The sequence below is a fragment of the Notothenia rossii genome (assembly GCF_949606895.1).
Source record: "Notothenia rossii genome assembly, chromosome: 8".
Taxonomy (NCBI): domain Eukaryota; kingdom Metazoa; phylum Chordata; class Actinopteri; order Perciformes; family Nototheniidae; genus Notothenia; species Notothenia rossii.
The window spans coordinates 70,530,028-70,642,240 of record NC_136906.1 but is presented as its reverse complement, the minus strand read 5'-3'; the positions used below and the strand labels follow the sequence as shown (position 1 = coordinate 70,642,240).

Sequence of the window (112,213 nt, the reverse complement as noted above, 5' to 3'; positions counted from 1 at the left end):
AGCCGGGAGCCAGGAGTGACAGCCACCACGCCCACACAAACACAGACAGGGAAAACAAACACAAGGGAGGCGCTGGAAGAGTACAGCCACCACAGTGTTAATTAAGTAATGTTGTTGAAGAACCGAAATGCATAAAATTGAAAGTTAATATGTATCATATCCCTCCAAAATGGTATCTGGTGTTTCCATAGCAACAATAACTTCCTGTCAACAGCGTAAAGTCCCACAGACAGTACACACGTTCATCCCTGGTTCATCCTCATTATCCTTTTTTTTGTTCTGAGGAAAAAGTCAGAATTCTGAGATTAAAGTCAGAATTCTGACTTTTTTCTCCCAAAATGTTTTATATTTTGTTGTTCTGAGGAAAAATTCAGAATTCTGAGATTAAAGTCAGAATTCTGAGATTAAAGTCAGAATTCTGACTTTTTTCTCAAAACAAAAAAAAACATTTTTTTTTCAAATCCTCCCAAAAAATAAATTCATATGGCCCTAATCCTCTTCCGTAATTTCGCGGTATTTGGCTGCCGAACGAAATCATGTACGCAGCTCGTGACGTATCTAGGAGTCCAGAGGATGGTATCAGTACTACAAGTACAAAAATAACATTTTATTAATTTTTTTTTAATGAAATATGTTGTCTATAAATTAATCTGAGGGCCGCAAAAAGAGGAGGTGCCCATCCCTGGTGTAATACATGCGGTAGCTTCAACGGCTACTCAGCTGCATGGTGAGCAGGTCCTGCTTGAGTCAAAAACAAAGAACCTTGATTTACCCATCTTTACATGTGAGTTGTTTCAACTTTGTGAAAGCTACAGTACTTGCAAGCTAGTTATACAAGCCACTTGTTGTTTAGTATTTCTGGAATTAACCTGAGTTAGCTACCTTGCTTACACCATGCTAACATAACAAGCTTGTTTGTTGTCATGCTAATGTTAGCTAAACTAAAATACAACGGATCTACATACTAGCATTTCTCTGCTAGCATCTCTCCTGGCTATTTGTCTCACATTAATTGTGACATTGAGAGTAAAAGTGAACTGTGCCTAAATAAATAACTGTTGGTAATGGTGATATTCATAAACAATTTCACATGGTTTTCATTTAGAGACCATGGTGGTGTGATAAACGATTAAGAGTATTTCAATGCTAAAGTAGCTAATGAGCTAATACTAATTTGAAAATACGCTAGATGTCGCTAGGTTACGTAAAGACAACGTTACTTGAGGCCCTTTTTGCATGAAAGTAATGTAATGTATGATTCAATGCTTAATTTAAGTGTAACAACCATGCCACTTCGATATTAAAGACAAAAAAGGTAATACCAATAATAACAAAAGAGAAAATGGAATACTTTTGTTAACATCTTCAGAAAAACATCTCTGAGAAAAAGTTACTGACACGCATTTCTTTTTTTTTTTTTACATATTTAAGAGACTCAAAGGGACACAAGATTTGAATCAATAACAACTTGAAATGTATGATTTTATGTATATGAAATATAACTTATAAGTTTAAAAAAGTGCAACGATAGTACTTGTTTAGTCTTGCAAAAAGTACATTTTTGTTGGATAGGTTTTGTATATATTTGATAATATGAAATACAAAAATATACATTTAATTTACTTTGCCTCAGTCAAGACAAAATACGATATATATCCAATATCATTTATTGAACAAATATGCCCATGAAATTAATGAATATGGCTTTAAAATAAATTCAGAAAATAATAAACAAATCGATTTTAATAGAAAAATAAAACATTTTAAAACAGTTTTTTTCAGGGACTTTTATTGCACAATGTATTTAATTTGTTACTTTATTGCATAATGGCACATTTATCCTATTACACGTTTTTAAGTAATTGGCTGATAGTTACATCATCAGTTGTCTGACAGCGACACAGAAGCTATGTTGCATCTAAACAAGCCATTTCATTTTCCAGGCCGGGGTGATGTGAAACAGGGGGTCCTACTTTTGTAGGAATCTAGTTAGTTGTCAGATATGAACAGATGAGTAGTTATTTGAAAAAATTGGAATGCATAAATGTTCCTTTATACCAAAACAATACATTGCACACATGTGAATCACCACTTTGTAGCTTAACAGTAACATTTTCCTAATAGATGTTTGTCATAGTGGACCATTTTACTTGACGTAACAGGGAATGCACAACTTTAATTTATACTAAATGGTCTCTGTGCGTTTCTCAATCAGAAAACTTTATATCGCAGACACTTGTGTGTTTGTTGGGATACAAATATAATAAAAAAACACACAGTAAAGGATTTTAGGTATCTCTGAGTTTTTGGTCTCTGAGCTAAGGTTACAGAAGCGCATACAAGCGTTTGGTAGAAATCTAATCATCAAACCTTTAAGGGCAAATCAGACACTGCTTACCATTTAATACAATCTCTGTTATTAAACCACTTACATCCATTTACAACAAAGATTTCAAAGATCTGGACATGAAACCACTTAGATTGAATGCAATTTCCTAATAAAGTATACTCTTTCAGTTTAGACAATATCAGTTATTACTCCAAATAAATGTTTAAACGTTTAAATGTCTCCTCTCCACCATCTAGCTCCACCTATTTCAACATACTAGACTTCACTATACTTCCACAAACACCCTAAGTATATCAGAAGCAAAACACTTTATTACAATAACAGTGTAGAGAGAGTTCCTTTGCACAAACGGAATGTTTTTTATGTATAATATCTTGGTTAATTGCTCTTCTTTTGTATTAATATATGCACACATTTAAAGATTTAAACTGTAAGATATGTTTTATTGAACTATAAATGCTTGTCAGGGGACTGGTTTTAGATGTACAGTGAATCGGACACTGCTTACGCAACTGGCACTTTATCTCTGTACTCTTTGCTTGTAATAAAACAAATCAATAATGATGTCTCCTTTCCGTTCCTTCCATCTAGGTGCCAAGCCCAACCAGTGATCCAACATGTTCAATGCTAAGCCCCCGAGACAGGTAAATGGAAATCAACCATTCCCTGACATGTCTGAAACATGGCAGCGTCTTCATTAAGAGTGCCTTCGGGCTGTTGCACATCCACCAGGGCAGTGAAATAACAACAGAACAAATGTCAAATGTTGTGTCATTGATTTTGCAGAACTGTGTATTGCAAGACTGGTGTTGAGCAGACTGTTGTGACAGTATTTAGACAGGGTGTCGTCCTATGGTTTTTCCAGTTGTTGTGGGTGTGAGTGAGTTCCTCAAGGTGCTAAAAAGCATGATCAACTCATTTATTAAAGAAATGCAAATCTTCACACTCTCTTGGACAACAGTGTGAGGAATGGTCAGGGATTGAGTATTGCTGTTAGTGATAAAGCTGTTGAAAGCATGTCCTAGTGGGACCCATATACTGAAGTGAGCTATGTGTGAAAAATAGGAGGACTTTTAACTTGAACTCATTCCATTTGAACAGCAGATAATCCAGTCTCAGGAGAACATCTTTGCAGTTTCATTGCTTTGGAGAATGTGGTGGCACTCCACACCTCCAACACCAAATCAGTGTGTGCAAGAGGTGGCGCAAAGTAGAGCCTGGTAAACATGTTGTTGAGTGTTCTTATTTTGTTTGCCCCATCAGTTAATACATCATTCTAGATATCTGTCATGTATGTAGGTATGTCTGTTGCTAAACAGCAGGCTTTACAAATTGAATAACTGCTAACAAACCAATATTTGACCTAGCTTTTAGTTCTGAGCTTCAAGAACACATCATACAGGTTTGGACTGGTTTAGGATTTAATTTATTTCACAACGTTACATAACAGTTAGCATGGTGTAGGTGTAAGCATGTTTGTTCACAGGTATATCTGTTCTTGAAAAGTCTGGGAATTATTTGCATAGACTGTGTGTGGATACTTTAGTCAAAGAGCTTGTTTGATTACATTAGCAAAGTGCAGCACCCTAAAAAACATTGTCCTGCTCCGACGGACTGGTATCTGTTGTATCTTCAAGAACTTGTTGATAACATGTTCCAGTACTGTTAATGAGAGACAATCATGGATCAAAGGTTACAGTTCCTGAAATTGTCCCTAAAAAGGTCATGAGTTAAGCTGAACTTGTCTAGATTTGTTTTACTTATTTTATCTGAAAGTATTTGACATATTTAGACTATATTGAACAAAGTAATACCAGTTGGAACCAAGACTCTAGCTTAGTAAAAAGTAACCTATCACCATAACGGTCACACTTCATGAAATTGCAGTTCAGTTCAAGTCGACAAGCTGTGACTGCTCCAATTAAGTACAAATATTATTATTAAGCTAATATTTTTAGGGTAACATTTTGTAGCTTAAATACATTTTTACACTTGCCAAGATTGATTTGGAATGCATTTTTCCACAGTAACTGAAAGCTAATTTTTTAACATAATAACTAAATCCCACTCCAGTCCCACACACCCCCTTTCCAGCAGTGTCACTGTTTCCACAGCTAGAAATTTTTCTACCAGCAATTTTTCTTCACTGATGCTGCTGACTCCTGCCATCTCGCTCTCTGGCACCACCCAACGACCAGAGGCTTCTATGCCAGTGCAGCGACCCATTTCTGTTATAACCAACATACGCAGAAGGTTGGTGACTCAGGTTAAAAACAGAAAATCCAAAAGTATCTGTTTAAATTTATAAAATGTAACAGTAATTCCGCACACTCCACGGTCTATCACAAACAACAACACACGAGTGATAGTATATCGAACACACTTAAACATGGCTCTATTAATTGTCAGGTCTTTAGCACTGCAGGTAAATCATTTTTAATCAATGATTTTATCACCAAGCACAATCTGGCTTTTATGTTTTTAACTGAAACTTGGTTAGACCAAAACAACAGCACAGCTGTTCTTATAGAATAAACCCCTCCTAACTTTAGTTTTATGAGTCAGGCAAGACTGCATAAGAAAGGGGGTGGAGTAGCTATTTTATTTAATTGCTTCTTTTGAATATGTGGCCCTTCAGTTGACATGCTCCTCTCGAGATCTTTTTCTAAACATCTACAGACCACCCAAATGCTTTCAAGCTTTTTAGTGTGTCTATAGTGTGTATTGACTTAGGCCTGTCACGATAATTAATTTTGTTGGACGATACATTTTTCTGGAAATTATTGCGATAAACGATAATATGGTCGACACCGTTGTAAGACCATTTTAGACCACTGACATAATGATAATATATAATAATAATTCAAATACATCCTTTCAAACATAACTTTTTATTGAACATTCAACATTGCAAATGAAATGTGAAATAATATTAAAATATATAAATTATATATAATAAATACAAAAAAAAATTAAAGGGGACCTATCATGCAAAATGCACTTTTGTACGTCTTGTATACATGAATATGTGTCCCCGGTGTTCCAGGGAACTCACCAAGTGTCAGAAAACACAACCCTCTCTATTTTCCTCCATACCCAAATCTCTTAAAAAGGGGCTGCAACGGATCTGATACAGACTGACCCAGATTTGAACACTTCTGTGACGTCACAGAAGTGGCGCTACGGCTATTGGGCCAACTCCACCAATCAGGAGGAGACAGCCACGGACATTGCCGTTCGAAAGCGCTGGAGACGCTGTAGTACATATGCCAGACAGCGTTTCCGCCCGGGGGGCGTCTTGCCGTCATTTGATGCCCTTATTCAGCTCGGGACGCCCTGAACATGAGCAGAGGGCGTCCAAAAATATTAATAATTCGAGAGAAGATCGAGAGTTTTTATCGCTTGAAATTACAAAAAGGAAAAAGGACAAGGACATCCCTCTGTTGGAGGGGCAAAGGAGTCTGGTGGGATTCTTTTTGGAGTATTGAAGATCGTTTCCCCGACATCAAAGGTGCCTGCTACAGGAAAACATGGAACGTGCACGATTTGGACGCAATGAGCCAGGGGGTTTTAGTGGAGCACGCGGCGAAACTGAAGGCTCCGTGTTAAACTGTGGTAACATGAAGAGCCGTTTGGGAGCCGAAACAGCCGTAGCTTTAAGAGAGCTGAGCCAAATGATCCGGCTCACTAACGTAAAAAGACAGTATCTATAAGGGACGGCTCAAGCCAAAATCCCCCCCCCCCCCCCCCCATATATATATATATATATATATAACAGTGGCGGCCGGCCCATAGGGGCGCTAGGGGCGCCGTCCCACCTCTTCCCACATACAAAAAAAAATATTAAAAAAAATATTAAATTAAAAAATATATATTTAAAAAAATATATATTTCAAAAAAATATATACATATATATTTTTTTTTTTAATGAACAAGGTAAATATCATACAATTGTTATCAGTAAAATGTATAATCTACAATAAAATCTTGTTTAAAATTGTGTTACGATGTCTAAAGTTACTGATAAGTCACATGTTTCCTGCCTGGCCTTGCCCTTGGCATTAGTTTATCATTACGGGGCGCTGCCCCCGAGCCAAACAGCAGCAACCAGCACGTTGCAAAAGTCTCAATAGTAAACTGTGCCGCCGAAACATAATTTCAGCCAATCAGCGCCGTCAAATATTTTGGTCACGAGAGCGTTGACGTGAGTTGTTTTTTTAGACTCGTGAGGAACTGGGGTAGTATCTATCTATAGCAGGGGTGGGGAACCTCCGGCCTCCGGGCCGTATACGGCCCGCGAGACCATTTGGTACGGCCCTCGGGGTAATTTTATAAACACACGCAAAAAAGAAAAAAATTCAAGAAATCTAAACCGAAAAATAATTAAACAAGCTTGTTTTTCCTGGCCACGGTCAGGGTCCTTGAACACAACACGAGCCTAACGTGTCATCATGTGGTATATGTCTCGTCTGACAGGAGTGTAGTTCTAACGGAGAGCATCAGAACGCGGCTCCGGGTCGGGACTTCACAAATTGCAATACCCATAAGGAGCTGTACACATGCCGCAGTTTTTGCGTGGCTGTGTCTTTAGTTGTAAGCCCAGTGGCGATCTGTTCATCTGTCATACTGATCATACAGTCAATAACGTTGTTGTTATTAGCATCTGGTTAGCTAGCTATGCTAACGAATATAAGAAGCTTTTTCTCCAACCAGTGAGGTAAAGGCACATCTTTATATGATCATTATAGTTATAGAAAAATAAGAGAATAAAGTAAACAGGTATATAATACTAATATCAAAGTAAAAAAAAGTTGTTATTAATAAACAAGAATACAGTTTAAAAGGGAAGTGATTTGTAAAATATCCATAAAGAAAAAAATCTGCTTACAGTTCTGTTTCATATGGGTGTTGAGAGATGTATCCATAGATCTCTTCATGTTGCTCTCAAAGTGCACCAGATTGATGCTTTTAACTTCAACATTTAAAAAAAATCTTCCTGGTGGTGCATGCCCCCAAACCCCCCTGGATGAGGTTAGATCATGGATCTATGATACTGGACAGTCTTTGTTTTATTCTCATCCAAAAACAGGGATGATAGCTCATATATGAGACTTCAAAGGTCTTTTATTTTGAAACTCTACATCAGAATGTCCTGATTTTTTCTGAGTGACTAGATGGGGTGTCCTGCTATCACCCTGGAGTGAGATGGTTCTATGATACTGGACAGTTTTTGTTTTATTCTCATCTAAAAACAGGGATGATAGCTCATACAATAGAGATTTCAAAGGTCTTTTATTTTGAAACTCTACATCAGAATGTCCCGATTTTTTCTGAGTGACTAGATGGGATGTCCTGCTATCACCCTGAAGTGAAATGAGTCTTTGATACTGGACAGTTTTTGTTTTATTCTCATCTAAACACAGAGGGATGATTTTTTTTGACTCTACCGTAATGCATAGGATATTCGCGCACAGCAATATCACGTGAGGGCTGGCTTGACTAGGTTTTCCCGAGTGGAGGCTGGCTTGACCGCAGTTAGTTTGGCATACTCAGCCCAACTCAGCCTGGTTGTTCCTGTCCCTATAACCACGATTTTATGGGGCCATTACATCACCAGAAGTCCCAATTTAAGGGGTCATTTCTCCCCAAACATTTTTTTTTACTCACTATATCAATAGCCCCACCAAAAATATTTTCCTTTTAACCTCCTTAAAAGAACAGTCAAGTGCACAGTCCACTGTCAAAGACCTAGATGCCTCAACACCAGGCCATATCCAAATCTGTTTTACCTCTTAAGTGAACTAAATAACCGGACTCTGGTCCGCTAAAATAGATGTTCTCGGAGCGCTTGCTTGCGAACTCTGGAGTGCTTCATTGCTGGTGTGAACGCAGTCCGCACCAAAACATAGGAAGCGCAGTATTTACGTGTCACAAGAACGCGGATATCTTCAACGAAGCGGAGGGATCTAGATCGGCATGAAGGTGTTCTTTTCCCCATAATGACCAAGTTGCTGCACATTATCCCGCTTATTACATGGCCACATTCTCAACAAACATGACTCCCAATATTAATTTAAATGCTTTAGTGGATTTAGAAAATGATTTTATTTATTTAAAAAATAGTTGTATGTATTGATTTAAATAGACATGCATCCGCTGAGAAAAATAGTCCAATGTTACTGTTTGAACTAACGTAGCAACGGCAGGAACTGCTTCGATAGCGTTTTTGAGGAGCTTTTTGATTACAGATCTGAAAACATCGTTGCTTGCTTTAAAAGTAGCATAATTCATTATGTCAAACCTTGGAAAGTATCTAGATATCCCTGCCCTAATGCCAAAGTAACTGGCAACTGAATATGTGTCGCTGTCTGATGTCTATGTCTGGACCCCTGCGTAAAAAGGAGGATTTCTGCCCGTTACTTCTCCGCTGTTTTCTTGTCACTCTTGTCTTGTCAGTTAGAAAAGAAAACTGCATGCACTTTGCTTTTCAGCCAAACTGTATACAGTTAAATCGAACAGACTTCTTTGTGCAGATGTGAGCGTCCTTAACAACGGTCAATAAATCCTTGACAGCGGTCTGTCTGTTCTGGATTAACAACGTGTCACGTGTTCTGAATTGACCAATCGGAATCGAGTATTCAACAAACCCATGTAATAATGTTTTTTAACGGACGTTGTCTGATTATATAATCATATGCCGGGCCGCTAGTGTCTGTTGATCTCCAGATTAACAGCAGCATGAGAATAACCTGCCGAAAGTGCCGATGCTCCATGGCGGAGTCTCCGTTAGAAATTGCCGGGATTTGCGTTTTCACGCCCTTAATGTCTGACCAATGGTTGAACAGCATTTCCGAGCACATGACTTGTGTTTAAAGTTTATAGTCCGTTTGACTTTTGCCCGTGTGAACGCAAACCGAACCTGAAAAATGAAACAATGTAACAAACTGTGGTCTGGTGCGCACCAGAGAGCGGACTATTAGGTGTGAATGCACCCTTAGTCGCTACCTTTTTTAAACAAATGCGATGCATCGCCCGGCTCATTCAAATCCGTTGAATCCTGGCCACCCTATTTGGGCCCCCTTGGCCCAAACAATTTTAGAACATTAACAAAAAATGTTTTAAGTAACCTTTCATCATTCATCAAGAATTAACATTAATAGGACGTTATATCGATAATGCAATCACTAAACTTACAATTCATTTCACTTATTTTCAGTGGCGTTTTCTCCTGGAGGCCAAGGGAAGCCAGGCTTCCCCTGTTTTTTCGGATTGTAGTTATAATTTTAATAAATAAATAAAAACACTTCGTTTAGTTTCGGAAATTCTTTGTTGTGTGTTGCTGCCGGCCCGTCTCTCCCCCATTCTCATTGAGTATTTTACAAAGAGTGAAACAGCGCCCCTCTAGATGTTATGGTGAAACAGTATATTGCACTCTCTGTTGCGAGAGGAGGCCAGCCGAAATTTGCTTCCCTTGGTGAAAAAAAATGGAGGGATTGACCAATCAGATGAGGCTCACGTCATGCCCCTGCCAACCTGTGATTGGTCAGGGCCATGCCAAGGGAAGCCAGAGGCGGCTGGCTTCCCTTGCCTCACAATCCAATCAAATCGCATCAACTTAGTGGTGCAGTGACGCGTCCCAAAAAGCGGAAGTAAGCTGCGCCCGGTTTCCCTCGACAAAATAGCAATGGGATTTCTCCATAGGATTTTGGAAAATAGCTCAAAATAAGGTCAGTGGAAAACGAACCTGTTAGATAAATGCACGTTTTGTTCAGTCGGATAATATTCACATGTCTACCCTACTTTTATAACTTTCAAATCATAAATCTAATCGATAGAAGATAGATAGCGTCACTGCACCACTCTCACCGCCGTTAGAAAGTAGCAAGCAACTGAAGCAAGTGCAATTATGGAGGGTGGAGATTTGGAGTATTTAATCAAAAATAACTGTACTAAACTTCCGCTGCAGCAGCAACAACAAATAAAATCTGATGACAGGCCAATGCCCAAACTGGAGCTGTGTACAGCGAGGAACAAAGGAGCGAACCGGACGTAAAACGTTAAAGGTCTCCTGATTTAGTTTGTGAATGAATGCTTAGTAGAGTTTCGGCTGGAGAGTGCGTGCGGACCTGTCGGTCAGATAACAGGCGTGTGTAAGTCCTGCATTTGTATGATACAAATGTGTGTAAAATGATACCGGGCGCTGTAATCACTCATCTGGTTACGTTATTACATTGACCACCACACCCCCCCCCCCCCCCCACCCCAAAAGAAAGGACGTATTATTGGCTTCCCCTAATTTTTTCCCCACGCCACGCTACTGCTTATTTTCTTCCAAAAGTTAATTATCCAAAGCCTCTGTACACCCCCTTCTATTTACATGTAATGGTTTGGTCCTGCCTCCGCGGTGCAGCACCGCCGGCACTTTCTAGCAGAGAGTGAGAGCATGTTAGGAGCAGGGATGCTAGTACTTACGTGTGTGCCATGTCTCAACGACTAACAAAGTCAGGCTTTCAAAAGAGAAAAGAAAGGAGAGAAAGACAAGAGAGAGGGACTAAATGGCGACAGTATTTTACCCAGTTTTTCAAAGAAAAGGTGGGTGTGGTCTATGAGTGGTGGAAATGTGTCTGTTAGCTAAGCATAGTCCATTGTAAATAATGATTGTTAGTTTTTTTTTACTAAGCTGACATTAAGTACTGTTAATATCTATCAAGAAAATGCAGAGGTTTTTAATTTCACTGCTCTTTTAGCTGACATTTAACAAATGCAGGTAGATTTTTTAGCAGCTATTCATACAAAATCAGTTGTCCCTGCCCCTGGTGCCAGGACCAACAGATCCATCTCTAGACTTAGCAGCCCTGTCCCCCCATAAGTGCTATATTTTCACAGCTCAGTGTCAGTAAATAGTGTGCGGTTAGTATTGGACTACAAGATAGATGCAAGCCTGTACAGGTAGTAGGAGTTATTTAAAGCATAAATGAGGCGTGTGGCGCAGTGGATAGAGCCTTGGTGTTCAGGTTCAAACCCCGCTGCAGTCAGCATGTCATTGTGTCCCTGGGCAAGACACTTCACCCCAAAATTGCTCCTGTGTGATTGTCCACAGTATTGAGTATGTTAGTCGCTTTGGATAAAAGAGTCTAACAAGTAACATGTAATGTAAAAAATTAGTCGGTTGGGTTCTGGAGGTGTGGTTACACCAATTGTGCTTGGTTGGTGTGGCCTGGGCCTGGTGGTGGGGCCCAATGTGATATATTTTCATTGGGCCCAAAATCCCTGGCGGCGCCCCTGGTTGTGTGAGTGTATGGCCAGAGGACAGGACCTATAAACACATTTACTACCCAATAGCATTGTGAGGCTGAACAAAAGGACCTTTTGACTATGTAAATGTGGTCTTTTAAAAAAAACAAAAATATTTACTGACTTTTTTAGGATAGCTTCAAGTAATGTTGTAAAATTACAACCGGGGACCTTACAGGGTTATGGGCTATTGTTTATTGTTATTTACTTTAAGATGTTTATTCTTAACCTATCATTGAATTTAAAAACTGTTATTTAAATGATGTGTGTGTGTCTCTGTATTCCTGATGATACACTGAGAGAATGAGCTCATAGTGCTGCTGATCATTATAAGCTAAACAGTCTGTATATTGCATTACATTTGTATAATGTAAGCTTCGTTGATACTTTGCCTGCGGGAATACAAAAAGAATAGTTGGATATACTGAATATTATTTGATCTATTCCACCACTTAATCCCAAATAATGTAGAGGTGTGTTGTCGGTGCCTTAAATAACCCCTTATTTTCTAGTGAGATGTATTTTTATGTTCATATAATAGTGATTTCAATGCCACCCCAAAATGATCACCGGTTCCATCCTGGCCACCCCACTGAAAATGTCCTGGCTCCGCCACTGGCTGCTGCACATGCACACGGAGTGTCCTGACCTGGCTGTGTGTCAGCCCCGCTCCTCACAGCGCACGTGGCCGGCAGCCACAGCGCTCCTGGCAGCCACAGCGCTCCTATCTAAAATGCTGGTCACATCCTTATGTAAACGGCAATTTATCGAGCTCAGAAAAGTTATCGAGTCCATTTTTATTTATCGTACGATAAGTCAATTTATCGATTATCGCGACAGGCCTATATTGAATTTGACCGTCTAGTCATTGCCCTGGGTGGGAGTTTCAGCAACAGCTCTAAATTGGTTTAGTTCCTACTTAAAGGACAGAAAAACTTTGTATCAATAGGCAACTACACATCAACATTGACAAATATTTCATGCGGGGTTCCTCAAGGCTCCATCTTAGGACCTTTGCTTTTTAATATCTATATGCTGCCACTGGCTCAAAGTATTAAAAACAACGATCTAAGCTATCATATCTATGCAGACGACACCCAGATTTATTTAAAAATTACACCAGGAGACTATTCTCCGATTAGAACACTGAGCAAGTGCATTGAGCACATCGATGACTGGATTAACTTTCTCCAATTGAACAAACAAAAAACTGAGATCATTGTTTTTAGAGCAAAGAAGGACCGATTAAAAGTAATCGCAGAGCTTCAGTCGGCAGACTACAAAACAACTAATAAAGCTAGAAATCTAGGTGTAGTGATGGACTCAGACCTGAATTTACAACAGTTATTAAATCTGCATACTATCACCTGAAGAACATATCTAGGATTAAAAAACTAATGTCACAACAGGACTTAGAAAAGCTTGTCCATGCTTTCATCTTCAGTAGACTCGACTACTGCAATAGTGTATTCACAGCGCTGACATGAAACACCCTTGAATTTACTGAAACGACATGTCGGGAAACCCCCCAAGGCGGCCCCATGCATAGCGCGCCGTAAAATGCTGCTTCTTATTTTAAGTTTCGTTGCCTTGCTCCGCTCTGTGGGGGGGCACTAAACGACTACGGTAACGATAACGGGTCCCAAGGTGGGTAGGTCTGGGGGGTCCAATGGCTCTGTGTGTAAGCCCTATATGATCATTTTCTGATAACGATGAAATAGCCCCGCCTCCCTCTCCCCACGTCTCCTGTCTGCTGCTGGGCTGTCAGAAGAGGGGGAGGAAAAGAGAGGCAGGCACTGTTTATTAAATATTATTATATTATTATACAGAGAACAGAGTCGTTATCAATTTGTTTTAACTCAATAAATAACAAAGAAGACCTCTGACCGGCACTTTTCTAATTTTGTACGGAAGATTTAAACTTTAACGGACATGTTGACCGGCGGGATATTTTTTTAACGGAAACTCTGCCGTACGGTCCCCTCGTTCCTTGGAAGAGGCGGAGAGTTGTGTGTTTTTCATCTGCTGGTGGACTACCTGAGAGATATACAGCAGGAGAACACGCCGTCCACCGCGGAGAATAAACAGAAGGGCAACCATGGCAACCATGCTCCGGGGTCTTCTTCGCTGCTTTTGGTGTATTTTGTGGCGGCAGCAGCGCCACTTACAGGCCTGGCATATGTACTACAGCGTTTCCAGCATTTCCAGCGGTCTAGTGTGAACGGACACGTTAATGAATTGAATGCGTGTGAACGGAAGACTTTTTTGCGTTTGCGTTTGCGTATGCGTTTTACCGTATGCGCAGGGGTGCACATAACTTTTTTGGCCTGGAACTCAAAGGAGCACCTGGAGATGTGACTTGGTGCTCACCAAATATCGCGACCCGTCTCGCAGAATGAATAAAACAGGGATACATGGATAACTTATTGCGATATAAAATGTATTCATAAATAAATATGAATTAACACATTATGGTGTGTGTGTTAGTCTGTATAATCAGTAGTGTAGGTGAGTGGATGTGTGCAAAGTATGGTGTGTGAAGGTGTTGGATGGAAAACAAAATAAAATAAATCAAATTACTGCTCTTGTAATTAACACTGTTCTAAAACACACTGAAATCAACTGACATCCTCACATCAATCATCTCTTTAAGCATTGAATGTCTGTTCTTTTAACACTGAAATCAACTGTCATCTTTTTAAGCACTGATGAAGAATGTGACTCTCTATTCTGTTAACACTGAAACACTGAACAATAACTCAAACTGACTGCCCTTTAACCACTGCAATTAAATGTTGGTTCTGTAAACACTAGAACAAACACTGAAACACTGAAACATAACTTAACTGACTGCCCTTTAACCACTGCAATTAAATGTTGGTTCTGTAAACACTAGAACAAACACTGAAACACTGAAAAATAACTTAACTGACTGCCTTTTAACCACTGCAATTAAATGTTGGTTCTGTAAACACTAGAACAAACACTGAAACACTGAAACATAACTTAACTGACTGCCCTTTAACCACTGCAATTAAATGTTGGTTCTGTAAACTCAGGATAAAACACTGAAACACTGAAAAATAACTCAACTGACTGCCCTTTAACCACTGCAATTAAATGTTGGTTCTGTAAACACTGGAACAACTGACTGGCTCTTCTTTCAGCTCAGTTTAAAGCTACAATCTCTCCATTTATCTTTTTATTCTACAAGCTGGACATCATCATCCTCACTGCTCTCTTGACTGCTGCTATCACTGTCCTCAATTTCAACCATGGCAGCTGCTGATGTAGGCCTACTCCTCTCCCTCTGGTTGAGCCTACGATCAGCTGTTTGCATCCACAAGTCAATAGCCTGCTTTGGGTCAAAGGTCTCTGTTGTCAACTTAGACAGGTGGATGTGCATCAGGGATGACAGGCGACAGTCTGACAGGCGGGATCTGTACTTGGTTTTAATAATGTTAAGGTGTGAAAATCCTCTCTCACATGCAGCACTGCTTAAAGGCAGTGTAAGGGACAACACAAGGACTTTCTTAATGTTAGAGTAATTCTCTGGATTGCCTGTCTTCACAATGTTGACCAAGTCATACACAGAGGAGGCTGCTAAACGTTTTCCTGCTTGCTTTAAACGCATCCATTCACTTAGAATGGAGTCTCTGTCAACAGACATGCTGGCCTCATAATTCTGGAGGATGCTTTTAAGTGTTGTGTTGCCAAAACTGTGGAGGTCTTTCCTTTCCTGAGGCCAAGTTGAAGGATCAATAATTAGAAATTGGTCACATGACTTGAGGGATTCATATCTGGTTTCAAACTCTTGAATTAAACCCCTCAGTACATTATTCTTGTCCCTGTCAGCATCAGCATTTGCAACACTTTGTTTCCTGTACTTCCCATCATCACTGTCAAGCAGAAGTGTCAGCTGGCCAACAGCTACCATGAGCTCATCTTTGCATTCACCGATACTCAGCTGATCTCGCTGGAACTTGAGAGAGAGCCCCTGTAATATCTTCCCAATATCAAGCATGTTGGCTAGGAAACAGTGAAAACGCTCTGTGCAGACATGCTTTAGGTCACTGTCATCACTTTTAGCCAGTTGTATTTTAATGGCAGGTAATAGCCTCCATATTTTTAACAGAGTCTCATGTCTCCAAGCAGACCATCTAATGTTGTGAAACTTTCCCAGTTTTACAAAGTCAATGCCAGTCTCATCACAGTGTTTCTTTAGTTGTGCTGTGTTAGCGGCACCCCTCTTTTGCAAATAAAAGCGTAGCAAACTGACAACGGAGCGATTAAAAGACTCACAGTATGGCACCATGCGATCGGCTGATTTGGCGCAGTTCTCCAGGGTGTGGGCTGTACACAGAATATGAACCAGGGAATCCCTGACGTCCACTATCCGGCGTAGTTTAGGGATGACGCCGTTGTATACTCCCACGTTGACAGCTGCTCCGTCTGTACACACCGAGACCAACTTTGTCTTCCACTCATCCGCTAATCCACATGCATTAAATAGTTGCACAAGTCCGTCAACAATGTCCTGTGCTGATCGTGCTGCCCCCAGATTAATTAATCCAAGGAAATTCGAGTTTAACTCTCCGTCGCTTGACACAGACACAATGTACACGATTTCCTGCTCAGTTTTGTTGATGTCTTCTGATCCGTCAAAGAGCAGACCCCAGAATTCTGCTGCTTTTAATTTTGGACATTTTAACAAGTGCCTGCAGATAGTGTCACGATTTTCCAAGTGCCGCTCGCTGCAGAGCCGAGATCCAGGGGCGGGGCTGAAGCGCTAGGTCCAGGGGTGGGATTTTCAGGAAGAAATTTCCTCTCAGTGGCCCCAGCAGTTGGTGCGCAAAAGCGTTTCCCGGGGTTCATCTGGCAGCGCATCATTCAATTTCGGTGCGCATGCGCACTGGCGCACCAGTTATGTGCACCCCTGCGTATGCGTCCTCTTGGGGCCGGGGTCTAAGCCAAATTATCTCCGGTCACAGAGATCTGCTATTTTAAAGTAAAGTCTACACATATCGACCCTAAATATAGTCTATATTAAGAACGAGAAAAGTCTTAACATATATATCCTTTTTTGTAAACATATGACAAATGTGTGAGGGTGATGACGTCAGAGCATCGTCCTATGTGCCAGGGCTTAGCCCCGGACAGCCCCAGCACAATTTAACCCCTGGGTATTTGTGAGGGAGCTCCTAAATGGCATTACCCCGCTGAAGCTCACCAAAGTTTAATATATTTCATAGTTCAAAGTTTTGTCAATTGTTTTGTTTATTGGTCAAATACTGGTTTCTAATGGTTTCTGAGGAGTTTTACTGGAATGAAGGAGCACAGAGTACAGAAGCAACAAAGCAGCATACTGCATTAAACCTGACCTTCACAGAGAGGTTGAAGTTCATGTGGAAAGGAGGCTTCAGTAGTCTGTCTGCCCTCTGTTTAGTTGTGCTATCTTACAATCAATATAGTAAATGTGAGGTAAAGTGTGTCTCCAATGTGACCGGTTAGAACTCAAAGTTGCGATGAGGTCTTAAAATGTATGGAAAGGGTCTTAAAAAAGGTCTTAAAAAGGTATTAAATTTGACTTCAGGATTCCTGCATATACCCTGTTTTAATGCCTGTGGTAAAATGCCATTATATAATGTGTTTTTACTGTATTTATTCTTAAATGTCTTTTATTTTATTTTGTAAAGCACTTTGAAATGTGGCGTACTGAAAGGTGCTATATAAATAAACTTGCATTGCCTTGCCTTCCTGATAATAATTTCAGCCATTCAGGGTTTTACAAAACTAGAGGACAGGAAACCACACTGACCACTGGGGCACTGTTATCAACCCCAGCCCCAAAAAGCACAAGGGCTCAAATCCATGTTTTGGTACTGATTAATTTACCAACATGTGGGATCTAATACTCAAATAATAGCAGCAATAGAGTTTATAAAGAAAATGTTCCAGTGACCCCCTCTGGTTGCTAACAGACATTACATTTGTAATCTCCTGGCATTGTCATAAATCAGATATCCATTGTGCAGAGGGCAAATTGGCCAACTACAGAGTTTAAAACCAAATTGTTATGCTCTGCCTCCATTAGATTTGATATAACTGAAAATACAGTTGCAGAGTGTATTCAAAATATGCATATTAACATGTTATATAAAACGCAATACACATTATTTGATGTCTTTTTAGCTTCTCTATTTTTTAGAGAAATTTGTTCACTGTGTCTCCTTCACCCACTTCACTCACCAACATTCTATGTCACCTGGCAGTTATTGAAATTCGACAGATATAAACCTTTATTGATAAGGTCAGATTACCTGATAAACTTTACTCAACTAACTGAATGATTGACTTTTGTTTGGCTCAAAACAACTTTGAGGTTGCCAAGTGCAGAATTTGAGTCGAGTAAATTGTATTTTTACTTTACTAGAATGAAATATGTTTTTTTCATTTAAAGAAATTGCAACCATCTTAATGATTTGAACTTGTAGTAATTGTTTATGCATGCATTCTGGTTTATATGCATAAAAAGTGGCAATAATGGCAATCAGGAAAATTAAGAATTGTTTGACACATTATTATTTATTTAAATGTTTTTTCATATGACCATCAAACACAAATAAAGATTGCAGTATGCAGCATTGTTACATGTACTATCAGTAATATATGCTCACCCCCATTTTCTATCCATTTCTAAATAAAACTAAACATTATTTTTATGCTTTATTTAAAAAAAACTGTCAAATTTATGTTTAGGCTTTTTAGCTTAGCTCATTAAGCTAATTGTGAAGGTTGAGTCAAATAATTATCTCAAGTTTTCTACCCTCAACTCTTACATAAGAGCTGTATTGAGCAGGAGCCTGCTCCAGATAGTCAGTAACAGCAAAGTAATATTGATTCACTACAGTTCTAAACACATCCAGAATGTAATTTATGGTGTTATTCATAGACCAATTGTCTAGTGCTGTGTTTGCAAACTTGGTTATGGTTGCCATCAAGTTTAAGTAACTCTCATAAAAAGCATTAATGTAAAAAGCAATGGCATCCGATTGAGCTTTGTCAATAAATAAGGTATTTTCTAGCTGTGCAACAGTGTTTTTAAAGAGGATGGACACCTCGCTCAGATGTGGGGCATGGTTGTTTGCAATGTTGTGGGCCTCCTCAGTATAGTAAATAATACTATTCTTTAGCTGAGCAGAATGTTTGAGCAGTTGGTGTTTTTCAGCAAAGCTAGAAAAACAAGAGGCTATGGCAGGAATTCTTTCTTTCAGTCCACTGAGCATGATGTCTGGCGTCTCCATGTTAAAGATCATCTTCACATTCATTTTGTTGGCTTCCTTGGCAGAAGCTCTGATGGCGAAAAAATCGACATCCTTCGCAGGATCAGACTGTTTAACAAAAGAAAACATTAGAAACAATTAGATGTAACACTCTTGATCATTGTAAATTTGCAAAGAAAATATCAGTATGAGCTCCTTACAGCATAACGGCCATAAATCCTGGAATTCATCTGAAGTGGGCTCCGGCCATGAAGCTGAAGACCCAGAAAGCCGGTAGATGGGATAGAAATTGTGGCACTAATTCCATCTTTGCGCACAGTGTAACGTAGATTTACGTCAGTGAAGGCAGGGCTGTTAATGTCCGCATTCAGGGTAAGACGCGAGTCGCTGTAGAAACAGACAGGAATGTGTCACTTTTCTATAGTAAAGAAGGCAACTTTATCCAAGAAATATAACTATTTAATAGGAAATAATAACGAGTATAGTTGATAATATGGTCTCTTCTTGGGATACAGGTAAAAATGTACTTGATTCCAACTTACAACTTTAAATTCCCAAACATATTTCACACAATGTTTATTTATACTGTTACCTCGATGTATGGGAAATAATGTTTTGAATGTCCATGCTCAGATCTGTGTGGGTGAAAACTGCCTTCCCAGTAAGGCTTACGCCAGCATGTTCCAAGTTGATGGTAATGGAAGCTGTTGAAGCAAATTGATTGCATAAAAAAATAATCATGATGTTTCTTTTAGGATGTAAAAGTAGAATTTATATATTACAAAAAAAACACAACAACTTACAGTCCAGGTTATACTCCAAGAAGACAACTGGAGAGGTGGAAGAAGACCTAAAGTTGACTTTGAAGACAGGAGCACTGCCCTCTACTTCAGCTGCAACGTTTGTGGTGTACAGCGGGCTGACAAACTTGCCATTGATGAAGATCTTCTGCTTGGCACCTGTCACATCAGTAACAACCTTCTCAAAGATGGAGAACATCCCCAGGCTACTTGGCTGAGATATTTCAATCTCCATATCAGCAGCCAAGGAAGAGGTTGGTGCAAAGTCAATATTTGCATTGACATCATGCTTCCCGTTGGTGTTGAAATTGAATAAGTGTGCCTCATTGTTGCCACTATACTTGAATACTGCATAAACACGGCTAAGTGATGCCTCAACAGCAAGATTCTCATTTACATCCATGGCAATGACTTTGGTGGTAGCTTGGTTAAGTTTGGCATCAGCAATAATCTTGGAGGTGGAGCGTAAGCCATCATTATTCAAATACAAATTGAAGTCATTATCCAGACCTCCTAAAAATGAATTGTCTTCAAGCATTGTACTATCGATGTTGGCCTTGGTTGATGATTCCATGGAAACAAACTCAAAGCTTCCCTCCAGCTTCAGACTATGGTCTAACTGTGCCTTTCCAACAGCCTTGATCAGAGGGAGGTTGATATCACCTGTCATCCTGAAGGTGGAGACAGCATTGGTTTTGGTGTCTGCAACCAAATGTTGGTTTGCCTCAAGGTTGAGTATTGGCAGGGCAATCTTTACAACAGTAGACACAGAGACAGCTGTTTCAAAAGTCTCAGTACTCATGCTGATGGTGCTGTCATGGGTGCCTTCAATGTGAGCATTTTCAAGGGACAGGGAATTGGCCAGCTTGATTCCTCTCCTGGTAGTCAGACTGGTGGTTCCATCGAGTTTGGCTTTAAGACCCTCAAACACAGAGGCTGTGGTAGCTCCCAGACGGAACACAATATCTTCTTCAGCATACAGTCCAGCGTTAACATTCAGATTTAAAATGGCAGACTTGACAGACAGCTCTGTGATCAGGTTACCAACAGAGGGAATCTGGATCAGACCCATCATATCAACAAGGGGGGCAGCCTCACTTTTATGGTAAACAATCTTGGCATCCACATCCAAAGTTTGCTCAGTTGTAGTCAAAATGTTGTTCAATCCAGTCTGCTCATACACATTCAGACCAGTGATTTCTGGTGTACGGAAGTCAACGAATGGTAGGTCAAACTCAGGAATGCTGATGGGGGATGACAGGAAGTCAAGATTGGCCTCACTTTCCATGGCAACAAAGATCCCAGCATCATGTGGATTATTGTCAACAGTGTAATTGTAGGATATTTTGTACTGATTAAGACGAGCCAGAGCTACTGTGTTAATCTTTTGGCTGTTAGGTTTTAAGGTGGCTGAGTAATCATTCTGCAGATCTATCTTAGCAATCAGACTTTCAAAAATGTTGACCTTGGCATTTCCTTTGTTTTGGAAATCAAAGATGAGCTCAACAGGACAGACTACAATGTTGATTCCGTTGGACAGGACTCCACTGATTTCGCCATACAGTTCTGTTTCATGGTTTGCTTTCAGCTCAGCCTTCAAATCATAAAGGTTTACATGTCCAGATGCCACCATCAGACTGTTCTTGATGATTGGTGCCTCTGCCTCATTGCGGACATTAAACTTGAAGAAGGAAAGGGTGCCAGATTCAGCAGTAATTTGCTGTTTCATTTTTAAGATGGTAGAGTCTGTGTCACCGGAGAAAGTTAGAGTGACAGTGCTGGGATTGATTGTCAGTTGCAAGTTGCTCTTGTGGGTGACATCATCAGCATTGATTTTGCCAGCGCCTGAATTGTCCACTGTTAGAGTGAGGGTGTACCCAACTTGGCGGGCAACTGCTTTCTGGGCAACTGTTGCTTCACTCCTGACCCTGATAATTGGGAGGTCCACAACATGATTGTAAGTTGTATCCACAGAGGCAGACATTCCTTCTTCCATAGCAATAAAGGCTGTGTTCATAAAGTCAGCTGTGTAAGGTGTAGTGATAACCTTAATTGTGGTTTTACCCTGGGCCTGGGCTGATTGGCCATAGAGAGTTACAGATGCCTGATGTTCAACTCCAAGATTAACATGGCTGAACTTAAGTGTCTCTGCAAGGACAGCACGACTCATTTCTGGGATTTCCAAACAAGCAGTAGAGTCTAGTTTGTAATTAAGAATTTCAAAACTTGGAGATGTGGCAAGGGAAGTAAGGAACCCAGTGAATTGAGGTGTCATTTCACTCTCAGTGGAGTTCTGGAACTCAGCAGAAGTCTTGACGGTGTAGATGGGTGTTTCGAATTTGATCTCACCATAGAGTTTACCGAAGCATGGGACCATAATCTGAGTTGGAATGGTTGGCAATGTGATCTCAGGAACCTGGAGAGACTTCATGAGCTTTTCTACAGGAACCTGTGGAATGGTAGGGAATGAGATCTCAGGAAAGCTGATTTCCGGGAAGGACATTTCAGGCATGGAAGGAAGGTAGTTCATGGTCAGGTCTCCAAAGAAAGCATCCACATCAATCATTTTGATCTCAAAGTTTCCAATGAATTCAATAAGTTCAATGATTCTCTGCTTGATGTCCTCAAAGGAAATAGTGGTTGCTTGTATGGTATAAAGTCCCAGGATAGTGAATTCCGGGATGTCAAGCTTTGTTGGGATTTCAAACTGTCCAAGTTTATCCATGCTGAGCATTACAGAGGGCACAACAAGATCAGTGAGAGGAAGGGTGAAGGATGGAATATTCAACTCAGCTTTCTTAAGTTCAACAATGAGTCCCTCAACGATCTGCTGAATCTCATTGATGATTTTCTGTCCAGGTGCCATGTTCTTAATCATCTCAACCATACTGGTTAACACCTCAGTGACCTTGGTGATGGCCCTAGTGTAGTATTTGCTCACAAAGTCCAGATAAGTGGTAATCGCAGCATTGACATTCAGATTTGTAATTTCTTCTTTAATAAACTCAGCCAAGGGCTTAATGATGTCCAGCACAAACTTATCAATTACATCTTTAACGGATTTAATCATTTCTGCAACTTTGATCTCTCTCAGGCTTTCCATAAATCCTCTGAATGATGAAAGAACAAGGTTGACAAAGTCTCGTGTTGCTTCAAGTTTCCGGGGGATTTCAAGAGCCCCGATCAGCTCATTGATGTAAACAGTGTACTCAGCAATAACGTGATTGGCATGATCCACAAAGTCATTATACTCCAATGACCTGAGCTTTTGCACAATAGTTTCAATATGCATATTCAGCTGTTGAATGATATCCTCAACCTGAGTCGTTTTCAAGTAGTTGATGGCATCCTGGAAGACTTGCACAAGTTTGGTAGGAATGTCTGCGTCCTTCACCTTGTTGACTACAGCACTGATTGTTTCCTCAATTTTCAACTGATGGATGAACTCAACAGCCTTTTCCAAGACAGCCTGGACCTTTTTGTCAACCTCAAACTTTACAATCAGCTCCCTTATCCTGGCATAGAAATGGTTGATCTTTCCTAGGATGTCAAGATCCTGAATAATTTCCTTAACGGAAAATACAATTTCATTGAAAATCTCAGTAGGAATCCGACTCACAAGTGCATCAATGTAAGCTTTGAATTCGATTGATGAAATGTAATCCTTCAGCTCAACAACACATTTTTGCATGTCGAAGGTCTCAATCATTTGTTTCACTTCACTCATGATTGTCTGTAGTTTAGCCTTGACTTCATATTTGGAATCCAAATCCTGAAGGAATGAGATGCTACTGCCCGTGAGTTTTTCCAAGTCGATCTGCTGGATCAGCTCCCTCATGGTATCAATCACATGCAAAACCTTTGCCTGTATGTCATACTCCTCATTAATGGCATGCAGCTGTTCCTGGATCTTCTGGATGAGGGTCTCGGGCAGATTGCCACTAACAATAATGTCTTTCAACATACCAGCAAAGTGGTGGATGTAAACTGACAGATCAGCCAGAAGATTCTCAACAGTAACCTTCAGGTTTGTCAAAGAGGCTTCCACGTCCTCCATGGAGATGACATATTCTTGGGTTAAATCATCAAAATACTGCTTCATCTGAGTGACCTTTCCTTCTACATTTAGTTGAGAAACAAAGTCACTTACATACTGGGGAAGAGCCTCAAGTTTAGCCTTTATCTCCTCATTGTTGATGTAGCCTTGCAGTGCCTCTGCCACATGCACAACAATAACCTTGACACTTTCCAAGAATGCAGGGAGAGTTTCAATGAAAGGAAACAGAATTATTTGACATTCTGTGATCTTGTCATACTTGAGGAAGGAAGAGATGGTGAATTCCTGGTTCTCTGTGGACTCTGCATTGAACACGTTTGAAAGGAAAGTGCCAGAAACTTCAATTCCAGTTCTCTCAGCAGTGTTGTAAACACTCATGTCCTGGTTAAAAGCGTGTTCATTCAATTTAGACTTCATTCTAAAACTGGTCTTCTGCTCTTGGGGTGACAGAACGGTATCCATCTTGTTGTCTAATGTGGTCTCAAGAGCAAAACCGTTATCTAGCTGCTGGTTTACTGATGCTCTGCATTCATGTGAGCTAGCAAAAGTCAGGGGTTGTGCTTTAAGGAGGAACTTGCCATAGAGCTGGGCACTATGCTTTCCATACATGGTCATGTCTCCATCAGCATTGAAGATTGCATCAAGGTTGAAATCAAAAGGAACAATGCTGCAACGGATGGTGTGATCAAAGCGGAATGGCTGTGAGTTGAAGCGAGCATCGTTGGTAATCCTTGCAGCAAGACCGACAACCTCAAGCTCGGTGTTGTGGCTCATGTGAGCTCCAAAAAGTTTTCCAATGGTGCTGCACTTTGCATTAGCTGTCATATCAGCATAGTTGACCTGATAGGTGTGCTTGATCTCTTCCTCACCATAGATGGCTTTCAGGTTTCCAGTCAGATCCATCTTGTAAAGCTCTGCCTGCAGCTGGGCCACATTAATGAAGTTGGCAGCCAGAACTTTCAGGTTGTTATTAACATTTGCAGAGGCAGTATATGGTTTCAGGTTGATGGTGATATCATGAGTGTAAGATGCATACTCACTGGCAGCAGCTTCAGCCTTTGAGTTGAAGTCAAGGCTAGAAAGAGTAATGGTCAAAGTGTTGGCATTATCAACCTTGATGTCACGTATGGCAGCCTTGTTGTCGATGGATAGAGTAGCCGTTGAAGCATCAAGCCCAGCATTGAAGGTGTTTTCCAGGGACAGGGGGCTATGGAGGGTATTTGTTCCACTTGTGGTCAAACCATCCTTGTTCATTTTAAGAGTAGCCTTATGGGTAGCCTCATTCTCAAGGAGCTTTATGGTGGCATCGCTATTCACTGCCAGACCATTGACATCAAGGGAGGCAGTCAGCAGGGAGTAAACACGGTTTTCAGTGTGGTCACCATTTGTCTCCATTCTCATTACAACTTCACCAGCACCAGCAGAGGCTTCAGCTTGGTTGTGGATCTTCATGCCAAGAACAACAGCATTTGCATCACATTTCAGTGACAGCTTGCTGTCTTTGAAGGAAAGCTCAGCAACATAGGTCAAGTGGTCTTCAAAGGCATTGGTGTTAGACACAACTGAGAGTTCACCATTGGCAAGCGTTGCTGCAATTGTATTCTGGGCCTTGACAAGTGTGGAGTCAAGCTGAACCGTAGAATCGATCTTTGCTTCATGCCTGAATGGGAAGATATCAAATGACTGGGTTGAAATGGTCTTGCCATACACTGGTCCAGCAGTGAAGTCTCCCTTAAAGTCGCTATGAGCAGAGATTTCTTCAGCGTTCATTTCTGTTGTGCCATCGTGGCCTAGGATGAAATGAACACCAAGTGGGCTTTTGGCTTCAATCTTGCTGCTTGATTTCAGGTTAAGTTTGTCTGTGAAGGTTGCTTCTTCAGTGATAACAACAGTGGCTTCAAGGAATTTATGAGCCAAAGAGCTTTCCAAATGGGCCTTGATGGAATCAGTAGTGGCCAACACTCCAGAGCCTAAATAAAACACAAAAGGAAAAAAGATGATTTAAAGATGAATAGCTATTGATTATTTAATTAGAGAACATTGTAACTAAAATCTAGAACTTTTTTCTTTGTATACATCATTGGAAGTTGAAGACTAACTGAACACTCCTCAAGCAAGAGTAAACAGCACTTACCGGTAATTGTAATGTCGAGTTAATGATAGCCATATAACAAATTTAAAAATCATGAATGACATTCACTTTTAATTACCTGTCATCGTAATTGAGAGGATGTCAACTGGGGAGGTTCCTCTCACATCAAACTTAGCAGAGTAGCTTGGTGTATCAACAATATCTTTGCCTGCAGCCATTGAGGCCTCCATTTCATAGAGGTTGCTTTTCATCAAAGTTGAAATCTCAGCTTTGCCAAAAAGAGGAATGGACAGAGTAAGGCTTTCAGGAACAACAAGCTCTGGGATGGGAATTTCCATGGACACAATCTCGAGTCCAAACTGGGGTAGTGACACGCTCGGTGTGGTCAAGGCTGGTGGGAAGTTAAGTTCTTCTGTTGACTTTCCTCCAAGAGGGAGTGGGATAGCAATGATGAAGTGCTCATTGTTGAAGTGGTAGACAGCCTTTCCCTCGCTGTTATAAAGAAAAACGTAAAGTGCATAAATGTTTTGGGAAAAAACGATAATTTAAACATTTACCTTGTAGTTTTTCCACACTTACGTCTTGAGGAACAGTTTCTCTGGCAGGGAAATCTCAGGCATATCCGGCACTCTGAAGTCCTTAATGTAATGGAATTTATCAGCATGCTTTTCCATGTAGTTGTTTGTTTCCTAAAAAAGTGACAATCAGTGTTTTATTCATGACCAACCATTTAACATATAACAATATAAATAAGTGTTAAATCCGAGATTCATACCTCTGCAAATGTATTGAAGATCTGACGGACTTTCATTTCAGTCTGCCCAACCTGCATGTCAAGAAGTTGGTTGCCATACATATCTACCATATCAGCAATTGGCAAGCTGGTTGTCTCAGTGTTCACATCAGACTTGAACTCAACCTCAAACTTGCTGGCATCTGTAAAAATAGAGAACAATATATTACATCCAGAGAAATTAGGAAATATTTCTCTAAACACTGTCAGATGTGGCTACATTTAGGATGTGCAACTGGTTTATATGCTACTGTCTAAGAAGTAAATCACTTTCAACATGTCTTATGTCATAGTCTGAAAAAAGGGCCCTTTGAAAGTAACATTACCATATTTCATTGCGATTTTCTGCTCAGATGTGGCAGCCATAACCTTGATTTCACTTTCAAGTTCCAACTCCAATTCCTCATCACGTTTCATGTTAGCTGTGAAAGTGGCATCAGCATTGATTGAGGGGACAAGAAGTTGGACTTGCAGCATAGCCTCCTTCATCTCTTTCAAACTGAAAGAAAGGACACAGAGTTAGCTTAATCTCAAGGATGAGGGTGAAATATATGTTATTTTATGACCATTTATGTTGTTTTTCTTACTTGGCACGGCCAACCAGAGAGAGCTGAGGGATGTGCTTGTTTATGAGGTCAAGAGAAATGGAGTGAGTTCCTTTGCCCTTGGTGTTTCCATCGACAACGCCCAGCCTGAGTCCAGCCTCCACATCGTAGTCTGGGATCTGGATGTCAGCTGTGATGATATTCTTTCTCCTGTTATATTTCATGTTGGCTCTGGCCTCAGTGGGCTCTGCACCTGATGTTGAAAAACCAAAAGCACTTAATGTGGGTTTTTTCAAATTGAGCTATTGATAAGCCCTAAACATCCTTCAATATTTGCCCCTACCTTCAGCCCTCAGAACAAACTTCACAGAGTCAACCTTCTGCCGTCCCTCTTCTCCCTCTCTCAGAAGCTCGTAGGCAATGGTGGCTGTGTACTCAGTGACTTCACCAGTGGGGTGGAGCTCCACAGCAAATCTTTTGAGATAATTCAGTTAATTAATCAATGTTGTTAGGTAACTTAAACAAAAGAGAATGATGTGCCCGTGGTTTAGAAAGTCTTGCTTACTTGCTGTCTCCTGTGATGGGGAAGAAGGGGGCTGTCTCGTGAGAGAAAGCATCGGTGTACTGAAGCTCAGTGCAGTATTTCATTCCAGCAAAGAAGGGAGTGCACTCGCTAACATCAACCTTGTCCATCACCATGGGGGGGATGGTCTTCACCTCTGATCCAGTCACTGCCACCAAGGTGTTTCTATATGTTGGGGGTAGATAAGTTAGAATAAAACTTAGAAAACAAGAAATTGAAGATCCCTCTCATTATTCTAATAAAGCCATTATTACAGACAAAAAAAAAGAGTTGCACTTAAGCTAAAAATACAGCTGTTTTCCATCTTGTTAAACAATATTGTCCCCTTTAAAATGTTGTACATACAGGTATACATATTGTTGCTGCTTTCCAAGCAGAGTTGCAGAGTTTCCTGTTACTTACGTCATTTTGATGAGCTTTGTAGGACGTGTTGGAGCAGGGATGGTCAGCTTCACATTGTCACTTTCCATGGAGATCTTTGCACTAAGCCCACTTTCGTGGAAAATGTTGGTATGCATCTCTAAACCAGAGTTGATATATTCAGGGATGTGGGAGCCAATCTCTGATACAAACTCAATGCCGGCGGAGGGCATAAAGGTCACTTCGCTCTGTGTGGGCAAATAGGAGAAAGGAGAAGACCTTTGGTAATCAGGTTTATCATAGAAATATACACTTGTGTCATTATAACACATTTATGAATAATTACCATGTCACGGGCAATCTGAAGACCACCCTTGATGCCTGGGGTGAAAGTTCCAGACATTGTAATCCTCAGGGGCACACCAGTGGCAGTCGGCAGGAAGAATTCATTATCCATGAATATGTAGTGGGCAAAGATTGTGTTGTCAGCCTTGGTCATCAGTGCCTTCATGATCTGTGGCAAATAGAAATACACATTAGACATTTTAATAATTAGCAAGGAACTTACAATGAATGCATTGTTTCTACTATGCTCTTTAAAGAAATGTCCTTACATCAGTTGGGAACATTTTGAACATGCTGTCAACCATCATGGCAGCAGAGTAGGCCAGCTTCTCCATTTCATTGCTCTTCAGATATCCCAGCTCATTACCCAACAGCCTCAGGTAAACCATCGCCTCGGGAGACTGTGCTGTCTTCATTTCATTTACAAGTTTGTTGAGGTTGCGTCCAATCTCCCTCATCAGGTTCTTTGATGCCTAAACAGAAAAGTCCATACTATATTACTTAATTCATTGCAGTTGGTATAAATCCAAAGAAATGATACTAATAACATCTTTTATACTTTTGATACCAAAACTATTTTTCTAAATACCTGTCTCTTCTTCCTGTCCTTCTTCAGAGCAGGGAGCATGTTCTGCAAGATCTCATTGAGTCTGAGTGGCATGTTTTCAGAGACAAAGTACATTGTCTCCAGGGCAGTGTCGGGGAAGAATCCATTCTTTCCAAACAGAGCTTCCACAGTTGGCTCAAATCCATTGCCCTCCATACCAACCTGTAAGTGTGAAGAACATTATGACATGACACACTTACAGACCTCAGAACATTGTGTTCCTAGTTTATGGAAAAACACAGCTCAAAAGGTTTACCTCCATCATGTCGATGTCATAGCCGAATGCCTTCAGAGTCATTTCAAGCATGACCTCCTTGGGTAAGTAGCTGCTACCCTCAAAGAACATGTTGCCTTCCACAGATCCAATCTTGTAGTTGCGAGAGAACTTGGTGGGGTCCATAGGTGCCCCGACCTCATTGCCCTGAAGTGCATCAAGGATCTTCTGTCTCAGTCTGAAGGACAGAAAACAAATATTATAGTTAAATATCTGATAATGATAAAAAGGGGAAATGTACTAACCATGTTGTACAACAACAAATGTATGACATTTGAATATAAATCTGAAACTGCTTTTCACTTACTCTTGGGTTGCTGGCTCAGTTGAGGACAAAATGTTGGTAATGTGGGAGATCACAAAGCTCTTGACTTGTTGGTCCTGCTCAATGGGCAGGGCATCAGCCAGCTGGGCCAGTTCAGTGGGCTGGGGGTCTTTCATCAGTACCAGATATGCAGCAATACGCTTTTGCATTGGGCTTGCGCCGTCCAAAAGCACTTGCATGAGAATCTCTCTGCCCTGTGAAAGATAGACATCAATATAATTAGTAAAAGGTAGAAATAACTTTTTAGACGTTTTGTCAAACCTTTGAATGAATTTGACTTGCCTCCTCTGGGACGGGAGTCAGTCTGAAGGCCTGGATGGCAGCCTGCTGCACAGCCAGGGAAGCAGCAGGTTGGTTCACACACTGGATCACAGCAGATCTGAGTGCAGGACCAGCAGCTCCCATAGCTGCTGCCATGTTTCCAATAACCTGAAATCAAAGGACATATTAGTTTTGTGCTCATTGGTGTTTTATGTTATTTTACTTTTTATTTGTAGCAAATGTTACCCACTCTCAATGTCATGAAAGTGTTGTCCTTGTCACCAGAACAGTCACCCAACTGGGAACCCATGAACTCGGCAACAGCGAAAATCTCAGGGATCAGTTTGCCTTCAGCTTTGTAAAACCTGGTCAAAAACAAAATACATCATATTATAATTCAAAGCTTGCTTCTCCTAATAATCAAAAGAGGGAACATGTTTGCTGAAACATTATTCAGTGATTGAATACAGAATAAAGGGGGTTAACTTCACTCACCTCTTTACAACATTGCTCAGGGCGTACATGATGGGCTTGCTGGGCTTGTATTTGGCCATCTCGAGCATGTCATTGATCAGGAGGGCAGAGGGATTGGACACCAGTCCCATAGCAAAAACACCAGCATCAACCTCGAGTGAGGAGGTGTCAAAGGTCCTGAAGATCTGCATGATGGCACTGCTGCACTCAGGGGTTCCACACTGGGCCAAAACCTGGTAGGTCAGGGCACTGGACACTTCAAGAGCCTCTGGAATGGCGGGACTCAGGGTCTCGGTCTTCATTCCACGGACCATACTGACAAGCACGTGGAAGAGGTGGGCCCTCTTTTCACCTTCAGTCTCGGGCAGAGAGGCCAGTTCTCTCAGGAGGTTCAGACCTGTATCTTTATCCTGGATAGCACTCTTGTCCTCGACCGCGTCCATGTGAAGACCCTTCACAATACCACCTGTGAAACAATAGCAACATAATTATAATGTTACTGTACATTATTTGTTATCAATCAAATGTATTTTTGAAAGAATACACATTAAACAAAGGACTTACTGTGGTCAAAGACTCTTTCATTGCTAGGAGAGACCTGAACCAGAGTCAGTTCTTGCTTTCCAACGTTGGTAATTCCATGTTCTCCACTGGTGAAAGAAAATCACATGCTTAACAATACTGTTGACCTCTTGTACAAGACATATCAGTATGTCACTTGTATGACAAAACACTTTTAAGAGTCTAATATGAGGTTAAACTTACTTGTGAGAGAAGGGAATGAGGATGTGGTTTTCAATACATGAGCCAGAGGTCATGTGTTTGTTCTCATTGTCAAACTTGTAGTTGCAGGCCTGTGAGCTTCTGACCAGCTGGGCAAGAGGATAGTGCTGAAAAAATCATATTAATGCAGTGAATTAATCAAAGTTAAGTTGAATAGTATCCTCCCACATACCACTTCAATTCAATATATTTAATTCATGAATTTAATTGATTATCTGAAAGGTTCATGTTGCTACCTCAGCTAATTGGATATCTTACCATGCCAGAGATAAGTGCCAGTGGGCTGGTGTGGTCTCTCAGTGGGACAAATTTGTCACATCTGGACAGGTCCCTGTTGAGGCTGATGTCAGTTGCGATGTCCTCTCTTGCGTTGACTGTGGATTGGGTCTTGCACTTGCCATGGATGGTGGGCTGAAATAGATGATTACAGAAAATGTTTTAGAATGTACTACATGCAGTTTTTTTAAAATCGTGAATACAAACATGATATACTTTGAAGGTGCTTACAAAATATGCAGATTTCAAAGCATTCTATATTGAATGTACCATGTTCTTGTTCTTGTCTTCTTCTAGCAGAGGCACAGCCAGGGCAGAAATGATTCCCCTCTTGATGTTCAGGATGGTTGTTGTCTCACCTTCCTCGGGGTACAGTTTGACATCGTAAACTCCCTCAACCACGACCTTCAGAGGATATCTGCAGAAAATGTGTGAGACTTTCACTATTAAGTCTTATAGCAAATGTTGTTCATTTCATTAGGTATTTATATGCCACTGGATTCACTGGAAACGTTTATATGTAACTCACCTCTCCATTTCAGCAGCAAAGGCATCAGAGCTGGCTGCAGGAGCGAACACAGGGTTGCCCTCTGTGTCCATATCGACCACCTCACTCAGGCTACAGCCAGTGGTGCGGACGATGAAACTACAAGTCTGAGGTACTTCAATCGAAACCTGTTTTAAAAGATCATTTTAGCCTCTATATATAGTGTATACAGAAAATGATCTACATTAAATAGACCTAATGATGATAACATGCAGCTGCTAAAGCACTGTATCATGTACCTTGCAAGTTGCTTTTGGTCCATTCCTGAGATGTGAAGCACCATTGATAGCGTTCAATGACTCAGCTTCGTAAATGTATTCATACTTGTGGGAGGTTTTGTACCTTTGGTTTACTGAGTAAAAAGTAATTATTTCATTATTACATTTCAGTACTTTACAGTCAGAAAGCAGTTTGCCTAAGCAAATCAGCCATGGTTTTAAAAAGTCTTGCATGGATAAGACATTATCAAGGGTTTTAATCCCCAAAAATATCTATATGCATGTGCTAGCATCAAAGTTCAGTTTACTGCTGACGATGTATAGTCAGACAGCTGCATTGCAATTGGCATCTACATTATGTTCAGGTTGTGTAATTCAAATATGAAAACAATGAAACTTACTCAGGCAGTTTTCCTGTTCCTCATGGGCATCTGTAAAACAATAAGAGGAACGTTTGATAAAAGGTTTGTTTCCTCCTTGAAGAAAACATCTTCAGAGTTTCCACTTAGGTTGGTTAGCTTTTGATGCATAATATCCCCCATTCAAAACAACACAAAGTTATTTAAAAATACTTACAAGACAAAGTAATTGTGATTAGTAGAAGGAAAAGACAGAGCTTTGAGTTCTCCATCATGGGCTTTCTGCAACTCTCCTTTTGACTCCTTGGGTGAGTACTCAGACGAGACTAAAGGCTCAACCTCCTCATCTGCCTTTTGTACCAAAGCTGTTCCGTACTGGGGGGCATGTTGTAATTCTATACGGTACTGTTGAAGCTCCAAAGTCCACTCTATACGTATGTGTGGAGGGACAAAGGCAACTCGTTCCATAAGGCTTTCCAATAAAATAATGAATACTCTTAAGGTACATTATCAGATTGTAAAACAACATTCATATCAGGTTATTGCTCTTAAGTTGAATGTAAATGTGAAGAGGTGAGTTTTTTCCAATTCTTCACAGTTTTATAAAAGTCTCATTACAGTGAATGCTAAGAGATACCTTTGTATAGGTTTATTTCAAAACTGAAACTGCATCAGCAGAATTCAATTGACTATGAAGTTCATCTTTTTGAGATACTCAATCTCACAATGTTGAGGCTTCTATTAATCATTTGTAAAAACCTAATCTTTGTGATTAACGGACAATATCAAAGTTTAAAACTATACATTGCATAATCCTAAAGTAAACATGCTCATTCTAAAACATCACCCGGAAATTGTGGAGTTTTGCCCTGTAGCCACTGATAAGGATAACACTGAACAAGTTGTTCTCCAGCATCTTGTAAAGGGGCAGTGGACTACAGTCTCTGACCGCTGTGTAGACATGATGTTGCACACTCATTTAGGGCCTTAAATTCTCTGAACTGATAATCTAATTTGGATGAAAACACCCTTATGATAGGCAATATGATGAATACCAAATGATCTGAAAAACCCAGTATTTTGAAAAAGGATTTACATTCCATATTAGTTTATCATATGATACTTTAATAGATAGGGTCCCTTTGCCAAAGTAAGGACAGTTGTCGATATTGTGCAAGAGCAAAACACTTTTTTTGTTTTTTCTGTTGTCTGCGCTTTTGTGCAACAATTAAACTTTTGCAAAACTGAATTTAATAAGTGCTGACAGTTGTTGTTTTGTTTGTGCTCATGTTGCCAGGCAACTTCTCAGTCAAATAACACCCAAAGACAGGCAGACAAGTTAAACTCTTAATAAATAATAATATTTTTCCCAAACTTTGACTTTGATTGATTCTGATTTAGTTGTGGATGAAAATAATTACTTCCATAATCTGTTTATTCAAACACTAGTAATAAACCTAAAGACAGGACTCAAATATCTGATTTGACAGCTGCTCAAAGAAAAACCTTGTTTTTTTAGTAACCCAGTTATTGTGAACCCCCTCAATATGTACGGTAATCCTAGAAGGTTCACCATGTCAAACTGCATTAGTTTAGATATGGGCCCATATAATGTATAATGTCACTTTAGTTTGAAAATATCAGTAGACACCACTAGATTGCAGTATAAATAAGGATCAGTGATTTGTCTGTTCTCTCTCTGTCCTGGAAGGGCAACAGACTACTTTAAGAGGCCCTGTAGATTTTCCTTGTAAACAAACCAAAAAAAACATTTACATTCAGTGTTACTCACCAATACTCATTGTGTGTATCCTTCATGTCAAACAAAACATGTCAATGGTATTTTGGTTTTGGATCATTTTTACTTTAATAAGATTAAATACAAAGCCAACTGTGTATCCTGCAAGTCCCTCTTACTCAATACATGTAAAACCTCACAGGACCTCCAATACCTTCGGCTATTCTCTGATCTGCTTAAGAAATGGTTAAGTTACATTAAGATCCTCTGAAGTTTCTACCCTGAAGGGTTATTTAGGAAGTGTCTTTGGTGCTAAGAGTGTGGTTGTCAGCTGTTTGCGTGTGTGCCAGCACTTGGACAATGGGTGGTGGTCTATTTAGCTCCTATATTCAACCCAACATCAAATAGTGAGTATCAGTAAAAGTTGTTGTATGAGCTAGGAAATATTACAAGTAACATCATTAATTGAAATCTTTACAGAAGTCTTCAACAGTAAGTCTATACAGACCCTTCTCCATGAGTAGTCAACACTTGTTTACAATCCACAATATTGAGGCTGGTATAGCTTTCACCTTGTTAGTCAGTGTTTGTGTAGTGATGAGTCAATGGGTGTGGGTGGACTATGTGTTATTTATGAGACATTACAGATTTGTTGATATAAAAAACGACAGCAGCATTTGAAGACTGGTTTGGTATGAGCAAGGGTGCTGGAAGTAACGGCCCTTACACACGGTGGCGTGCGTTGCCGCTTGCCGGCGGGGGGGGCTGAAACTAGACCAACAACCAATCACATAAATCTCCCGCCCCAGACACACAAGCACGCGGTTTGATTGGCTAGAGCTTGCACTGGCATATGATTCGATTGGCTGACGCCTCCGTCGAGGCGGCAAAAGTAGAACATTGCTCTACTTTTGCAGCGAGCACCGCGAGAGAAGCTACGCTTTGCTCCCACAATGCAGTTCGGCGAATCGTGACGTCATCCCATTCAAAGTGAATGGGCAGAAGCGTTGAAGCGGCAACGCACGCCGCCGTGTGTAGGGGCCGTAACGGCCCGTCCACACTACAGCTTCGACGGCTTCAAAAACGGTTTCCAACGCGTCTGCCCATTCACTTTGAATGGGGTGACGTCACGTTACCTCGCCGAACTGAATTGTGGGTAGCAAAGCGGAGCTTTCCTGGCGTTTCAGGCTGCAAAAGTTGAGCAATGTTCAACTTTTGAAGCTTCTGAAGCTTTCGGTGGAAGCGTCAGCCAATCAAATCATATGCCAGTACAAGCTCTAGCCAATCAAACCGCTGCTTATGTGACAGGGGCGGGAGATTCATGTAATTGGTTGTTGGTCAAGCTTCAGACACGCCCGCCGGCAAGCTTCTTTTGAAGCTGTAGTGTGGACGGACCGTAAGGATAGTAAGAGAGTCAGAGGCTACTGGTTGGATTGCTCAAATATGGCAATGAGAATGGTGTGATCCCATCCCAAGATGGTCTCTAGTTTTATGTTTTTTAGCTGTTGACAGATACATTGCTTATGTGAAGTTTCGGTAACACTTTATATTAAGGTACACAAATTCACCATCAACTAGTTGTTAATTTACATGGATATTAGCAGTATATTGGCTCTTTATTAGTCACTATAAAACACGTATTAATGCCTTATTCTACATCACCATATTCTACAAGTAATAGGCCATTAGTTGAGAGTTTTTCCTCAATAACCCTCTAATTAGTGCTTATTTATTGTAAGGAAGTTGTTGTACATGGGTTTTGGTCGTAATATGCTCTGCTCAATATGGGCCTAATAAGGCAGTAGTACCACAAGAATAGTAAGTCTCCCATAATAACACTTAACAAATATGATCTGTTCTTATGTATCAAAACATGAAACTATAAGTGTTAATTGTGTCTAAAATAACTCTATTGCTGCTGAAGCTGTATCACCAGCAAGACAATGCTGGTAGACCAGCATGGTGAAGCTGGTGTACCAGCAAGGTCTCATTATGTTAGTCGGTGATGTTGGATTACCATTTTAGCTAAATAAATAGAGAGAGAGAGACCAGTGGCGTCGCCCCCGAATGTTTTTTCTGTAGCCCCGGACAATTCTCCCTCAATAATATAATACATTAACCGTGCTTTACCTGAACCTCATCATGACACTAGAGAGGACGGCAGGATTGTAATTTCCCGTGTTCAGTGAATGCAACAGAGGCAAGACACCAGACTAATCAGAGAGTTGCATGGAAATACAGTACTTCTGGGTCTCTGTGTTTCATTCAAGCTCGGCTCTCTGTGTGTGTGTGGCAATAGCGCATTTAGCAGAGGTGGGGACTCGAGTCACATGACATGACTTTTTTTGACTTGAGACTTGCTTGATTAACATTGATAAAAGACTTGACTTGACTTTGACTTGGTATTCATGACTTGAGACTTGACTTAAGCTTGAGACAGATGACTTGAAAGGACTTGACTATTTAAAATTCAATATTTGCATTTGTTTTTGTAGTTGGATATTACGTTTAGTTTTTTCGAAAAACGTGATTATAACGCCATGCGCGCAAACCTGGCAACCCACTAGACGGCAGGAGTGTCAGTTAACATGGCAGCGGCTACCTTTACTCCAAAAATAGTTACGTTTGGATTCAAGGATTATTTTGTTCATGACGCTAATAAGAAGAGAACAGCGGTATGCACGGTCTGCAGCATAAAGATCAGTGACGGTGTTGCAGTATAAGTTGAGTCATGACAACTGGCGACATTCTATTATTTTCGTCATAGGAATCCGGGGCGTGTACATTGAGGACCCATTGTTGACCTACCAGGAAAGAAACATCGTTTGTCGTTTACGTTCATCTTTTGCTATATCTGCCTTCCTAAGATCACTTTGCTGCACATTCAGTACTCGTATGTGAGGTTGTGGGTGAGAGGCCGATATCGTGACGCTTACAGGGAGGTATCGAACATTACAAAGTAGGTGACTGTGTGGATGCCTGTTCAAAACATTGCAAACTTCAATAAATCATTTAAATTATATATTTGTGTCCGACTTTCATTTGTTCATCGTTCTTAATGTGATGTATAGTAGCTTTGATAGCTGTCCATACCTTCAGACAGCCTACAATTAAAACACAAGTTGTTTATTCACAGCCCGAACGCTCATCGAGATGACTGGATCAGTCATGACAACTTGTGATCAGCTCCGATTAAATTGTGATATCAATTCTGTAGCTAACCTCCAGGGAGCACGTTTTTTTAATGAAATACCTGTATCCCTCTCATCACAACAAGACTCTACACTGTTGTAAACTGTGTTTGTTATTCTCCCGTCCAGGAGAGAAGCTTTAAAAGGAGACTAAATGGAGTCTCTGTGAAAGTTCAATTGGATACTTTAATTAAAAAAGGCGCGGGTTGGTCACAAGCATGATATTGTTCAGTCAGACAAACAGCTGTGATCCGCTCCTCGTTAGGGAAGAGAAGAGCCAGGATCTCTCCTCCGGTGCTGTTATATATCCTCTGCTGGCTCCTCCCCGCCAGCCGGCTCGCCTCGTCTCCAATGTCCGTTGTTGCATTTAAACAGAGGATAGGTTCTTTTCACATTCAATATATGCTTAACACGCCTTTTCTCCTCATATTCTCTTTCATCACTTTTCATGCAACACATTCTAAACGCTGTAATCAATACTCTAAAAAATACTTCTCGGCTCGTTTGGTTTCCGGTCATTCCGGATGTTGTCACATGCTACTCTCGTCTGTAAACAATAATGTGTTCAAATAAACTGTACCTTCATTTAATATTCAGCATGGTAGTATCTCGACATCTATAGTTGTAGCGTTAAATCAGTAGGCTTCGGTTTTCACCACTCCACGTCATTTCGCTAATAAATTCACCTCTTTAGGAAATCGTATATTAGCCACATGCTAAATGCTAACCGTAGATGAAGGATTTTCAGAATAAAAGCTTAACTGCTTGTGCACAAGAATTTCTGGTTTTTCAGTATAAAAGAGCATTAAAACTGACGGCATGTTTAAACTACATTTCCCCATTAAAACATTGATTTTAATTTCTAACAGTGTGCAGGAAAAACAATTACATACATAATTGATATCACAATTTAATCGGAGCTGATCACAAGTTGTCATGACTGATCCAGTCATCTCGATGAGCGTTCGGGCTGTGAATAAACAACTTGTGTTTTAATTGTAGGCTGTCTGAAGGTATGGACAGCTATCAAAGCTACTATACATCACATTAAGAATGATGAACAAATTAAAGTCGGACACAAATATATAATTTAAATGATTTATTGAAGTTTGCAATGTTTTGAACAGGCATCCACACAGTCACCTACTTTGTAATGTTCGATACCTCCCTGTAAGCGTCACGATATCGGCCTCTCACCCACAACCTCACATACGAGTACTGAATGTGCAGCAAAGTGATCTTAGGAAGGCAGATATAGCAAAAGATGAACGTAAACGACAAACGATGTTTCTTTCCTGGTAGGTCAACAATGGGTCCTCAATGTACACGCCCCGGATTCCAATGACGAAAATAATAGAATGTCGCGAGTTGTCATGACTCAACTTTTACTGCAACAACGGGACCACCACAACATCCCACTTCATTCGTCACTACAAAAAAAACCCACAGAGAAAGGTAGGCTACCTGACTGTGTTGTGTTAGCTAGAAAGCTAACGTTAAGTTTAAGCTACGTTAGACTTGGTTTCAAATCGATTAAGCAAAGAGAAGACAAAACGGGGTAAATGAACACTAGAACCGGGATTCTTTTTGACTGACCCTGATACTGACGGGCTGTCAGGAGAGAGAGAGAGGAAAAGAGATGCCTCGTTTATTTTCCCTGTGTTATTATCAGAAGTTACTGTAAACTTTTGAATAATGTAGTTCATCTACTTTTAGTAGTTTGTTTAAATGTTTTAATTATGTTGTTTTTGTTAGAAGTGCATCATTCCTTGATTTATCATAAAATGAATCTGAACTTTTTGATCTGTTATGATGATAAACTGAAGCCATTTCTAAATTAACCCAATTAAGTGAGTTTTAAATCGTCCTGCTTAGTTTATAAGGAAATTATGAAGAGGAACAAATTCAATGATTTGAAAATGATATCTATGTAGGTGCTGACGCTGTTGGCGGTTCTAGTGTTAACAGAAATTTTAATTAAATAATTGTAATGGCAAATGCCATATATGATTTTCTTACCTGGAATTCTGCCTTTTTGAACAGACTTTTTGAGTCCTAGTTATATTGTCTACAGTTCTGGGGTTAATATGAATCTAATATGATTGTCATCGGTCTACATTAGATTTCAAATGATTAACTGTGTATGTAATGAAGATCATAGTGAGGGTTGAATCCATTTTCATAACCACATCTTTTAACTGATTTAAATGCGGAAACTGGGCTTATTCATCAGAATTTCGTATGACTTGACTTGACTTGCTTGACCTGAGCAATAGTGCTGTAGCGATATGTCGACGCGTCGACTTCAAAATATCGTCGACGACATATTTCCTCGTCGACGCTTCGCCACACACACGTGGGTCACCCAAAACAACAACAAGCCGTTCGCAATGGCACTTTAAACACTATGGAGACTGAAACGGCTACCACCTCCTCCTCACAGGATTGCGCACGAAGCCCTGCAAAAAAGCCCCCAAACAAAAACATCTCGCCCTAGATCTTTCAAATTGAATTTATTGAAATCTCCAATATCAACGTTAGAGCTTGTTCGGGGGGTGCTAACACTTAACCATAAACTTTATCGTTTACTTTCTCCGTCTTTATATGTAGATATTACTTTTCTCCGCTAGTCACGTTGTTTCCATAGCAACAACAACTTCCTGTCAACAGCGCTACCTCTCCTTCAAAATAAAAGCATATTCATGAATAGGAACAGCCCTAGTGTGTTGTGCAGCTTGAGTTTTGTGCACTTCGGTAGTGCTAACTATCTTATAGCTCTCCATGCGGTTTGTTCGTGCTTGGTTGGTTAGTAGTTAATGTTAGCTACCTAGCTAGCGGCGCCAGCTGTGTGTTAGTTAACGTTTGTCAGCATTTAATGTTGGATGGAATGGTAGCTAGTTTACGTCAGCAGAACACCGCTATCTAGCCGCTACTAACCCGGAACGAACAAACTGCACAGAGAGCTAACTCATGTTGTGGTCGTTTACGAGTCAAACATAACATTAGACTAACGTTAGTCAGCTTATAGTATCAATGTGTGTCAATTAACGGAGCCAAGCAATGTCCAGGCCAGGGCTGCACGTAAGCTGGTGCGCAGTTATCATGAATGAAGTAATGTTTTTTGGTATTTATTTGAGATACATTATGTTTTTTATAAATCGAACAACAGAAAATTAATCGTTAGATTAGTCGACTAATCGATGAAATAATCGCCCGATTAATCATTTTCAAAATAATCGTTTCCCCCCAGCACTACTGAGCAATGACTTGACTTGACTTGCTTGACTCTCACCACAGTGACTTGGGACTTGCTTGATACTTGTAGGTCAAGACTTGAGACTTGCTCATGACTTGCACACGTAGGACTTACTCCCACCTCTGGCATTTAGTGTGATTGAGCGAGAGAGAGAAAGTGCGCACCGGTGCCATCTGTTGTTAGCATCTGGTTAGCTAGTTGCACTAACGGACATTATGAGCTGTTTCCACAACAAGCCGAAGGAGAGTCCTCTCCAGTCAGACTAAGAGACTCAGGTGAGCTAAAGGACTCTCTGAGTGTTTAGATATTAGTTATCTCAGTGGGTCTCAAACGGTTTGGTCATTAATTATGTAAAAGATTATTTGCGAGGCACACCTTCATACGATCATTATAGTTATAAAAAAATAAGAGAATAAATGAAATACAGTTATGAAATACTATATGGCAGTAAAACAAGAATACAGTTTAAAACGGGAGTGATTTGTAAATTATCCATAAAGAAAAAGAAAATCTGTTTACAGTTCTGTTTCATATGGGTGTTGAGAAAAAATGTTGCTCTCAACGTGCACCATATTGATGCATTTTACTTCAATATTTAGAAATAAATCTTCCCAGGGAGCATGCCCCCGGACCCCCCTAGAGGAGGTGAGGACCCCCTTAGAGGATGTTAGGTCCACCCACTTTACCTCTGCTTACACCTATATGCTGTGAGCTGATTATCGAACCTTCATTGTAACAGTCGTGGGTGTACTGTGTATGTGCGTGTGGGCAGTGTTGCAACATTTTCACTGTAGCGCCCGGTACCTTAATGGGAAACCCTACATGTTTGAGCACCCTCTATGAAACGTCAAGCTACCCCACAGCACCCCCAAAAGAAAATCTCTGGCGCCGCAACTGTGGGCTAAGCCCCGAATGTTTCCAGGACGAGGAAACACCCCTGAGAGAGACATAAGGCGCTTTCACACCGGAGTACTTTTCCCAGTATAGTAGCGATAGTTCTTGAAATGTTGCCTTCACACCAAAAAAAATCCAGAACTAGAACTTAGTTCATGAGAACCTTTTCACCCCCTTTTTAGTCCCTGCTTGAGAGCAGGTTCTTTCATGGGAGAAAAAGGTTCCCATTTCTGATTGGCCAGGCGGATTGCAAACCACGCCCCGTAAAACTCGGAAAAGTTTTGTGAAGCCGCCATTGTATTTGCTGGCATTAGCATGATTAGCATTAGCATTAGCCCATCGCACCAACGGAAAGAGACTCACTTTTGGCAACACAAAAAAAAACATGGGAGCGGTGGAGTGATGAGGAGGTGTCGCCGTTCTGGCGATTTACTCGGAAGGCCAGCAGCTTCTACTGAAGCCAGTCCCCAACTCCGGGGACTTCCGGCAAGGGACTTCTGACCGGGGACTTCTGGCCGGGGACTTCGGGTGGCAGTATACGCCGTGAAGTTGTTTGCGGCCTGCCAGTAAACCCAAAGCAGAAGAAGTAGGCTTCATTTGCCTAATCTTCCCTAAGAGGCATATTCCGGTGTGAACGCGATCTGCTCTTTATTTCATCAGAACTCTCCAATTTAAATTGTTTTTATTAGTAAATAATGATAGTAAATAAAATAGTCCCTCTGTTGCCTTAAAAAAACGTGTGTAAATATGTGATTTGTAAATGTAAAACACCATCCACAAATGCATTTAAAAGTTTGTAAACTCACAAATAAATTTGCAAATATAAAAGGGATCTGCAAATATGCAAAATATTTTCACAAATAAAAAAAAGATCTGTGAATACTATGAATAATTTACAAATAAACAAAAGGAATTTGTGAATATCTCTTTAACATTGATAACTTTCGATCAGGCATTTGTGAATCCATTTTGTATTTTTCAACCAAAAATGCGTTTGTGGATCTCAAATCTCTGCTTGTGGAACTCAAATCTCTGCTTGGGGATCGTCTTTTTACACACACAGTTTTGAGACAAACTTTCCGCCGGTCTCAACCGAAATCTGCTCGGGTCACTCAGTTATTTTCGGAAACCACGTGATGGCCTGCTGATGACATTTCCGCATTTCCAGGTTTCAAAGTAAGAGCATGATGATTTGATTAATGTGCCGTTTTTGTATTACTTTAATGAACAGCGGTACGTTAGGTGCATTCTTTATCACCATCATGTTATACGGTTAGTTTGTGTTTGTTGTTCAATACATCGAGCCCATTCGTATGCATTGATGTTGAAGTACTTATAGGCTACGCCACTTTCGGGTCCCGTGGGGCTACAGCTGGCAGCGAAGTAGCCCCAGAGATAACTCTTTCTTCATATTTTGTGTGTATTCATTCAAGCGGGTCAAAGTTACAAAGCACTTCACATCTTATTAATCGGCCTAGTTTTACCTTACCAGTGCAGTGGTAAGGTTATCTGTAGAAAAGCACCGTATTTAGGTTAGCCTTCACAGTAAGGCTACATTAAATGTTGCAATATTTATTGTGTCCTTTCTACTGTTTATGTATATTCCTGTTTATGCTTTTATTTGTATTTAATTGTATTATGTTTATACTGTTTAAGCTGAACATTTGACATCTGATTTTTTGGAAATCTTCAGAACTCTTGTGAACTCTGGTGTTTTAGATTTGGTTTACCAAAGTCTTAGGTTCACAAAAGTACTGTAATACAGTATATGACTAACACTGTATATACATTTGTAATTCATGTCTAAAATGAAAATGTGTAAATTCGAATTTTGAGTAAAATAGTTGTTTATCAATCTACTTTCCTCACAGCAGGGACTGAGATACATCAGGACTGAATAATGACTTCATATGACATACCAAGGTTGTGTGATGTGTACAAATAAAAATTCAGCATTAGAACTATTTTTCAACCAATAATTTATTATAAATATGTTCTTTTCAACTAACTATTCACAAAAATATAGGAAACTGGAAAATCGTACTATTTACAATATCAGACCTTTGTGTCGAGGTATATCTTGACCTGGTGGCAGGCACAGATGGAGGTTCTGGCTCCCGGATATATGTGAAACCTCTCTGTAAAGCCAATTAAAATGTAGGACAATAATTACTACTAAGTTCATTGAAATAAAGTTCAAGTGGCATGTTGCTTAAAGAGCACCTTGCAGGTTTTTTTTTTTCTACATTTATGCTTAAACTTGCTTGAAAATTAAAATTAAAAAAGTGAATGTAGGATTTGATATGTTTTACGAGACATAAGGGCAGGAATTCAGAGGGAAAGGAGCAATTTTGAGCTCTGCTCTTAAAAAACTGCTTTTTTTTAAGGTCATACGTCAAACGCGTCATATTACATCACAAAGGGTAAACATCTCCGCTCTCTGACCGCGGGTATAGTTAGTAGTTGCGTTGAGTTGAGCGGTTGTGTTTTAGTGAGCTGGTATTTTTTGGTAGTTTTACATTGTATTTCACCATTTGTAATCATGGTGCAGTATTGTGTTTGTGCAGGTTGCACAAATACCAGCCTGTCAGGACATCGAGTCAACAGTAAAAAGGACCGGAGCTAGCGTTCGTTCCTGGGTGCGTTGTGCATCCACCTCCCTGCAGCACATACTCTCCACAGCTTTATCAGGAAACCGTATTACTTCTCTCTCCCCCCCCCCCCTTCGCTGCTCTCTCTCTCTCCCCTCCGGTACACGGCACCGTAAGACGTAGTGTGGAGTTGCATTAGGTAACGTTGTGGTGGCTGTACTGCTCCAGCCGTCTCCTTTGTGTTTGTTTGTTTCCCCCTGTCTGTGTTGTTTGTGTGTGCGTGGTGGCTGTCACTCCTGGCTCCTGGCTCAACCTCCACTCATCTGCTTCAATCAGCTGTGCACCCTCCCCGACTACACACCTGCTTTCCATCAAGCCATTTACAACGGCATATCAACGGAGGCTCCACAACCTTTCTCCGCCAGATCGTCAAGTATCAGCCGTATCTCGCGTCTCTCCTCCGGTACACAGCACCGTAGTGTGGAGTTGAATTAGGTATGCAAGATACGGCTGATACTTGCGCATTAGTTTCTGTTATGGATCAGTATCAACAGTCCTGCCAGTAACGTTACTATATTATCAATGCTACGTTAGTTATAGCCTGATATACGATAGCTAACTTCACATTGTTGTGATGTGACGTTAGCTAACATTCTGTAGCTAACGCCGGTCACTCACCAAGATAGCTGCCCAGTTCTCCACTGATTCTCCGCACACCACAGCTCAATTTCTCTCCGATGGCCGTTATTTCTTCTTATCCTTGGCTGCTCCTGGTCTCTTGGACGCCTAGCAGGCTCATAATTATAAGGTTGTGGTCCGTCATATGCATTCGAATATTCATGTTCAACTTCTTCTGTGTCTTCTGTGTCGAAACTAGCATTGGGATCCATGTTTATTAATACGTTACACCGGCCGCTCTCCCCCTTGTTTCCCCCATGTTACGTCACACGCGGGAGGTCACGTGCCGAGGCTTTTTTATGCGGAAGTGAAAATGTCTTACAAAAAAACGACGCCAGGTGTCACTGTAGTGTATATTTCTGTATATTTTTGGGAAAATCTAGTGTATTCATCATTTTTTCCTACACATTTATTCACAGGTGTCTTTAACCTGGAAGTTGGTCTTTAAGAAAAAAATGTTGTAATTTCTTTGTTGCGTTTATTATCATACATATTGTTACTGTTTTTGTTCCCATTTAAATATGTAATACTATTTATTATTTACATTTTAAATCAAATGCACCTGATTTAGATAACTTATTTATTTTGCTGTAGGTTAATTTGTAGGTTGGTTTATTTTTTGTATAATTATTGTATTGTTACTGTATATTTGTATTATATTAACTAGCTATTTATTGCTATGTATTACATGAACATAGTGTTATGAACACTATACAATGTATTTATTGTGGTAGTTACCAGAATACACAATGACACAATGAATCTCTGGTTTAAATAATCATACTAGTATTTATACAATGTATGCTGGTCACCTGGAATCATGGTAAGCTTCCAGCATGGTATATTTAATACTAGTATTAAACATAAGCTGGTGATAGGTGGATGCTGGTGACCAGCATAGTATGCTTAATATTTGCAATGTATTAGTATTTGCACATTTATATTTTTGTAAAATTTGTACTGAACATTTATTGACAGTTTTCAAATGTATTTATTTAATTGTTTATTTGGCAGGGACAATGGACGATAATGAACACTTTAAACATTAAAATGTGTCAAGCTTAACAGTGCCAGATTTAGCTTTGAGCTCATTTCCATCCGCGGTCCCTCACATAAAACATTTAAGAAAATTATATTTTACAAACATAGCAAAAACAAAATACCTGATATGCAAAAAGTGCAAAAGAGCAAGAGCAGCATACACAAGTATTTATGACATGGTAATACAATATAACAGCAACGACATATAAAGTGCAAGAGAAGATACACGTGCTACATAAAGTGCAAGAGGAGATACCCCTGTATTAAAGTGCATTTAGCGGTGATTGCATGTCTGTTTGTTTCTCAACCATTCTTTGAGTTGACCTTTAAAACTATTGAGAGTGGGACAATCCCGTATCTCAGTTGGGAGGCTATTCCACAATGAGCTGCCTTTAATGGAGAGGACATTTGGTCCAAAAGTGGTCCGTCTACGGTGGACCTCACAGTCTCCTCTGGTTTCTGACCTAGTGCAGCGTCCAGTTTCTTTTTTGTGGATGAATTCCCCTAAGGGAGGGGGGGCCATAGCATAATTACACACACTGTTATTCTTGTCAAAAACACAATAACCACCTCTCACCTATTTTGTAAGCAGGTCACACAGTATGATCACAAATATATAAACTCTGTTAAAAATCAGTTTTTATTAAAAAGTACAGGCTGCATATGTGTTCTCAGCCTTGGAAAACTTGACATGTTTTGGGATGTGTCTGAACCTCTCTATAGTGGTTCATTAATAAAACAGATATTTCAACGTGTGCCTACTTTGTTCATGTACTGTTGAGGTTAATTTCAGTAGTTGTGCGCTATAATGTATTTACAAAGTGTGAAGAGGAGGCAACTTCAGAATAGGGAACCTGTTCAGAGGCCTGTACTACGAAGCTGGTTCAACCTAACCTGGATATGTTTGAGTTAGCCGGTTGGCCTAATCCAAAACATACGCGCTCTCGCTAAACTGTACTACGACGCGGGTTATCAAGTGGATCGCTCAAGCCAGCCGTGTCCTATCTAGTTAGGTGCGCGTTCACATGAAAGGGGTGGTATTTGGAGCATTCAACCAATCACAAACACGGAGAAGCGTACTGACAGTGCAGCGTCATACTTCCTGAATGAAAAACTATAATATTAGACATATGAAGAACTTAAACTTTAAACATCCATGACTTAAACACTTTATCCATGATAAAAGCCACATAGAGCTGGTAAAAGAAAAAGTGTTTGAATGCGTACATTAACAGGTTTATGATATCACTGCCCCGTCTAAGACACGAGTGGATCTGACTTTAATTACATTTGTCTCGAGAGTTTCGTCAACTTAATGTGTTGCTTAAAATAATACTTCTGCATACAGCATCTGACACTGAGTGTTGCACGGCCAGATACGGCTCAGCTGACTCAGATAAGGAGATATATGATACATTATGATGTGATATGCCGCGGACTGTACTTAATGTTACGCGGTTGTCTACCTTGCTATGATTGTAAAGTCATTTTGTTTGCATTTTTACAACGTTATGTGCATGAGTTATTGATCCGCGAAATTCGAATCTGTCAATAACTCAGCTCAGAGTATGCTTTGCGACGTACATGTCCCCTCGCTCTGAGTGTTCTCTTGAGGTGTCTTTCACGTATGTGAAAACCGTGCCTATTGCCAAGCACTGATGTTATAAATATAATAATCATAATACATGAGACTTGTATAGCGCTTTTCAGGAAACTCAAAGACGCTTTGACAGAGAATAATTTTTTTTTTTTAAAATACAAAAATACAAAAAGAGATAAAGGTTTTGCGAGTATTGCGATATCTCGCAAAGGTTTTACGAGGTCTCGCAAAACATTCTTTTAGGGGGCGCCGTACAAATGAAAGGTGAAATAATATTCAAATATATAAATTATATATAATAAATAAACAAATTAATTCAATTACAAAAAAATAATTAAAATCACACAACCAAAACAATAAATTAAATGGACTCAGGCTGGAAAACCGAGTTCTCTCTCTCTCTCTCTCTCTCTCTCTCTCTCTCTCTCTCTCTCTCTCTCTCTCTCTCTCTCTCTCTCTCTCTATAATATATATATATATATATATATATATATACATATATACATATATACAGTGGGGCAAAAAAGTATTTAGTCAGCCACCAATTGTGCAAGTTCTCCCACTTAAAAAGATGAGAGAGGCCTATAATTTTCATCCTAGGTATACCTCAACTATGAGAGACAAAATGAGAAAAGAAAATCCAGAAAATCACATTGTCTGATTTTTAAAGAATTTATTTGCATATTATGGTGAAAAATAAGTATTTGGTCAATAACAAAAGTTAATCTCAATACTTTGTTATATAATAATAGTAATAATTTCAATTTATATAGCGCCTTTCATGAAACCCTTTGTTGGCAATGACAGAGGTCAAACGTTTTCTGTAAGTCTTCACAAGGTTTTCACACACTGTTGCTGGTATTTTGGCCCATTCCTCCATGCAGATCTCTAGAGCAGTGATGTTTTGGGGCTGTCGCTGGGCAACGCAGACTTTCAACTCCCTCCAAAGATTTTCTATGGGGTTGAGATCTGGAGACTGGCTAGGCCACTCCAGAACCTTGAAATGCTTCTTACGAAGCCACTCCTTCGTTGCCCGGGCGGTGTGTTTGGGATCATTGTCATGCTGAAAGACATTCAAATTCAAACTTCAAATTCCCCTCGAGTAAGTCACACGTTGTCTCCTGCTTGTCTCCATATTATTCATTTGGCTGCTACACTGTTGCACGCAGAGTGTCCTGACCTGGCTGTGTGTGAGCGCCGCCCCTCACAGCGCGCCTGGCCGCCAGCCACAGCGCACCTGGCTGAAATGCTGGTCACTTCCTTATGTACACAAACATTTAAACGGCAATTTATCGAGGTCAGAAAAGTTCATTTGTATTTATCGTACAATAAGTCAATGAATTGCTTATCGTGACAGGCCTAGGTACAACTACTGCCTTATTAGGCCCATATTGTACAACAACTTCCTTACTTGCAATAAATAAGCACTAATTAGAGGGTTATTGAGGGAAAATTCTCAACAAATGGCCTATTATTGTTTTTACATTGCGTTTACATTGTCAATTGTGTTTGTTGATTTGTGAAGCCCTCTGAGACAAATATGATTTGTGATATTGGGCTATATAAATAAACTTGAATTGAATTACTTGTAGAATATTGTCATGTAAAATAAGGCATTAATAAGTGTTTTATAATTACTAATAAAGAGCCAATATACTGCTAATATGCATGTTAATGAACAACTAGTTGATGGTGAATTTGTTTACCTTAAAAGTGTTACTGAAGTTTATTTTTAGTGTCAGAAAACATTTAAACGTTAAGAGTTATAGTTGTTTCTATACAATTTGTGATGTAGCTTTGTTTATGTTATTTGATATTTTGGTCTGTTTTGATTTGGCTGGTGTTGTGTTGAAGAGGATTTCTGGTGCCTGTTAGGTTGTCCAGACAGAGTTTCATGACCAGCTGGCTGAGGATACATTTCTCTGGATTTAGCTTTATGCACATTATGTCTGCCTGATGGTATGGGGGTTATTGTAATTCATGCTTTTGTAAGAGGTGAAAGAGGTAGGATATTTACTGTATTTGGTCAAATGTTGGTAATAATCCAATATGGTATTAAGTCAAATAATTGTGATCTTTGATAAATCTAAAGTATTTTATTCTTAGTATTGCAAAACGTTTCCCCCAGGTTTCTATTTTTTTTTTTTTACAGATACCACTGTAATTATTTAGGTTGTTTATAAATACAGTTTTATTAATAAGTTCAGTTATATGTAATGTTTGAGTGTAGGTAGCTCAGAACTTTTGATCATGTAATTTAAGATGCTGTCAAATTTAAACTTTCAGGAATTGGATGTTGTTCATTAGCTTTTCCCTCCTTGCTCTGTCATTGAGATATCTTATTATGTATTACTCGTACTAATTATGATATGATTATTGTACAATACTAGACGTTTTTATGTATTGTTCTTTGGAATATTGTTTTATAATTCAATAAGATAATAATTTGAAATACTGCTGTTTCAAAACAATAGTCCAATAGATCTTGCTCTTGTTTAGTTTTGATTACTAAACTTTTGCCAGAAATTGTTTTACTTAAAAGATGATTTATTTTAAAGACTTTGTTCCCAGTGTCTTGTTATTGTGTTTTAGTAATGGTTATTTGGGTCCCAATGTTTCTCATTTGATAAACTTCTTTGAGTATTTCTTGTATTGTTGTAATAATTGTCAAACTATTGTTACTATCTGATTGAATCAGCTTATTGGTCAGCCTTGCAGAAACTCAGTTTTCAGCCAAAACAAAAAATCAAGTCTAGAATCATGATGCTAAAATATTCAGTGAGATTAATTTCAATTCACAAAACAAGCAATCAGACATTTACAGATTGGATTAATGTTTTTTATTTATGTTTTTCACTCTTTGCAGGAAGGAAGGTTTCAGTAAAATGTTACATTTTCAATGTTGTACACATAAAACCATCCAACTTAAAATGAAAAACAGGTGTAACTGTTGAACTCATTGTTATAAATATGGTTAACGAGTACATTTTCCATACATGGAACACTTTTTGAACAGATGATAGTGTTTCATATGGACTTAGGACTCAGTATATGAGGGTTCCTCAATGCTTAAAGGGAAATGGAAGGTCAACCTCAAGCCTTCCTTCACTAACTTTTATGTACGCTTGAGCGTCCGCTGAAGCTTGCTGCAGGAAACCATTAACAGTGTTATTGAACTGGTCCACTACATGAACAAACATGTCGATAATGTACTCAACTGAGTGGTTGAGCTGCTCAATATTTAAGGCAGAGATGTGGTCAACAACATTCTTTAAGGCTGTGACAAAGTTGACATAAGGGACATTGATGTAGATGAATACTGCATCTAAATAGTCAGACTTGACAGAGTCAACAAACTCCTGAGATTTCTCAACAATAGCCTTAAGGGTCTCACCAATCTTCTCTAGCATTGTGTCAACACTCTCCATATGTTTCACAAAGTCCACCAGTTCGTCAAAGATGGTCTTGAAAGTTGTTTTAACCTGATCCAGGATCTGGCCTCCAGTGATCACATCACCAACTGGCATGCGCATTTTCACACTGCTGATCTGCTCAACAAAGGCATTAAAGGAGACCTCAATGTTTTCATAGATAATCTGGAGGGTAGAATCTAGCATAGCAGCAATGCTGCTGGTCAGCTTCTTGAGGACTTCAGGGAGGGTGGTCATCTCATCAGACCCAGGCAGTTGGAACTGGGTTTCCCTCAAGACCTTGACGACAGCATCAATAAATACCTGGACAGTCTTCTGGTACTGGACAATGATGTTCCTGAAGAAGATTGACAGCTGGCTCATTTGTGAGTCATAGTTGATTGCAGCTTCATAGGCCTCAGTGATGCGGTTAACAACAGAGTTCCTTAACTCTTCCATGTTGCTTGTGATCTGGTACTTGTCAGCAAACATAGTGAATGCAGAGATGATGGAAGGGATTCTGGTCTTGAGTTCAGAGAGTACGACTTTGGGTGCCTCCATGTTGTAGGCGATCTGCAGGTTCATCTTATCAGCGTCCATTGAGGATGATTTGATAACTAGGACTTCGACATCATCCTCCGGGGCAGACTGTTTAATGGAAGGAAATTACATATTTTAGCTATGTTTTAAATGTTGGCATTCATTTTCCATGTCAAAAAGGTAATGTTAATGATACTCACAGGATAACGACCATAGACTCTTGCACTCATCTGAGATGGGACTCTGCCATTGAACTGAATGCCCATGAACCCGCTTGAAGGGGTAGATACCGATGCACTGATGCCATCTTTGCCAGCAGCGTAACGAAGGTTAGCATCAGTGAATGTAGGACTTGTGATGTCCACGTTCAGGGTGTGGTGAGAGTCACTGAAAGATAGATAAAGCATTTCAAATAAAAAGCCACCATTTATTTTTGACCTGGTATCATGAAAACAATCAATCTGATTTATACACATTGGAAAGAAGAAGAAAAAAACTGTAGACTGAATATTTACCTGTCATCAGCCTGGCGCTTTCTCCTAAAATGTGAAGAAAATGAGTAAAATGCTTTAAACCTTGAATATCAGCAGTAGCTATTCCAAATATTTTGTGAAACAAAGACAACATTTTACCTCAAGGCTTGGGTAATGGCATGATTTACATCAATTTTCATGTCAGCTTGTGTCAGGACAACTTTGCTGACCATGTTCAGAGCTTCATTTTCAAAGTTGACAGTAGTAGAACCTAGTGAATTACATATTTTGTTATTTGGAGCTCAACAATGTTTGAAACACAAAACAGATACAAGTAATGAGGAATTTAAATCAACTCACCATCCATGTCATAGTCCAACAGCACAATGACAGAGGTGGCAGATGACTTTAGGGTGGCTTTGAAGACAGGACCATCACCCTCTACTTCAGCTGCCATGTTTGTGGTGTACAGTGGGCTCACAAATTTGCCATTGGTAGAGATCTTCTGCTTGGCGGCTGTCACCTCAGCAACAGTTTTCCCAAAGATGGTGAGGTCCCCCAGGGTGTTTGGCTGAGACACATCAATCTCAATATCAGCAGTCAAGGAAGAAGCTGGGGCAAGATCAATGGTAGCCTGGACTGCATGCTTCCCATTGGTGCTAAAACTGAGCAAGTTTGCCTCGTTGTTGCCAGTATACTTCAGCACTGCATATACACGAGTCAGGGAGGCTTCAACTGCAAGATTCTCATTTACATCCATTTCAATGACTTTGTTGGTACCTTGGTTGAGCTTAGCATCAGCAATAATCTTGGAGGTGGAGCGTAAACCATCATTATTCAGATACAAATTGAAGTCATTATCCAAGACTCCCAAAAGTAGATAGTTCTCAAGCACTGTGCCATCCATGTTGGCCTTGTTAGTTGACTCCATGGAAACTTCCAAAAAGCTTCCCTCCAGCTTCAGACTATGGTCTACCTCTGCCTTTCCAACAGCCTTGATCAGAGGGAGGTTGAAATCACCTGTCATCCTGAAGGTGGAGACAGCATTGGTTTTGGTGTCTGCAACCAAATGTTGGTTTGCCTCAAGGTTGAGTATTGGCAGGGCAATCTTTACAACAGTAGACACAGAGACAGCTGTTTCAGAAGTCTCAGTACTCATGCTGATGGTGCTGTCATGGGTGCTTTCAATGTGAGCATTTTCAAGGGACAGGGAATTGGCCAACTTGATTCCTCTCCTGGTAGTCAGACTGGTGGTTCCATCGAGTTTGGCTTGAAGACCCTCAAACACAGAGGCTGTGGTAGCTCCCAGACGGAACACAAGATCTTCTTCAGCATAAAGTCCAGCATTAACATTCAGATTTAAAATGGCAGACTTGACGGATAGCTCTGTGATCAGGTTACCAACAGAGGGAATCTGGATCAGACCCATCATATCAACAAGGGGGGCAGCCTCACTTTTATGGTAAACAATCTTGGCATCCACATCCAAAGTTTGCTCAGTTGTAGTCAAAATGTTGTTCAATCCAGTCTGCTCATACACATTCAGATCAGTGATTTCTGGTGTACGGAAGTCAACGAATGGCAGGTCAAACTCAGGAAGGCTGATGGGGGATGACAGGAAGTCAAGATTGGCCTCACTTTCCATGGCAACAAAGATCCCAGCCTCATGTGGATTATTGTCAACAGTGTAGTTGTAGGATATTTTGTACTGATTAAGACGAGCCAGAGCTACTGTGTTAATCTTTTGGTTGTTAGGTTTTAAGGTGGCTGAGTAATCATTCTGCAGATCTATCTTAGCAATCAGACTTTCAAAAATGTTGACCTTGGCATTTCCTTTGTTTTGGAAATCAAAGATGAGCTCAACAGGACGGACTTCAATGTTGATTCCATTGGACAGGACTCCACTGATTTCGCCATACAGTTCTGTGTCATGGTTTGCTTTCAGCTCAGCCTTCAAATCATAAAGGTTTACATGTCCAGATGCCACCATCAGACTGTTCTTGATGATTGGTGCCTCTGCCTCATTGCGGACATTAAACTTGAAGAAGGAAAGGGTGCCAGATTCAGCAGTGATTTGCTGTTTCATTTTTAAGATGGTAGAGTCTGTGTCACCGGAGAAAGTTAGAGTGACAGTGCTGGGATTGATTGTCAGTTGCAAGTTGCTCTTGTGGGTGCCCTCATTAGCATTGATTTTACCAGTTCCTGAATTGTCCATTGTTAGAGTGAGGGTTAAGCCATCTTGGCGGGCAACTGCTTTCTGGGTAACTGTTGCTTCACTCATTACCCTGACAATTGGGAGGTCCACAACATGATTGTAAGTTGTATCGAGAGATGCAGACATTCCTTCTTCCATAGCAATAAAGGCTGTGTTCATAAAGTCAGCTGTGTAAGGTGTAGTGATCACCTTAATTGTAGTTTTACCCTGGGCCTGGGCTGATTGGCCATAGAGAGTTACAGATGCCTGATGTTCAACTCCAAGATTAACATGGCTGAACTTAAGGGTCTCTGCAAGGACAACACGACTCATTTTTGGGAGTGCCAAACGAGCAGTGGAGTCTAGTTTGTAATTAAGAATTTCAAAACTTGGAGATGTGGCAAGGGAAGTAAGGAATCCAGTGAATTGAGGTGTCATTTCACTCTCAGTGGAGTTCTGGAACTCAGCAGAAGTCTTGACGGTGTAGATGGGAGTTTGGAATTTGATCTCACCATAGAGTTTACCGAAGCATGGGACCATAATCTGAGTTGGAATGGTTGGCAATGTGATCTCAGGAACCTGGAGAGATTTAACAAGCTTTTCTACAGGAACCTGTGGAATGGTAGGGAATGAGATCTCAGAAAGGCTGATTTCCGGGAAGGACATCTCAGGCATGGAAGGAAGGTAGTTCATGGTCAGGTCTCCAAAGAAAGCATCCACATCAATCATTTTGATCTCAAAGTTTCCAATGAATTCAATAAGTTCAATGATTCTCTGCTTGATGTCCTCAAAGGAAATAGTGGTTGCTTGTACGTTATAAAGTCCCAGGATAGTGAATTCCGGGATGTCAAGCTGTGTTGGGATTTCAAACTGTCCAAGTTTATCCATGCTGAGCATTACAGAGGGCACAACAAGATCAGTGAGAGGAAGGGTGAAGGTTGGAATATTCAACTCAGCTTTCTTAAGTTCAACAATGAGTCCCTCAACGATCTGCTGAATCTCATTGATGATTTTTTGTTCAGGTGCCATGTTCTTAATCATCTCAACCATACTGGTTAACACCTCAGTGACCTTGGTGATGGCCCTAGTGTAGTATTTGCTCACAAAGTCCAGATAATTGGTAATCGCAGCATTGACATTCAGATTTGTAATTTCTTCTTTAATGAACTCAGCCAAGGGCTTAATGATGTCCAGCACAAACTTATCAATTACATCTTTAATGGATTTAATCATTTCTGCAACTTTGATCTCTCTCAGGCTTTCCATAAATCCTCTGAATGATGAAAGAACAAGGTTGACAAAGTCTCTTGTTGCTTCAAGTTTCTGGGGGATTTCAAGAGCACCGATCAGCTCATTGATGTAAACAGTATACTCAGCAATAACGCGATTGGCATGATCCACAAAGTCATTATACTCCAATGACCTGAGCTTTTGCACAATATTTTCAATATGCATATTCAGCTGTTGAATGATATCCTCAACCTGAGTTGTTTTCAAGTAGTTGATGGCATCCTGGAAGACTTGCACAAGTTTGGTAGGAATGTTTGCGTCCTTCACCTTGTTGACTACAACACTGATTGTTTCCTCAATTTTCAACTGATGGATGAACTCAACAGCCTTTTCCAAGACAGCCTGGACCTTTTTGTCAACCTCAAACTTTACAATCAGCTCCCTCATCTTAGCATAGAAATGGTTGATCTTTCCTAGGATGTCAAGATCCTGAATCATTTCCTTAACGGAAAATATAATTTCATTGAAAATCTCAGTAGGAATCCGACTCACAAGTGCATCAATGTAAGCTTTGAATTCGATTGATGAAATGTAATCCTTCAGCTCAACAACACATTTTTGCATGTCGAAGGTCTCAATCATTTGTTTCACTTCACTCATGATTGTCTGTAGTTTAGCCTTGACTTCATATTTGGAATCCAAATCCTGAAGGAATGAGATGCTACTGCCCGTGAGTTTTTCCAAGTCGATCTGCTGGATCAGCTCCCTCATGGTATCAATCAGATGCAAAACCATTGCCTGGATGTCATACTCCTCATTAATGGCATGCAGCTGTTCCTGGATCTTCTGGATGAGGGTCTCGGGCAGATTGCCACTAACAATAATGTCTTTCAACATACCAGCAAAGTGGTGGATGTAAACTGACAGATCAGCCAGAAGATTCTCAACAGTAACCTTCAGGTTTGTCAAAGAGGCTTCCACGTCCTCCATGGAGATGACATATTCTTGGGTTAAATCATCAAAATACTGCTTCATCTGAGTGACCTTTCCTTCTACATTTAGTTGAGAAACAAAGTCACTTACATACTGGGGAAGAGCCTCAAGTTTAGCCTTTATCTCCTCATTGTTGATGTAGCCTTGCAGTGCCTCTGCCACATGCACAACAATAACCTTGACACTTTCCAAGAATGCAGGGAGAGTTTCAATTAAAGGAAACAGAATTATTTGACATTCTGTGATCTTGTCATACTTGAGGAAGGAAGAGATGGTGAATTCCTGGTTCTCTGTGGACTCTGCATTGAACACGTTTGAAAGGAAAGTGCCAGAAACTTCAATTCCAGTTCTCTCAGCAGTGTTGTAAACACTCATGTCCTGGTTAAAAGCGTGTTCATTCAATTTAGACTTCATTCTAAAACTGGTCTTCTGCTCTTGGGGTGACAGAACGGTATCCATCTTGTTGTCTAATGTGGTCTCAAGAGCAAAACCGTTATCTAGCTGCTGGTTTACTGATGCTCTGCATTCATGTGAGCTAGCAAAAGTCAGGGGTTGTGCTTTAAGGAGGAACTTGCCATAGAGCTGGGCACTATGCTTTCCATACATGGTCATGTCTCCATCAGCATTGAAGATTGCATCAAGGTTGAAATCAAAAGGAACAATGCTGCAACGGATGGTGTGATCAAAGCGGAATGGCTGTGAGTTGAAGCGAGCATCGTTGGTAATCCTTGCAGCAAGACCGACAACCTCAAGCTCGGTGTTGTGGCTCATGTGAGCTCCAAAAAGTTTTCCAATGGTGCTGCACTTTGCATTAGCTGTCATATCAGCATAGTTGACCTGATAGGTGTGCTTGATCTCTTCCTCACCATAGATGGCTTTCAGGTTTCCAGTCAGATCCATCTTGTAAAGCTCTGCTTGCAGCTGGGCCTCATTAATGAAGTTGGCAGCCAGAACTTTCAGGTTGTTATTAACATTTGCAGAGGCAGTATATGGTTTCAGGTTGATGGTGATATCATGAGTGTAAGATGCATACTCACTGGCAGCAGCTTCAGCCTTTGAGTTGAAGTCAAGGCTAGAAAGAGTAATGGTCAAAGTGTTGGCATTATCAACCTTGATGTCACGTATGGCAGCCTTGTTGTCGATGGATAGAGTAGCCGTTGAAGCATCAAGCCCAGCATTGAAGGTGTTTTCCAGGGACAGGGGGCTCTGGAGGGTATTTGTTCCACTTGTGGTCAAACCATCCTTGTTCATTTTAAGAGTAGCCTTATGGGTAGCCTCATTCTCAAGGAGCTTTATGGTGGCATCGCTATTCACAGCCAGACCATTGACATCAAGGGAGGCAGTCAGCAGGGAGTAAACACGGTTTTCAGTGTGGTCACCATTTGTCTCCATTCTCATTACAACTTCACCAGCACCAGCAGAGGCTTCAGCTTGGTTGTGGATCTTCATGCCAAGAACAACAGCATTTGCATCACATTTCAGTGACAGCTTGCTGTCTTTGAAGGAAAGCTCAGCAACATGGGTCAAGTGGTCTTCAAAGGCATTGGTGTTAGACACAACTGAGAGTTCACCATTGGCAAGCGTTGCTGCAATTGTATTCTGGGCCTTGACAAGTGTGGAGTCAAGCTGAACCGTAGAATCGATCTTTGCTTCATGCCTGAATGGGAAGATATCAAATGACTGGGTTGAAATGGTCTTGCCATACACTGGTCCAGCAGTGAAGTCTCCCTTAAAGTCGCTATGAGCAGAGATTTCTTCAGCGTTCATTTCTGTTGTGCCATCGTGGCCTAGGATGAAATGAACACCAAGTGGGCTTTTGGCTTCAATCTTGCTGCTTGATTTCAGGTTAAGTTTGTCTGTGAAGGTTGCAACTTCAGTGATAACAACAGTGGCTTCAAGGAATTTATGAGCCAAAGAGCTTTCCAAATGGGCCTTGATGGAATCAGTAGTGGCCAACACTCCAGAGCCTAAATAAAACACAAAAGTAAAAAAGATGATTTAAAGATGAATAGCTATTGATTATTTAATTAGAGAACATTGTAACTAAAATCTAGAACTTTTTTCTTTGTATACATCATTGGAAGTTGAAGACTAACTGAACACTCCTCAAGCAAGAGTAAACAGCACTTACCGGTAATTGTAATGTCGAGTTAATGATAGCCATATAACAAATTTAAAAATCATGAATGACATTCACTTTTAATTACCTGTCATCGTAATTGAGAGGATGTCAACTGGGGAGGTTCCTCTCACATCAAACTTAGCAGAGTAGCTTGGTGTATCAACAATATCTTTGCCTGCAGCCATTGAGGCCTCCATTTCATAGAGGTTGCTTTTCATCAAAGTTGAAATCTCAGCTTTGCCAAAAAGAGGAATGGACAGAGTAAGGCTTTCAGGAACAACAAGCTCTGGGATGGGAATTTCCATGGACACAATCTCGAGTCCAAACTGGGGTAGTGACACGCTCGGTGTGGTCAAGGCTGGTGGGAAGTTAAGTTCTTCTGTTGACTTTCCTCCAAGAGGGAGTGGGATAGCAATGATGAAGTGCTCATTGTTGAAGTGGTAGACAGCCTTTCCCTCGCTGTTATAAAGAAAAACGTAAAGTGCATAAATGTTTTGGGAAAAAACGATAATTTAAACATTTACCTTGTAGTTTTTCCACACTTACGTCTTGAGGAACAGTTTCTCTGGCAGGGAAATCTCAGGCATATCAGGCACTCTGAAGTCCTTAATGTAATGGAATTCATCAGCATGCTTTTCCATGTAGTTGTTTGTTTCCTAAAAAAGTGACAATCAGTGTTTTATTCATGACCAACCATTTAACATATAACAATATAAATAAGTGTTAAATCCGAGATTCATACCTCTGCAAATTTATTGAAGATCTGACGGACTTTCATTTCAGTCTGCCCAACCTGCATGTCAAGAAGTTGGTTGCCATACATATCTACCATATCAGCAATTGGCAAGCTGGTTGTCTCAGTGTTCACATCAGACTTGAACTCAACCTCAAACTTGCTGGCATCTGTAAAAATAGAGAACAATATATTACATCCAGAGAAATTAGGAAATATTTCTCTTAACACTATCAGATGTGGCTACATTTTCTTGTCTAAAACACTTGAACGCGCTGTCTTTAAACAACTCTCCTGTTATCTCCATCAGAACAACCTTCTGGATCCGCACCAGTCTGGTTTCAAGGCAGGTCACTCAACAGAAACTGCTCTCCTTGCTGTCTCTGACGAACTGCACACTGCTAAAGCAGCCTCCCTCTCCTCTGTCATCATCCTTCTGGACCTGTCTGCTGCATTCGACACGGTGAACCATCGGATCCTCCTTCGCACTCTCCAAGAACTTGGAGTTTCAGGCACTGCACTTTCCCTCCTCACCTCATACCTCAACGACCGCACCTACAGGGTTACTTGGAGAGGGTCCGAGTCTGACCCTTGTCAATTAACTACAGGGGTCCCTCAGGGCTCGGTTCTTGGTCCCCTCCTCTTCTCCCTGTACACAAACTCGCTCGGGTCTGTCATTAGCCCGCATGGTTTTTCATACCACTGCTACGCTGACGACACCCAACTAATTCTGTCCTTTCCCCGCTCAGAGACCCAGGTCGTCGCACGCATCTCTGCTTGCCTAGCAGACATCTCTCGGTGGATGTCTGCTCATCACCTCAAGCTCAACCTTGACAAGACTGAACTGCTCTTCCTTCCGGGAAAAGATTGTCCCACTCTTGACCTAACAATCAACATCGGCACCTCTGTTGTTTCCCCGACTCAGACTGCAAGGAATCTGGGTGTGGTCCTAGATAACAAACTGTCCTTCACTGCAAACATCGCTGCTACAACCCGCTGCTGCAGATACACGCTTTACAACATCAGGAGGATACGTCCCCAGCTGACCCAGACATCAGCGCAGATTCTGGTCCAGGCTCTCGTCATCTCACGCCTAGACTACTGCAACTCCCTCCTGGCTGGTCTACCTGCATGTGCCATCCGACCTCTGCAGCTCATCCAGAATGCAGCGGCTCGTCTGGTCTTCAACCTTCCCAAATTCTCCCACACCACACCGCTCCTCCGCTCCCTTCACTGGCTTCCAGTAACTGCTAGAATCCACTTCAAGACACTGGTACTTGCGTACCATGCTGCGAATGGATCTGGCCCGTCCTACATCCAGGACATGGTTAAACCGTACACCCCAGCACGTGCACTCCGCTCTGCATCAGCCAAACAGCTCGCTGCACCCGCACTGCGAGGGGGACCCAAGTTCCCGTCAGCAAAAACACGTGGGTTTGCTATCCTGGCTCCAAAATGGTGGAATGAGCTCCCCATTGTAATCAGGACAGCAGATAGCTTACACATCTTCCGACGCAAACTGAAATCTCATCTCTTTAGACTCCACTTCGAGCGATAGAATTACTAACAAAGCACTTATATACTAATAAAGGGCTGGCTTTCTAAATGCCAGTTGAGTAGCACTTGAAATGTTTGGCTCTATGAAACCTGATGTACTTATATGATTCTGTTTTCTTAAAGGTTGTATCTTCCTGGTCGAATGCACTTATTGTAAGTCGCTTTGGATAAAAGCGTCAGCTAAATGCAATGTAATGTAATGTAATGTAATGTAATTTAGGATGTGAAACTGGTTTATATGCTACTTTCTAAGAAGTAAATCACTTTCAACATGTCTTATGTCATAGTCTGAAAAAAGGGCCCTTTGAAAGTAACATTACCATATTTCATTGCGATTTTCTGCTCAGATGTGGCAGCCATAACCTTGATTTCACTTTCAAGTTCCAACTCCAATTCCTCATCACGTTTCATGTTAGCTGTGAAAGTGGCATCAGCATTGATTGAGGGGACAAGAAGTTGGACTTGCAGCATAGCCTCCTTCATCTCTTTCAAACTGAAAGAAAGGACACAGAGTTAGCTTAATCTCAAGGATGAGGGTGAAATATATGTTATTTTATGAGCATTTATGTTACTTTTCTTACTTGGCACGGCCAACCAGTGAGAGCTGAGGGATGTGCTTGTTTATGAGGTCAAGAGAAATGGAGTGAGTTCCTTTGCCCTTGGTGTTTCCATCGACAACGCCCAGCCTGAGTCCTGCCTCCACATCGTAGTCTGGGATCTGGATGTCAGCTGTGATGACATTCTTTCTCCTGTTATATTTCATGATCGCTCTGGCCTCAGTGGGCTCTGCACCTGATGTTGAAAAACCAAAAGCACTTAATGTGGGTTTTTTCAAATTGAGTTATTGATAAGCCCTAAACATCCTTCAATATTTGCCCCTACCTTCAGCCCTCAGAACAAACTTCACAGAGTCAACCTTCTGCCGTCCCTCTTCTCCCTCTCTCAGAAGCTCGTAGGCAATGGTGGCTGTGTACTCAGTGACTTCACCAGTGGGGTGGAGCTCCACAGCAAATCTTTTTAGATGATTCAGTTAATTAATCAATGTTGTTAGGTAACGCAAACAAAAGAGAATTATGTGCCGGTGGTTTAGAAAGTCTTGCTTACTTGCTGTCTCCTGTGATGGGGAAGAAGGGGGCTGTCTCGTGAGAGAAAGCATCGGTGTACTGAAGCTCAGTGCAGTATTTCATTCCAGCAAAGAAGGGAGTGCACTCGCTAACATCAACCTTGTCCATCACCATGGGGGGGATGGTCTTCACCTCTGATCCAGTCACTGCCACCAAGGTGTTTCTATATGTTGGGGGTAGATAAGTTAGAATAAAACTTAGAAAACAAGAAATTGAAGATCCCTCTCATTATTCTAATAAAGCCATTATTACAGACACAAAAAAAGAGTTGCACTTAAGCTACAAATACAGCTGTTTTCCATCTTGTTAAACAATATTGTCCCCTTTAAAATGTTGTACATACAGGTATACATATTGTTGCTGCTTTCCAAGCAGAGTTGCAGAGTTTCCTGTTACTTACGTCATTTTGATGAGCTTTGTAGGACGTGTTGGAGCAGGGATGGTCAGCTTCACATTGTCACTTTCCATGGAGATCTTTGCACTAAGCCCACTTTCGTGGAAAATGTTGGTGTGCATCTCTAAACCAGAGTTGATATATTCAGGGATGTGGGAGCCAATCTCTGATACAAACTCAATGCCGGCGGAGGGCATAAAGGTCACTTCGCTCTGTGTGGGCAAATAGGAGAAAGGAGAAGACCTTTGGTGATCAGGTTTATCATAGAAATATATACTCGTGTCATTATAACACATTTATGAATAATTACCATGTCACGGGCAATCTGAAGACCACCCTTGATGCCTGGGGTGAAAGTTCCAGACATTGTAATCCTCAGGGGCACACCAGTGGCAGTCGGCAGGAAGAATTCATTATCCATGAATATGTAGTGGGCAAAGATTGTGTTGTCAGCCTTGGTCATCAGTGCCTTCATGATCTGTGGCAAATAGAAATACACATTAGACATTTTAATAATTAGCAAGGAACTTACAATGAATGCATTGTTTCTACTATGCTCTTTAAAGAAATGTCCTTACATCAGTTGGGAACATTTTGAACATGCTGTCAACCATCATGGCAGCAGAGTAGGCCAGCTCCTCCATTTCATTGCTCTTCAGATATCCCAGCTCATTACCCAACAGCCTCAGGTAAACCATCGCCTCGGGAGACTGTGCTGTCTTCATTTCATGTACAAGTTTGTTGAGGTTGCGTCCAATCTCCCTCATCAGGTTCTTTGATGCCTAAACAGAAAAGTCCATACTATATTACTTAATTCATTGCAGTTGGTATAAATCCAAAGAAATGATTACTAATAACATCTTTTATACTTTTGATACCAAAACTATTTTTCTAAATACCTGTCTCTTCTGCCTGTCCTTCTTCAGAGCAGGGAGCATGTTCTGCAAGATCTCATTGAGTCTGAGTGGCATGTTTTCAGAGACAAAGTACATTGTCTCCAGGGCAGTGTCGGGGAAGAATCCATTCTTTCCAAACAGGGCTTCCACAGTTGGCTCAAATCCATTGCCCTCCATACCAACCTGTAAGGGTGAAGAACATTATGACATGACACACTTACAGACCTCAGAACATTGTGTTCCTAGTTTATGGAAAAACACAGCTCAAAAGGTTTACCTCCATCATGTCGATGTCATAGCCGAATGCCTTCAGAGTCATTTCAAGCATGACCTCCTTGGGTAAGTAGCTGCTACCCTCAAAGAACATGTTGCCTTCCACAGATCCAATCTTGTAGTTGCGAGAGAACTTGGTGGGGTCCATAGGTGCCCCGACCTCATTGCCCTGAAGTGCATCAAGGATCTTCTGTCTCAGTCTGAAGGACAGAAAACAAATATTATAGTTAAATATCTGATAATGATAAAAATGGGAAATGTACTAACCATGTTGTACAACAACAAATGTATGACATTTGAATATAAATCTGAAACTGCTTTTCACTTACTCTTGGGTTGCTGGCTCAGTTGAGGACAAAATGTTGGTAATGTGGGAGATCACAAAGCTCTTGACTTGTTGGTCCTGCTCAATGGGCAGGGCATCAGCCAGCTGGGCCAGTTCAGTGGGCTGGGGGTCTTTCATCAGTACCAGATATGCAGCAATACGCTTTTGCATTGGGCTTGCGCCGTCCAAAAGCACTTGCATGAGAATCTCTCTGCCCTGTGAAAGATAGACATCAATATAATTAGTAAAAGGTAGAAATAACTTTTTAGACGTTTTGTCAAACCTTTGAATGAATTTGACTTGCCTCCTCTGGGACGGGAGTCAGTCTGAAGGCCTGGATGGCAGCCTGCTGCACAGCCAGGGAAGCAGCAGGTTGGTTCACACACTGGATCACAGCAGATCTGAGTGCAGGACCAGCAGCTCCCATAGCTGCTGCCATGTTTCCAATAACCTGAAATCAAAGGACATAATAGTTTTGTGCTCATTGGTGTTTTATGTTATTTTACTTTTTATTTGTAGCAAATGTTACCCACTCTCAATGTCATGAAAGTGTTGTCCTTGTCACCAGAACAGTCACCCAACTGGGAACCCATGAACTCGGCAACAGCGAAAATCTCAGGGATCAGTTTGCCTTCAGCTTTGTAAAACCTGGTCAAAAACAAAATACATCATATTATAATTCAAAGCTTGCTTCTCCTAATAATCAAAAGAGGGAACATGTTTGCTGAAACATTATTCAGTGATTGAATACAGAATAAAGGGGGTTAACTTCACTCACCTCTTTACAACATTGCTCAGGGCGTACATGATGGGCTTGCTGGGCTTGTATTTGGCCATCTCGAGCATGTCATTGATCAGGAGGGCAGAGGGATTGGACACCAGTCCCATAGCAAAAACACCAGCATCAACCTCGAGTGAGGAGGTGTCAAAGGTCCTGAAGATCTGCATGATGGCACTGCTGCACTCAGGGGTTCCACACTGGGCCAAAACCTGGTAGGTCAGGGCACTGGACACTTCAAGAGCCTCTGGAATGGCGGGACTCAGGGTCTCGGTCTTCATTCCACGGACCATACTGACAAGCCCGTGGAAGAGGTGGGCCCTCTTTTCACCTTCAGTCTCGGGCAGAGAGGCCAGTTCTCTCAGGAGGTTCAGACCTGCATCTTTATCCTGGATAGCACTCTTGTCCTCAACAGCGTCCATGTGAAGACCTTTCACAATGCCACCTGTGAAACAATAACAACATAGTTATAATGTTACCGTTAGCTTCTTTGAAAGGTTTTTTGAATCAATCAAATGTATTTTTGAAAGAATACACATTAAACAAAGGACTTACTGTGGTCAAAGACTCTTTCATTGCTAGGAGAGACCTGAACCAGAGTCAGTTCTTGCTTTCCAACATTGGTAATTCCATGTTCTCCACTGGTGAAAGAAAATCACATGCTTAACAATACTGTTGACCTCTTGTACAAGACATATCAGTATGTCACTTATATGACAAAACACTTTTAAGAGTTCGGTATGAGGTTAAACTTACTTGTGAGAGAAGGGAATGAGGATGTGGTTTTCAATGCATGAGCCAGAGGTCATGTGTTTGTTCTCATTGTCAAACTTGTAGTTGCAGGCCTGTGAGCTTCTGACCAGCTGGGCAAGAGGATAGTGCTGAAAAAGAAATCATATTAATGCAGTGAATTAATCAAAGTTAAGTTGAATAGTATCCTCCCACATACCACTTCAATTAAATATACTTAATTCATGAATTTAATTGATTACCTGAAAGGTTCATGTTGCTACCTCAGCTAATTGGATATCTTACCATGCCAGAGATAAGTGCCAGTGGGCTGGTGTGGTCTCTCAGTGGGACAAATTTGTCACATCTGGACAGGTCCCTGTTGAGGCTGATGTCAGTTGCGATGTCCTCTCTTGCGTTGACTGTGGATTGGGTCTTGCACTTGCCATGGATGGTGGGCTGAAATAGATGATTAGAGAATTGTTGTATGTACTACAGGCAGTTTTTTTAATAGTAAATACAAACATGATATAATTTTGAAGTATACTAAAATATGCAAAATTCAAAGCTTTCTTTCATGAATGTACCATGTTTTTGTTCTTGTCTTCTTCCAGCAGAGGCACAGCCAGGGCGGAAATGATTCCCCTCTTGATGTTCAGGATAGTAATTGTCTCCCCTTCCTCGGGGTACAGTTTGACATCGTAAACTCCCTCAACCACAACCTTCAGAGGATACCTAAAACAAAATACATGATATTAAGATTAATAACCCTTGAATAAGCTGAATTGTGATTAATGTTTGAATGAAAATAATCTTTGATAGGGATTTTCAAGAAGTGACATACTTCTCCATTTCAGCAGCAAAGGCATCAGAAGTGGCTGCAGGAGCGAACACAGGGTTGCCCTCTGTGTCCATATCGACCACCTCACTCAGGCTACAGCCAGTGGTGCGGACGATGTAACTGCAAGACTGGGGTACTTCAACTGAAACCTGTGAAAAATTGTATACGTTTATTTTTATCTCACCCTCTGAGAAATGTATAGAAAGACAATAATCGGATGACTAAACAGATGATTGTGAAAAGATGTTTCTCGTACCGTGCATGAGCCCTTAGGTCCATTCCTGAGCTGTGAGGCTCCGTTGATGGCATTCAAAGATTCAGCTTCATATCGGTATTCATACGTGTGGAGGGTCTTGTACCTTTGGGCCACTACAAGAGAAGACAATTTTAAGAATTGATTTTGTAAGCAAAAGCCATCTTATTGCTTCCATAAAACTACTATTAATTTGTGGACTGGATGTATTCGAGTCAAGGAAACGTCTGGTGCAACTTACATAGGCAGGTAGGTTGGTCTTCTTCTTGGGCAACTATTAAGAAAAAAGTCAGATTGTTTATAGTTTAGAAATTCAAATGCAATTACAAATAATCAGATTGATTTGAACATAAAAACATTACATAGTAGAAACTACATAAATCCATAGTTAGTCTTCCATACTTATAACAGTGTTCACTTTTTGAAAGATAATCATTTTTAAAGTGTATTATAACATGCTTTAAACTATTCCAGTGGTGAAATAATTCATCACATTACACATTACAAGTTCCGCTCAGACTGAAAGAAAATATTCTTCCTCCTCTCCCAAGATTGGCAGAGGTCAGAGGTAATTTTCCTAAAAGTAACCCCCTTTACAAGAGAGTAAAACAGTAGAACTAATTCTCTAACTCGCCCAACAACAATATGTTTTTAGTAAAAGACACTTTCAGAAGTCTATTCCAAAACCAAAACATTTAACATTTACCATGTATACTGTTGGATATTTATACTGATTAGCATATACAAGCACAATTAAAAGCTACAAGATTCTCTACAGTGATTTTTCTCTAAAAATGTACTGCTTTATTTGCCTGTGATTTACTACTAATCTCCATTTCCACCAACCTTAAGCAATAATGTTCAGCATAATCTGCAGACTAGTGTTCAGTAAATCAACAACACATTAAACAGCCTTGGCTAAAGTAACAATTTTTTCAGTTTACAATAAGATATTAAGATTTTTGACCAATTTTATAGAAAATGTATTACCATTATTCACCAGGGATAACTGAAGTGAAGTTATCACATTTTTGTGTGCTTAAAGGCATTCTACTTTTGAGCATGCAGCTTTTGCATCTATCGAAAGCTGTGTTCTCACATAGTTTTAACAGTGCTGTCTCAATTATTTCTGTTAGGATTATTATCCACATGCACTTATACTAAGTAATTTTCAAAGATATATACAAAGTTTGAGTGTTTTCCAAGAAGTACTTACAAGCCAAGGCAGCTGTGCTGAGGATCAGCAATAGGCAGAGCTTTGTATCCCCCATGATGGGTTCGGTGAAGCTCTCTCCCTTAGTTAGAGCGAGTACTCGGTCGAGACTGATTCTTCTGCTCGAGCGTGGGACTTTTATACCTCAGCTGGGGTCTGTCAGGAGACTGGGAGAGACAGATAGTGCTTTGAACGCTCAAAGTCCACCCAACCCTCCTGTGTGGAGGGACAAAGGCAAAAGTTGAAAAGATACCCATTGCTCAAAGCACTCAATTTAGTTTAATCTTAAAAACTTGCTCTTGTAAGAGCATTAAAAAAGCATTTTTCTGATATATTAAAATGCGCAAAGGACTAGATTAAATATTTGTATTGATAAAGCACATTAAGCGTAGCCTTAAAAAAAATACTAATTAATTAAAAAAAAAATTAACTATATGAAATGTAAATGAGCTATCCATGAAAATGAGTTGTGTCACAATGATTACAGTTCTCAGTCACCTCTAGGTCCATTTCCTTGTCCACTTGTCGATAAAAGCAAGACTTGCAGTAGGTTTAGTTATTATATATACATTATTTTAATTGTATTATGTACTGTTATCCATTGTGCAGATTCTAATGGCAAAGGGTTAGATTTAAGGATTGTGTCTTACTTTTAAAATCTGGGTCACATATATTTGTATTTTGGCGTTGTAGTTAGAATTTAGGTTTCAAAGGTTTCTCATCAGGCCGAAGTTGATATTCTTGAACTTCTGCTGCAAAAATACAAAGGCACTCATTGAAGATAACTAGCACCTCCAGTGTTAATTAGATCACTGATAAACAGTTATTGGTGAGCACTGAGTGATCTTGGCGTGCTGCAAAAAACAAAGTCCCACTTGATCTGGAAGAGAGGATTAATAACTCCTTTAATGTTGGTTTCATTATTGTATTTACTGGTTTATTAATCAGTGCACAATAATACACTTTACTGTTTATGCACCATAGTTATGCTGCATTTTTATAAAATACTACACTTTAGGACTATACTTAATGTTTTAAATTAGATTGTGGCTAAACTTTACATTTAAATATAATTATAATGATCACATACTTACAGTAACATACCTTGTAAAAGAGTTAGATGCTTGTTGTTCTGCTTCCACTGCCATAAGCCAAAATGAAAACAGTGAAAAAATGTGCCACACTAATACAGGTAAGATAATGAACTTTGATCTACAAATATGCAAAGTTTTATTTGTTGTTTAGGAGGGACTGCAGTCTAGTTCATGGCAGGTAAAGCACGTGCAGTAAATTAAAAAAAAAGCAATAACCTTGGGTTTGTTAAAGTCTTTTATTTGTGTTATTTAAATGTAAGTATTTGTCATTCTTGTGTGTACATATGCAAAAGAGGTGATGTAGTTTATATATATTGATTTTACTTTTGCACATCAATCATATAACTGCACATGAATGTTGTGCAAGGGTCTGTTGCAATACATCCCCATCAGGAGCTTTTTAAAGTTTGTCAGATACTGACACTGTTTGCACTGGTAGACATGTAAACAGATAGAGTCCAAAGGGGCCTTAGCTTCTTTGGACACTTTGCTGATGCTTTAATTCATCATGTCAGATTATGGTATTAATGTACATTTATATTATATTTTAAAACATTTTATTCTTCTGAAAGACAATTTCAGAAGTTTGAAATGAATGCCACCTCACCTCAGTTGAGTAACACGTCTCCGAGATCTCAGAGGGTCTAATGTTAGAGGACAGTTTGAGGAAAGGCTAAAACTATAAATATACACTTGTATTTGAATCATAAAACACATGCTGTATAAAAAAAGTTATGATGTATGAAATATTTTTATTATAAAATCAGTGTTCATCCCTTACAACCTAAGTTCACTAAGCGTGCAATGTTAGCTTTTACAAAGAAAAATATATATTGTGCAATCTTTTGCAGCCATCAACCTATTAAGTCAGACAATGGCTGCAGATGAAAAAAATGTTTTTAAGAAAAGTGAAAAATTGGCACATAACCCTGTTGTCCTCCTGATGAGGCCCATGGAAGTCATTATAAAATCTGCAACCCTTGTCACAGGCGACAGACATGTTCTGTCCCCCACCATGGCAACTGTAGGCACTCTTACCTAATCAATCGTTGGGCATAAAGGTCGACTGTTTGATCGCCTGATTATATGTTCTAAGCTATGTTCGACTTTTATCATTTATTTAGTTCCCATTTCGGCTGAAAAGGTCCAGATAGCTTTCTCATGATAAATGATCAATATAACTTCAAAACATGGCAATTTGAAAGAGACACATCAATGCAGATATGATCAGCTATATGCTTTGCTTTGTGTTATCAGTGGTTATCTATGGTCTTCTTAATCACATTTCCCAACCCCTCACTATGGATCGTTGTGCTAAAACGCAAAATCTGTAAACACCATATTTTTCATCACATAGGCTTTGAGTGCCAATTCTTTTAAAAACAAGATTGGAAAAATGATTCAGGTCAGCAAAAGGTCACACATTCACTACTTAATTTTGCAAACTTAAAAATAGTCAAATGTTGCAAAATGTATCGGGGGAACCATCGCCATGGTGACAATGATGTAAACAGGTAATCCATGATTTAAAAGGGGTTTAAATATTTCACTGAAAAAGTAAAGAGGATAGACAAACATTCACTACAGTCTGAAGGGTACATCCTCTGGGGACCTTGAATTTGCGTTTCATGGTAATCCATCCATTAGTTAGTGGAATGTAACTAAGTAAATTTACCCAAGTACTCTACTTAAATATAGTTTGGGGGACTTGTACTTTACATGAGTATTTCCACATGCTTCTTTATATTCCACTACATCTCCAAGGGAAATATCTTAAAGAGTTACTAGTATAGGTACTTTTTACATATAACGTTTATGTGATATATATTTTACTAATCTACTCAGCAGAATACAATGTATCCACCATTTGCCCCAAATAACAATTTACAGCATTATACAACTCTAATATGTATTATCTAATAATAAAACATAATAATAACATATTGTAAAATGATACAAAACCTTTAGAAAAGCCATCCTGCACAATTTGTACTTGAGTACACTTAGAACTACATAAGTTTTACTCTCATTTGAAATCTAGGAAACTAATTGTTTCAAAATAACTCCTGCAGCAGGAACTGTGTAATACAGTTTGCAATATATTCAACTACAGTTTAATGACCTAATGTATTAATCAATCAGTTTGATCAACAGTGGCTGAAAGTCCAGACACAATGAAGTCATGCACAGGGTATCGCTGTGTCATAAACCACCATGCCTGCTCAAAGTGACATTGTTCTTCAGCTTTATCTGGAGCTGATAGATAGCATGTTAGACCAAACCTGATAAAACTTCACTGATAGAAACATGATATGAAGAGAGATCAAAGTTTATCACATAACAATCAGCATATGGAATACATGCATGCACACATACAGGAGAGAGTCACGTGTGCATAAATCCCTAAAGCTTTGCATTATTTGCATAACATCTATTTATTATAAGAGTCTCAGGACCAAAGAATCAGAGAAAGACTACTTTATCTTTTCCAATTTGATTGACATTGAACCCCTCCATCTTTGTTAAAAGTATTTTGAGATGCAACCCTCAGTCATTTTTGGAACAGGAGTATTATGTGGAGAGTTAGTGCATAAGAGTTCTTTGTGCTGCCCATGTCATTCACTTCATCCCTTGGATTGAAAATGATATCTGTAAGGTAATTACAATACAAAGCACTGAGATACAATTATTTTTTCAGAAGAACTTAGAAGTGTTTCTTGCAATCACAGAATCTAACTATGTGAGCATAGACACAGGATTACACACTTAAACACACTTATTATTATTATCCTGGTTGAAAGTCCCTTCCCTATCATATGTGGGACACGCGCATTACTTCACGAGTAAGGAACATGCCGTATACTGCCTAAAGAGGAACATCATATACATTGCTCTATTCCAATATACGTAAACACACACAGACCTACACATTGTCATTGGACTTTGATTGGGAAAATTGTGTTGGATGTAACCTTTGATCTACATGTACAGATCTGACTGATTGTGTGCTGCCACAGTAACCATGTCATGTATGTACATATGAAAGGATAAAAGCATTGCTGATGGAATATACTGTACAGTACATCAGGCAGATTTATGGGTGTAATTGTTTGGTATGGTATTACGTTTTAGTAATGCTTGTGTAACACAGATAGACACAAACACTGGCCTTTCTACACACAAAACCTATAGCTTGTTCAGGAAGAGTAAAATATCACTGCAAAAAAAAAAAAAAATTAAACCTCACAGAAATGGGGTTTCATACATCCTCTAACCACTAAATAATAAAACGAACATGCTAAAAGGTCGAATCCGGCAGATAAAAGGTTCATCTTGGTTTGTGCAAGCATGCTTATACTTGCTAACGATCACTTTCCCTAGTCCTGCATTGATTATTGACTTGCTAGTTGTTATTACGCTTAAATACAGCCTATAAAACATGCATTATAGTGAAGGGGCATCTTCGTGATAGCTATATTCCAATATTTCCATACAAGAACAATTCCCTTTATAATGTCAGTGTGTTCGAGTCATGCAGTCGTTATGTCAAAGAAAGTCTACTCAGCATGTCACTTTCAACATAGCTCAATAAAAAGTAGGGCAAATACGATAAGCAAGCTACAGGTTTACAGCACATTTAGCTTATCAGTATATCAGCATGTCTGCAGTCTTTATCATGTCCTCTGCTTTGTAGCACGTCCACAAAACCTGCATATGTATAGAAGTTTAAAATAAAGGCTTTTGAGATGTAGCTGCAGGAATAGAGTTGGATTATTCAAACATTAATTTAAATGACTTGACTTTTAAGAAATATATTCATAAGAAAGTATCAAATACTATTAAATTCAACTTGCAACATTTTGAAACAAATTAGACCCTTCTTAACTGTCAATGCTGCTAAGTCATACCTCCACTGTATGGTTCTATCCCAAATTGAATACTGTTTGACAAACTGGTCGTTTGCTTGTGCCACAAACCTTAACCCTTGTGTGGTGTTAGGGTCAAATTGACCCGATTTTCATTTTCAATGAATAAAAAAATATATAAGGATATTTTCGTTCAACCTGAAACTCAATGGCCGGGGCTTATTTATTGTGAAGGACATGTGGAATTGTTTTTATTTTTTTCCACTTTTTCCCACCCGCATTTATGTCCTTCATCAGAGGTTCGGGTCAATCTGACCCGGATACAATACCAGGACAGACAGACAGAGAAAAGCACACATGAACACACAAACTAAAGACACACACACACACACACACACACACACACACACACACACACACACACACACACACACACACACACACACACACACACACACACACACACACACACACACAATGGTATGCAGATAAGCTGTTTGATCCTGTATTCCCTTAATCTTACCCTTTGTAGTGTGTGTCAGCTAAATGCAATGTTATGTAATGTACACAAAACTATTCTAGAACATTATAAACATTTTAGATCTTCCAGAAATGTATAAACATTTTTACATTTTCTCGCACTGTCCCCCTCGCACCTGCACGCCGGAGGAGGGACTAAACAGAGACATAACCTCACATTACAGTGTAGTGCAGAACTACAATTATCTACCAGCAAAATGGCCAAAAGATATTCTGCTCAGAGAGCCTTGGAGCTAATAATGGATGAGAGTGAGTGGAATGCATTAGAAGAACACGGTGAAGTGGAACAGGAAGACTTTTCTGCAGATGAGGATAATGTGGAGGTAAACTCAGAATTTGACAGCGAATTGGAAGATGAACTTGACTCAGAGCCAGCTGCTGGAAGACCCCCACAGCCAGCCGCAAGAAGACCCCCACAGCCAGCCGCTCAAGGACCCCCACAGCCAGCTGCTGGAAGACCCCCACAGCCAGCCGCTGAAGGACCCCCACAGTCAGCTGCTGGAAGACCCCCACAGCCAGCCGCTGAAGGACCCCCCACAGCCAGCTGCTGGAAGACCCCCACAGCCAGTCGCTCAAGGACCCCCACAGCCAGCCACAGTAGGAGAAGAGGTGAAGACATACATGTCAAAGAACGGCAGGATTGAATGGTGTTCAATAAGTGAGCTCACTCGCTTGTCTGCAAATATAATAAGGATTGTACCCGGATGGCAGTGATGCATGTTCATGACATCAAGTCATCATTCGAGCTTTTGATGCCAGACTCAATACAAAACATCATATTGGACATGACCAATCTTGAGGGGAGACGGGTTTTTGGGAAGGAATGGAAAGAGTTGGATATTACACATGTGCATGCATACTTTGGCATCCTTATTCTTGCAGGAGTGTATAGGTCAAGAGGGGAGTCCACTGAGAGTCTGTGGGATGCTGAAACAGGGAGAGCCATTTTCAGGGCAACAATGTCTCTTGAGATTTTTCATATTTTTTCAAGGATTGTCAGGTTTGATGACAGGGAGACCAGATCTGCTAGACGACGGAGGGACAAGTTGGCAGCAATCCACACAGTGTGGGACAAGTGGGTGCAGCGGCTTCCATCTCTCTACAACCCTGGGCCAAATGTTACTGTGGATGAACGGCTTGTGGGGTTTAGAGGCCGCTGCCCTTTCAGGCAGTACATTCCCTCCAAGCCAGCAAGGTATGGAATAAAAATCTGGGATGCCTGCAATGCTGTATCATCCTATGCATGGAATATGCAAATGTATACAGGGAAGCCAGAGGGAGGAGTGCCTGAGAAAAACCAGGGGGCAAGAGTGGTGCTTGACATGGTGCAGGGCCTCAGTGGCCACAATGTCACCTGCGATAATTTTTTCACATCGCACAGCCTGGGACAAGAACTTCTCAGAAGAAAAGTCACAATGATTGGAACAGTACAAAAAAACAAGACAGAGCTTCCCCCTCATCTTCTAACTGTGAAGAAAAGGCCAGTTCATTCCTCCGACTTTGTGTTCACAGACAACACTGCCCTGGTATCCTACATACCAAAAAAGGGCAGAAATGTCATTCTCATGAGCACGTTACACAGAGATGCAAAGATCAGTGGCCGTGAGGACCGTAAGCCAGATATAATACTTGATTACAATGCCACCAAAGGAGGAGTAGATAACTTGGACAAGCTCCTGTCCTGCTGCAGCTGCCATCGAAGGACCTTGAGGTGGCCACTTGTGATATTCTACAACATCCTGGATGTGTCCTGGATGCTTACAATGCCTTTGCACCTTGGATGGCAATAAACCCAGAATGGAACCAAAAGAAGCTCCAAAGAAGACGCATGTTTCTGGAGGAGCTTGGCAAGGCACTGGGGACACCTCACATGCAGCGAAGACATTACATGCCCAGGAACCCAGCCTCTGTTGCTATATTGAGGAAGATGGTGGCAACTCCTGCTGCTACACCTGCACGGCCAACACAACCACAACCTGCTGTGTGTGTGTGTGTGTGTGTGTGTGTGTGTGTGTGTGTGTGTGTGTGTGTGTGTGTGTGTGTGTGTGTGTGTGTGTGTGTGTGTGTGTGTGTGTGTGTGTGTGTGTGTGTGTGTGTGTGTGTGTGTGTGTGTGTGTGTGTGTGTGTGTGTGTGTGTGTGTGTGTGTGTGTGTGTGTGTGTGGGGTTTCCAGTGTTAGGAGATGTGGTGAAAACAATTTCTGAACTAATACATATTTTACTGTTCTAGATTGCACCCTGTACCGGCAAAAGGAAGCGCTGTGAGGTCTGTGGACCCTCAAAGGACTCCAAGACACAGACTACATGCAGCAGCTGCAACAAGTACATCTGTGCTATACACACAAAGAAGTTCTCTACATCATGTGTTTCCTAAACGGACTTGCCCATTGACTCACATGATGTTCTGCAGCGTCACTTCTTCAATATATTTTTCGGATATACCGTATTTTATGAATAGTGACTGTTAATTGTTTTTATTTGCTTTGTGTTTATATCTGTTCGATGTCATTTATATGGATGTTATCATCTCTCTATATTTCACAGCCAAATACTTTTGGATGTGTGGTTCTTGTGTTTCAATTGCTGTTAAATTGCTTTATTTCCTTCAGGGCTTTGATTATTATATTATATATTCAAAATAATAAACATTAATGAAAACATGTTTCATTTACATTTGTCCTTGAAAAGCATGAGCAAAATGTAAACCTAGTTTTTATTACAGTGTATTTTTTTAACATAAACTACATTTTTATCACAAAAAATGATGGACACTTCCATTGTTAAATTTGATCTAGCAAAGAGTATTTTCAAAAACTAATCATATATTTCATTTATATTGTTGGGGAATGAGTTAAGACAATATATATAAGGAATTGTGCATGTTGAATTTAGTTCTGTATTTTTTTTAAACACTGAGATATGTCCCGGGTCAATTTGACCCGAACATTACCAAAGGGTTAAACCAATAGAACAGCTGTAGAAGAGGGCTATCAAGGTGTTTGACAGAAAGCCAAATTCATACCACCACTCTATAGTACCATCCTTGGAAAACACAATTTCTTGAGTTTTGAGAATTTTAAGTCTTTTAAAAGTATGTGTGTTATTATAAATGTTTACATGGACTGGCCCCCCCTCCCTTAGGGGAATTCATCCACAAAAAAGACACTGGACTGTGAGACTGTGAAGTCCACCGTAGACGGACCCCTTTTGGACAAAATGTACTTTAAATGAAGGGCATCTCATTGTGGAATAGCCTCCCAACTGAGTTACGGAATTGTCCCACTCTCAATAGTTTTCAAGGTCAACTCAAACAATCAACAAGTCCTCCAACTCATACGACCAAATGGGCCGATTGTTCAGGCCCTTATTACGACCAAATATGTTGTTTGTTCAAGCGCTTAATACGTCCTATAATTACGTTTTAAAGTTTTCCCCCCTCTAGTGCTCCCGTTGAATGCAAACGTTACAGACGATCGTTTATTCACAAATAACCCTCTCTGTAAAATCCCAAATTGTAGGATAGTTTGGCCATTAAAACGCTTTTCGATTAGATTTCTAGCGAGAAGTGTATATTGTACTTTTAGAATCCACGTCCAGTCGATATGTAAGATCTATAGTTTGATAGATATTACGAAGATGATTTGAGGTATGCAGCAGCCTCCATGTAAAGTTACGGGTTGAAAACAGTATTTCCGGTCTCTACGTTTTCATAATAAAACCAATGATCAAATGATTTAACAGTGATATCTGCAGTACTCATCAACTAAAAAACATCAGTTTATCCTTGTTAATTATACGACATTTATTGGTTTAAACTGTGTACAATGCTTTTGTGTTTTTCCCATAGGTTTTTCTCTTTCGATTCTGAGAGATACCTTTCTTTTTTCAGAGGTTTTGATAGGCTAAAACATTGATTGTTTTAGCCGCAATGCATTTCGGGAAATGGTGTTTATATGATATGAAATCAGAAAGAAAAAAAAAATTAAAGAAAAAATAATACTTTATTCCGAGTGTTCTTGCTTTTCTCTTTGAAAGTCATCACATAACGTCATTGTAATACACGGTTCGGCTGCATTAAATATTACATATCTGCTGTAGATATTTATTTATAGAGCCCTGATCAGAAGACCTTTTGACAAACTGTAAGAAATGCCGCCAAAACTGAATATGTGACGTGGATCATAAATATATTAGCAATTAAACAATATCTTCCATTTCTTTTCACACAATACGTCCCCTTGCAGTATCAACACTAATTCGGCTGACTTTTATATTTGATCCAATTGTTAGATAGGCTATATTTACACCATAATGGGGCACAGCTGATAGAAAGGGATTTTTTTGTAGTTTTTAAAGATATTATTTACTGAGCTACGTTTCCAACTCCTCATGCAGTTGACTGTTACAGGTCTATACAGGTTCATGGTACAATGCATAAGCTTCAAATCGAGAGACTGAAACTGTATTTTCCTTTATCGATCTGTTTTAATTTCACAATAAAGTTAATAGTCATATTATGTTTGATATAATTATGTTTTATTAACTACACAACTGGTTTTTTAACCCGCACCGCCTAGTGGTTAAAGCACGTTATTGAATTTTGTTGTTGAATGAGTTTTATTTGATGAAAACATTTAAATATTAAGAGTAGCCTACATACAAAATTGGGGGAAATTAGAAGGCATGATAGAAATATAGAATAGAAAATATCAAGAAGATACTGTAGTGATCTCTACGATAAAACAGTTTAGTGCAGGTCGTCCAAAGATATTAACAGGAGGATGTGCAAAACAGACAAACTAATAAGGCTTTATTTAAACATTAAAGAATACTTTAAGTTAAGATCTTCTTTTGAATAAGAAAAAAACGTTGGGGTTATCCTTATCCGTTATCCGTACTTAACGTCCAATACATTGCATAATTTATTTTGGCACTTGACAATCACCTTCCCTGAATTTGACTCGGGTGTAATTAAAGTCTGATTTAAGGGTTGTTTATATTTCACATCATTAATCAGAATCTGCAAAGTAACTAAAATAAATGTAGTGGAGTAAAAATACCAGGTTAACCTCTGGATTTTAGTGGAATAGAACAAAGTAGTTTGCTGCTGTAACAAAAAAAATGTCCAACTTGGGATCAATAAAGTATATCTTATCTTATCTTGAGATGATCGATGGCTACTGCCATATTTGCAAATTTCCCTCTGAACCATGACAAGTGCATGTTTCAGGCTTATCAATGAACAACAGGAGGGGTCACAGACATAAGACCAGCTGTTAAATAAAGCTCTTCTGACCTTAGGTGTCATGTGGGTATATTAATTCACCCATTTATTAGTTATATTTTTTTAATTTGATAACACCACTGTGTTTCGTATCCCCTAAACCTCCAGGGTGTGTAGTTCTGGGGGGGAGCTGTTGACGCTCAGCGTAACCTTGTTACACTGCCACTCCAACATCCAATCACAGGGCTTGATGACTAATCACGGGGTTTGTAAAGCAAGGCGGATGTTTTAGTCCCAAACGATAGCTGAGGATTCTGGGTAGTGTAGTGTCTTCGGAAACTGTAGTGTCTTAACTCTGTAGTGTCTTTGTTTCTCTGAATCGAAGGTTAAAAACACAAAAAGCATTGTACATAATTTAAACCAATCAATATTGTGTAATTAACAAGGATAAACTGATGTTTTTTAGTGGATGAGTAATGCAGATTTCACTGTAATCGTTTGACAGTGAACTTAATATATCCGTTTTTTTATGAGAACTTTGAGACCGGAAAAACAGTTTTCACCCACGCTAACTTTACATGGAAGTTATCCTGGCGAGACCTCAAATCATCATCGTAATATCTATCAAACTATAGATCCTACACATCGACTGGAAGTGGATTCTAATGATACGTTCACACCGGACCCGATGCAACGTTTGGGGGCGGCGCGATTACATGTAAAGTCAATGCAGAGACACGATCAGACGCGAATTCGCTCCGACGGCGCGCATGAAGCGGTGGACGCGGCGCGAATCACACGATTGAAGGGGGCCACGTCAAACGCGAGTTACATTTTTTCAACTAGAGCGTCAAATTCACGTTATGCGTTCTCGCGGAAGCCAATCAGAGGTGAGGATCTCAGCCTGCCGTCACTGACGTTCAACCAGAAAACATCAGCCATTAGCTGTTAGCAGTTAGCGCACAGAGAACACAGCTCCTCATATCTGTTCAGAAACTGTACAGAAGTTAAACAAGTACAAACCACAGACTGTCTGTGTCATGGTGAATTCAGTCGCTGGTTTATTTATGTCTGTAGGCCGTTGTTATGAGTGTGGAATGAACATATACAACGTTAGCTTAGCCTGGTCGACCCAATCTCCATTCAAAAAACAAGCATTTTAAAAGTTTTTTCGCCTGCCGTCTTGTCTGCAGACTTGTCAAGCATTAATTCATGGTTTTTACGAACCGGTATCAGTATGTTGTTACGTCGGCATCATTTAGAAACGTGTATTACAATTTAGTCACGGTAAAATATGTTCATTTTGTTGTAGTTGTAGCTCCCGAGCCAGCGCGTCTTGCTTGAATGATGCGAGTAAACACAGCTGGCAGCCGCCGTGGAACTCGAGCGACTAGAGCGATGCGATAGGAGTGTTTAGAGCGAAGCGAATATTCGCATCGCGTCCGGTGGGAACGTAGCATAAGAGTACAACATACACTTCTCGCCAGAAATCAAATCGAAAAGCATTTTAATGGCCAAACTATTCCACAATTTAGGATTTTTTTGTGAATAAACGTCCCTCCGGAGCGTTTGCAAAGAACGGGCCGGGAGCATGTTGTTTCTTACACGACCACTAGAGCATCTCTAGTGGTCGTGTAAGAAACAACATACACTTTAAAACGTGTCTCTGGGTCGTAATAAGGGCTTGAAAAATTGGCCTATATGGTCATTTTTTGTAAGAGGAAAGGCTGCAAACAATGGTTGAGAAACAAACAGACGTGCAATCACCGCTAAATGCACTTTAATACAGGGGTATCTCCTCTTGCACTTTACAGTAGGTAGCTCTTGTATCTCCTCTTGCACTTTATGTATTGTTGCTGCTATATTGTATTGCCATGTCATACAGTAAATAGAGCTCTTGCTCTTTTGCACTTTTTGCATTCCTTGTATTTGTTTTTGCTACGTGTGTAAATGTCATTTTCTTAAATGTTTTATGTGAGGGACGGATGGAAAGTAGCTCAAAGCTAAATCCGGCATATTTACGCTTGGTACATTTATTGTGTTAAGTGTTCATTAATAATGTGCTTTGTCCCGACCAAATAAACGATTAAATAAATAATATAAATTATCAGAACACAAAAGAATAGATTCATTTATTATGTATTGGTATTCTCTCAATGATCAAGTTATTATTTATTGTCATTTTGCAACACAGGGTTGTGCAAGAAAGCACAATTATTGTCCCATTTTGCTACTTTAAAAAAAAGGTCAGGAATCTAACTGTCTAAGAAAATGTAGTGTGATAGTACGACAGTGGACACTTCTGTATCCTTTATCAGATAGTGGCAGGGTGTATGGTCTTTGGCTGGGATAGGGATTGTTCTTTAATTTTATTTAGACTCTTCACAGTCACCTCTTATCCCGAACACACATAGGTACCAATGCAGTCCTGTTCTGCATATCCAATTCATATCCAAGTTTTTTACTGTTTCCAGTCAGGAAACTAATATATTGCTCATCTGTAAAAGTCATCAAACAATTAGCTCGGGTATTTTGACTTCTTAAGTTTCCTTAAGAAATAAAGCTTTTTTTTGTTTTATTCACCAGGATGGAGATATGTGATGACCATGTCAGGATGTTTGTCATGCTGTTTCAGGAACATAAATCTGTTCATTTTTCTCTACCTCAGCTGCAAAGATGTAGACAGGGTTTTGTGTCTCCAGCTCCTTCTATTTAACATACAACAATACGTTGTTCTCTGAGCACTCCCCTTAAAGATTGTCCATTTCCCCTTTATATGTAGTCCTAGCGTGGTTTGAAATCTGGCCAATGATGATCTGTCCTATGTAAACTCCACAATGGAGTTCTCTTCATGTAATTGGTGCACAACATGAACAGTAGGGGACTGAGCACACAGCCTGGGGGAGCTCCGGGGTTTAGCAGAGTGAGCACAGTGACCATGAATCTCGACTGCCTGAGGTCTATTAATGAGGAAGTCCAATATGAAGATGCACAGTGTGGTACTCAAGCCCATGGTGCTACTTCCGGCGCCGTCTCGGGCTACGTGCTAGAGTTGCTCCTCGTAGTTTTTGTCTTTTTTCTATTTTTAGCTATATATGTATTTACTTTCTCTAGCTCTTATACTTATTTATAGTAACGTTTTATATTTGACATTTAGTATTTTACTTGAATGTGCAATATGACTTGTCACCAAATGACTTGTCACTGTCACAGGCTGCTACCTATTCTCTACTGGGGCACTGTAATACGTTACTCTAAAACTTTGTATATTGAGCTATTGTATATTGCAAACTTTTATTAAGATGTATCTGTATTGTAATTTTGGAGCAACCTGGCAAAAATAATTTCCTTCGGGATTAATAAAGTTCTATCTAATCTAATCTAAATTTGCCATTCAGTGTAATAGGGGAGATGGGGTTGAATCTTGAGTTGAAACCAACTTCCTTTGTAGGTGTTGTTAGTTTCTAGATGTGTGAGTGGAAAGCAGTAGGAGACGGCATGTTGTTTGGATATGTTGGAGTTACAGTATATGCAAACTGGTGAGGGTCCATTCTGGCAGAGATGTTGTTTTTGAAAGCACTTCATAAAATCCGAATAAGTGCCAAAGGGCAGTAGTCTTTTATCACGTGTTCTTAGTACACAGCCAGGCATGGTGGGGGATAGTTTTAGGCCTGGCTGCTATCAGGAAAGATTATCTCACACATTATGTTTTTTGACATGGTTATGATTCTATCCATTTACTTTATATGTAATTAGGCTGGGTAAAAAAAGTATCTTCTGCTTGTCCCGGGAAAAAAGGATTATAAGGCCACTTTGGGGGAGCAACGTTACATTGACTTATTATCAACTTTTTGAGAAAATATGGGAAACTTATTGGCTACCTATTAACAAATGCATAAAGATAGGGAGCAACATTTGTTTGGAGACATGTTTCTGGCCACCTAGTATACTCTAAAAATAAATGTAACTTTTTGAACATATTGAAATTTGCCTTTTTTTAATGCTGCAATCAAGTTAAACCTTGAATTCAGTATCACATGTTCCCTAAATATTGACAGAGAATCATAGAGGGGAGCATTGCCCCTCTCTGTGTTTAATGTAAAGACGCTTAGATCAATATTTGAGGAGTACGTGGGGCTTTTACAGCTGCTGTTATTGCATGTCACCCAATCATCTAACTGTATGTGAGATGGAGGATGGACCGAGGGTCAACACTTTTTTTGTATGAAGAACTTTTACTCTATTTGGCAACATGTCTAGACTTGAATTTAGGTATCTAATCTTTATTTACATCAGCACAGTTGAAACCCTGTCATCCAATACAACTGTCAGATGCCACTGTATATAGTCAAGTAACTAGAAAAATAGTACATTGAGTAATATTTGTCTCTGAAGTTATTGTAATTGTCTTGTGAAAACACAGTATGGACATTGACCTGCTCACTGTAAGTTAAGATAAACTTAGACTAAAGGATAATAGGTTTCCACGTTACAACTATTTTTCTTGAGTGCTTTCACATGCCAGTGAAAAATGTGGTTAAAAAATGTAATTCCTGTACTCATGAAAGGGGTTAGGCTGTGTTCCAATCTTTCTCATTGTAAAATAATTATATGATTATAATCGCCCAAATTCAATTATAGATTGAGTTTATAAAACTAATTGTCATTAGGCCAAAAGGTGATTCTAAGTTTTTTATTGTGTTTTACTTCACAGTAACTAGAACTTTGTCTCTTTTATTTACTCTGTGTGGTAAATAAATTAGCAGCATTAAACATATTCATGCCATGTTTTTGAATTGATTAATTATTATCATTTATAATCTTCTTTTAGTTTGCACAACAACAATATCATTTTTAGATACAGTGTATAAAATCCTGTATTTGTGTGTATGTTGTTGTACTAGTGTTTATGTGTTTTAGTTAGCGTAAACACATGTGTGAATCCAAAAGTGATACTACTTGTGGGAACATATTGTCCCATTAAAACAAACTGCAAGGAGAAATTACACAACATGACACCACTACATCCAAATACAGAATACTCGTTAGTAATTGGCTAAAAGGGACTGTGCCGTGAACACCCCTAAGTAGCAGACCTGTGTGTCCAATAAAGTTTCCCCATCAGCTGAGCTCAAGCTTTACAACAGACCTATCAGCAACTCTACAGCAGAGTGGGGGCTGTCAGTGGCCTCTAGTGGATCATTATGTTTCTGCAGAACAGCACATCAATGTTACCCCTCCATAAATTAATCCTACATAACTACAAATGCCCATTTGCAATCGGAGCAGTCATTATTTCCTGCTTTATTGTCCTTGAGAAAGACTTAAATGAAATCCTCACTCAATGTTAACCTTTTTCCTGGATTATATCATCAACTTGCATTATATCATCAATTAGCATCTATGTATGTGATGTCAAAAGTCCTAGAATTCAGTCTATTTGTAACAAATAAGAATTACTATTTGATTTAACATACGTTATGTGTTACTGGTCAACTATCCGTTATTCCAGCACTCTCTTGGTGAGTTTTTTAATAAGTAAAGGAGAAAATAAATTTGACAATGGTATCTCTTTTTGAATAGTCTAAAAAATATTTTTAAAAAATGAAAAAACAATTAACTCAAGGTCCACTTATTAGTTTAAAGTTTAAACCATCATGAGAGTTTGTTCAGCAGTGAGATGATTTTTGTCGATACTTAGTATGTTCAATTATCAAATGCGTATTACTAGGATTCAATGTTTAACATGATGGTTAATGGATGCCACTGGTTGTAATAATCATTGTTAATTAACATTTCAGTCCATCTATTAGATTTTACAGAGATTTCAACTCTATTGTCATTCTTAAGAACAAAACCTAAAAGCTAGTTTTCATGGACCTTGAGTCAAGTTTTTATTTTATATTGTAGGCTAATTATCTTAGATTGCCCTTAATGTGGCTCTTGGGTAACCTTTTAAATGGTTTGTGATGTAGTGGCTGCATGCTAAGCTATTTGTTATATTTGTATTTGGCAAATTGACAGTCAATGTATTAGAGAGAGATCCTTATTTTTGAAGGATGTTGAAACAATGCTTTTCATCCGCTTTACTCCAGCAGCGGCAGGCTTGTGACAGTGTTGAGTTACAAGTTGGCAATAGCAACAAAAGCAACCTTAGACTACTTTATCACTGCTTCAAACCCCCCACCTAGTCTGTATTGTACTCACTCTTAGGTAGAGATAAACACTCAATGTGCTAGAAATATGTGTCAGGCTTCAGGAAGACACACACACAGACACACACACACAGACACACACACACACACACACACACACACACACACACACACACACTCACACACACACACACACACACACACACACGTCACACACACACACACACACACACACACACACACACACACACACACACACAAGTTAATTATTTATCCACTTACTGAAATGCTGATATACACACCGCCCTGCTTGCAGTGTCACTATAGCCTGAGGTTACTGTCATAGGTACTGATGGAAAAGTGTACATCTTCAGAGGATCTGAGAGATGAATCATACAGGGGAACATTTGAATTAGGTTATACCTTATTCATTATATAATATATACATTATGATATACCACTTTTTAGCTCAGCGTGTACCACATGGTTCTTTAATAAATACAGGGTTTTTCATCCCAACACAAGATGATGCTGGTGTTTGTAGGTTGTAATTAATTCCACCAAGAAGGCATAATATTAACACATTTGCTACTATAACACTTTCTGTTTATTCTCTCTGTTGTGTACTTTCTCTTTGTACGCAATCATAGGGGTATTACATCATTCAGTATATGATGTCCTAGGCTACTGTAGTTTATCCCAGAATTCCTTATAATCCATTTGTATACTAACTGTTTTACATGGGGTTCTGCATTGTATTGTGTATATTTGGTGAAGTTAATCAGTACATGTCACACTATCAAGATTTCCCCTCAAATGTGAACCGTTTATTTTAGATATTGTGCTAATAATAGTCTCCAGTGATAATTTTCCACAGGACGCTGCTGCGACTGTTTCTACGATGGAAGCAGTGAGTGTGGACGGATCCATTCTGTCTTCGGTGGGGGGTTTCCTTTTAGCACAAGAAGTTGTTAAACCGTCATAAGTTACGTTTTAGCTAATGGCTACATTTACTTTTGAGACGTGTTCTCATATCTTTTATTCCAAATGATGCAGTTATTTCCAGCATTCAGACCAAGAATGTTAAATTGCCTTCAAAGGGAAAATAAAACCCTTTAGTTGTAAAGTGGGGAAGTCGGAAGAAAACCGAGCTCTGTGCCACATCTTCCACTAAACGATAAAGCCGCTACACAGGGGACTGGAGGGAGAATCGAAACATAAGAAACAAAAATAACATTTAGCCTGTTAACATCATCTTGTTTCTGTCTGAAAGTGACACACCGTAGTTACAGCGACTCGAGCATCTTTAATTACTCCCGTGTTGGTTTTTTGTTAAGAGTTTTATCAGTAGGAGGTTCGCTACTTAAAGTTGGCGTGAGGTGTGAAAGTGGGCTTAACCGAAGAGGACTTTTCGACTCCTTTATTAGGTAAGTTTACATCACTTTATATATAAAATACTGCTTAAAGCTATGTCCAGTCATCTCCGGTGCTTCCATATTGTATCCTGGTCTGCTGTGGCAATGTGTCCATAACGGAGGAGGCTGTTTATAGGATAAGGGCTACACCCTCCAAACCTCAGAGGTGGTAGAAGTACTCAAATCTTGTACAATCTTGTAAAAGTACAATTACCAGAGTGTAGGAATACTCTGTTACAAGTAAAAGCCCTGCAATCAAAAATGTTACTTAAGTAAAAATACAAAAGTATTAGCATCAAAATATACTTAAAGTACTAAAAGTTCTTAATTGGCCCATTCCAGATGATTTTAATTAAATCGATGCATTAAAGTGAATCAAAGCTGGTAAAGATTCAGATACTTTTAATTTGTATACTGCAGGGTAGCTTGTGAATTTTACTCCATGTGTAACTAAAGTCCAATTTAAGTGTTGCTTATCATCATTAATCCATATCTGCAAAATAAATAAAGGTTCAAACGTAAATGTAGTAAAAGTCTTAATTGGAGTGGGACAGAATTACAAAGTAGCAAACAATTTAAATACACATGTAAAGTACAAGTATCTCAAAAGTGTACTCAAGTACCATACTTCAGTAAATGCACTTAGTTACTTTCCACCACTGCCTAGCCTACATCTCACTTCAACTAAAAAAGTTTTAAAGTGTTATCCAGCAAAATGATATTGTATTTAAGGCAAGCTTTCTACCTAGCTTGAAACATAATGTAAACCAATACAAATGAAATAGTTGATATTCATGCATTAATTTGATTGAAGTCAGAGTAAGGCTGGGCAAGTTTGAAATCATTATCAAAAAACGTATTTAAATGTTCCTTTACTGGTAGGCAGAAGAAGAAGGAGTACTCAGAGTATTTACTTAAGTAAAAGTAGCAATACTACATTGTAAAATCTTTAATTATACATCCCTTAAAACTCTGCATGCTTGCCAGGCAACTCATTTCTATATTTCCCACTTTTTCATCTCCCACTTTTTTAATTCAACACCAAAGCCAACATGTGAAGAGTCCATCCAAAAAGAAACATCCTTTCAACCTCACTGGTCAAATACAAATAACTGTGCTGATTTTCCAGTAATGATCAGTTGAGCAACAGCTATTAATGATGCATTAAATCATTTTAGTTGATGGTCTGGTTTCTATTAGATTAAACCATTTTTGAAACCAACGTCACACATTTGAAATGCAATCACACCGATTTTCAGATTCATCTCCTGACCTGATTGATAGTTACACCGTCTCCCTTTCTTAAGCCTTAGCACTACTATCCTGTTGCCTTGACGACTGGTGTGTCAGGGGACTTAATCCTGAACTACTGCATGTTTTTTTTCTGACGCTAATTCAAAGAGACTGCCACGAAGCAGTGCTGTACGTGTGAGATTTTGGAAAACTAATTGTACTCTTTCTTCCTCTAACACTGGACTAATGCCTCACCCACCTGATGCAGTGTTAGCACCACAGAGCAGTACACACAACTTCAGGCTGCCTGCTGCTCTTCCTTTCCACTGCACAGCAAGCACACCACACACACCACTACAAATGATGCTTTCTTTCTGTGCACCAAGCTACAGTATATCAGTGTTTTCTCTGTCATGTGTTTGCAGAGTTAATTAATAATACATCTTCTGTCAAATCTAGGACTGCAAATAATGAAAAAAATCGTAATGTCCTATGGTAAAAGGTTATGGTGGTCTTCAATTGTCTTGTTTAGTTCAACAAACAGTCTCAACATGTTGTATGTGATTTATGTGAAGTTTGATAAACAGTCCAAACCAAACATATAATTGTTTTAGTATAGACAACCAGGAACTATTTATAAATCAGAAGAAGGAACCTGACAAAATGATCTTCTCAGTTCACTGATAATCAAAAGAGCTACCACTTAATTATGTCTATTGGCTATATCTATCAATTGTTTTGTTGCCAAACAGCTTGTTTCCTTGAACAGTCAGAAGCATAATGAGCTCAATCAGCATGTATCCAAACACACACCCTTCACCTCTCCCTTGTTTCCTTCCCTTGAAATGTCTTCTTCGCTAATACAAGAAGTAATGAGCATCTAGGAAAACAGTGGAGGCTTTCTTTGTTTTTGACAAGCCCTTACCCAGGAAATGAAGCGTTCCTAAGAATGGCAAACGGCAATGAAACTGGCCTGTTTGGGGGTTTACAAGATCTGGGGAGGGGGATACTTGCTGCAATGGAGCGTCATGTGAACCAGTCTCATTAGGAAGGGAACCCACTGGAAAAAGTGGCCCATACAGTCACAGCAGGACTGGCTATGGGGGTTGGGGACAAGGGGTGAGTTGCTGTGTATTTGAGGGTCATTTCAAACACCAAATCTGGATTTCAAGGGGCTGCTGCGTATCAAACAACACTCACAGACAGCTTATAAGACAACTTATTCTGTTGCAGTGAGAGCGAGATTCTCTCTGCAAAGAAGGTCATGTAGATGTCACAACAATATCTAGCAGTTATTTCTGACCACATTTCAAAATATTTTCCACTGGACAACCTTATATAAAAAAAAATGACTGTCCCAGCTCCCAGCTGTGAAAACATCTAAAACATCCTGTGACGTCTCAAATGCAGGCCTGTGAATACCTAGGAATAAAAAGAAAAAGCAACATCGCTTGTCCCCCGTTTTCGATTGGAAGGCTACTTTTTTTGTCCTGCTTTCTCTCATTTTTATTCTAGGATATGAGTAACTCAAGTCGTATGTAATACGCTTTAATTGTAACCCATGATTTGTTTGTGGAATATCTTTTTTTGTTTAGCTTTAAAGAGCATATTTTTCAGACGCCAGGAGAATCTCTAAAACTGTTTTGCGAGTTTGTTTTAACCAACATTCCTTTCACCGGAGACACTCTGTTTTGCTGTTTTCTCCCCAAATTATAACTGTCTCCTCTTACAAGCCAACTCTTAATTTAGCAGCAGAGGGCCTTCATATATCATGGCAGCACGTTTCAGCCTGGAATCTTCCGGGTTTCATGTGGTTTTGTGAGTGTGAGGGAAGAAATAGCAACGCCCATATTTGTGTCTGCTCCGACTCAGCACTGAGCTGTCCTGGAAGAGGCCATGTGACCCAGGGCGGAGGAGATGCTGCTTCTTCCTCATCCTGTTTCATGTTAGAGCGGAAGGACGGCGGCCTGCAGGGCAGTGTGGAGTTTATCCCACAACCCTGTTTAAACAGCAGATAGTGATATAAGACTGTGAACGTGAGCGGCCCTTTTATTCTACTTGGTCAATCCTGCAATGTTAAGCCATAAAGGTTGCCACAGCGTTGGACCAGGCCACACAAAATCTTATGATATTTTAATGCAATAGAAGGCTTTTGCTCTGATTTAAAGCAATATCACATCATATATTGTATTTGTGTAGGGATTCCGTTTGGCCAAATCTGAACATTTAGCTCAAAGAAAAACAATCTTACAGAGCTCGTAGAATTTAAATTTTGAAACACTTAAACTGAAAAAGAAATGTAATATTATCAAAGTCAACTTTGTCAATTTTCCAGTTTGTTTGTACAGACAGATCGAAATACCATTTCCCACAATTCAGAATGTAAAAACAATGTATATAAAAATATTTGTGCAAAACAAATAAACAAATGTATATTGTTACGCCCCACCAAAATGGCCCTATGGAGCTAACAAAATTCCACCACTGACCCAAATATAACACGAAAGACACCTTTTAAAATCATCGAATCCATAGGATTTATTATAGACAACACATCAAATGTTTCTCCTAGGATGAGAAGCAGAGACACAGCAGTCCCCACCCCAGAGGCTTCTCCCTTCTGCTGCTGCACTGGAGCTTTTAAGCACTTCCTTCTCCAGGTGCACCTCGTCTGAACCTCGTTACAGCAAGGCAGCACACCTGGGTAGAGGAACCAATGGGAAAAAGAAACAGGGAATACATACAGCCGTAACACCTCCACCCTTAAAACAATGAATAAATAGAAAACTATCATACTATTCTATTCATTGAAATAAAATGTGGAATTTCAGTGATTTTTATCAAGGCTGTATGCAAGGCAGACAATACTGTCAAGCACACCAGACTTAATATATCAATATGAATGCATTAGAATCAGACAACAGTTTAAGGACTGCTGACAAAAGGTGTCAACCTGGGTCAAATGTGGAACAACAAGATATATTCAAACACTTAAGACAGGGCCAACTAAGATGCTGCCATACAGAATGAGCAGCAACCACACAAATAGCCCAATCAATTAAACAAAATGGCTACCACCATGAGGTGACAAACAAACTACGAAGCCAATTTAAGTTACTGCGTTTACCAACACACAAACCGTTACAGACATGTCCAACACAATGTGGAGTGCAACAGCCACAAACCTAAAGGATCAACAAAAGTAGACCAACTACAAAGTTGCTGCCATTCACTAATCGCAACACTATGATCCAACACGAGTCAACTGCCACTATCACAACACAAAAATGGACACCATGTGATCTTACAACCACAAGTTACTGTGATGGATGCAGGAAACCAACAACAAGCTCACTTGACGAACCGGTATGAGCACACTAACTACTGAACAAGCTCACTTGACGAACCGGTATGAGCACACTAACTACTGAACAAGCTCACTTGACGAACCGGTATGAGCACACTAACTACTGAACAAGCTCACTTGACGAACCGGTATGAGCACACTAACTACTGAACAAGCTCACTTGACGAACCGGTATGAGCACACTAACTACTGAACAAGCTCACTTGACGAACCGGTATGAGCACACTAACTACTGAACAAGCTCACTTGACGAACCGGTATGAGCACACTAACTACTGAACAAGCTCACTTGACGAACCGGTATGAGCACACTAACTACTGAACAAGCTCACTTGACGAACCGGTATGAGCACACACACAGAGTGGCCAAACAAAAAGTAGAGTCAAAAGTTGCTGTGCAAAAACTGGGAAAACAAGCAATAGTGAGGCACCCCAACCCTGAGCTGTTGGAGATGGCTAACTAACCTAACTAGTTATCAGTGGCTTGCCGAGCTCGAGGCGACTTTAAACGCTGAACTCAGTGCATCACCAAAGACCATAGATATAGCCTAAAGCAATACACTGAAGCGTACACCCACTCAGGATTACCACCAAAAATAAGAAAGGCAAAACAAAAAAGTGGCAAGATCTTCAAACCTGCCCGGTGACTAACTAGTCAGGGTGCTCCACACTGAAATTGCAAGCTGGTGAAACAATTAAATGCCCAGCTAAACAAACAGCAACAACCACACATTAACTCAAACTAAATCTCTCCACAAAGCAAACAGCCACTAGATACAGACAAATGCTAATAAATTGACCTCACCTCATGGACATTCTATCCAGGACGAGTCCCCATTTGTTACGCCCCACCAAAATGCCCTATGGAGCTAACAAAACTCCACCACTGACCCAAATATAACACGAAAGACACCTTTTAAAATCATCGAATCCATAGGATTTATTATAGACAACACATCAAATGTTTCTCCTAGGATGAGACACAGCAGTCCCCACCCCAGAGGCTTCTCCCTTCTGCTGCTGCACTGGAGCTTTTAAGCACTTCCTTCTCCAGGTGCACCTCGTCTGAACCTCGTTACAGCAATGCAGCACACCTGGGTAGAGGAACCAACGGGAAAAAGAAACAGGGAATACATACAGCCGTAACAATATATATACACACAGTCAAAGACACATGTGACATATGCACACATTAAGACCTAGATAAAAACAAAACAATAAAATATATACAAAATAACAGTCATTTCAATATTTTGAGAATGCAAGATTGTCCATAGAATGTGCATTTAGTGCGAGATTGTCGTTATGGCAATTCAATCACAACCTTTCACACTCCATCGGTTGGTGTTTAGCCTCATTCATTTAGGATATGTTGTTTTTGTAGCAATTCCAACATTTATTAAACCTTGAATTGCCCTTTGCTGAATTGCTGATGTTATAATTGAATCTGCACGAATAAGGGAACTGTGGAGGAGAGCTGTATTTAAAGTGCATCTGGTTCCATTGATTTATTTTCCATCCCTAAGCCCCAGTGACATTGTTAAGACTTTGTCACTGGCTGCTCCTCAGATCTGCCTCTCACGCGACTCTGTGACTGCGATTCATGAAATTGCAGGAAATGACACCCCCGTGTGACAATGAGTAATGAGGGCGTCCGTGTGTAAAAAAGAAAACCTCATCCAAATTCAAACTGAGCTCATTGATTCTACGCCCCGATAAAATGGTGCTGTTGCCAATAAAAACAGGAGTAATGGGATTTCAATAACTGAACGTAAGAGAGCACGGGGATAATACATCTCTCTCTCTCCCGTAAAGTCATTATACGTAACACAGAAGAGTGGAGGTGTTATTCAGAAGAATGATTATGTAATTGAACCGCTGGTATTAGCTGGAAATAGTTTTTCTTTCTATGTGTCATACTTTTTCCATTCTTTCTTCCTCCCTGCCCCCGCACATCTCTCTTTCTGTCCGTCCCACACACTTAACCAGAGTCGTGTTGTAAAAGATTTGCTCAGGTTTTGCAAAATGTCTTCCTTTTATTTAAAAAAAAAAAAAGGATAAGCTGAAAAGGGATACTTTTTTTTCAATTCTTCACCTCTTACTAAGAAACCAAAATGCTTTCTTCTTATTCGAGAAATAACATCTGCCCCCACCACACTGTTTGTAAACTTAAAAAGCAAAGCAGCCCAAAGTGTCCTAACCTTTTGCATGCACACAGTGTCCCATCTAATCCTTATTATGCTGTTATAGCTTTACCCTGGATGTGTTGCGTTTATGCATCCTCATAACCTCAATCATCCGTACCCCTGCATACATGAATAAACCCATTTTGCAGAATATAACCATGGTAACGGATTTAGATAGAAGCCAGAGGTGATTAGGCCCAGGTGGTCAAATGCTTCATTCTCCCTGTTTACATTGGTATTTTTTGTATCCATCATTTGTCTTTCCATCTTCAATCAGTGTCTGAACTCCACCTTCACAGATTATTGTTGAGCTGAATCAGAATCCCTGTATTAGTCCCACAGAGGGGACATGTACATTGTTACAGCAGAAAAGAGCCAAAGACAGCGTAATGTTACCTAAGCATGCATAGAAAAAGTACTAAAGATAAAAAAAATTACAATCGAAAAGTTACACATTTTACAAAAATACACACCCTGTAACAGTTCTGAGGATTTAGCAGTCAGGTATATAAAGTACAGTTTTTAACGGCATATATACTGCACATAGTTGGTATTTAATAATAGATTATTTTTTTTGGTAAGCGTTTTTTTTTTTTTTCAGTTTGTCAAAAACAAAAAAAAGATTTCTTTTTTTTTTTTTTTGGTAAGCGCTTTTACAGGTGCTCAAAGTCGCTTCACAGAGATAGTGAAAAGAAAAGAACACATATATATAGTTAAAGTCACATTAAAATCAAGCAATACAACAACAATCACACATTAAAAGCCAGATTGAAGAGGTGAGTTTTGGTGAGTTTTTTGTCTCTGATGGGTTGTGGGAGTGAGTTCCAGAGGGAGGGGGCAGCCACGGAGAAGGCTCTGTCCCCCCGGGTTCGGCGCTTGATGCGATCCATTTAACAACAAGAGGTATTATAGTCGGTGTAGTTTTGTGTGAGGGGGTCTACTTGGATGTCTGACCATTTCACTAACAACAGTCAGTATCAGTCTGACCTTTATTAAAGTGGATTAATTGAGAATTACAATGACCCAGGACACTTGCACCACCTCCACCATGCAGTTAAGGGTCGATAGATTATCACCCTGCTGCAGAATTAATAGTGTATTCACTGAGACGCACACAGACACACATATTGTAACCTCCTTACATCTTGCTCCAGATTCCTCCCCCAGCCTGGCAGTTCATCAGCACACTTTTTACGATACAACACCGCTGCAAGCCGAGAGAAATTATTGAACCGATGAATGATTTATGATACTCATACAGGGATATTAATGAGCGTTGTTGGTCACCTGCAGGAGCAGAGGAGGCAGAGCATAGGACACGAGGAGAGTAGAAGCACAGAGGAGAAGTGTGAGGAGAAGGTCCACACACCAGCTACCCGCCTGCCGTCCTGAGAGCGCTGAGTCATGGGGAAACAGAACAGCAAGCTGCGGCCCGAGGTCCTGAACGACCTCCGGGAAAACACAGAGTTCACGGACCACGAGCTGCAGGAGTGGTACCGCGGCTTCCTCAAGGACTGTCCCACCGGACACCTGACCGTGGAGGAGTTCAAGAAGATCTATGCCAACTTTTTCCCCTACGGAGACGCCTCGAAGTTCGCCGAGCACGTCTTCCGCACGTTTGACACCAACGGGGACGCCACCATCGACTTCAGGGAGTTCATCATCGCCCTGAGCGTCACGTCTCGCGGCGGGCTGGAGCAGAAGCTGCGCTGGGCCTTCAGCATGTACGACCTGGACGGGAACGGATACATCAGCCGGGCCGAGATGCTGGAGATAGTTCAGGTGAGGATAAACTGTATTATTCATTGTTTGTATATTCTATGTTTCTATATCAATCTGTGTCTAGTTTGGGTCAAGATCAGCCTTATTCTGCACCTTCTGAGATATAAACGCAACCTAATGAGGCTCTGTTATCTGTCTTTCATGAGTACTTAAAATGTTGCTGATACTACACAATGATTACTCAAATGCTACAAATTATCATTTAAATGTTTTGACTAGTTATCAAATGATTATTTCCACCTATGATGGATCTTATCAGTACATTTTCAAACAAATACAGTATACATCCATAATCCTTTCTATTCATTCCAGACTTAAGGCTACACACAGAGGTTACTTTCTACAGATTTTAATTCCAAATAAAGCTGCAACTAACTATAACTTTCATCTATGAATCTGATAGATGTTTATTGTCTGATTTAATAGTATAGTATGTCTAAGAAATCAAAAAATAAAACATAATACAGCATGTCGAATATAGTCAAACAAACGACATGTGTTGGGTACTACAGTATGTTGTTTGTATCGGCAAACAAAACAACATGGTAAATGGTATCTCAAAATATATTCATTGATCATATTCAGTTTACTAAAACATACATTAGGGCTGCTCGATTATGGCAAAAAACATAATCTCGATCATTTGGGTCAATAATTGATATGACGATTATTAAAAACGATTATCCATTTACTTTGAAAACATCAATTTATTGAAAAAAACTGTTGATTACCCTGAACTTTAAGTATAATTCAACTGAAAAACCAATAAAAAATAAATAATAATAATCGTTTTATTTCGATTATGTTGTTTTCATAATCATTGCAAGCTAAAATCGTAATTGCGATTAAAATACGATTAATTGAGCAGCCCTAACGTACACACAAAAAGCCAACCCTCACATCTCAGCTGCTGAGGACTTCTTAATACATTTGCTGCTAAATGACTGAAATAATTAATCAATTATCAGAAGAGCAGTTTCCAAATATGGATTCATCCACTACTGGTCCCAGAGCTTTCTGTGTTGACTGTTTTAGAGGTCATTTTCTGATATGTTCTCCTCACATCATGGATGCAGGCTGCCCTCTCTGTTTTCTTTCTTATCTCTATGGCTATATTTACTCTCCCAATATGGTGAGCCGAGCAGCCTGCAGCACCCAAATCAATATTGGCTCAGTACGTTGTTTGTGGATACAAATGAATGTGCAAAAAACTCAAAAGCATCAGAGCTTGTGTTATCAGTGAATGCTTTCTGTTTTTCCACAACACCTCTCACATCACAGACCTTTAACATGATTCTGAAAAAGTGTTGAGCTGTAAAAGATACAAATAGATGCATCTGAGAAATGTTCACAGTGTCTTATTGCGAGAGCAGGATGAGCTTCAGTTGCCAAAGCAGCATCATTACCAAGTAGCAACAGAAAGCAGGTCAAAGCTTTCAGACAGACAGATGTAACAAACGGGTCAGGTGGGAACACTTCTTTTGTATCTTCTGTTCCTAAAAGCTTCACCAGACGACACAATAAAGATGCACATAACAGCAATCGTTTCCACTCCTCTCTGTAGGCAATTTACAAAATGGTGTCATCAGTGATGAAGATGCCTGAGGATGAATCGACCCCGGAGAAAAGGACGGACAAGATCTTCAGACAGATGGACATTGACAATGATGGTAAGAATAGGAGAAGTTGATTATATTTTTTCGTAAAAATAAGTAGTAAGAAGTGAATACTTGCCCAAACCGACCCTTTAAAGTTGGACATAAATATTCATACTTTTTACCCCAGTGTAAACAGGCAAAACAACATCATCAAAAACAACCCATCCTGACATGTAGCCTGTCTTAGTGCCTTCCTCTTCGATCACCCGTCTCACGTCCGTTCTGTATTGTTGTTTAAATTAAAAATCAACTTTTAAAATGTTCTTAAATGGAATGATCTTTGACATTAAACAATGACCGCCACAGAACAGGTTTCAAAACAACAGGACATTTGGAAGATGGAGGACAGAGAGAGAAAGACACTGACAGAGAAAAGGACGTCATGTAACAACGTGACATAACATGACTCAGCAGATAATTAACAGCCTTTTGCACCTCGGCCTGCTGAGCCAGCTCGACGTCAGAGGCTTGACATTTAGTGTGAACAGGTGACGCTGCAGCCATGTGCCGTGGACTTAACCCTTTCACAAGCTGTAAGATATTTAGAGCCACTCCTCTGACATTGGGCAGTGTGTGTTGAAGCAGGAGGTCCAGGAAGTCTGGAGGTCAAACTGTGTGTCTGAAGTTTAATAAGATCAGCAGACCAGGCCTGGGGGCACAGCTGCAGCCGACACGCCTTCCTAATGCATTTACACAGATGCTGTGTGACGGAGAGCGGTATTTATTTTTAAACTAATCACGGTCAACTGTTGCATTTTATCTTTGTGGTCGAACACTCAAACAAATGATGCAATATTGCAATATGCTGACTACTGGTCGGTGGAACACACTACCAATATACAAGATATATTGTTCAACATTTAAATAGTGCAAGAAAATTGTTACTATTAAACCATTTCATTTTGAGTAACTATGACAGGTTTTTGTAGTTATTAATTCTTTTTTTTTTTTTTTTTTTTTAAATTGTGTTGCTTCCAAGGAATATTTAGTTACCCCCTGTTTATAATGTAAAAATCCATATAATATGATAATATTTCTAATTAATAATATTATAGTTTTTATTTCTATTGGAATTATTTTTGCTATAATTTGATACAAATAATTTTAAATATGTGTCATGATCTTTGAGTTGGAACCAGTAATATTGATATACACAATAAAATACAGATGTTGCCAATTCCTATTTCTCTCAAATCAGTGCACCCTGAATTATAAGACTCAGCTGCAGGTTGATTTGTCAGCTATACATGACTCAATTATTCAGTCATAACATGTCACTGCAAGTTCATTGTTATTTATTCTCTAAGTGTAGCACACTTTGCCTTTGCTTTTATCTGGGGTAGCAGAGAATATGTTGAAGGCACCGACGCCTGAAATAACCATCAGAGGTTTTCCTGCTAGGTGTTGAGAGGCTTTTTTCTGCGTGACTCACCCCGTCCATCACACGCTCCACTGCCTGCGACTGAATCCTTTATTCTGGCTCTCTGCTTCACAGGTAGACTGTCTTTGGAGGAGTTCATTAAAGGTGCCAAGAGCGACCCGTCTATTGTCAGACTGCTGCAGTCGGATCAGGGAGCCTCTCGTCAGTTCTGAGGAGGAAAGAGACAATAACACACACACACACTGAAACACAATCCGACCCCCTCACCAGACAATCCTTTCCTTTTTCAAACACTCCTAGTCTTATTGTTTACATGAATGAATACTTCTCTTTTGTCAATGTGGCCCCCTCTCTGTGGACTGACGTGCTTCAGTAGAGGTATTTTTCTATATCGCTTTTTCCAAAGCTCCCTTGCCTTGAAATGGCTCTTACCTGTTCTCCTTAAGTGAAGTGCCATATCATATATTTATACTGACTGGATAAGATGCTTGCAAGTATTATCGATCCCATTATGTTACACCAAGAGGAAACTAATTATCACTTCTTATCATTTCAACTTTACCTGTGTTGATAAACGGCTCGTTGATGTCACGTTGCTCTTCTGGACAACTTCTACATTTGGTATTGCATGCGCTCTGTGATGAGATTTCTGATTTTGTAACAGTTTACGTAAATAAGGAGGCTGTGATTGTTTTTATCTGTTTTTATTTTTGTAACAAAAATGTTGTTTTCACACAATGAAATAAAGTCGTGTAAGAAAATCTACACAAGAAGTCCCACGATATCCCCTTGTCCTGGAAAGACATGATGGGAAACCCAACAAGACTCACTTACGGGTTGAAAAAAGAGAACAAAAAAGATATAAGTCACATTAGGGTTGATTATTGAAGTGTTACTTTGACAAGTCCACATTTTAAAATAGGTTTTGTTTAAAGGAGGGCTGAGGAGGGGAGAGGGGAACAGTGTTTGAAAAAGACTTGAATGAACGACTGAAATGCCATTCAGAACCTCCTCCCTCCTCTCCTCAGCTGGGGGCGGCCATTTAAATCAGTGACGTTCAGCAGGTATGTGAAGCAGGGGTCACTCCAGGGACACGACACGACACAGCGCGCCCCCTCCCTCCCTCCCTCCCTCCCTCCTGGTCCTGTGTGATTGACAGATGTGAGAAACGGCAGGTGTCTCTTGTGTCTTTTCTGGAAAATTTCAGTAACTGGGCGACCGGGCCTCCCATTCGTCCACAGGAGAGAGGAGGCGGGTCGCACAGGACCGGATCAGACCAGATTCCACCTGCCGGCCTGGATCAGGTCCCGCCCCGCTTGGGCTCATAACTCAATTTTAGACAAAAAGTCATCATCATCCAGGTCGACGTCACTGAGGTCGTAGTCCTCCTCCTCGGGAAGCTGCAGAATATAATCAAAGACGAGTGTTAGCAAAGCATGGGATTAGAATTTCACTTCGAAAAAAAAAAAAATCTAAATTAGCAGACGAATGACCACACATGGACTTTTCAAAAAGAAACAACATGTAGAGAACTCCCAACTACCATATTACATAATCATGATTTATTGATATCCTGATTTGCTCTTCTGTGTGCATGAATGCAGCAAGGAGCAGGTAGCGGTAGCTAAGGCTGAAGCAGTACGCATTAAATCCCCCCCTCTGATGTCTTTCAGGCATGACACTCATTCGTCAGCTTTCTTGACTTTGCCGCAGGTCAGGACTATACACTGACTTTGACTGGCCTTTAACTACACTGACGACTTTTCTTTAATCACATACAATACTATGACCTACCCTACTATATTTAGATTTTTTTGGCATACTTTATATTTATTGTATGGTATTTTTATGACATACCATGAGTTTACTCAACATTGTTGAGGTTATTTTGTCTGAATAATCTTTAGTGGAGTGCTCAAGACCCGGTCCTCTGATTAATATAACAAGAGCCGGCATTGTTTTGCTTTGCAGAACGGTAGAGTAAAACTAATGTATCATAAATAAAACGTACAGTATCTGCCCAGCTAGAAGCTTTCTGTCAAACAGCTGTAAACCTTTTGTCATTAGTTTTCCATCTTTGCCCATCATGTGATCTCTGGTCTGATCCCACTCACCTGTCCATCTTTGCCGTCCCATGGTGCAACAGTGTGAACTTTGGGCATGGACCCATTTCCCAGAGTGGCAGTGGAGCCACGGCCCACAGAAAGCTCCCTGAAGAGAACATGAACAACATAATTCAGCTTTGAGGCGTCATTTTATTTTTGATATTTTTGCGATGCTAAAAAAAGAAACTGTACCTGAGGAACTCATGAATGCCCGTCTCACTGAAGGAGCCTCTGAGCAGAGCGAACTTCATCTTGCGAGAGTTGATGGCGGCCATGGCCGGGTAACCAAAGCCTCCGATCCCCAGAGCGGCCTCCAGCTCCATCTGAGTGCCCGCCTCCGTCCACAGCCAGCTGATAGAGAGACACAGACTATTAGCCACAGTCATCAAGAGGTCATTTGTATAAAAACCTGTGACTGGTCTATCAGTCTTACCCCCAACTCTTCTTCTTGTACTTCTCTGCCATCTTCGTCATCACCTCCAGGTATCCGTTTCTACCTGCTGCGCCTGGTGAGATACAAACACAGAGGATGGTGAGCGAGTGAGTCAAGAATTGTTTGTAATAGATCTCAGCAGTTATTGGATTAGCTATTGAATAACACAGTATAACAATTAAACAAGTTTGAGCTGAAAAAACATAAGATAATTAATCATCTTAAAGTTATGAAATGCTTTGTTTTTAAATTCAGTGTCAAAATCTCAAAATCTCTGTTGCGTTCGCTTTTGCGCCATCTATGGTGATACTTGTTGATTTAAGGTTTATTTTTAGATCTCACTTTTAATAGTTATTTAAGTTTGATTGTCCGTCGTCTCTTTCACTTGCAACTCTAGCAGATACTGAAAAGAAAACGGGAGTTTGGTGTGCTCCTGGAATATCATCACAGACACCTAGTACGTAATACTTCAAATACAAGAGCTTTCGTCAGTGGGCCGTAGCCTCAATTAGCAACATGTACCTCTTTCTACAAGAGTGACTCAACAGATATTTCTTTAGGTGAATTCTAGAGATCAGTACTTAAGGTTATTTTCTGAACGGTACAACATGTTGAGGGTGAGAGTTGTGTCTGGTCCCACCTGTGTCCAGGATGTGGGGCAGGACACCGATAACACACAGCTGACTGTCCAAACAGGTCTTCTTCAATGTGTCTTCACTGAGGATCTGAGGAAAAACATTAACATTATAAACTGATTTAGTTTAACGGATTTCATGTATAGACAGACATCAAAGGGTCGAACCATGAGATTGTTTCCCCCTTTGATGTCTCTGTCTTTAGTGTGTTATCGTGCAACACTTCACAGATATATCATATTTATTTGTTTGACTGGAATGTTTAATTGCGGGTAGAATGAACTTTAGTTTAATCAACTAAGTAGCAGAATATATTTTAAAAATGCAAAAAATATCACCTCTAGATGATTTACTTTGGCCTTTCTAGACCACTTTTGTGAATATAGTCTAATGTCAGCACTATAAACTTTCATCCACCAATGTATGACGCAAGTACGCGAGTGCACTGACCTCCAGCAGCTCAGGAGGAGGAGCGTGGTCGGAGAACAGATCCAAAGCCCTGGCGATGATGTCTCCTCGGGTGCGACCTCCCTGGTAGTCTTCGGGCTCCTCCCCTTTACGGAAGATCTTGATGGTGGGGAATCCACGGATCTACAAATGCAAGACGCATATATTTTTCCAGTGCTGCCAATAAATGCCATTGATTCAGTTGCTCATTAATAATAAACGAGAGATTCAGCATTGGTAAAATACCCTTTCTTTTATTTTGATGTTGCAATGATTGCTTAAACTAAAATGTTATCAGTAGCTGGAACAGCATGACATTGAGCAAGAAATAAAAAAAGTACAGAAAAACAAAATCATTAACAAGTTAGATTTCCTCAGGCCTGATTGAAAATACATGTTCTGACATACTGTACACCTGGTTTAAATCGCTTTGTTCTCTTAAAGTCTATGTTTGAGTTTATATAAAAAAAAAAAAAAACACTCATTTAACTATTTAGTACCAAGGTTTCAGATTAGACCATCAGGGATGATTAAAGGTCAAACCAACTCGTGCAAACAGATCCGACAGCTTGTGTAACGGCTCGGTGACCGCATCAAGTTCAGACTAATTTGGCTATTTAATTTTTGTTTAACCTAAACCAAGGTTAAAAGCATAATAACTGTGGTCAACATGTATCATGAAAAAGGAGGACGTTCTAACTTTTCTTTGACTTTCATAACAGTAGATGTTGTCAGAACTTTGCCCCACAGTGACTCCTCACTCACCCCGTAGCGGCCGGACACCGCCTGGTGGACGGTTGCGTCCATCGCTCCGAGGCGAACTTTGCCCTTGGTCTGCTCCATCACTGCTGAGGCTGCAGCTGTCCACTCAGGCTCCAGGCTGCGGACCACACAAGAGAGCAACGCTTAAAGCACACACACACACACACACACACACACGATATACTGAAAGGAATAATTCAGCAGTAAAGAATTTTTTATTATAAAGACGTTTTCTTTCTTAAACATCTGCTTCTGAAATGCTGCCCTCCAACGTAGAAAAAGTTCCAGAGTGGTGTCACATTAAAGAAATAAAAAAAACTCAGATCTCAGAAACAGTTTTAATGAAGATAATAGTCTACTGAATAATACTTCCAACAGTGTTGTCAATCTGGTCCGTGGAATATCCAGATGTACTGGGCCATTTTATCCAGAAAGAAACATTGCTTAGTCTATCGAACAACACATTTTAGTTCTTCGAGAAGCACAAACAAACCCTGATTAGCTCTGCAGTATTTGGACACCATACTCACTTTTTGCAGTGTCCACACCAGGGGGCGAAGAACTCCACCAGCCACACTTCCTCACCCTGCAGCACCATCTTGTCAAAGTTGTCATCAGTGAGCTCGACCACATCCTGCTTGTTGCCAGCACCACCGCCACCGCTCTGTTGGGAGGCAGTGGACAGTCACTCATCAAAGCTATCAGAAGTGTTTGATCTTATTCATTTTAAATAATGAGTCTGCGTCAGAAAGGTCCTCCCCAGGATCCCTGCTGGAGCTCACCTGTTTGTACCCGGAGCCGCCGGACTTTCCGCTCAGCCGGTCCTTCACCAGACTGTTCAGAGACTTCATCGCTCCGTCCACGATGGCCTGGCTAGTGCGACCCCCTGCAGAGCAAAGAGATGCAGAGCTCAGTTAATCCAACCAAAAATGTATTATAGAAACTTAAAGACTTTGTTACAATAAACCTTAACAAGGCCTGGGACCCCCCCTGGCAGTGACTACTATCCACCCCATAAAAACATTAAATTAATGCACATCATGCAAACAATATCTTGTTCTTTATAATACTGTAAATCCTGCACAACCCCTTTGAACATCTGTAAATTTCTCCACTTTGAATATAGTATTTGTACGGTATTTTGTATTTTTATTTGTTACAATAGTTTTTATAATGGCACCATATTTTGCTCCTTGTAAAAATAAACGTATTCTCTTCCGTGTCTTTGTATGCACCATTTACACCGAAGCAAATTCCTTGTATGTGTAAACCTACTTGGTAATAAACCGGATTCTGATAACTCCAACATTTAGAAAATACCCTAAAAGCTAATTACGTTTTACGACTCATTTCCTAAGAGGAAACCGCTTTTAGCTGGGCCTGATAAGGATACTCTAGATTCGAAGATGTAAAAAAAAAAAATCCGGAAGCTATTTTTTTGGTGCAGAGGTGTCGAGTGTACCTTGGAAGTCCTCTGGCTTGTTCTTATTGGCTCCGAAGACCTTGATGGTGGGGAAACCTTTGACGCCAAACTGGCTCCCCAGTGACTTGTGCTGGTCTGCATCCACGGCCCCAACCTTCACGATACCCTGAAGGATTTCAGAACAGACACGTTGGAGAGTGCAGTCTCAACTTTTAATTACAGCAAGCTTGTTATTCATTTCCTCACAGAACATTGGTGTGCTGATTCACAAACTCTGGAAGTGACGCATCGATAAACAGTAACAAGTGCCACAATCACTTATGTATGCAGGATCTGTCCACGCATACAATATTGTTTGGATAGATAAAATCCGAGGTGATAACTATGTGCGGAAAAGCACATTCCATGAAATAAACAATGAATAATATTAACTTTCAAATAAGAACAAGACTCACTAATATTTGACTACAGTCCCATATCTGCCCACGCCTCACGCCTGTTTGCTGTTATTCTCACTGCTGAGCTACAAACTTCTAAAACACTCGTAGGGGGAACAGAGCTGTGAACCTCGCAATCGGGATGCATCTTCAATGTTGTCTTTGCCGTGCAATTATCTAGGGAAAGTACATCGTCTAACCCAGGGGTTCCCAACCTTTTTTCCCAAGAGCCCCCCCAAATGAATACACACACACACACACACACACACACACACACACACACACACACACACACACACACACACACACACACACACACACACACACACACACACACACACACACACACACACACACACACACACACACACACACACACACACACACACACACACACACACACACACACACACACACACACACACACACACACACACACACACACACACACACACACACACACACACACACACACGGGGGGGGGGGCGCAACAGCAGTAATTAAAGCTTAAACATTTCAAAATGCTACAACTACTGTCTCCAACTGAATGAATGTGAAGTATTTAGTTAAAGGAGGATGAAAGCGTAATGAAGGAGCACTATTGGAGGGACTTTGATGGTTACTGGACTCAGGATTCATTCATTTGGATTCCCGCTGTATGAAGAAATTAAAGGACGGCGCAAGTGGAAAAAATTCACAAAGGGATTCAACTGTTTAAAACACATGCTCAAAGTAAGCCGGATTTTGCCGTTGTGTTTATGTGGATTCAAAACTCGCAAATAATCTACAAAATGGAGGAGACCGATCTGAGCGGAGCAACTGTGACAAATAATGTGAAACCGGCATGGACAATGACTATGATTTAAAATGTGCTTATCCAGAAAAGCCTGGTTTGGACACTTTACAGGCAGAAGAGACATTTCTATTAAAGAAAAAATTATAAATGTCTGTGTTTTTATGCCTTTATTAGCTACAGTAATAACTTTAATTTTTATTAAAATTAATTAATCAATTTCTTTAAATATTTTATTGTAATGTAGAGACAAGGCTTTTAGCGACAATTATGTATTGCGTTACAATTAATATGTAAAAAAAAAAGTCTAAATATGATATTTGGCCTCAAATCATCTGAGGCCTGCGCCCCCCAGGTTGGGAACCACTGGTCTAACCCATATGAGTCATATTGCTAATTGCAGTAAACACAACGTACTGATATTTGATTTGACTGGTAAATGTCAGATGGCCTGAGGCGTTTTGTTTACCTTGAGGGTAGTGGCAGCCTTCTTCCAGTCAGCTGTCAGACTCTGACAGTGACCACACCTGTGGTGATGAACAAGAGAAGAAAGGGGGTTGAATAACATTGATGGTTAGTGATTCATTACAATAGAAATACCAAAATAAATGACTGAATATCAACACACCCTGTACTTATATAACACATTTCACTTTCTGTTAACATGCTTAGGAATGTAAATCTCCTGGATACTTGTTCACTTCACAATTGACTTCGCTCTTGGTATATAAAGCATTTTATGGTCCCTTTTATTGCCAATTGCAACATGCTTTTTCGTGTTATTGACCTGGCAGATTCTTCCCATGACAGCCATGTTATCCAAATTAAATCAAAAAGGGCCACTTTTCAGAAGAAAGTTATTTTCTTTAAAGTGTGTTGTGTTCAGTGTGTGTAAGCATGTTGTCTACTTCTACCTATTGTATAACACATTGAATATTGTTTATATCCTGTGCCATTATATCCTGCACTTTGAATTACCTGAAAAGAAACTTAGATGTAAATGCAATCTGACCAAATGAGGAACTACCAGTCTCCACAGATCATATGGTTAATGTTTCTATGAGGAGGAGCAACTACAATGAGTGAAAAATATGGCCCCTGTGCCACTACCAGGTTGATCTGAGGGCACTTGTTGCCACTGAATATTGGTCACCAAAGTTACATGGACTCACCAGGGAGCGTAAAACTCAATCAGCCACAGACTGTCACTCTGGAGCACCTCCTTGTTGAAGTTGGAGGGGTTGAGCTCAACAACATCATCACTGGCTGAGTAAAAGGCTTGGGCAGAGAGGACCAGGGAGCAGCCCAGCACTCCTGAGGACAAGGGAGACAACAAGGTTTACTTAACAATGCATGCTCAAATGTGTCCAATGTAATGATCTTGGCACTGAAATTACATTGTAAGGCTATTATACACAGCTTATATGCAGAATGATGTAACAGCAAGTGAAATTGGCGTTTATTTATCAATTGATTCAACGATAACGCAGGCCTGGCACTGTTCTGTGCACTTAGCTATTCGAGCTAACCACAGTAGCCTAAACACCCAAGCACACCTCACGTTAAAACATTAAAAAAACTACTTTAATTACAGGAAATAAGTTACATGAATGCTTTCACTCACCAAGTATAAACGATCTCATGGTTAATAGCTGCTCTCTGCAAGGCTTCTGTGTTAGAAACTGCTGCTGCTGCTTCCCTCAGAAAAAGTACATCGGAAAAGCTCACCGTGGCCCACGCTGATTGGTCCACAGGCTACGACGCTGCGTCTCAGCCAATCAGCGAACGCCGTGTAGTTTAAGGGGAACCGGTACGCTGAAGACAAGTGGAGGATAAAGAAGGGAGCATGTAAATTGCATCAGTGAAGATGCATTAACTAAAACAAGGATGTACCTCTTATTGTGTTACGCAAGAGTACATCATGTTTATACAGAATAGAAAGTAAAGTCATGTGTATTTTAAAGTAAATTCAACATAAAAAAGGCTACTAAAAGCTACTGTTGTGTTTTCATTATTATGATTGGCAGTAATGGAACCAAAAGTACAAATACAGACAGAAAGTATTGCCAGTATAATTAAATGTATTGTTTGAGTATCAGATGTAAAAGTACTCACAAACAGCCCTTGTCAATGTGGACTGGAATTTGTATTACTGATTGTGAAGCCATTATTTAATTTTGTAGAGAGGAGCTAATTTATGCCTTTAAATACTTTTGGATATGTTTTTGGATGTGTGTTTTTAAGCAATGCATAACATTTTACAAACTCATGTTCTGCAAAGTTACTTCAGCAGTTGTATAATTGCAGTAGACGTGTAGAGTAGTATACAAGTATACAATGGAAACCCTCACGTAAAGTACAAGTACCTCAAATGTGAACTCTACAGCATTACAATATTTAATATACTTCTCTCCTCACATTTGATAGATTCACGGTAATACACAGTTGATTTACTAATCTTAATCCAAAAATGAAAGCTTAACTTGATGTTTTTTTACTCTTGTCAGAAGGTTAAAACCCTATAGAGACACTGACTTGACTCCACTGCATTGTAGGTTTTACTTTGGTAGTTTTTGGCTTTAAGAAGAGACAGTATTTCATAACACAAACACATCCTACTTTTTGTAGCTTTTTTTTAAATCACTTGTTAAAGGATTCCTATCATCAGTAGTTTGCACCATACTTTGAAAGCAGAACAACAGAAGTATTAAGGATACTGTATTGTGGAGGTTCTGCCACCAGGTGGAGACAGACGACCCAGCAAAGTAGTGTCATGGTCTGTCTGACAGAACATTTATAATTCATTGAATGCACATGCAGAACTGGTCAGATAACTCAGAGTTCAAGTTGTTACAAATCGAATTTATGCAGTTATAATGGAGAGTAGATAAAATCTAATGAATTATTGCAAGATAATGCTAAAAAAAAACAATAATACAAAAAATAATAGCCATAATAATAATAATAATAATAATAATAATAATAATAATAATAACCCATCAACCATAATAATATGTATTCTTATTATTGTTATTGATGCACTATATTTACAGAGCCCATATTCTCACTAACTAAGCCTCTGTGTATTTTGAATTGTATGATTTATTTGGTAATAGCCTACAATACATTCAAAATGGATGATAGATAATGCGTCCGGGTATGAACAAAAACAAACATGTTTTAGTATTTCGTTGTGAAAAAAAGACACTTTATGTTTCTGGTTGCGTTTCCTATCAATCGATAAACTTATAGTTGTAAGTCGATCTGGCTGACATGGATGCCAAGCGGAGTGCGTTCCTGTGATTTTCCTGTTTGCTTCTTCGCAATTCATTACTGTACATGCAGCATACATTTATAATGTGCTGCGCCTGGCTTCACTGCGCTGCGTCAATACAACTACACCGAGACATATCAACCGGAACACACGGATAGACTTAAAAAATAAAAGCATGGTCTGTTTTGTTGCAATCAAAGCCTGTTGATAACAGTAAAGGCCAGATAACTCAATGCTCTTATGGCTGTGCTGACGGTCTGTTTAAGTTAGGTAAGTGATCCAGATGTGTGAGCTTGTACACATGCAGCGAACTAGATTAAATCAAAAATAAAGGTTTGATAATGGGAAGCGTTTTTTGAGACATCTGCTAAGTATTAAGATAGGGGAACTGATAGATGGAACAGTTTAAAATATGAGGGGCTCAAATTACATTAAGGAATGTTTGGAGGTCTAGCAAAAAAGAACTTAGGCAGATAGGCTTTTATTGGAAAGTTTTTCACCGGAAGTCTAGTGGTTTGATTATGGCTGACTTGACATTACGCGCACTTCAATGCCAACTTTTCAGAGCGCACAGGCGTACTGTTCTCTGTCAGACGCGACTGTGTGGCGCTAAGAACACTTCACGCCGCAGTCACCTCTGAGCAAACATATATCATTTACTCGCAGATTGGAGGGTTTTGGATGTTTTTCGCACAGCACCAGGGTGACTTGTGTTTCACTTTGACAGTGCATCGCGACCACCTGGGCTGTTATTTGGTGGACTTGTTGTCAAAAAAATGTGGGGGATCCAAAGGACGCGGTATGCAGACTGCAACGGATCTGAAGCCAGTGAAGAGAATGAGATTGTTGTCAACATCGGCGGTGTGAAACAGGTGTTGTTTGGGGACGTGTTGAATCGCTACCCGGACACGCGGCTGGCAGAACTGGTGGACTGTTCACTTAAGTCCCCTGAAGAAATATCCTCACTATGTGACGACTACGACCCGGACACAAAGGAATTTTATTTTGACAGAGACCCCAAAGCTTTTAAGTGTATAATTGAACTGTATTATTATGGAGAGATTCACATAAAACGAGGCATTTGTCCAATTTGTTTTATGAAGGAGATGGAGTTCTGGAAGATTGACCCTGATTTTCTGGACGACTGTTGTAAATGCCACCTGAATGAGGTAGAGGATGAACTTGCAGAGATCGCAGAGAAAGTGAGGACTATCCTGGTGGACAGAGAGGGAGATCCGTCTGCAGCTGGCTGGCAGCGCTTCCAGATGTGCCTCTGGAGGCTGATGGAGAAGCCGGAGTCCTCCCTGCCTGCACACATAATCACCATAGTTTCTTTCATCTTCGTTCTCGTCTCCTCCGTGGTGATGTGTGTAGGGACCATCCCCGACTTGCAGGTGGAGGACTCGGAGGGTAACCTCACGGAGAACCCAACTCTGGAGGTCATCGAGACGTTATGCATCGGCTGGTTCACTATCGAGTACATCTTGCGCCTGATCTCCGCACCAAACAAAATGAAATTTGTCCTGGCTTTCATGAACATCATAGACTTCATGGCAATCATGCCTTTCTTCGTGGTTCTAATTCTGACCTCCTTCGGCACAGGAGTGATGGAGCTGGCCAACGTGCAGCAGGCGGTGCAGGCTTTACGCATAATGCGCATTGCGCGCATTTTCAAGCTGGCACGACATTCCTCCGGACTCCAGACCCTCACATCTGCTCTGAAGAGCAGCTTCAAAGAGCTCGGGCTTCTCCTCATGTACATGGGCGTGGGGGTCTTCCTTTTCTCCGCACTGGGCTACACCATGGAGCAGAGCCACCCGGAGACCTTGTTCACCAGCATCCCACAGTCCTTCTGGTGGGCTGTGATCACCATGACCACGGTGGGATATGGAGACGTCTACCCCAAGACTACTTTAGGTCGGTGCAATGCTGCCCTCAGCTTTCTGTGCGGGGTGATAGCCATAGCGCTGCCTATACACCCCATCATCAACAATTTTGTTTTGTTCTACAACAAGCAACAGGTGCTGGAGACCGCTGCCAAGCATGAGATTGAACTGATGGCTCTGCGCTCGGGCGAGGGTGAGCTGGAGGCGGCTCCCGCTGCCCATAAACATGTCTGCGGAGCCGGAGTGTGGGACCACGCCATGCGCTCCTGTCACAGCGACACATACATCCCCTTACTGAAGGATCCCAGAGGAGGGGCGGGGTTCCAGACCCCCAGCCTGGACACAAGCTTTGAAAGCACAGCCGAGGCCTCTGAGTATTTCATCTCATAAACACTAAAGACTCCAAGGAAACACTCAGCAAAACAACAGCAACAACAAAACATCGAATGAATCATTGATATTTGACCTATTCAAACTTAACCCGCACATTTCAGGGTTAATGGTACCACGATGACTGGATTGTAAATAGCCTCGTTAACTGATAGGGCTGCAGTGTGCTCTCTAAAGCAGTGGTTCTCAACCGGTGGGTCTCGACCCAGAAGTGGGTCGCGGATGTGTGAGTGAAGAAAAAAAAAATTAAAAAAAATTGAAACTCCCTTTTTTTCTTTTTTGGGGAAAAAGTCAAACTTTTATTTTGAAGGCCCGATGTTCTAACGCTGTACATATGCAGTAGGCGTTGGACTGGAAGTACCGGTGACCATAAACGGTTTTGAAAACTTCTGTTGTAGTGATCATCTTCTCAATAAAACATCTTTGCTGATGTCGACCCTTACCCACAATTTAAAGTAATTCACACAGACTATCTCCTCTTTGCTCTTCTCTCTGTGAGGAGCAGCAAGCTGTCAGAACAAAGTGAAAAACAAACAATGACATAAAATATTATAAATATGTCGGGTAGTAATAGATTTATTTATTTTCTTCTCAGAGTGTACCAGAATGCGTAGTTTATATGTAAGTATTTAAAAAAAACAATCCCCCCAGAACCCCCTTCTGGGGTTTGATTTTCAGTATGTGTGGCTTTTTATGTTACACAGTTCAGCTTTGATTTCATCATCTCATTAAACCTTTTTTTAAAGCGTACTTTAGTTCTGTGAAGGGATATAAGGGATATATGCACTGTACTTCACTTTAATTAATAATGTATGCGGAAAAGCGTATATATTACAGCATGATTTTTTGTTGAATAGATTGTGGTTCGAAATGTTGGGTCGCGATTTATTGACAAAGTAAAAAGTGGGTCCCGAGGCCTGACCAGTTGAGAACCACTGCTCTAAAGGATCGTTACTGCATTTGAGCAATTGCGCCTATTGAAGGGACATATTTGTGAGATATTGACTTTATTAGCCGTGCCTTTTCGCAGTGACTAGGGTTGGGGAATTTAGTTTGAACTGCCAGTAGACACCAATTCCCCCATGTAGGCTCCTTATATAACAACCCCATCCCCAATCCTCACACTGAAGACTGCACTGTAGCCTATTCCTTTGTACAGATATATACTATATTGTGTATCAAAATTGACGTTTTTTTAATAATAAAGATTCTTAGCTCCACCAGGAGAAAAAGAGAAATACTCTTGGTATGTTTGTAAGGAGGGTGTACTGGCGTGACAACAAAACTGAAGAAAAACCTGTTGGTATAGATTTATAGAGCCATAAAGATAAAGATACATTAATGGTAAACAAGATACTGGGTATAGTAAAGAATAATAAAGTATCATCTGGACAGTTTGTTTCTGTTTCAGCGGGCGATCGTAAATGTAATTTCTGTAACTGACACTGCATTAGTATGAGGTATTATATCAGATATAAAACCCATCTGCTGTGCAGGCATGATAAAAGCAGTGTCTGTGTCAGAAGCTCTCATGACTCCAGGATATGAACATTACATTTTTTAGATGCCGTCACAACTCTAATCATCCCCGGAGGTCTAGTGGAATAACTGGATCCCCAAGATATGGGCGAGGGGAAGAAGCAATAGGCTAGAGGTTAAAGAAAAAAATATCCCAATGGTTAAATTATTAAACTTCAACCTGAGTTTTTTTCAGAGTGCAGGCTAACCAACCTGAACGTCTGGGTGGAAAAGATGAGAATATAAATAAAAAATATCATTCATGAATCAGGAAAATAAACATTATCAGCAGCTCATCTCAAATAGAAGGTGTGAGAGTATCAATATGGCAGTGTCAGTGTGTAACATGTGTATTAAAGGTCACCTATCATGCTATTTTTAGCCAATAGCATAGGTCTCAGATATATAAAAATATATAAAAAAACATGTCTATGAAGTGTTTTGCTCAAAATACCAAACAGATCACCCATTCTAGCCATATCCCTCTATTTCACTTCCTGTTTCAAAAGTGCTGATTT

The 112,213-nt window shown here is 40.1% G+C and overlaps 5 protein-coding genes and 1 long non-coding RNA gene across 6 annotated transcripts; 3 read left to right on the top strand and 3 right to left on the bottom strand.

Annotated features, from left to right (window-relative positions):
* Nucleotides 1-528: 528 nt before the first annotated feature.
* On the top strand, nucleotides 529-66,067 carry LOC307017136. The gene is made up of 3 exons (XR_013802036.1): nucleotides 529-784; nucleotides 2,942-2,994; nucleotides 66,001-66,067. It is a non-coding gene; the product is annotated as an uncharacterized lncRNA (long non-coding RNA).
* On the bottom strand, nucleotides 14,847-33,605 carry LOC307014309 (apolipoprotein B-100-like; the record flags this gene model as incomplete). Its single annotated transcript, XM_079642182.1, has 26 exons — nucleotides 14,847-15,383; nucleotides 15,480-15,673; nucleotides 15,947-16,135; nucleotides 19,731-25,754; nucleotides 25,995-26,368; nucleotides 26,456-26,565; nucleotides 26,652-26,812; nucleotides 26,996-27,168; nucleotides 27,257-27,467; nucleotides 27,558-27,688; nucleotides 27,780-27,962; nucleotides 28,200-28,405; nucleotides 28,504-28,671; nucleotides 28,772-28,975; nucleotides 29,092-29,271; nucleotides 29,366-29,561; nucleotides 29,691-29,902; nucleotides 29,991-30,137; nucleotides 30,220-30,334; nucleotides 30,465-30,909; nucleotides 31,008-31,093; nucleotides 31,209-31,333; nucleotides 31,485-31,637; nucleotides 31,773-31,920; nucleotides 32,032-32,177; nucleotides 33,474-33,605. 26 exons carry the CDS (start codon nucleotides 33,603-33,605, stop codon nucleotides 14,847-14,849), a joined length of 10,950 nt encoding a protein of 3,649 aa, XP_079498308.1.
* apobb.1 (apolipoprotein Bb, tandem duplicate 1) lies at nucleotides 50,441-67,895 on the bottom strand. Its single transcript, XM_079646644.1, has 29 exons — nucleotides 67,697-67,895; nucleotides 66,722-66,754; nucleotides 66,484-66,596; nucleotides 66,231-66,376; nucleotides 65,974-66,121; nucleotides 65,693-65,845; nucleotides 65,414-65,538; nucleotides 65,213-65,298; nucleotides 64,658-65,102; nucleotides 64,413-64,527; nucleotides 64,184-64,330; nucleotides 63,884-64,095; nucleotides 63,559-63,754; nucleotides 63,285-63,464; nucleotides 62,964-63,167; nucleotides 62,696-62,863; nucleotides 62,392-62,597; nucleotides 61,972-62,154; nucleotides 61,750-61,880; nucleotides 61,449-61,659; nucleotides 61,188-61,360; nucleotides 59,320-59,480; nucleotides 59,124-59,233; nucleotides 58,663-59,036; nucleotides 52,399-58,422; nucleotides 52,198-52,309; nucleotides 52,081-52,104; nucleotides 51,766-51,952; nucleotides 50,441-51,673 (listed from the first exon to the last, which is right to left on the bottom strand). Exons 1-29 carry the CDS (start codon nucleotides 67,749-67,751, stop codon nucleotides 50,678-50,680), a joined length of 11,418 nt encoding a protein of 3,805 aa, XP_079502770.1. The 5' UTR covers nucleotides 67,752-67,895; the 3' UTR covers nucleotides 50,441-50,677.
* Nucleotides 67,896-85,685: 17,790 nt separating this feature from the next.
* hpcal1 (hippocalcin-like 1) lies at nucleotides 85,686-98,925 on the top strand. The gene is made up of 4 exons (XM_079646314.1): nucleotides 85,686-85,997; nucleotides 94,065-94,553; nucleotides 96,118-96,223; nucleotides 97,707-98,925. Exons 2-4 carry the CDS (start codon nucleotides 94,176-94,178, stop codon nucleotides 97,802-97,804), a joined length of 582 nt encoding a protein of 193 aa, XP_079502440.1. The 5' UTR covers nucleotides 85,686-85,997; nucleotides 94,065-94,175; the 3' UTR covers nucleotides 97,805-98,925.
* On the bottom strand, nucleotides 98,281-106,410 carry pdia6 (protein disulfide isomerase family A, member 6). The gene is made up of 13 exons (XM_079646313.1): nucleotides 106,252-106,410; nucleotides 105,800-105,941; nucleotides 105,097-105,154; nucleotides 103,437-103,563; nucleotides 102,757-102,860; nucleotides 102,505-102,638; nucleotides 101,978-102,092; nucleotides 101,216-101,356; nucleotides 100,771-100,855; nucleotides 100,131-100,203; nucleotides 99,890-100,048; nucleotides 99,707-99,803; nucleotides 98,281-98,992 (listed from the first exon to the last, which is right to left on the bottom strand). Exons 1-13 carry the CDS (start codon nucleotides 106,268-106,270, stop codon nucleotides 98,915-98,917), a joined length of 1,332 nt encoding a protein of 443 aa, XP_079502439.1. The 5' UTR covers nucleotides 106,271-106,410; the 3' UTR covers nucleotides 98,281-98,914.
* A 1,193-nt stretch (nucleotides 106,411-107,603) lies between these two features.
* Nucleotides 107,604-111,415, top strand: LOC307016925 (voltage-gated potassium channel regulatory subunit KCNF1-like). Its single transcript, XM_079646312.1, has one exon. It carries the CDS (start codon nucleotides 108,678-108,680, stop codon nucleotides 110,175-110,177), a length of 1,500 nt encoding a protein of 499 aa, XP_079502438.1. The 5' UTR covers nucleotides 107,604-108,677; the 3' UTR covers nucleotides 110,178-111,415.
* Nucleotides 111,416-112,213: the final 798 nt, after the last annotated feature.

Excerpts from the sequence above, each read along its gene's own strand:
- hpcal1 (XM_079646314.1), top strand. The coding sequence starts at position 94,176 with ATGGGGAAACAGAACAGCAAGCTGCGGCCCGAGGTCCTGAACGACCTC. Across the intron at positions 94,554-96,117 it reads AGATGCTGGAGATAGTTCAG|GCAATTTACAAAATGGTGTC; the intron begins GTGAGGATAAAC and ends TCCTCTCTGTAG. Across the intron at positions 96,224-97,706 it reads GATGGACATTGACAATGATG|GTAGACTGTCTTTGGAGGAG; the intron begins GTAAGAATAGGA and ends TCTGCTTCACAG.
- pdia6 (XM_079646313.1), bottom strand. Across the intron at positions 103,564-105,096 it reads AGGCTGCCACTACCCTCAAG|GGTATCGTGAAGGTTGGGGC; the intron begins GTAAACAAAACG and ends GAAATCCTTCAG. Across the intron at positions 102,861-103,436 it reads CAAGCCAGAGGACTTCCAAG|GGGGTCGCACTAGCCAGGCC; the intron begins GTACACTCGACA and ends TTTGCTCTGCAG.
- apobb.1 (XM_079646644.1), bottom strand. The coding sequence starts at position 67,751 with ATGGGGGATACAAAGCTCTGCCTATTGCTGATCCTCAGCACAGCTGCC. Across the intron at positions 66,755-67,696 it reads CAGCACAGCTGCCTTGGCTT|TTGCCCAAGAAGAAGACCAA; the intron begins GTAAGTACTTCT and ends TTTTCTTAATAG. Across the intron at positions 51,674-51,765 it reads GAGTCTATGGTCGTTATCCT|TCTGCCCCGGAGGATGATGT; the intron begins GTGAGTATCATT and ends TCCATTAAACAG.
- LOC307016925 (XM_079646312.1), top strand. The coding sequence starts at position 108,678 with ATGTGGGGGATCCAAAGGACGCGGTATGCAGACTGCAACGGATCTGAA.